General features: G+C 37.3%; 2 protein-coding genes across 2 annotated transcripts; one reads left to right on the top strand and one right to left on the bottom strand.

The window, feature by feature from the left end:
* The first annotated feature begins 6,545 nt into the window (after positions 1 to 6,545).
* ENPP1 (ectonucleotide pyrophosphatase/phosphodiesterase 1) lies at positions 6,546 to 66,730 on the top strand. The gene is made up of 25 exons (XM_019729374.3): positions 6,546 to 6,804; positions 34,385 to 34,457; positions 37,003 to 37,119; positions 37,873 to 37,998; positions 38,850 to 38,910; positions 41,051 to 41,148; positions 43,075 to 43,154; positions 44,056 to 44,175; positions 45,203 to 45,312; positions 46,702 to 46,767; positions 47,057 to 47,129; positions 49,832 to 49,940; positions 50,891 to 51,022; positions 51,258 to 51,289; positions 52,054 to 52,181; positions 53,365 to 53,434; positions 54,269 to 54,356; positions 55,523 to 55,692; positions 56,517 to 56,568; positions 57,886 to 58,040; positions 59,767 to 59,896; positions 60,953 to 61,033; positions 61,874 to 62,006; positions 63,585 to 63,747; positions 66,001 to 66,730. The coding sequence occupies exons 1-25, from the start codon at positions 6,568 to 6,570 to the stop codon at positions 66,169 to 66,171; spliced, it is 2,775 nt and encodes a 924-aa protein (XP_019584933.3). The 5' UTR covers positions 6,546 to 6,567; the 3' UTR covers positions 66,172 to 66,730.
* Positions 66,731 to 106,867: 40,137 nt separating this feature from the next.
* Positions 106,868 to 110,123, bottom strand: CCN2 (cellular communication network factor 2). Its single transcript, XM_019729373.3, has 5 exons — positions 109,828 to 110,123; positions 109,496 to 109,715; positions 108,959 to 109,210; positions 108,621 to 108,832; positions 106,868 to 108,242 (listed from the first exon to the last, which is right to left on the bottom strand). The coding sequence occupies exons 1-5, from the start codon at positions 109,891 to 109,893 to the stop codon at positions 107,946 to 107,948; spliced, it is 1,047 nt and encodes a 348-aa protein (XP_019584932.1). The 5' UTR covers positions 109,894 to 110,123; the 3' UTR covers positions 106,868 to 107,945.
* Positions 110,124 to 121,896: the final 11,773 nt, after the last annotated feature.

Raw genomic sequence — 121,896 nt, 5'->3', positions numbered from 1 at the left:
TGTTTTTCACTTGTCAATTCAAGTGCCCGCTGCTCTCTGGATCCCAAAAATATTTCTGACAATGTTAGGGGAATCTTTAATTGTTCTCATTTTATACATGCTGAATGTATAAAAAGAGCCCATAAAATTGGTGGATTAGGAACTGATGTATGAATGGTCTCCGTTTTATGATCCATGGTCAATCTATCTCATTTCTTTCTATATACAGCTCTTACTCAACCAACAAAAGCCATGTTCCCAAATCATCTGGGTCTGTGGTCTTATTTCCACTTCCTCTAGTTAAGCCCTACTTATCTCTCAAATTTTGGTTTAAGCATCACTTCCTCAGGGAATTACATGTATTCTCTGACCACATCCTACCCCTACCACAGATGGTTCACATAGTCATTATATATTCCATCTTCCTATATGTTTTCACCATAGTGTTTATTATAATTCTCAGCACTTATTTGATTAATATTGATCTCTCTTCACTAGACTCTTAAACTCCTTGAGGAGAATGATGTTCTCTTTCCCTTATATCTTGAGCCTAGAATAACGCTTGACTCAAGTAGGGATTCAATAAATATTTAGTGAATAAGTACACTCAATACAGTGATGGCTAATATTATTATTGTTAGTTTCCATTCCAAATCAAATCAATTTGCTGAGTATTTAGTTTGTCGAAGACCTGTCTATGCTTTCAGAAACCAAAAGTTATGTGCTCTTTCAAATACATTGTGTTCTATAGTTGAGTTGTTTTCTACAGCTGAGCAATAGATATGTAGAAATAGAAAGATATTACATATAAGTGTATATGCGTGAATGTATGTTAATAAAGAATACTTCAATAAATTTTAGATGTAAAATAATGTGAAATATTTTTTCATTCAATAATCATACATATTCAAATCTATATTCATCTTTATTTAATTTTATTAAAACAGTTAAATTTTTAGTATAAGTTTTATCAATCCTTATCAAGATTTCCACAATGAAGAAATCTATGACCTGGAGTAAACAAAGTTAATTATTCATACTTTTTTTTTCAAAACCTTGATTTTCTTTATTTTAATTTGAACACTTTAATAAAATTTGAAAGTTGTCGAAGACTTTCATTTTCTTTTGAAAAAAGTATGATAATCTCAATAATATAGGGATTTCTGGATAATTAATTTTTCTGTAATAATACAGTTAATTTGAATTTTGATTCTCAATTTACTGATATTAAGGGGTCAAAATTACTTGATTTTTACATGCACATGAAAAGTTAAAGACATGTGACATTTAATTTCTTAAAATGAGTTTACTTATGACTCACAGACAATGAAGATATTTTGAAAGCATTGTTCCCCACTGAAATAATTTTCTAAAAAATATTTATTCAGGGCAATACTTCTGTAAATTTTTCTCTTGGAACCAGAATATCATAACTCATCCTATCTTTTAATTGGCTTGTCAAACTTTCCAGGAAACTTATTTAGTATATTTTTTTGAATTGCAGAAATGACTTTTTCAAGACATGGATGGGCCGAGAGTTCACTCAGTCACCTCATTTATTCAGTGCCAAGATGCCAGCTGCCCATCCCTGGTCTCTTCCTTTCCAGCTGCAGTGTGCTTCTGTTGTACCCAAATGCTTGCATTGTGGTTCCTGGAAGGAGCCGCACTTTCTCCTTGACTGTGAGTCTTTGTGTGGGCTGCTCCTTAATGCTGGAATACCATACTTCTCATTCTCTGCATGACTAACTCTTACTGGTCCTTCAAGATTTGCTCAGGCATCGTTTTTCTTCATGAAGTCTCCTATGACCGCTGTTCTAGTCTTTTTGTAGGAAAGAAACCTACTAAAATTAGATCCTGGCAAAGAGAAGGGGCATTCTTTAAAGAATGCAACAACAGATAAAATCCAACGGCAATAGGTAAGATATAGCTGAGCCAGGTCCTGGGTGAGGGTGCTGTAAATCAGGTCATTCTGTGTTCCCTCACGACTGTGCTTCTCTCCAGGTGTTTCCCTTGCTGTCTACCCCAGATTCCTCTGCTGACACACCTTGCACAAGCCCAACATGGTCTCTCTCAGCTGCTCTTTCTGTTTTTACATTTTATTTACTTTGACATTCAGTATTATTTTACATTAATTCCAGGTGTACAGAATAGTGGGTAGACATTTATATATTCTCAGCTGCTCTTTCTACATGACTTCTCAGCTGTGTCTGATGCAAATCTCAAGTGACAGCAAACCTCATAGCTCAAGCCAGAGAAAACCTCAGTCACAGCAAAGGCAATGGATGAGCTGGGTTTCTGTGAGGCATCTGATCAAATCAGTTGTGACCACGGAGCCATATCCCAGGATATGTGGGGCTGCCTCTTCCAGTGGCTCTCAGACTGGACTACAGGGTATACAAGCAACGATGGTGATAAGAACCATGGCCCTCCATTTTGGGATTTGTACCTTTCAATGAGCTTCCAACACCTTGTGCTACCCTTTCATAGCTCTCAACATACTGTACTGCAATTAAATGTTAGTATTTCTGTCTGTCCCACTGGGCTAGAGCTTTCTTGTTTTTCTTTATCCCCAGTGGTTCTAGTACAGCCCTTGGTAGACAGTAGATAATCGATAAATGTGTGTTCAGAGGGCTGGTGTATTCGCATTCAGTATAAATATTTTCAATCTATCTTCCATACTAAATATATTATTTTGGTAATTAGATGGTAACTAATTATGGTAATTTCTTGCCTCTCAGTTCTGGAGTCCTAGAATACAAAGGCTCTGTTTTATTTGCTCCATAGAAAATGGAGATGCATTACAGAAAAAAAAAAAGCTATTACCGGAATTAAGTCAATATTAAACTGAAGTAGATGATAAATTAAAGATGCATATTCTAACCTCTAGAGCAGCTACTAAGAAAATCACTTTTTAAAAAAGCTAAAATTCAACAGAGAAATTACATGGCATAATAAATAGTTTTGAGACAAATTATAAGAAGTGAAGGAGGAACAGAGGACAAATACAAAATAAAAAGACATGAAATATTTATAAAACAAATAAACCGGCAGGCATAAATGCAGATTACCAGCAACCCTTAGGTTTTGTTCAAACTGAGGTTTAACAGAAAATGAGGAGTGGCAGAGACTGCAGATAATCAAAAAGTGAAAAACTGGCGGCAGCTCCCTCTAGATGGGGCATGCATTTTCCATGTTTCCAGTTCTTACTACTCTCAATTACCACATTTTGCCGTGTATAATGCACCTCCGTGTATAATGCGCACCCATGTATTTGGCCCAAACTTTCACAGAAACAGAATTACTATGACCCCTGTATAATGTGCATCCTTATTTTTCCCTCACAAATTTGGGCAAAAAAAATGTGCATTATACATGGCAAAATATGGTACATCTTACACTTCTGGGTTCACTTCCCAGAGGGGCCAGTTTTCCTTCCTGACCCCATGCATGGGATCTCCCTCTGTAGATGCATATCCAACAGCAATGTTCAAACTTTCCCCCAAATTATGTATAAATCATGCATAATTTATGTAAAAATGAAATAGTTTTATTCTCTCTCTTGGGGTAGGGACTCGGTGATTTAAATATAAAAAGAATACATTTAAATTATTATGGAAAGTTGGGAAATGTTAAACATTGTGTTGGATAGCAGTGTAATTTTATGATATTATTTGTAACACCATTTTATAAATGAGGAAACTAAGTCTCAGAGTTCTTGTAATCAGTACCAGGTCACATAGCTACCCAAACTTCTTTCAGAAGGCATATTTTGGTGCTTACAAAAAAGAAAGAGAAATTAAGATGTCATACAAAAATCTTAAAAATAAATTAACACCATGAAAAAAACCTCTTTTTTCTAAGTCTCAAAGATTACAGACTCTTAAGGTTTTTGTTTTTTTTTTCCTTTTTGACTGGGCTAGATGTCTGGTGTTTCACTGGAGAATTGAAGAAAGCTGGGAAAGCTCTGGAGCAGCTGCAAAAGTAATTACAGCACATTTCATTTTTAAAAAGCTGAACAGAGTTGTTTCTCAACTTTGAGGCGTTATATTCAAACATAGCTAAGTGAGTTTTGTTTGGTGTTTTGGTCTTATCTACATAAAAAGCACCAAGAAAGAAATGTGTCAGTATTTCTGTGTAGTAAAACTTGAGAAATCTTGTGAAACCTTAAGCTATTATTTTGACACTGTGGCACTAGTCCTCAATCATTAAAGCAGAGTGGTTTAGGATTAAGGGGGAAACATTCATTGTTCACCTTTGCACTCACCAGAGAAGTTGTGTTGCAGTTTTATATCTCATGATTTCATTGTACTTTGGAGTGTACTGTCCCTCAGACCATTTAGAATATAAATAAGACTTCAACAAGGCTTAACAACAGGCACTGCAATGTCTATAGCTAAAAATGATATGAGTGGCATACTTGATCCACTTTTATTCCTCTGATTTTATAATTCCAATTGGATTTTTAGTTACTCATAAAAGTCCCACCTGGCACAGGGGAGGCATGAACATAAGGCAGAGGCCACATCCTGGTGGCTTGTGTGCCAGGCCCACCCCGCAGATGTGTTACATTTTGTTTGGCCTGTAAAGTGTTTCAAAAAATTGTTTTTCTCAGTTTTGCAGACAAAATTTTGCAATCTGGAGAATTCACATAAACATCTAAATTCCCTGTTTCGCTTGAGAAATCCATCTGGCCACAATGGGCACACAATCAATTTACTGCAGAATTAAATGCTGCACCCTTCAAGAGGGCACACAGTTCACCTAAAGGAGACGGCTTCACTCATTTTTGGTTCCTGTTGATGCTTAGATTGTACACTGACTTTTCCAATGGGTGAAGTCTTTAAAGTGATTTATTGCCTTGGGATGCAGACAATAACTTATTCCACTTGTTTTGTCAGGTTCAAAGCCACTTTGGAAGATCTCTGTGGAGTTGCTTTTAAAAGTTTTGACACTCATTTGACCAGTCTCCTTTCAGCAAATCTTTGTCCTTGAATCTGATTTTTGGAAACAGTTAAGGGAAAATTTGGAGCCAAGTTTGGGGTAAAAAAAATATGTGTAACTATGAAATGGTGAAAACCTGTTTCTCTTGGGTGGTTTGTAAGCTGACTCAAAGGTAATTGAAAAAAAAAAAAAAACAACTCAATAATGCTTTGATGGATGGAGTTTACTCCTTCCAGATGTCAACTATCCTTTCCACTAAGCTTTCAGACTAGCCTATTTGTGACTCTATTATGCATATATGACTTGGGTTTTAATTTTTTGTTTATTGCCTTCACCCCCTTGGATCTAGACTGAAAGCCATTTGGAAAAGACATACTTTTATTCATCTTTGATATGGTATGTGTAGTTGGAGGCCAAAGATTGAAGGATTCATTATTGAATGAATGAATGAATGAACGAATGAATGAATGGAGTCAATATACATGAAAAGCATCTCAAGTTAAAGATTTTAAAGGGGACAACATACACTTTATATCTGTTAAACACCTGGTCTCGTTTTTTTTAAAAAAATTGACTATATTTGTGTAATGAAAAAATGAATTGTTTTGGAATTGTATAACTTTCCTTTGGCAGTGAAGGCAGTCCCAGGTATTGCAAAGCTCTTGAAAGTCACTAGTTTCACCTTGACTGGCAAGACTCCCTTTACTACACACTTGTGGTTTTTCTGATGAGCAAGGAAATGTAAAAGTTGAAGAATCAAAGGTGAATCAACACCCACCAAGGATTATAGCCTACTGTTCGTGTCCTAGTTCAAAAATAAAATATTGAAGTATTTCAGATTGAGATAATTTTTGATATTGCTAACCAATTCTCAGCATCAACCTCAGGACAGGGCAACGGGACACTTTGAAGCCTTCAATATAGAAAATTTAAAGGAACTAATAAGTATATTAAAACAAGAGCAAGGACAAAACCCCAGAAAACACAAAAACCCGTGGAAGACTAAGTATCCCTTCTCTGTGTGTTTTTGCAAAACCAGATATTTTAAGGTAGGATGTTCCTCTCTCGGAGTAGTGCAGATAGTGGGCCGGCAGGCTTGGAGGGAATTCTTGATTGTTTCTATACGTGGGAGAAAAAGAAGATCGTAGTCCCCCTATTTACATGTGCACCCACAAACACACAGGTCTGTCCCGACTCCACTCTCCTACCTTGGGGAAACTGCACGAGACTGGGCCGCTGCATCCTACTTCTGCTATTCCTGCACTATTTTGGGAGCCCATGATCTCATGCCCTCTGCAGACCACACTCTGCAATTCCAGTCCAGCCCGCGCCACGAGGCCACGCAGGGCGATTCCTGCAAGTGTTCGGAAGGTGCCCCGGGGCGCGGGGAGGGGAAGGCTTTGGGGGAAGTTAAAGGTACGCCCACGTTAAAGGACCCAAAATAACCGACACACAAAGTGCCCGAAATCAGACAGGAAGCCAAATAATCCAGGGCGTTGAGTTGCTTTCCCCCTCACTTCTAGCTCTGGGCGGCGGGCGACTAGCCAAGGGTCTGGCGACGAGGGGCGGGCGCGGCGGCGGGGCGGGGCCGGTGCGGAGCCTATTAAAGGTGCGGCGGGGCGGCGGGGCGGGAGCGCCCCGGACACGATGGAGCGCGACGGATGCGCGGGGGGCGGGAGCCGCGGCGAGGGCGGGCACGACCGCCGGGAGGGCCCGGCGGGGAACGGCCGCGACCCAGGCCGCGGCCACGCCGCCGAGGCACCCGGGGACTCGCAGACGGCAGCGTCCTTGCTGGCCCCCATGGACCTGGGGGAGGAGCCGCTGGAAAAGACGGCGCGCGCCCGCCCGGCCAAAGACCCCAACACTTATAAAGTGCTCTCGCTGGTAGGTCCGCGGCCCCGCGCGGCGCCCGGGGCGGGGAGGGCGGCACCAGCTCCTGCGCTCCGAGCGCGATCAGCACCCGCGACCAGGAGAGAGGCAGCTTGTGTGCCGCTCCTGTTCGCCCTCGCGCTCATCTCTGCTGGCTGCACAGCGTGCTCATCACTCCTGTGCCTTCTCTTCACCCCAGGGGAATAGTTCACTCTCATTTGTATTAACTGATGCATAAAAAAGGGCCTGTTCCTGAAAGCAGGCTGTTAAAAATTGGTCTATATAAACACCGTCTCTAACCCCCAGGGAGTGCAAGGTTTTCAAAGGGGAAAAATTACCAGCCCGAAAGTTGTTGATCTTAGGAACTACCAACAATGTTTTATCCCCTGTGGTTGGCGTTTGGGTGGCTCTGGGTGCGATATTGATGACTCACCTGGTGTTAACTGATTCCACTTGAAAAGATTGAAGAGAGCTCAGTGTATTTCAGGAACTTGGGAAAATACATTTTCCTTTGGTTCTGTTTAGGAATTTCCTTGCAGCTGTTTAGAAATTCCATCAATATTCATATTATGTGAGTGTAAAGAAACGATTATGATTCTTTGTCCACTCTTTAAACTATTGGCTACTCGGTTTTGTTGCTAACAAAAGTCCTTATTATTCCTTAGCTATTCTTTTATGACAGTTGCAGGATCCACAGTCAACTTTGTGAAATGTGGGGGTTGTTTTTCAGTCTAGATCTGTGGTGAGAAGTGCTGGACTGAGAACGTTGGGTTCTTGGCTTCGTTGTTATTAATGGCTGAGGCCTTCCATAACCACTCCCCAAACCGCGATTTGTTCTTTGTTAAAATGAGGACAACATCAACTCCACTGCACATCGCGTAAGATTATTGTGAGAATCACATGGAACAATGCATTTGGGGAAGTAAATTAAAAGACTACAAGGAGAACAAATCACTTTTATTGTAACATATGGAAAGAACAGATTTCCACATATAGAGTGCCCTAAAATATATCGTCACTTACATGTTATGATTTGAACAATGATGTGTAGACAATATCTTTTCTGACTTTTGAAATCTTTTTTCCTTTTGTAAGCATTTCCATTTTCACTGTAGTTTGGGTATCATGGAACTATTACAGTACTTTGAGGAATCAACATTCCTAAAGAGATGGTGTCATACGTAGTACTTAAAAACAAGCCTGAGAGTCAATGAGTAAAGTGTCCCAAAGTATGATTTTATCTCAAAATATATTTTGCATCATATATCACTGTTTATGTCTAGAACACATGATATTGATGAGAACTTAGTTTTAAGTCTATTGAGTTACCTTTTTAGTTTTTGTTAATAGGAGCCCTTAGCTTTTTTATCACAATCATTTCAATTTTTAGTATCAGTACTTTCAGGTGTTTAGCACACTATGAGCATTCAGTAACTATACATTGAATCTGTATGTAACTCCAATGTAAAATCATATCTAAATGTTCATACTCTAGAAATGTTGCTAAATTTAGGTTTTAAATCTTTCCTACTCATTTACTTAGAGATTTACAATTGGTATCAGTAGAGGTCTGCCTTTGGAACATGCATTCTGGTCTTTGACCCATGCGATCAGCTGGTCAAGCAGTATTCTGTTATGCTCCAATGATGCAACGCCGGGTGTTTGACATGGAAGTGTCCTAGGATTTAATTTCCACAAATAGCACAATCCTAAATATTTTTTATCTCATTAGGTGGAGTCTTTTGTTGTGACACAAATTTAATTGGAAAGAACTCTTAACCTCTTGTCTTTTGATGAACTGCTGTAGGGCGTTAAAATCCACCAAAACTCATTGCTGTGTTTTTGAAACTCTTAATTTACCCACTCTTCTTTTACCCATGCACTTCCAATGGGAAAGTCTCCAAAAGGAACTTGACAATTGCCATCAAAGAGCCCTGGGACATGTCTTCTAGAAAGGAGCTGCAATTATGGGATTCCTTTTTCAGGTTAAACATGAGCACGCTTTTCATAAAGCTGAAGGAACGGATTGACTAATTGCATCTGGGGTTGAGGTTACAAGAGGCCAGCCACTAAGGAGGTCCTCAGGCACAACATTTTCATCTAGCAGGATAAACACAAGAGTAGCCTTGTAGAGAGATAATCTGTGGAAACTTGACTGTTGCATTTTTCTGAAAATCCTTCAGGTAAACTAAATGATTTGGCATGTGAGAATGGATGCAGAGGGGAAGATCCTGCCCTACCCTTGCTTCTCTCCAGTGTGGTTTTTGATCCCAGGAGACCAGCAGGCCCTGCTCTGGGAGCTTTGGCTCTAGGCCCTGGAAATGCTCATTCTTAGGCACAGAGCCAGACTGCAGGAAACTTCAAGAGGGCAAATACACGTTGTATTCTCTATATACTTCAGGAGATATGTTAAATACTGGATCCTTTCCTTGGTTCCAAATTAAATTTTGAACCGAAATATTCACATCCACTGAGGTTAGACTTGAAGATTTATTTGAGATGTCTTTTTTGCTCCCTGGCATAATTTTAAGGGGGCAGGTAACTTTCACCCACATGGCAGTAGATTTCTCCATTCTCCAGTGAGCTGTTCTATGGCATTATTTTGTGTTTGTGAAATTCTGCTGTACTCATGAATACATAGACCTGTGTATGTGTGTGTAAAGGGCCTTGTGTGTGGGTGGTGGTAAGTAAAGACTACTTTCACCTTTCACTGAAAGAGTTCTTTGTAAGTGGCAGAAGTTGGCCTTGTTTATCATAAATTTGGTTGTGAAGGTTATTTGTTCTGTTACGTAGATTCTCTTTCCTTCCTCTTGTAGCATATTATCTTATCTCTAGAATACAGCATGGAGAATATTCAAGATAGTTCTCTGCTCTTAATCTGTCCTAGAATTGACATTGCTCTTTGATTTGTAAAATGTAACATCTGTCCAGCCATACTTTAGCATTTATTTCAAAATGACCAGAACATCTTGGAGGCCAAAGAAGTCTCCTGTTTGCCCCTTTATGGTATTTGTTCCACATGTTCTAGTGAAATGCGCCAGAAATTTCTAGGAACCCAACAAGACTGTTGTATTTACTACTGGGCCTAACACAGGGCCTTACGCTTAGTGTCAGGTTTTCGTTCAATGAATGAACGCACTGTGTTTTTACCTAGACCTGGTGACACACTGACTTGGCAAAGGGCAAGACGGGAAGACAAAATACACAACCACATACCCATATACCCATATGGCTGGGTATATGGGTATATGAAGGTTGGGAATCCAAATATAGATTCACTAAGAGAGATGACACTTGGGTATAAATCCAGGGACAATATCAAACTGGTATCAAACATTTTATTAGTGTGTACTGATAATTATTTCTGTAATATGTAAAAATATAATAGTATAATATAACTATTGCTATAAAAGGGAGATGGAAGAGGCAGTAAATGAACTGGAAACAGAAATTCCCAGCTGAGGCCAACCTACCTAAGAGGCCAAACAGGGCCTCCATGATAACTTGAATTCAGAATTAGGATCTATCCACTGGGCATTCGCTCAGGTACAAACAACCCCAGTGTGGCCATCTGGCATGTACAAGTAAGGCCACCCCGAAGGTTCAAATGAGAGTCTCCTCACTTATACCAAGGCCTCTTTTTTTTTTTTTTTTTTTTTTTTTTTAAGGGGAACAGGACTTTATTGGGGAACAGTGTGTACTTCCAGGCCTTTTTTTTTTTTTTCTTTCCCAAGTCAAGTTGTCCTTTCAATCTTAGTTGTGGAGGGTGCTGTTCAGCTTCAAGTTGTTGTCCTTTCAGTCTTAGTTGTGGAGGGCACAGCTCAGCTCCATGTCCAGTTGCCATTGCTAGTTGCAGGGGGCACAGCCCACCATTCATTGCGGGTGTTGAACCGGCAACCATGTGGTTGAGAGGACCCACTCCAACCAACTGAGCCATCTGGGAGCTCAGTGGCAGCTCAGCTCAAGGTGTCTTGTTCAATCTTAGTTGCAGGGGCGCTGCCCACCATCCCTTGCGGGACTCGAGGAGTTGAACTGGCAACCTTGTGGTTGAGAGCCCACTGGCCCATGTGGGAATCGAACCGGTAGCCTTCGAAGTTAGGAGCATGGAGCTCTAACCGCCTGAGACACCGGCCGGCCAACCAAGGCCACTTTTGTTTTCATGACTTTGCTGTCACACCCCAAGTTCAGTCTTTGTGGATCTTGTAGGGAACTATTTTCTCCAGCGTCACTTTCTTTTGCTTCCTTTCTTCTGCTCCGAGTCATATTCTGATATTTTTTCTCTCTCAGGATTAATATCTGAGCTGTTTCTACTCAATACATTTTCTTTCTCATGGACACTCAGCCATCTTTTCAACATATTTCTTTTTTTCCTCCTATCACACTTTTTCAGTTAACTCTGGACACTCAGTTTTGTCATCTCCTCTTGCCCCATCATGTCCTAATTATGACTCTGAAAAGAATCCCTAATGGCCATGTTGGGAGACCTTATACATTCTTAGATATAATAAAGAACTGGGGTCCATTAATCCTTTTAGAACATTTGCAGAAATTTTTATTCTCATTTTCCTCTAGCTAATACTTTTTTCCTCAGATACCAATGCAAAAGTCAATGAAAACAGCTTTATAGTCAGTTTTGTTTTTGATGAATTCCATTGCAAAATATTTGTGTGACTTTTAAGACATAGCAAATGTATCTTATCTATATTATGGGCTTGGACAAGCCAGAGATGCATAAATTATTATTATTTTTTTTTTTTTTTTTGCGGGGGGAAGGGCATTTCAAGTTTCAAACAACTTAGGAACAAATAAGCTTTTGGAATACTTGTAATTAGAGATCTGCCTTTGATTCAAACAAACATGCCTCTATCAACCATGAAATGTCCTCCAAATAACAAAAATAAACAAAAGTACTTTTAGTAGAATAGAGATTACTCTTCTGAACTTAAGTTCTGTGCAGCAAGAACTGATAATCAGAATGATGACCCAAGATGAAAATCCTTTGGCATCAAATAAGAGCTGAGTTATGTATTTACCAGGGAAAGAAAGCGTAATAATACATTTAAGAGGGCTTTCCAAAAATAAATAAATAAATAACCAGAATGTTCAGCTAAATATTAATTAGAACACTCTATTTCTAGAGTATTGTAGTTATCTGAGATTCACTTCTAAGAATTAAGACAGCATCTATAATATTTTTCATTATTTTCTGCTCATTCCCTTTTAGTTTTTAGAATACAATTTGGTGGAGATGTAGGTATTAAAAGTTTAGATGATTATAATCATTCACATAGCACTTCAAAGTTTTAGAAAGCATTTTCCCATAGATTGTTAATTGATCCTCAACAGCTTTAAATTGGGTAGTATGGTGACACTCCTACTTTACAGGTAAGGAAACATCTGGTTCCCAGGGGTACAATCTGTATTCTTAAGCATTAGTGTGCATAGGAACCATTTGGAAACTATTAAAAACAGACTCTTGGGCTCCAATCCCAGAGATTGTGATGTGAATATTTGGAATTGTTATGGACTGAATGTTTGTGTCCCCACTCCCCACCCCGATTCATATGTTGAAGCCCTACCCTAAGAATGTGATGCTGTTTGGAAGTAGGGCCTTTGGGTAGTATAATTAAGTTTATATTAGGTCAGGAGAATGGGGTTCTCATGGTGGAGTGAGTGGCCTGAAAAGAAAAGAGAGAGAGAGAGACAGAGAGAGAGAGAGAGAGAGAGAGAGAGAGAGAGAGAGAGATCTTGTCCTTTTTCTTGATGCATTCACCAAGGAAAAACCATGTGAGCAAAAAGGTGGCCATCTGAAAGCCAGGAAAGAGAGTTCTCACCAGCAGTTGAACTGGTCAGCAACTTGATCTTGGATTTCCCAATCTCCATAACTGTGAGAAAATAAATTTCTATTTAAGCCATCAAGTATATGGTATGTTGTTATAGTAGCCTTAAGCACACCAAGACAGGAATGGACCCAATGAATTTGCACTCAAGTTATTTAGGTGTAGGTGGTTCATTTACTCCACTTTTAGAAACTGGGTTAAATTTATAGGCAAAAGTCACACCATTAGGAAATTGTAGACTATCATAAGTGAAGGGGCTTTTAACTCAGAGTTTTACTCTGGACTAATGCCTTCCATTTGCCATTCCCATCCATTTGCCATTTGCCATTGTGTAAAGTCAATTCTCTTGTGTTATTGTGAGCTTCCAGTGTATACAAACTTTTGGGACATTGGCTTTCTTCTTATTTTCAGTTTCCTTCTTTTTTTTTTTTTTTTTTTTTTTTTAAAGATTTTATTGAGGAAGGGGAACAGGACTTTATTGGGGAACAGTGTGTACTTTCAGGACTTTTTTCCAAGTCAAGTTGTTGTCCTTTCAATCTTAATTGTGGAGAGTGCCGTTCAGCTTCAAGTTGTTGTCCTTTCAGTCTTAGTTGTGGAGGGTGCAGCTCAGCTCCAGGTGCAGTTGCCGTTGCTAGTTGCAGCGGGCACAGCCCACCATCCCTTGCGGGAGTCGAACCGCCAACTTTGTGATTGAGAGGACGCGCTCCAACCAACTGAGCCATTCGGGAAGCAGCTCAGCTCAAGGTGCTGTGTTCAATCTCAGTTGCAGGGGGCGCTGCCCAGCATCCCTTGTGGGACTCGAGGAGTTGAACCAGCAACCTGTGGTTGAGAGCCCACTGGCCCATGTGGGTATCGAACTGGCAGCCTTCGGAGTTAGGAACATGGAGCTCTAACCGCCTGAGCCACCGGGCCGGCCTGAGTTTCCTTCTTAATACATGTAAAATGTACTAGAATAGGAAAATAGAGAGTCATGATAGAAAGTCATTTTGGAGGGAGTGAATTTTCACAAGCATGTCTCATTTGTAGAGTGATCATTTTCGCATCATATCTTAGGACTTTACACAAATTTAGGTGGCAAACATTTTATCATAGGTGTGATTTTGGACCCTTAAATTAAGATCATTTTGTCTTCGTTTTCAGGAAAATAATCCTGAGAAAGTAGCTTGTTCTAAATGGGTTTCTTTCCCTTCAAAAATTTTTTGATATTACCATGCATCTGGAGCTTATGGTCTCTGGTGGAGAGAGAGAACTGAAAAGAAATTCAAGTAGTTTTTTTATGATGCTATTGTACAGCAAAATAAATAAAACTGTCATGAGATTTTTCCAAATAGAGCCTCAGATTCTCCAAACTATCTTTGAATAATTTTGAATATATATGTTTATCAATATAAGAAAACACATGTAGAACAGAATTTCAGTCAGAATGTTTTAGGTGGCAGTTCTCAAAGCCTAGTCTGGATGTCTGGGGGAGTTCCTAAAGTCTTTCAGGGGGATCCATGAAGTCTAAAGGATTTTAATAACAATAGTGAGACATTATTTACCTTTTTTCACCATTTTGACATTTACACTGATGGCATTAAAGCACTGAGGGGTAAAACTGCTGGCACCTTTGCAGAAATCAAGGCAGTGGCCCCAATTGTACAAATAGTCATGCACTTAACAATTAAAAATAAAATAAGTTTTGCTTAAAAGAATGTACTAGATGAAGCAGTAAAAATAACCTTGATGAAGCAGATTTTATTCAATTTCAACTCTAAATTGCCTGTCTTTACTATTCTGTGTGACAAAATTGGAAGTATTATATAGTATATCTACTGCATGCTGAGGTACCAATGTTTTCTGGATGAAAAGCAATTGTGCAATTGATTTGGAAGCTTAACTGACTGCTTTTTTTTCATGGAACACCATTTTTAGTTGAAAGAAAAACTGACCAACGGTGGTTACAGACTTGGGTATTTGGCATGTAGTTTTTAAAAAATGAATGATCTTAACATGTCACTTCAAGGAGAACAAATTTAGGTGACTGTCGCCTATGATAAAACCCGAGGTTTCAAGTAAATATTAGAATTTTGGAAAACTTTTATTTGCCATTGTAGTCTTGACAGCTTCCCAGTCCTTAAAGACTTTTCTGATGAAATTGATGGAGATAGGGACATAATTTTTTAAATGGCATAATAATACATGTCAACATTTGGAAAAACTACATAACTCAGTGAACCAACATTTTCCAGAGGACCAATGGATGACTTACAAAATTATACATGGATACAAGTACCATTGAAAGTGCAAGATAAACTAATGGATTTTAATGTAACAGTATGAAAAGTTCATTAATATTGTGTCCAGTTTCATATTGCATTTTGCCTTTAGGAAATTATACTTGTAGAATGCTGGTGTCCTTTTGAAGAAGAATGTCCACAATGATCTGAAAAAGGCTTCTTACGGTCCTCAGTAGTTTTTCAGAGTATAAAGGAATTTTGAGACCAAAAGTCTGGAGAATACCTGCTTTAAGAAAAGTTGTACATTCAATACTATTTAAGAAATAGGAAGGGGGCAACGGAGATTAAGACATAAAAAGAATCAGCTAGTTACAAAAGTTGTATTTTTATTTAAGGTCCTTTATAGGTTCCAAAATAATTCTACATCTCGTTCCTTTGGTTCAAACCACAGCTCTGCCATTGTCCCTGTGCTAGAAATGAAAAAAAATCATGGCTCAGAGAAATTTGGGGGACTTTGCAAAATCACAAAACTAACAATTCTCTTATTCTCATCATTGTAGTTTATTGACAGATCGTTTTGAAATCAGAATTGGGTTTAAATCCGTACTGTTATTATCTGTTTGAATGTAGGCAAATAACTTTAAATTTCCTGAATATCAGCTTCCACAACCATAAAAGAGAGATTATAAAACCATATCAGGTGTTGTTAGAATACATGAGCTAACATGTACAAATTAGCTCATAGTGCGCTCTAAGTGGTTGTTTTTCTTGTTATTGCTAATCTTCAATGTAACTGAATTTTTTATTTTTCCTTACTCAGAAGACACTTTACATCCTTGCTATCCAAATTGTGGTCTGCAGACCAGCATGTCAGTATCAACTACTTGGAACTTATAAGAAATGCAGACTCCTGGGCCTCATCCCAGACCTAACCAAACCAGAATCTTCTTTTCTATAGATCCCCAGGCATTAGTTTGCACATTAAAGTTTGAGGAGCAGCACTCCATAGGGTTATGCAGTGGAGAAGTCACAGCAATGGTAATTTCTTTAGCTGGGAATTCTAATCAACCCTTGTTCTGCCAGTGACTTCACACATGCTGCTGATTGCGTTTCGCCCTTTTCCTTCCTTAGACCTGAGGGGGGAATTAATGATAGTAGCCACACGAAGTGATCACCCTGATAAATGTAGTACGTGTCTGGCACCATATTATTGACTACATTCCCTATGCTGTTCTTTACATCCTCATGACTGTTTTGTAACTACCAATTTGTACTTCTTAATCCCTCTTCCTTTTTCACTCAACACCCAACCCCCTTCCATCTGGCAATCATCAAAATGTTTTCTGTATCTATGAGTTTGCTTCTGTTTTGTTCATTTATTTTTCTCTTTAGATTCTACATATAAGTGAAATAATATGGTATTTGTCCTTCTCTGACTTACTTCACTCAGCACAATATCCTCTAGGTCCATCCATGTTGCAGATGCAAGATTTCATTGTTTCTTAAGACTGAGTAATATTCTATTGTACATATGGACCACCTCTTCTTTATCCCTTTCCCTCTTTTTAATTTTTCAGTTACAGTTGATATTCGATATTATTAATTTCATGTGTACAGCGTATGCTTAGACATTTATGTAATTTAATAAATGACCCCCCTGACTAGTCTAGTACCCACCTGGCACTATACATAGCTATTACCGTAATATTGACTATATTTCCTACTTATGCTTTACTTTACATCCCCATGATTATTTTGTAACTAGCAATTTGTGCTTCTTAATACTTTCATCGTTTTCACCCTGCCCCTAAACCCTCCCATCTATTACCACAATAAACCCATCTGACACCATATGTAGGTATTAAAATATTATTGACTATAATTTTTATGCTATACCCTACATCCCCATGACTACTTTGTAACAACCACTTTGTATTTCTTAATCCCTACCCATTTTTCACCCACGACTCCAACCTCCCTCTCATCCGGCAACTATCAAAGTGTCTCTATATCTTTGAGTCTGTTTCTGTTTTGTTTGTTTATTTTGTTCTTTAGATTCCACTTGCAAGCAAAATCACATTGCATTTGTCTTTCACTGTCTGACATATTCCACTCAGAACAATACCCTCCAGGTCCATCCATGCCACCACAGATGGAAAGAACCCATTCCTTCCCTGGCCGAGCAATATTCCATTATGTATATATGTACCACCACCTCCTCTTTATCCATTCTTCTGTCAGTGGACACCCAGGCTGCCTCTACATCTTGGCCATTGTAAACAGTGCTGCAATGAACATATGGATGCACAAGTCCCTGGAAGTAGGATTACTGGGTCCTTCTCTGTCTCTTGTTATATAGCACATGTCCCCAGGAATTGAGATTACTGGGTTCTTCTCTGTCCTTTGTTACAGCCTTTGTTTTAAAGTCTGTTATCTGGTATACACGTAAGTATTGCTACCCCAGCTTTATTTATTTATTTATTTATTTATTTATTTATTTATTTATTTATTTTCCGTTTTCATGAAATAACTTTTTCCATCCCTTTACTTTCCATCTGTGTGTGTCTTGAAGTCTGAAGTTAGTTTCTTGTAGGCAGTGTATGTAAGAATTTTATTTTCTTATCCATTCACCCACTGTATGTTTTTGATTGCAGCATTTAATCCACTTACATTAAAAGCAATTCTTGGTAGGTACGTAGTTATTGCCATTTTATTCATATTTTTTATTTTCTTTCTCTCTCTTTTTTTTTTTTTTGTCTTAAGGCAGTCCCTCTAACATTGCTTGTAATACTGGTTGGGTGATGATGAACACCTTTAGCTTTTTCTTTTCTGGGAAACTCTTTATCTGTCCTTTGATTTTAAATGATAGTCTTGCTGGATAAAGTACCCTTGGTTGTAGGTCCTTGCTTTTCATCGCATTGAATATTTTGTGCCAATACCTCTGGCCTGCAAAGTTTCTGTTGAGAAATCAGCTGACAGTCTTATGGGAGCTCCCTTGTAGGTAACTACGTGCTTTTCTCTTGCTGCTTTTAGGATTCTCTCTTTGTCTTTAACCTTTGCCATTTTAATTATAATATGTCTAGGTGAGGGCCTGCTTGGATTCATCTTGTTTGGGACTCTCTGCACTCCCCGGACTTGTACGTCTATTTCTTTCACCAGATTAGGAGATTTTTCAGTCATTATTTCTTCAAATAGGTTCTCAATCCCTTGCTCTCCTTCTCCTTCTGGTACCCCTATGATGCGAGTGTTGTTACTCTTGATATCATCCCAAGGATCTCTTAAACTGTCCTCATTTTTTTTGGATTTTTTTTTTTTCTTTTTGCTGTTCCAATTGTGTGTTTTCTGCTACCTTGTCTTTCAAATTGCTGATTTGATCCTCTACTTCATCTAATCTATTGGAGATTCCTTCTAGAGCCCACTGGGCTTCATTTCAGTTACTATATTCTTTACTTTTTATTATTTTTTTTATGGTTTCTATATCCTTTTTTATGCTTGCTTTCTCTTTGTTGAAGTCCCCACTAACTTCCTTGAGCACCCTCATAACCATTGTTTGAATTCTATACCTGGTAGGTTGCTTGCCTCCATTTTGTTTAGTTCTTTTTCTGGAGTTTTCTCTTGATTTTTAATTTGGGATGTATTTTGTTTGTTTGTTTGTTTCCTCATTTTGGCTGCCTCACTGTGTTTGTTTCTATATATTAAGTAAGGCGGCGACGTCTCCTAGTCTTTCCAGGTAGCCTAATGTAATAGCGGTCCTGTGGGGCCCAGTGGCACAGTCTCCCTGGTCTCCTGAGCCAGGTGTTCCAGGAGTGTCCCTTGTATGGGTTGTGTGTGCCCTCCTGTTATAGTTGAGCCTTGATTGCTGTTGGCATGTCAGTGGTGGTATTGACCCTCGGGCTGACTGGCTGTGGGGTTTGGCCACGTCCACAGCTTATATGGCTGCTGTGTGGGGGTCTTACCACATGGAGCAAGATTCACCCCAGTGGGCTCTGGTTCCTGTTGACACCACCCTTTGTGTGCCACTTGTGGGGCTGATTGGACAATGTTCTGCTGTGATCTGAAGCCAACCTCCAAGAATGTTGGTTCTGGGTCTCTTGGGAAGGGCTCCAGTGCAGGCCCAGGCAGCTACTGCCTGTGACTGGCTGGGAAGTACCTGGTAGGAGCTACAAAGTGATCCATAGTTGGTCACTGCCTGTGCTGTACCTAGAGGTACATGGGAGAGGCCACGCTGCAAACCCAGGTTAGCTGCTACCGGTACCGGATCTGGGGTAGCTCCACAAAAAGCCAGAACATTCCAAGGCCTGTTGCCATCTGCTAGCTCCTGTAAGGTTCAGCTGCCAATAAAGCCTCCTGTGGGTATGCAAGTTGGGTGATGCAGAGTTTCAGTGAAGCAGTGGAACTTACCAGGCCAATCAGATTCAGATTTGGTCCGTGAGTGTGGGCTCAAAAACAGGAAAGATGGCACCCGCCTGCTGGCTGCACAAGAAGATTTCTCATACAGGGAAAATGGGGACTGTCCCTCCAGTCCTTGCTCCAAAATTACACCACTCAATCTCTCCCCATATGTCTCTAATACAAGTCACCATCCCTCCATCAGTGCTCAGGGTGAGTGCTTGTGCAGGCTTTTTAAGAGGATGTCTGGGTTTCCTGCAGCTTTCTGTCTCACCCATATGGTTGGAATCCCCACTGCTTTTCACAGCCAGAAGTTGTGGTGTCTCCTCTTTCTGCCACCAGTACTCGAGGCTAGGGAATCTGGTCCCTTGCTCTCTGAGGGGAACCTTTGTGGCTGAGATATCTGTCCCGATTTTCAACCACCGCACATGGGTGTGGGACCAGCCAATTTCGCATCTCCACTCCTCCTACCAGTCTCGACATGGCTTCTTTATATCCTTAGTTATAAAAGTTCTGTTCAGCTAGACTTCAGGTGGTTCTCCAGGTTGATTGTTCTGTAATTTATTTGTAATTTTGTTGTGTTCTCGGGATGAGGCAAACACAGCATTTATCTACTCCGCCATCTTGGGTCTCCTCTGTCCATTCATCTCAACTAGGTTTTCAATTCCTTGTTTTCTCTTTTCTCCTACTAGTACTACTATGATGCAAATATTGGTACGCTTGATATTGTCCCAGAGACCCTTTAAGCTGTCCTCATTTTTTTATTTTCTTGTGGCTGTTCTGATAGGGTGTTTTCTGCTATGTTATCTTCTAAATCACTGATTTGATCCTCTGCTTCATCTAATCTACTGTTAATTCTCTGTAATGTATTCTTCATTTCCCTTATTGTATTTTTTATTTCTGACTGTTCTTTATTATGTTTTCTATCTTCATTTTTATGTTTTCTGTTGCTTTGTTAAAGTTCTCAATGAGTCCATCCACTCTTCCCCTAAGTTCATTAAGCATCCTTATAACCAGTGTTTTGAACTCTGCATCTGGTAGATTGCTTGTCTCCATTTTGTTTAGTTGTTTTTCTGGAGCTTTGTTCTGTTCTTTCATTTGGGATGTGTTTCTTTGTCTTGCCATTTTGTCTGCCCCCTTGTGTTTGTTTCTATGTATTAGATAGGGCTGCTATGTCTCCTGGTCTTAGTAGAGTGGCTTTATGTAGTAGATGTCCCGTGGGCCCCAGTGGCATTCTCCCTCGTCACCTGAGCTGGGTGTTCCAGGTGTGTTCCTTGTGTGGGTTCTGTGTGCCCTTCTATTTTAGTTTAGCCTTGATTGCTGTTTGGACATCAATGGTAGGGATTGGCTCTCAGGCTGATTGGTGAGGACTGGCTGTGATGACAGTAGAGGAACTGTAGTGCAGGAACTGACCATATGGAACAGGATTAACTTTAGCAGGGCTCTGGTGCCTGTCCTGTCTACCCTTTGAATATGTTGTCCTGGGATGTGGCCTCCAGTGATGCTCTGGCTCGGCCTACTTGGTGTGCCAGCCCCAGGGCCTCCTGGGAGGGGACCTGCCACAGGCCAAGTTCAGCTGCAGCCTGTGCCCAGCCTGGGGCCTCCCTTTCATGAGCCACCAAGCAATCTGCAGATTGCCACAATCTGCCCTGGGCTTGGAAATACCTCAAGAGGCCAAGCTATGAATTGAAGCCAGCTGCCACAAATGCCAAACTTGGGTCTGATCAGCAAGAGGTACAGGGCACCCTGGGGCCAGATGCTGCTTACTTGGGGTTTGTGAACCTTTGAGAGGTTTTAGGAAAATCTTCAGCATGAGCCAAGATAGGCCATTTGTGTGGAAAAGTTGTTGGAAGTGGCTTGGTTGGGCCTGCAAGTTCGGTGGGGTGGGGTCTTAGGGAATCACCAGGGCAGGGTGAATGGTGTTTGCCAGGTTGATGGAGACTCAGACATGGTGGCCACCTGTGTCTACATGCCCGGAGGGGAGAGGGCTCAACAAAGGAACAGTAGATTCTGTCAGCACTTCCATCTGGAAGAAAGCTGCCCCTCCAGCCCTTACCCTGAATCCAGACTACTTAATTCCTCCCCTTACGTCCCTGGCACCTTGCAAGCTGCTGCCCCAGCACTGGAGCTCAGAGCAAGTGAGACAATCAGTGGGTAAGTCTATGTGTGAGCTCTTTAACAGGAGTGCCTGGGACTGCAGCCACCCTCTCGCTCATTCAACAAAAATTTCTCCTGATTTTCACAGCCAGGAGTTATGGGGACTTCTCTTCCTGGCATTTGAACCTTGGACTGGGGAGCCTGTTGTGGAACTGGGATGCCTTGCTTCTCTTGCGGGGAGCTCTGCAGCTGAGATATCCCTTCTGATTTTTAACCACCATACGCGGGTGTGGGGCCAGGGTGTTTCAGGTCTCCGTCCCTCCTACCAGCCTCATGTGGCTTCTGTCTGTCCTTAGTTATAGGAATTCTGTTCAGTTAGACTTCAGGTGATTTCTCAGCAATGTGTTCTATAGATTAATTGTAATTTTGATGTGGTCATGAGAGGAGGTGAGCCTAGCATTTATCTACTCTGCCATCTTGACTGGAAATCTAGCACCATTGCTCTTGTCACGTGTACAGAACACTGGATACACAATGTCTTACTCCCTTCATGTGTGCAGTTTCCATCTCTCAGGAGCCTACCTATTCTCTCATTTGTTTTCTTATACTTTAATTGCCTCTTCCTTACTCTGCCCTGACTTGTCCTTTAATTTCTCGTTATTGCTCTTGGTTGTGCCAGTCTTCTGCCTTTGCTGTGATCTGAAAACATTGAGATGTTTTTTCCAATTCAACCATCCATCTTTCAAAATACCAAGTAGATGTCACTTTATATCTCATCATCAATAGAACTCTTCAATTCAAAGTTTCCACCACAGTGCTTTCTCCATAATCAACAATGTACTTGACCAAAAATCAAAACAAAGAATCTTATACTAGGGCTTTTCCAGTGGTGTTGAATCAGGTTAAATGTCCTCTGTGCAGAATTTGTTCCATAACACTTAAAACTTTGCCAATCACACTGGTTTCCTAAGTGCCACCCAGCATCATTTAGATTAGTCTTCTGGAGAGTAGGAAACAGGTGAATAAAAAAATAACGTATATTCATGTGGAAGGGTGTGGTTCAGGGGCATTATGAATACTGTGTCCGTCTTTTCTATTTTTGAATTAACCAGGGAAATAAGTACAAAACAACTCTATATTTGTACACTATTGAAATATCTTACTGATCAGTTCAAAGGAAGTATAGATAGAGTATGTTGACATATAAAAGTGTCTTACATTTCTCACCTCTTCGGAACTTTCAAAGAAAAAGAGAACATTTATTTTTCTGGGGTGATTCGGACAAAGGTCTTGAGAGAAAGGGGTCATATAAAGAGCCCTAAACTTGGAATCACAAGAATTATTTGCCATGTGACCTTTGAACAGTCGCTTGGCTTCTCTGACTTTCTATTTCCTTAACCATAATAAGAGGGGTTTGGACTAGGTGGGTTCTTTCTAGGTCTAAAATCTTAGACATGGAGAGCTGACAATATTTTTCTCTTATAAAAATACTACATATTGAAGAAAGCTCAGAAAATACAAAAAAGTATAAAGATATTAAAAATTGCTGTTTTCTTATTATATGCTATCACTATTTTGTTCCTACTCCCAGGACTTTTCTATGTGTATGAACTACTTTTTTTTTTTTTTAACAAAACTACATATGTTTCATTGCCTTTTTTCATTTATGTTTCATTATGAGATTTACCACTGCTAGAAAGCTTTTCAGTGTGTCTTTCATGAGTAGGGTTTGAGACTTTTATAATCTTAGTTCATTAGATGATATTTGAAACCACCTCTAGTTGTACGTCAGATGTAATCAGTCCCCAATTTATTTTTCTAGTACATATTTTCTTTTTTATTTATTTCTTAACTCTATCTCCATTGCTCATGTCTCTTTTTTATGGTTTATTAGTTTTCCTAAAATAATGACTTCCCTTCATTAAGATTCCGCTCAGAATTTCCCAGAGACTACCACAACTTACATATATGGGGAAATGTGTACTCATAAACTCATTCTTCTTTTTAGCCTTATTTCTCATCACTTGAGTAAGAGTTATCACTCGAGGGCTTACCGTGAACAGTTTCATCCATTCATAGCACTCCTGAAGGTTTATGCATACATGTGTAGTCACTTATTAGTCAATATTTGTCAAGCACTTGGAGCAGACCCTTGCACACAGAAGTGATATGTAAGTATTTGTTGAATTCATACATGCCTTGATTGGGATTACTCTTCGCTAGACCCTTTGTTATGCACTTACTCTTCTTTTAATTGATACAATTGTGTGAGGTAGGAGGGAGCAAACCTGTTCGCTGATGAGTGAGTCCGGTATGGTACCCAGACCTTAGTTGGGACTGTGTGTCTTTTACCGTATGTGGGACATGGTATCATATGTATAACTTGGAATTAGGAGTTCACAGGGCTCAGATATTTTTCGGTCAACTTCTGCTCTTATGGCACTTAGTTGATTTTGAGAAGTGGGGGCTCAAGATGCATATTTTTCCCTAATGTTCCAGCTTTGCTGAAATACACCTTCCATTACCATCATCTCAGACTTGTATTGTTCCTCAAATATACTTTATGTCGATTATTTCTGTTCTTTATCCCAGGAGTGATCTTTTCACTAAACTTTTTCTCACCCAACACTCTGGGATCCATGTCAATTTTTCCTCCCACATGAAACATTTTTTAGCTGCTCTTCGACCAGCTCTCCCTTTTCCCTGAACCACTCAATTGTCAGTTAGGCATAGAGAGGCTATAGAGTTTAGTGGTTAAGGGTCAGACTCTGGAGCCAGAGTGTTGGAATGTGAATCTGTCTCTGCCACTAACTTCTCTGTGTCCTCTGTGTATATGCAAACTAATTATAAAAGTGCCTGAGAAGTAGTGGATGCTAGCTTAGGGTTTATTGTTATTGTTATGGTTAGTAACTTATTAAACAAATATTTATTGTTCCTACTGTGTGAGCAGTCCTTTGCAAGAGGCTGAGGGCTAAACGGTGATAAGGGGAGGGGAAAGGCGTACTCCGTTATGGTGGTCCATCCCCACTGGAGCAGATAATTTGTTTGTTTGTTTGTTTGTTTGTTTATTTTAGAATTAATGTACAATATTAGTTTCAGGTGTATAGCATAGTGGTTTAACATTTACCTTATGATGTGATCGCTACAATAAGTGTAGTAGCCGTCTGTCACCATCCCAAGTTATTATGATATTATTGAATATATTCCCAGGACCAGAAACTTATCAAGATTCCCACAAGATTGTCTCACATTACAGCTGTGAGACAGTCTTGCTGCCTAGAAGCTGTACACAGGGCTTAGTCATAGAGGTCTGAGAAGGCGTCCCTGAGGAACTGACAGGTGAGCAGAAGAGGATTCTGACGGGAGGCAGCAGCATGTGCCTAGGCCCTTGGATAGCAGGGAGCATGGTCCATCCCAGAAAGGCAGACGGCCTGGGTGGCTGGTGTACCAAGACAAAGCTGGAAAGGTGATCAGGGGCCAGGTCCAGGCAGGACCTTGCAGACCATTTAGGGATTTGGGTTTTTGTTTTAAGGGCAATTGGAAATCACTGAAGTCTTTTTCTGTTTGTTTTCATTTCAATTTTTGTAATTAGTTACAAAATCTGATGTACATTTCAGAAAGGTCATGTTAGCTCTAGTGGCAAGACCAAATTAAAGGGCGCATATTAGGTGTAGAAAGATCACAGTCATTTTTTTACTTGCCCATTTCATAACTACTTTTTCCTACTAGATTTTAAGGTCCACGTGTTGCTAATTAAATTAAAATTTACACTAATTAAAGTTGAAATGAAAAAGGAATTCAGTTCCTACTCACAGTAGCCACTTTTCAAATGCTTAACAGTGATGTGCCATACATACTACCATATTGGGCTGCACAGACTGGAACTTTGTATCCTCCTTTAAATGTCTATTGCCCAGTGCTTACAGGTTGTGATGTCTAAAGTTTTTTTTAAATTTATAGTTCTTCCAGCAAGTAATAATGAAAATGTTCATAGAATAAATGTTCTTTGTTCAAGAAATCTTTATTAGAACAGAAGAAATTGCTTGAAAGGGTTACGTTGTGAATGTTCTTACAAATATAATTTTAAGATTTCTTATCCAAATGAATGATTGTAATTAAGTTGACGTAAGCCTAACTATACACTTTGAAAGGTGACACATTTCTGAAATTCTGTTCCCTCCAGAATTATAAACCCATGTATCCATTACCAGATTTTAGGTTCTGTCTTTTAATTGCCACTGTAATTGTCATTTGCGTCTTTACCGAAGACTTAATCTGGGTGTTTACAGAAAGTAAATGGTTGCTTGTTATCTCCCTGTTATCCCATTTCCTATCCTCAGGAAGAATTACCAAAAACCCTCTAGATAGTTGTCTATTTCCACTGTGCCCATGTTTCAAGAAGAAATATGAGGTACAAGGTGTTCTAGCCATTATGTTCCAAAAATTGTTTCAGAAAAGAAAAGAAATAAATCACAGAAACACAACTGAGCACGATATTCTTTTTCCACCTTTTGTGTTTCATCTCTGACCTACTCTCTGCGTAGGCAAGATACCTGCCTAGGCAAGAAAAACAATGTCTTTTGGGTAAAACCGGGGGTGCTTTACCTTTTAGTTTATCTGTTTTATACTCTGCCTGAAGGTAGGAAGAACTCTCTTGTACCATAAATAAACTACTTTTCTTCCCTTTCCCATCTGATGAGCTTAACTAAATTTAAAACATTTTTTTTCTAAAATAATTTAATACTACTTTTATTTAATGAGTCATATCTTTCTTAATTATAGCTTCAAAAGAAACAAACTGTTTTCAGGATGATTTGACCATGCTGTTTTGTTGTGTTTTTTCCCCCTTGAAATCCATCTGTAACAAGATAGAATTTAAATATTTTTTGCATCTATGAGATTGAGAATTAAAAACAAGTGAACCCTCAACATGGAAAGTTTTTTGCCTGTGTTAAATTTAGCTTAGATTATACCTTGGGCTGTGTGTGTGTGTGTGATGTCTGATTATTTGCTGTGCTGGCCAAGGTCCAATCAGAAAAACAAAGACCACACTTGGTAATTTAATCAGGAGGATTTAATATAAGAAACACGTTACAAAGTTGTTAGAAAAGCTGCAAGTTAAAGGGGTTGATGTGGCAATGATGTGGCAACCCAGAAGCATTTCCCTTCCTCCAATGAAGTGATGAAGAACCAGGTCGTGACCTCTGAGTGAAGCTGGCCAGTTGTGCACTTTCAGCAGAGTCAACTCTTAGATTCTTTGCATTGATCACTTCACCTTGGGCACAGTTGAGGCACACGATCTGTGAGAAGGAGAAAAGCAAGTGTGTTCTCTTACGTGGTCAAGGAGCTGTGTTGGTTAGTACTACTAGTCATTTGATAAATTCTTCTCTGTTCAGCATCCAGTCATCAGCTCTGTAGACTCAAAAACCTTTCAGTTTTATGATGGTTCAGGAATTGTGGAAAGGCTTGGCTGGGCAGGTGTGGTTCAGAGTCTGTCTTGCAGTTGCAGTCAGATGGTAGCTCGAGTTGCAACAGCAGGGGATGGAGCATCTAGGAGCTGGCAAAGTATCTCTCTCCCACTTCATGCACTTTCATGACATCCTCATGTCGTCTTTATGCGTGGGCTTGCAGCACGACAGCCTCAGAGTAGACTGCTTACATGGGGGCTGAAGGCTTTAAGACCAGATATTTCGATGATGGATCTACATAATTTAAAAATAATCGGATAGTATTTTATATTGTTTGGATTTACCATAGTGTATTGTATTTACTCAATTGTTTATTAACAGAAATTTAGGTTATTTGCACATTGTTACTATTACAAAAAATGCTACAATAAATAAATATTTCTGCATATCCTTATGTGCTTCTGTGAAAATATCTATCAGATAAATTAATAGAATTGGGATTGCAGAGTAGAGGTTATGCACATTTTGAATTTAGATAGATTCATCTAAATCATCTTTTAGAAAGGAACTTATACATCCATGAAGACAGTGTGAGAATGCCTGTTTCACTTTCCATTCTTGCTAACACATGAATTAGCAATCTTTTTCACCTTTGTCAATTTTTGGGGGTAAAAAGGGGACTCTTTGATTTATAATTCTTTCATTTCTAATGAAGGTAAATGTCATATTTTTGCTAGATGTTTAAATAGCTAGTTTATTACTTTGGGTATTTAAAAAATTACGGGTTATCTTTTTCTACTTGATTTTATACATTCATTCTCTACCATGGAAGTTAACCTTTTGCCGTATGTTGGAAATGGTTTGTCCTAGTTTCCTTCACCCCAGTTTTGCTTTCACTTGTAGCATTGCCCAATTTTAGATGTAAATAGAAAGTCTAGAGGCAGGAGGCTGTATTTAAGGAGGTACCCCCCCCAACCCCCCACCCCCCACAGTCTTTTTAAGAGTGATCCTTCTTTGTGTTGAGGTGTTTTCTGTTACTGACCTTGTAGATTAGGTACTTGTGTGTCAAGATTCAGTGAGGGTATACAAGCCATGGAATGAAGTCTGCCATCCAAGCTTAGTCTCTACTGAAACTATTACTTTATACTACCCAATGGATGGTTTATCCTTTGGCCTTTAACTTCAAAGAGAAATGGTCTGTGAGAGTACTTGGTGGGATCTGGGAGAAGTGATTTGCTCACTCAGGCAGAAGTTGTAAGCGCTGGATATTCTTTCCTTTGAAAATGCTTAGTGCTTTTTAAAACAAAAATAAATGAACAGGATGGGAAAGGATAAATCAGTTCTTAGATAATTGGTTCTGTCCTAGATAAATCAGTTCTCTGGAGCCCTTACAGGGTCCTAGGAAAAACTTCTAATATGAAGGATATTGCTCAGGATATGGGGTCAGGAGTGATCCAAAGGTAGGCTCAATTGTCAGGGGGAAATAGATGTATAGATATCTTAGGTTTATTCGGGACTATAGAGAATATCCAGTCCAGTTCAATGAAAGGACTACAGATGCTGTGGCTTTCTCAGTATCACAAAGTTCCAAATGTAATACACATTTTAATTTGGATATAGAGGCATGAGAGTTATTGGTTCCTTTGTGATTAGGGCCACAATTTGGCCATACTTATATTTTTAATAAAAAATGGCTAAAATTTTAGTAAGTTCTTATAGTTTATGGGCGAGTACTAGCATTATTTGTTTTCTTAAGCCATCCTTTTAATTTGATACTTCATTTTACCTTTCCGTCCTAAAAAAATATGTTTCAATGATTGTGACCAGCTCCCATGGGCTACTGATATGAGCTTTCTTTGAGACTTTTCTTCAAATGCATATTTAGCAGGATAATTATTGAAAATTAGGGAAATAATGAAATGACTATTTCCTTAAATATCAAAGGTGCCAAAAATTTTTTCTGGACTCTTAATTTTAATTTAGAGAAGAATTTCATAATTTTATCTTCCCAAGAGACTAGTTCAACCAAATGTGTAATGTACTTATCAAAATAATTGTTTTGAACTGCGCTTTCTATTATCAGCAACTGCTAACAGGTTTATATTAAATCGGGGGCATTGTCTTCTCTGTCTTTCATTACATAGTGTCATACCTGAATTAAATATATATATATATATATATATATATATATATATATATATATATATATATATATATATCAGCTATTATCTTTCTTACTTAGGAAAGGGTTAAAAAGAGCCCCTGAGTGACACATGGGAGCATTTAAAAGAGCCAGTATTTAACATAATAATTTAAGGATTTCTATTTTGTGCCTTACAGAACTTCTCTACTTCCTTCTGACTTTTTCTTCTGTTTTTTTTTTTTTTAAGATATGAGATAAAGAAAAACATAAAGATCCCAAAGAAGAGCATGTGCTCTTTTAAAAACGTGAATGTACGTCTCTTTATTCACAACTAGAATCCATTTTGGTAAAGTCTTTTAAACTCAAACTGCTGCTGATTTTCCCACTTAAACATATGAGAAATATTTGCCATTTAAAAAAATGCACCAGATTATGACACTATTTCTGACATAAATTAGAAGCAAGTAGTGTTTGAAATGATGGCAGACATCCAGCAATTCTATTAACCATTATTATAAAAAAAAAAATATGTTGATGGTGGATTCTTGGAAAGTCAATCAAAATTTCTGTGAAAAGTCTTTGTTTTTGTGGACTTTGGTATTAATATCTCTCATTTTAAAGCCAACATTTTCCCTTTTATGTTTGTGGAAAGTGCTGTACTGGTATCCAAAAGAGCAGAGCTTCTTCTTATCCACAGAAATAGGAGTCTCTCTGAAGGAAAGTTCTATGGCTTGTGATCTTAGCTTGTGTGTAATAGAATATCCTAGAAGTGCTTTAGCACCTGGGTTTGAGCAGGTGGCAACAAGTTCTACCTCACATGTATGGATCTGTATAGAGGCCACAGGAACCCACCATCGTGTTTCCCTCTGTTATGCTGTCATTAGCCTTCTGATTGATCCTTTAGTTACTCTTAAACCAGCATTGGTTTGGCAATAAATGGCCTTGTCCACCAAGACCCTAGATATTTGGGTTTTTTTATTGTCAGTGTGTGTGTGTGAGTGTTTGTATAGTTTAATTAATTGCTAGTTATTGCTTAAAACTTTATCAAACGACTCTTACATTACTTTTATTTTAGCACCTTTTCTTCCTTCTGTCATCATAGTCTTCAGTCTATGCTAGTCGTAAGTTGATAGATATTGGTATAATTTTTTGGACTCTTAATTGAGACATGTTAATGAGCTAACAAGCAATATCACTATTCCCATAATTTCCAAAGCTGATGTAATTGCGAGGATAAAGAACATCCTACTTAAGACAGTTATCATATTAAATGTTTCCTGGCTCTACAGACAGGCAGTAATATTTCTTAAATTGAATTTGATGAGGATGATCACCGGTTGGAGAGACAGAGATCTAAAAGATACATTTTTGAAAGCTGTCATAAATTAGAAATGGAGATAAAGTTTTGAAGTCATAATTTCACTGTAAAGAAATTGTGCTATTGTGTTGTTGAGTTAAACTATTTTGAGAAGAAAATTCAAATAGAATTAGATTTCACTGCTCTCAGAATTGTTGATGAGAAATTTCATACTGAACTTTTCTGATTGGGTGTTGTGTAACAGAGTGCTAGCTAATCTAAATTTCATCTTTGATGGATGAGACTAGTTGAGAAATGATTGCTTCTGTTGTACTTTTGTTTCAGTTACATGCTGTGCCTTATCTTATAAAAGGGAAATCTAAGTAGCTTCTTTTAGCAAAGAAGAGGTGATTCAAAAAATCAGTGTGCCTTTTCAGCTAAACAAGAAAGTAAAGGCCTGCATACAATGTGGGAGTTTTAAACCAGTGTTATGATATCAATGCTTGCTTACTACTAAATCTTTCCATAGTTTTTCTCAAGATGAGACTTCTTTGTAACAGAACTGTTCACAAGTTCTGTTTTATATTTAGTAAGGACAGTACAGTTATTGGTAATTATCTTCGTACTGAACTTCTTACAGCAGTGAGGGAATATGTATTTAAAGTCAATAAATTTCATGGTATAAATAGAATTCTCTTATTGTGATTTTCATTTATAGGTGAAAGGTTAACTCTGATTACTGGTAAAAGTAGTAGAACTTTTGGGTCTTCTTACTTCCAGCAAATCCCTCTGCCAATTTCAGGTTTCTGCTTTTGATTTCATCTCTATTCCATACTGTCCCACCTCTGAGGACTCAACTCAGACTCTGAAATTCCTTTCCGAGCTCATAGCTTTCATTCTTCCTCCTTGCTAGCTTGCCATCTCATTTGCACTCTCTCACACACCTGACCCCCTTTCTTTTCCTAGTTCTCCTTTCACATACCGATGTCCATATGGTCCTAACCCTGTTAAGCCATTGCATCCACACCTTGACTTTCTTGTCCCCCTTTTCTGCTCTGTTTTCCTTGCCTTCCCTGTCTCCCCATGCCATGTTATCTCTTTATCCCATTCCCCCACTGCCACTCCTAGAATTCAGGGCATTTGGGTCCATTACAATCCATGATCTCAGGTTAAGCTTGGCTCCCAGAGTTTGAGGGTCTTTTCACTCTTCCCTTGTTGACTAAGTCTCCCCTGTCCCCACTGATGTGCTGCCATCCTTCAGATGGGATGTTTTAAGTCCCCTCCATTACTTCAGAGCCCACCTTGACTTGCTCACTTCCAACAGATGCTTCTTACTTATCCAAGAAGATTGAGGAGGTCTGTCTTTAGCTGCTTTCCACTTTTTACGGCTACACCTCAGTTATTGGTGTGTTTTTTTTTTTGTATTTTCTCAAACTCCTCTGGCACACCTATCTCTGAGGCTAACCCCATGAGAATGTGTCATTTTATAGATTAAACATGACTTATTAAACCAGTTTCTCAAAATGAGCTTAGATTGTTTCTGGGTTTTGTTGTTGTTTTTAATGAATTCAACCAATTTTGAAATAAACGTTCCTGGACACCTGCTTGTAAGCGTACAGGCAGTCCTAGTTTTGCATGACTTTCTGACGTACACTTTCAGTTACCATGGTTTAATTAAATAACACCTTTCCCCAAAAAATATGGTTCAAATTTCAGTTGCCAAGATTTGTTAACTGTAGTTGCATTAAAGTTCAGTCTTTGCTGCTAACTTTTCAGTCCACAAAGCACTACGTATATAAAATGCATATTGTGGTCCATGACCAATGTTACTTCTTTCGAAGTCTGTCAGGGATCGGTCATTATGTGTCTTTTGATCAGTTCAACCCAGACAGCAAAGCAGGCAATTGTGTTGCTTCTTTGTCTCCCAGTGATAAGTCTACATGACATTTATAAAAATGGATAATTGAAAGAGGGAATCGGTTGATAAAGATGAAAGTGCAGTAAAGAAAAATGATAATGCTGGAAGTGAAATTCAAACTGAATGTAAATGAGATTATGGGAGAAATAACTAACTGTGGGAATGTTAACACTGCCGCTGTTTAATAGACTTTAGATACGCAGCCAGAGGAGCTTAGTAAGGGAGAATTTTCTGACATAAATAAGGAGCATGGTTGTGATGAAAAGAATGAAGATGTGTCAAACGAAGTGACACTGGCACCAAAATTCATATTGAAAGAACTCTTGGAGATATTGCGTGATATTGAAAATGCAAAGGTTAAAACATTGGAAACTTACCTAAACTTAGAAATTAATATGGCAATTCACTAAGGCATAGAAAGGGCAAAAATAAAAATTAAAACTTTAATTCACCATGGTTTAAATTACAATATACTAAATAAAGGTTAGTTTTACTATGTTTTGTTTTCTATATATATTTTTGACAATAAGAATTTTTAATATTTTTGATACTTTAAAAGTATGCTACTGTGTGATTGTGTCATTTTACACCACCATCAAATGTTCAAGCTGTTCTTCTGTTGGTTCCCTATTTTAATGGAGATGTATACACTTAGGTTTTTGGTTTCCTTAAAAAAGAAATAAAAAAGGTCTGGCCTTGACCCTGTTTAGTTTTAGACCCACTATATTCTTGCTCTCCTTTTTTTTCCCCCATTTCCTTTTGTAATAAGTTATACCTGCTGCTTCAGTTTACTTAGCATTCACCTCTTCTTTCGTTATGGCAGTCATTTGAGAGTAGGCACCTGGAGGACAAAGGTCATGTCTGTTTTATTACTGAGAAGCCAGTACGTAGCCTAGAGACTGGCATATGCTCAATGCTCAATGTTTTATTTGCAGGAATGTGTTCATAAAAGCCACTACCCCCCATCCACCCTGCCCCATTCACCCATTCCTCCTGTCTCTATTACCTTTCTTGGCTTTTGAGCAATACTACTCCACCTTTCCATTCCTCCACGCTCTGTCCATGTCCATTCCCCTTTGCATTTTCTTTGTTCCAGCCAAAATAGCTGCTCATTACTCATCAGCCACCTTCTATATGCCTTTCTTCCTTTGGGCCTTTCCTTATGCTGGTCTTGCTCCTAGATGTTTGCTCTGATGGGTCCTCTGTTCCCTTCCCTCAGCTCTGCCTGCAGTGTCACGCCATCATTGGCCCTTTCAGAGCCCAGCCAGCCCAAAGCCTTTCTCTATGATGCTCTTTCTGATCTCCTTCTCCCCAACCACCCCAAAATTTATCCTTCTTTAAACAACTGTAGAACTCTGCAACTTCTTCCTAGAGCCTGCCAATACGAGTCTCTTGTGCTGTTGTTTTTTATCCCCTTGCACACAAATACGAGCTCCCTGAGGTATCTCTTATTCTGTCCTTACATATAGTTGGTATTAAAGGAATACTTGGTTGAAATGTCCTGCAAAGTGACATTCCAGAGAGCTCTCAAGGCAACTCCATCCCACTAAAAATATTGAGGGTTGTTAATGGATTGTCCTGCTTTATATTCTAATTCACAAACAAAAAGTTCTGCCATTGTTCTTAGGAGTTGTATTTTGTATCCACTTATTTTAAAATGTCAAAGGCCATAAGAGTAGAGAATGAGAAATTAGCAAAATGTTAGAACTGGAATGATTTTTAGAGATCCATGCAGTCCAACTCTTTAATGAATAAATTAAAGAGTGACTTGCCCTGAATCACAGAACCAATTCATGGTAACATTTGGACCCGCGATGTAGACACCTAACCCTATTCAGCTCCCAGAAGCTGCCACAGTGCATATGAAGATATTGCTTAGGTTTGTGTAGTTAAATTGTTTAAAAAGGAATCTAATATTCTAGTATTGCCTTTTATAGATTAACAAATAGGAAATCAAGTCTCTAGATGGATTTTCTTCTCTCCCTCCCTTAATTACTACAAATTCTTTGACTAGATTAATTTACATCAACTGGGAAATTTCTGACAACTTTAACCTTGGACGGCAGAGATTCATTTGCTAACATTTAGGTAGACTTTTTATTGAAGTATAACATATATACAGAAAAGTATATAAGTGTGCGGTTTGGATTTTCACAGAGTAAACATGTTTATGTGACCAGCACCCTTATCAGAAAATGGAGCAGCAAGTTTAGAAACATTTGAAGAAACCAAACATTTGAAGAAATGTCTTAAAACTGTATAATTTTCTTTTTTCTCCCCACAGGTATTGTCAGTCTGTGTGTTAACAATAATCCTTGGTTGTATATTTGGGTTGAAACCAAGCTGTGCCAAAGAAGGTAAATAAATAGTAGTGTGTGTGTGTGTGTGTGTGTGTGTGTGTGTGTGTGTATTCAGGCTTCTTTAGAATGTGATTGAGATAAGCATTATGTCCTAATCCTATGGATACTCCATAGATATTGAAATTTGATGCTGGTTTTAGCCTTCTTCTTGAAGCTCTTTTATTATTGTAACCATACAATATTTTATTTACTTGTAAAACCATCCCAAAACAACAAAGAGGGGCTATGACCAAAACACCAGCCAAACAAACAGAAAAAACAAAAAACAACAACAAAAATCCCAGAACAACAGAAATTAAATCAAAAACAAACAAGCTGACATGGCGAACAGGTTCTGGTGCCGTTTTCCTGGAGCCCACACCCAGATTTCCTCCAGGCAGTCTCCTAGGGACACCCTTTCTTCCCAAGCAGTTAGTTGCTGAAGCAGTCCTGGATGTTACTAGGTGACCAGTTAACATCCCTCGAAACCAGAAACATATCATTACATGCTCTTAAGGCTTTTAAAATTGTGACATTGGTGGTTTCAAAGAAATAGTGGTATTTTTAAACAGATATATATATATATATATATATATATATACACACACACACACATATATATAAATATAATATATTACATATATTATATATATATATATAATATATATGCATATTATACCGAGTGTAGAAATTATCCAGCATTGACAAGATCACTATAAATAATAAAACTGAATCACAGTACATTGTAGTAGTCATTATTTGCCTCTGAAGTAAGTTTTTTTCTAACCTGTATAAAATCATTCATTGGTGGTCTTCCTAGGCAATTCAGTTGTGAAAATTGAACAAATTCTTTTCCTTCTCAATTGTTTTGTAATTGTAATATTAGTCATTAAAAAAAATTAGTGATTGTTAAGCCATCATTTATTGTCGAAATGAGTGAAATATAGTAATTTTATGTGTTTAGTCAGCAATCTACAGGCATATCTTGAAGATATTGCAGTTTGGTTTCCAAACCACTGCAATAAGCAAGTTATAATCTTTTTTATGGTTGAGGGTCTTGCCTTCATTTTATGAAAAACACAGCATCAGGGAAGTACAATAAAGCAAAGCACAATAAAACAAGGTATGCTTGTCTTCAGGGCAAATGTATTGAAGTTTAACAAAATTAAGAAGCTACAGACTTTAGTGTTAGGCCTCAAGTAATTTACTTTGAGTTCAGTTTGACAAAAATAATACTGAAGGGTTACAAATAGCCATTTTAATCTAAACCCAACATAGTATGCTTAGTATTTTTAAAAATGACTAGGTACATATTAATGAGCTTCAAGTAATAACTATCATGCTAATAGCTTTCCCCCACCCCAGGTCAATAAAATAAGTACTTCTGATCCTAGAAATTAAAATTGCTGAATTTCTGTGTCCTGAGAGTTAAATTCTGTGACAATATCTTGTTGGGTCAGGAGGCTATTAAAGTCAAGAGCTAAGATTATTCCTTTTCTCAGTTGGACTTCCATTATTTTACGAATGGATTTTTTTTCTTCATCATCTGATTTTTCAGTAATCAAATAAAAACACAGCTTATTCCAAATATTAGATTGGTGCAAAAGTAATTGCGGTTTTTGCACCAAATATTAGATTGGTGTAAAAATAATTGCGGTGTTTTGCAATTTTTTTAACCCTTTAAGCTGCAATTACTTCTGCACCAACCTAATATCTAGTAAAGAGTTACAATGTAAAATAATTTTTTTAATGAAAAATATTTTCCTTCCCTGTCTACCATTTATCCATTAAACAAAATCATATTAGGACCAACTATATGTCATGCATCTTGCTGGGTACCAGGGAGACAGTATGCTGAACAAAATCCAGGTGTTGTCTTTGTTCTTAAGAGGTTTAGGATACTAACCAAATAATCACTTACAAATGGAATTAAGTGACTGAGGAGAAGGACAAGGTTTTATAAAAGCTTAAAGAAAGGAAAATGGACCTAGACTGGGGAATTTGGACAGGCTTCTGAGAGGGAACCAGACTGGATCTGAAGGTGACATGGGTGAGTAAGGTGATGGTGGAAGGGACAGTCCCGCAGAATGTGTTCTGCATAAACACATTACTTTATACCAAAACTGAGAGCAAGGTAAGTCAGGTATTCTCTTTCTGAAATATTCATAATCACTTGCTCACAATTTGAAATTTTGGAGAACTCCATGGCCAACCTTTGCAGAGCATAAAATATTCACCACAAGCCCTTATTCTGACTTTTTTTTTTTAACCATCCCATAGGTATGTAAGTTTTATCAAACCCGGTAGGGTTTGTAATAAATAAGAGAAAAATATCTCTTTTTTTCTATGGCAAGAGATAAAATCACAATCTATATAAGGTAACCTTGTATTTGTCTCACTTTCTACATGTATTTGTGAAAAACTTCCAAGGTAACTTTATTATCCCATCTATCTTTTCTAAAGTAGTATTTGAATCTGTATGCTACTTAGGTATATTAGTTGATATTTGCTTTTTAATCATATAATGATTAGAAACATCTAACTCATTATTTAACATTTTCAGTTAAAAGTTGTAAAGGTCGCTGTTTTGAGAGAACATTTGGGAACTGCCGCTGTGATGTTGCTTGCGTTGACCTTGGAAACTGCTGTCTAGATTACCAGGAGACGTGTATAGAGCCAGGTAAAAATGCACAGGGGAAAAAAATGGAGTCACAAGAATTAGTAGTAAAAAATCAGAGCAGTGTTCTGCATCTTTTAGGTGTGTGACCTAACTCATTTGAGATTTTAAAAAATTTGGCCTTTATATTTTTTTGAAGAAAAAATTTCACCTATTCTGCCACTCACTAAACATCTTCTAGATAGCAAAACTGTGCCTGTTTTTAATGTATGCGGAAAGCCTAGACAGTCTAATTTGCATTTAAACTAAGTTAAAAAAAGCTGCTTGAAATATATGAATATTTTCATTATGGGATTATTAAAGTAAGCGTTCTTAGACGTCCACTTAAACTTTAAAATGAAACCATCAGAATATGGAGACTTTTCTCAGTTTGATGTAGACTTCTCTACATTTGACATGGAGTGATATTTAAATGGGAGTGAGCCAGATTTAGGTTAAATTTGAGAACCCTGGAAATGGCTGGTGGAAGAAGCCAAGATCTTCATATGAATTGTATAATAATTTGTCCACATTTTAAAATGATGAGATTCTGGGATTTATTATTTAGTGAAATAATAATTGTTGCCTCCATGTTCTCTGTGTTCGTTCTGATTGACCACTGCAGTGGCAGATTTTGTGAGTGGCAAAATGAAGCTACAGAATGAGCTAGTTCATTGTCTTTTACAGATCTTGGGTTCAGAAGACCACAATTCTGTGTTCACGTTGAATGTTTTGAATTTGGACCATCAAATTAAATTTGTCGATATTTATTTCCAGAACACATATGGACTTGCAGCAAATTCCGGTGTGGTGAGAAAAGGTTGCCCAGAAGCCTCTGCTCCTGTTCCGATGACTGTAGAGATAAGGGTGACTGCTGCATCAACTACAGCCCTGTGTGTCGAGGTCAGGTTTGCACGCCCTCAACAGCTTCGACAGCAGCCTGACATCTTCCTGGGTTTTCGCTGGGTTTTGCATAAACACTTTATAAAAGAAAATTTCAAGCATATACATGAGTAGAGAGAGTGTGTGTAATGAACCTGGTGCCCACACCCAGCTTAATGATTCTTAGCTGCACATGGCCAATCTTGTTTTATCTACTCATTCTCCTGCCATCACCCCCTCATGCTAGTTTGATATTAGCTACACATTTAATGTGGTATTTGTAGAAAGATTGCCCTGGCTGACTCCTATGTCCCAGGTACCCTTGTGAAAAACGAGGATAAAGTCTGCCATGCATTGAGAGAGCAGGTGTGAAATTACTGCAAAAGATTTCAGGGTATTATGTAAGCTGAGGTTATTATGAAGTCTTGTCTAGTTGTTGCAGGGTTCTTTGAAATTTCTTGACGACAGAATCTGGCTCTATATGAAAGGAACTAAGACATCAAGGAGTTAAAACCAGAAGATTTTGTAGGGTGGGTTAGAAGGAGGGTTGTAAATTTTGGCTGAAAATATTAACAATTTGAAAATGGAAAATATGCCTTTAAGTTATCACAAATATAGTATTGTATTTTAGTCTTGTGGATTATACATTCATTTTTTTTCTTTCTGATATTTAGTAACTCTTGGGAAACAGATTTTTATTTAGAAACAGATTACTTTCTTTTCATTGTATTTCCCTAGAACCATGCCCCATATTACCTGTGTATCTGTTCACACATTTCGTTTTGGGAATCTGTCTTACTGTGTCTCACAAACATCTCAATTGTTACTATTAAAGTGTGTTCTACTCATTTTATTTCTTAAAAATATTTTAGGTGAGAAAAGTTGGGTAGAAGAAACGTGTGAGAGCATTAATGAGCCACAGTGTCCAGCAGGGTAAGATGATATTCTCAGATACAAATTTCTTTCTTTTTCAGAAGTACCATCTTTTTTCTTTCCAAATTGAAAAGATGAAAATACTAATTATTTATTGGTTCATTAGACATGATTTTTAGTCAGGACTCATATTTGGCACTGGTGGTATAGAGATGGCGTAGAGTGGTATGACCCCCACTCTGGAAGCTAGTGGGAAAAAAGAGGTCATGAATATTTTTTAGTATTCATGAGTGTTAGATGGAAGTATTTGTGTCTTCCTTCTTAAGAAAGAAGGCCTTTTACTTTCATTTGGAGTTTTGAGAGTTGAACTTGTAGCAAATTACTTTGTAGCTTTTTGTTATTTTTGTATTTAGCTTCATTTATAAATTTTAGGGATAAGCAACATGTCTGTGAGAAGATGTTACCTAATTTTTACAGTTCATATTTGTATTTTGTCAAATTATTTTGCACAGTACGTTTTATATACTAGGCTATAAAAAAGTTTTTATGGAATTCAAGGGATGGAAATTTTGTAAAAGGTGTTAGATATATTTAACTGTGCTACACTTGGGATCTACCTCATAACTTGAATTATTGATCTTCAGAAGTATATTTTCACTTCTTCAAAATGATGAGTTTTTAAACTATTAAAAGTTTTAAAGCTGTATAGCTTATTTTGTTTATGCGTTTGTTTATTTTTAACGATATAAGATGTGTTGTTGTTTTTTTCTTTTGGATGGGAGAGTATTTTGTTGTTGTTTTATAAAGCAATAGTAACAGCAGCAGCAAAACCTAAACCTAAACCAAAAATTTCCAGAAGAGACTTTTTTCAAAGGGCACTACTCATGTACCCTAAGCTGTCTTTTAAGTCCAAGACGTACTGGAAATTTCAGACTTAGTGAATTTTGAATCTTTTCCTTTGAAACATTGATCATTATTTTTCAATTGTGATGTTTACTCTTTTAGTAAAAAAAAATGTAAATCCCCCTGTCTTTACAAGAAGATCATAATTTAGATCACACTTTATTATACTGGAAATTATTATACCAGTATGTTTACTTGCTGGCCCAGTAAACTCTTTTTGTGTTTTTTGTTGATTCGGTGTAAGTTTCTTTATATAGATATGGATCATTGAGGCTAAAAGCAGCTGCTTTTGCAGAGCCGTCCAACAGAGCTATGGTACAAACACTATAAATTTTCTCCTTTTTCTATTTGCATTCGTATGTGAGAGTAAGCTGGGGAAGAGGTAGAGTTGGGAAAGGCAAGGTGAGGTAAACATTTGCTCTCAAATTTTAAATAACTGAGTGAATTTTCACTCAGTGGAAAGTTTTTTCATGGTAATCTAGTGATACACAACTCTCCTGCCATCTACTAGATATCATTAGAAGCTGCCAAATTTCTGAATCATGCTTGTTTTGGTGTAGTCATATAATAGCTGTCTGTCATTATTCTCTTTCGTATGTGTTTTTTGGGCTGTTTTTTGCCTCTCTGTTTGGATTTCCACACCACACACATTAACTCTGTGTGTGTGTGTGTGTGTGTGTGTGTGTGTATGTACACTGTTCATTCCTAGCTTTGGATCATTTCTTTGTTTATATATTTAAATCTAGTGAATACCAATCAAACTTATTTATTAAATATTAATATAGTTTAAATATATTAAATGTAAAAATTAAATATTGTGTATAATGTATATGATACGAGGTGCCGTCTGTTAGATTCACATATAGACTATTGGAAAGTGATTGTTCAGGAAAAAAAATAATGGAAACAAATATAATTTAGAAAATGCTGTTTGTTAACATTTATTCCCCTGCAAATTGGGAAAGTAGCATTGCATTTTAGTAGCACTTGGTCTAGCTTTTGGAAGAGTAGGAACCATGAATGATGTCCTCTGTATGGTGCCTTGAAATGGTATGAGTGCTTAATAAATGCTTTTTGATGATAGATACCTAATGAAATATAAAAGCATGTATAGGAATACAAATACTTGTAAAATATCCTGTATGACAGCGCTTGCTGAGCTTCTTAGTTTACTTTAGATTACATACCGACCTCCATGGAAAATCTTCACTGGATCTGTACCAAGGAAGGAGAAAATCTTCACTGGTGTGTGTCTTCTTCCTGCTTATTTAAACTTTTTTTTTTTCTTATTACCCAGGTTTGAAATGCCTCCTACCCTCTTATTTTCCTTGGATGGTTTCAGAGCAGAATATTTACATACTTGGGGTGGACTTCTTCCTGTTATTAGCAGACTAAGTGAGTAACTTCAGACTTTACTCTTGGAATGTCATGATTTCAGTGAGATAGACTAGGGAGACAGTCTCTTTGGAAAAATACTGGCTGAACCTATTTTACCAAACTTCTCTATTGCAAAGTAGTTGAAACTGATGATAAGGAACTAGTCTTTAATATTATCATTACTCTGAAGATAATACAGTTATCTTAGGATTTTTATCCATTAGTACACGTGTGTGTGTGTGTGTGTGTGTGTGTGTGTGTGTGTAAACTTAATATAAATAACTATATAAATACATGAACATTTTTTCTTAAAATTTTGGATTTATTTCCTGGTAATTTTATTTATTATTTCATTTACTTATTAACTACTATATCTTCAAATAGAATTTCAAAAATTTGAAGGTATTTCTGATATATATTAGTAATATAGACTCACAATAATTGCCTGCTAATTATCCTATAGTATCATGTAACATCCTTCCAGTTTCTTTGTGTTAACTAAGGCCTTAATTGAATGATTATTCTATAAGTTGATTCTATTGATACACTAGTAGAATGGTCTTTTCTTAGTATTAATGCCCAAGTTTTAAATCACATTAACCACCAGTAATATGGGTATAACTTGTGTCACTATTGTTATCGAAAAAGGAAAATTGTATGTGGGTGTAAAAGGGTAGAATTTTACTCATTACCAGTGATCAAATTTAGGTAGTTACAGTGTAATATTGGACTGAGATAGAAGTATTTAAATACAACTATTTTAGTGTTCTTCGGGAATTCTAAAATGTTATTTACCAGACTTGAGTATATGAGATTGGTTTAAACATTAAAATCGTTCTCGGTAAACACATGTGCACATTAATTGTACTTCTTTTGTTACAAGCAAAAGTAATTTTGGAAGACTTCTTAAAATTTCAGTTTTTAATTTCTATCTGGAAGAAAGTAGGTTTTATAAATAATCATTTGTCATAAACAGCCTTTAACAAAGAGCTTGCACAGGCAAGGAACGCTCTGTTCCTATCAGCCAGGCCCATGGACTTTGAAACTTGAATTTGGCCCTTTGTTACCATTAGGAGGAAAGTTTGTCTCAATGGCACTACACATGGCATCCTGAGTTGAGAATTAAGGAGCCATATGTACCTGAATGTGACATTTAAAAGAAATTAATACACAATTAGCCTAATCCTTAGCTTTGGATAAGTGGAGGACTTAGTGTGGTATTCTGAACAATTCGGGAGGTACTGAGATAGATAGACTCATGCTAATCCAGGGAACATTTTCAGTCAATGAAGCATTGAAATGCTAGAATCATTAGTTATATCTTCCTCCCTCAATAGCAGACACAAGAGAAGAGGAGTGTGACACCAGGGCTAAACCAAGAACAGTCTGACTTCTGTGCTTTCTCAAACTTGAAGCCAGAGCATGCCTTTTTGTCTTTCAGTAGTTTTCTCCAAAGTTAGCTAGTTCTGGATCTATGAGTTGGGACCCCAGCCACTATTTTACCCTTGTTTCAGTTTTGCAGATTTAGCTACCGTACTAGTGCAATTTTTTGTTGTTGTTGTTTTGTTTAATACTACCTGTTGTAATTTAGGTATGTGCCCACTAAATAGTAACGAAGGTCTAGCAAACATCATTATTACAAATATTCCATCTGGAATGTAATGTTACTGATAAGTATGGGATAATTATTCCATTGGCTTAATTATTTTTTTAATGTTTTCTTTCCTTTTTTTTTCACTAAGAGAAAAATAACTCTAATCTTAACCTTGATTTTGAGTTCACAAAATTGCTTTATAATTCACCCTGAATTTGTAGATGGTTATAAACTCCTCCTGGGTTAATTTTTTTTTATACGGTTTAGACTGCTGTGGTACCAAAGCTAAATGACGTAAACAGATTGTCAGTGGTATTTAATAACAACCTTTATTTTTTTTTTCTTTGTAGAAAACTGTGGAACGTATACTAAAAACATGAGACCAGTATATCCAACAAAAACTTTCCCCAATCACTACAGTATTGTCACAGTAAGTGCCGCATTTCAACTTTTATATGTTCAGAGAAGTGAGATGTAAATGCATTTTTTGATGAATTAATTAGATATCAGCTCAGAAAAAAATAAGTTCTTTTCCAATGTATCATTAAATAACGAAACATAGGTTCTGGTCTTTGCTCTGCTACTAACTAGCTGTGGCTGGAAGGCCACTTTATCTTCGAGTCTCAATTTTCTCATCTGTGAAAAGAGGTGACTAAAGACCCCAAGAAATGATTTATTGGTTTCCTTTTAGTTTTAAGATCTGTCATTTTTGTATCCTGTTTTTTTTCTTACAGTTTTGTAGCTTACTTTATTTGAGCCCCACAGCTATCCCACGCTCTTGTGTTCTCAACTTGTCTTTCCAGGCATCTTAATGTATGAGTTTGAGCAAGTCACTCTGCTTGACTCTGAATAGGATTACAGCCCTGTTTTTGTGTCAAAGTTTCCAGATTTAATTTGAATCCAGAAAAAAAAATAAATGTAGAATTCATTAGGCCTTAAGGTTGAAGCGGCAAAATTAATACATTAGCTTGTATTGACACATGCTCTTCTTCGACCAAACCAAAAAAAAATTTGTTCTGAAGAAATATTTTACTCAGTAATGCAAAAGGACAACAGAGTACTTTTTTCAAAATTTAGGAGACTGCCTATTTACATAGATTCTCATCTATAGCATTCCTAACTTATTATCTCCTAGTATAAAACACAAATAGTACATAAAATACTGAGTGGTTGGTTGTGTTTTGACAATATGCATTGTTTTGTTTTTCACCTCCTTAAACTGTTAAGTTCCTTGCAGCTTCAGTTACCTGTTTTTCTTTGATGAAATTGTTCTGTAACTTTAGTATTAAGTCACTCATAACTTGCATAAAACCTGTATTTTATATTTTTAGGGTCTTTATCCAGAATCCCATGGCATAATTGACAATAAAATGTATGATCCCAAAATGAATGTTTCGTTTGCACTTAAGAGTAAAGAGAAATTTAATCCTGAGTGGTACAAAGGAGAACCAGTAAGTTGTTTGTTTGTCTCGCTACTGAAAGACATTTTCTTTAATTATTCTCATCTGTTTCAGTCAGAGTAAAATACCAGATTCCCTGGAACTCTTAATAACCTAATTCATTTACTGTGTCTGTGGCCATCCTTTTGTGAATGGAGATGAATGCTGATAATCTTAAATGCAGTTTGTGTCATTGTATGAGAGTAGTGGTTTATTTCAGAATTGGTTCGCCTTATTCTGAACCATTTTTCTTTTCTGCTTGATTCTACCTTCTTGTAAAAGTAGCATATAGCAGTAGATGAGTAGGGGTAATGTTTTGATCTACACAAAGCTAGCTGTTTCTGAAGGAGGTAAACTTTGATTTTATTTACCGAGGCTAACTTAGAAGATTCTCTCTGTGATTTAGATGTTTCCTTTTTTTTTTTAAATTGTTACAATAATTCTCTAAGTTCTATTTGGGTCTATAATCCTCTTGGAAGGAAAAAGAGCATGATGTGTAATTTGCAGGTTATAAATTCAAATTTTAAAAATTTAAAGTTTTGTGACTTCGGGCAAATTATTCTTTCCATACCTTAGTTTTCTCGTGTCTGTACTATGGATAATACTGTTACTATCCTCATAGGGTTATTGTGAAGATTATTTAATAATCTGAGATGTTTATAGGAATACTATTTACAACTGTAATTGGCAATAATAAATGGTAGTTCAGTAAGTAAAAATTCCAAGAAATTATACATATATATGTGTGCATTTTTCTTCTTTTAAAGAGAACCTATTAAGTACAGGAATGGTTTAAAAGTTGTAGGAGTTACCAACTGACTTACGTCCATATTTTTGAGGTTAATTTAATTTCTAATTATTTAAATTCTTCTTGCTCCTGTTCAGAAATATATGATTATTTTGTAGTCTAACTGCTGTAGCTTGTTAACCTCAAAAACATTCTAGCACTTCAGAGGAATTCATTGTTGTTGCATGAACACATACTCCTAAGAGATGAATATTTGCATAATTTCTAACTTTCCTTCATTTTCTTCCCCAGATCTGGCTCACAGCTAAATATCAAGGCCTGAAGGCTGGCACATATTTTTGGCCAGGATCAGATGTGGAAATTAATGGAATTTTCCCAGACATCTATAAAATATATAATGGGTATGTGTAGATGTACTTTTTCTAGGACCTATGACGTAAAACAGACTGTCCTTTCTATCACGTCCTAGATGCCAGCATTTGAGTGATATATTAGCTAAAAAATGAGAACTATCGGAATAAGGACTCTTATCTCAAAGAGTTTTAGATGGCTGGTAAATAGTAAAACAAGATAAGTCTTTTCTAGAGGTTTTTGAGAAAGCTTTGATGACACATTGGGGTTTGCAATTAGATCTTTGGACAGGAATAAAAAATGAAGTCATGGTAAAAGTAGAGGTCTCAGAGTAGAGTTATTACACGTTTTAACTTTAGGAAGGAAAAGAACTAGGAGAAAGAGATGAATTAGAGAGGATACAGATGACTCTGCTGTCTGGAGTTATTATTTGAAAGAAGATATCAGTGGCATCTCTGGATTTGTACTTCTGAATTACTTCAATAAATATGGTGTCTGATGTGAGAAACTGAGTAGAATAATCTCCCTGTAATATTCAAAATCTATGATGTATTGAGGAAAAAAAAAACACTTTTGTTCTGGAAGACTCTCTTTGAATAACTTTAGTGAGACTACCAAAATAATTTTATTTATTTTATGCTTAGGAAATTTCTCTCTCCAAATCAGTACCACAGTGTGTTTGGGAGATGAACAGAAAAGATCAAGATTCTAGACAAGAAATGCATAATGATTTTCGTTGGTGATCTTATGCCATTATTACTTCTTTATGGTTCACTTGAGCACAGTGCAGTGCCTCTTGACACCTTATTATTTGCCATTATTTTCATTCCATAGATGGTAATTGAGATTTTATTGCCATACACTGTACTAGCCATGGGGGATTTAAAGATTAGCGATATATGTTCTCTGGCTTCTTGAGGTCTAATAGAGAACACAACTAACTATACTTGGGTTTGGGCAAGCACACTCTCTGATGGAGCTGTGTAGACAAACTGCTGTGCCCAGAGGAAGGTGTTATTAATTCTGCAGAGGAAATGTTGCCTGGAGAACTGTCTGCTCACCAGGTACCTACCTCCCATTTTACAGAGTCATCAGTGAGTGAGTTCTTCATGAGGTACCCTTTGACGAATGTATTGACACATGGGTTTTCCATGTGGTAGCAACTGATATTCTCAGGTACAGGAAAAACATCCTCAAGCAGAGTATAGGAAGCAAATTCTTAAGCCCAATTACAACATTCATATGTTTATTAACTTTGCTTCCTTTTTTGGGAAAACAAATTTAAGTTTTCAAATAAAACTCTTACATTGCTACAAACACAATTGACGGATTAGATTGTTTTAGTCTTTCTTAACGCAGTTTCATTAAGAAAAACATTTATATTTTAAACCTAAACAGTTGTCACAGATTTGTTTCATTTTGTTTATCCTTAATTTTAGTTCGGTACCATTTGAAGAAAGAATTTTAGCTGTTCTTAAGTGGTTACAGCTTCCTAAAGATGAAAGGTATGTATTATAAATACTCCTTTGCTTTATAGAAATCGCATAATATTTTAAAATAGACTACAAGAGAACTTTGGTATTGGCCATGAGGTTTTATATCCAAGTGAACTCTTTAGTGAGCTGTTACAGCCACATTTTGAAGAATTCGAAACCTGTAAGTTATTCTCAGCAAGTTTAGAAATGTTACCCCAGTGTTGTATAATTTTTGTTCATATCAATTGTTGAATTATTCTTTCCATTCTCTTTTACAATGTGTTCATAAAATATTACATTTTGATACTGTTTGATTTAGACCACACTTTTACACTCTGTATTTAGAAGAACCAGATTCTTCAGGTCATTCATATGGACCAGTCAGCAGTGAAGTAAGTACATTTTATCAGTGATTACTTCATTAAACCTGGCAACAGCTAACTGAACCTTGATTTAAAGCAGGTTACTAGACTATTCTGTAAAGTTCCATGGTTTCTGGAAAGAGTGAGTATTAAGCACAATTTTACTTAACCAAAGAATGCACTTTAATCAAAATAAGAGTTGGGAGAATTGTTTTGTTTATATTTTTACAGTGCTAAATTGACCTGATGATGAATTAAATTCAATATTTTCAAATCCAAAGCCTTCATGCACTCTGTGTGCCCCTACACTGGCTTAAAAACTGAGTATTCTTTGAAAATTTTGTAAATGGGTAAGACTCCAATTTTCCAGGAAAATGTAAGATAATATTTCAAATAGCAGAAGAAGCCTCCGATGAACTCTTCACCTTAGGAGATATACCTCTGACCATTTGAGATCATGCTTACGACACGGTTTGGGCATTGAAGGATTGGAGATTTTTATCAAAAGTGTAGAGAAGTTCAAATCATCATCGTTGTATTGAGTGGTTACTAGGAAAGAAGAAATAGGGAAACAGCTCATGGACTAAGACTTTCAATGTAGCATCTTATTTGACCTGACACCCTTTCAGGAACTTAGCCCACTCCTGGATATGTTTATAACTGGTACAAGTGCTTTAAAACCTCAAACAGTGTTTTCAGTTTCTGTGTGTCCCTATCATTTTGTATCGTGGAGGATAAGAAGCATTAAAACAGAATACAATTTGATCTTCTTTCCTTGTGCCTCTAAGCTGACTTTCCTTATGATTTATATGTCATATAAAATTTTAAATTTCTATTTTACAATATAAAAAGGAACAGTAAGTAAGGAACTGTGAATATTGTTGGTCTTGCTGAAAGGGAGAAGAGGTATTGCCAAGGTCTCTAATCTCAGAATTCTTCTCTAATTATCTTTTTCCCCATGTGATTCTAGATATAAAAGACTAGGAAAACACACTCTTTCTTAATAGCTAGAGTTTCACTCCCAGATTCCCATCAGTTCTCCTGCCCAGGTAAGCCAGGCTTGAGAGTTTGTGTACCTCAAGGACTTACCACAGGGTTCACACTAAAGCCTGGCCGAACATGTGTGTTGTGAGCCCTTTGTTTGAGGGTACTACTTGCTCTAGATGCTTACTTCAGCAACAGCAGAAGAAAGGGAGAAAAAGCATGCTCATTTTTCTCGCTTGAATGTAAAACAGCTGCTTAAACCATCTTCCCCTAGCTTCCCTTCCCTTGGGTTTACCCTAGATTTGCCCCTCTTAAAAAGTAGGTTCCTCTTGGGTGCCATCTCATCAGATAAAAGAGAACAAAGAGAGAGGAAAGTTGACCGTCATCTAGATCTGTCTTTACCCTTTGTATTCCTTCCAGCAAAATGCATTTCTAGCAGCTCCAATATGGTTGGTAACCCCATGTGCCCTTGTTTTGATTCTATCCTTCAACTCAGCAAAAATGCTCCTTCTTTGAGCTGTGATAAGGAAGATGTGTGGACTACAGTGTGGCAGGTCATAATTGCTCAAAGGGAAATGTTTCTTGTAGCTGTTACCTTGGTTTGAACAATTGGTCAGATGCTAGTATAATTTTCATTCTTTCACTAAAATCACTGACACCAAAGACTCACTTCTAGGTCAGTTTGGCTACAAGTAAGCCTAAAGATCATTTTGTGATTGCTTGACTATCAGATCATGTAAGTTTTAAAATCAGTGCTGCCTTTTCTAATTCACTAAAGAGTTTGCAAAGTACCTGCTTTTCTGATTCATCTTCATTCAAATCTGAGCCCATTGCTTTTGAATCCTATTCACCAACTCGTAAACTCCATTCAACTCTAATATTCCTGGCACATCAAAGCACATTTTCTCATAATACTTGAAAATTCCAATTCACGTTGCTTAGGGATCTTCGAGTGAATGAAAGGCCATACTGAAAGAGCATGTTTCATATTACTGTAAAATACACGGACAATTATTTATCAAAAACTAGACTGATTTGATACATTACAGAAAGCACATGCAAAACTGCACAAGAGTTTTCCTCAGGTAGTTTTGTAAGGAAAGAGGAAAAGAAATGCTAACAGCAATTTGCCAAAATTATTTGCCATTTGGTGTCCTTGTAGTCATATGCAAAATACATGCAGTTTATAAGAAAATAATGCATTGTATTCCTAGGGGTTCTAATTTTAAAAGTTAAGTACCTAGAACTATAAGAAGCATTTCATGAATAATTCTAACGTTTTTGAAAATTAGGAAACATAGCATTTCCACAGTAAACATTGAAATGATCAGAAAGTACAAGGAGAAATGGGTTATAGAAAAATGAAGTGATAATTGAGACTACATTTGTTTCTGGCCAAAAAGTATGAATTTGGGCTGGTAGTACTTTGACTTAAGTTGGGTCTGGTCTAAGGTATAGCATCTCAACTCAGGGAGGGAGAGCTAATCAGATCAGCCAACCCCATTTCACCATTTCACCATCTCTATGACTTACGATTAAGTGTGTGTGGAATTTGGGCCCTTCTACTGTTAATAGTCAGAAGTTACACTGTGTCCTTCGTGTGTTACCTAATTTGTCTTAGGCTCATGTGAATCAGTTCACCATAGTATTTGCATCCACTGAACTTTTTCTTTTTTAACAGAGATAGCTTTATATAGAAATAGCCCTTAAAGTGGAATGCATCGTGTAAGGTTGCTTCTCTTTCTCAGGTCATCAGAGCATTGCAGAGAGTTGACAACATGGTTGGCATGCTGATGGATGGTCTAAAAGAGCTGAACTTGCATCGATGCCTGAACCTCATCCTCATTTCAGATCATGGTAGTCTGAATTTGCATCATTTACCCTTCAAATAGAATGGTGCCCCCGCCCCCATTTACTTGATGGATTATTGTTTCATTGTTTCCTCTGATTGTTATATAGTTCATTCTTTTTTCAAAACATACTTTCTTGTGGAAAGTCTTTACGGAAATACTATATTAAATATAAAGTACAAAAGGAACACAGAATTCACAGAAATCTAAGAGCCTATTAATCAAAATGCACCCATCTCCTGATTTGGGAAGACTTACACCAGGAATTTGGATACTTAAAAAAAATGTTTTTTCAATACTAAATTTTGGTAAATCTACTCTGACAATTTTAGATTTAATTTGAACAGATTATTATTAACCGTTTCTACTTTCTTTAGCATGATAAATCTGACTTTGGAGGCAGTATATGTTAATTTTGGCAATATTTTCACTTTTACTTACTATAGCCTTGGGACTATAGAAGTGTTGTGTATACAAGAAAATAGGAAACAGTTCTTTTACTGTTTGTTTTTTCTTGTTGTTGTTTTCCTCACAAATAAATACTGAAAACTATTTCTAGAAATAGTCCTAAAAAGTTATATCCTAAACAAGCTCCAGTCCTGAAATGAAACTGACAGTTTTATACCCCCAGTTAATATCCTAGGTGATTTGGGGGCATACTGGGCTTACATATTCTGTCTAAAACTGTGATATTCCTCCTCACTTGCATAGTATAATACATAAATAAGAAGAAACATTAAACTAATTTTGGATAAAGGAAAAGGGAAAATATTTTTTTAAAAGTGAAATGGTAGATATAGCTGAAAGTCTGTGTCTCACCTATTAGATATTTAATTAACATGAGCACTGAGCATGTTTATAGAATTTAATTAAATGGTGGAAATGAAAGAAATTTTTTTCTACATATTACATTTTTTATTAAAGTTGCAACATATTTGGGGATTTTTTTTTACCTAGGCATGGAACAAGGCAGTTGTAAGAAATACGTGTATCTGAATAAATATCTGGGTGATGTTAAAAATATTAAAGTTGTATATGGACCTGCAGCTCGATTGAGGCCAACTGATGTCCCAGATAAATACTATTCATGTAAGTATGGCTCTGCTAACTCTGAATATGATTATGTTTTGAATACATTCCTCTAAATCATTATATCTCCAAACTACAGGGAATCAATTACAGTTAACTTCCCTTTCATGATTAAATATCTTCAATGCAGATCTTCTGCGCATCCAAAGGGATTTTATGGGGCTGGATGTATTATTTTTAATTTCTAATTGTAACATACCATCAACAATTAATTCTTATCTTTGTCCCCCTTCAGTTAATTATGAAGGCATTGCCAGGAATCTTTCTGTGAGTATCTTTATTTTTCTATTGTCAAATTATTGTTAGTTTGGTATAATATGTACTTAGAAAAGAAGTTTACATATTTGTTCTTGGGATGGTAGGATTAGAATTTTTGAGTATCTGGACCAACATTTAAAGTCTCAAGTTTTTTAAGATCTTTAAAGATAAGTCACAATAATGTAGGTTTGAATGTTTTTAAGAATTTATCTATTGACATTGTTAAATTTATATGACTGTACAAAACATATGTAATTGAAAACAATAGAAGGAAGACACCTATACTTTACCACCATAAATGCTGTTGTCATTATGAGATATTTTCTACCAGTCCTTTTTATGCTATTTTTTAAAAATAAATTTTTGTCCTAGTGCTGAGTTATCTATACTACATTTTTGTTTTGTTTTACTTGATAGAAAATTCTTTCAATTTTGGAGAAAATTCTTACAATTATAGTTACAAGAGTGTTTGAAAATAGCATCATTAGTAGTAACTCAGATATAATCTAGTGACACAGCCTAAGCACCCTGGGACTTCTATGCAATGGTTATGATTTTCTATAAAAATGAGAATATTTAAAAGCTGAGAATACACAACCTGTACATTTTACACAAATAATAAGAACTCAGTTATTTTCCCACATGTCACTTTTGGGGCTTGCTGGTGAAATGTTTGTGAGAAAAAATTTATACAGAGTTAGAAAGCAATTTCAAGAGAAGTTTACACTTAAGAAAATATGGAAATATTTTTTCTTTGCCTTCTGCAATTTCAGTGCCGGGAGCCAAACCAGCACTTCAAACCTTACCTGAAACAGTTCTTACCCAAGCGTTTGCACTTTGCCAAAAGTGACAGGATTGAGCCATTAACGTTCTATTTGGACCCTCAGTGGCAACTTGCATTGTAAGTTCTGATAGTCTCCCAGGTAAACTTAGCCTGATCTGTTAGTAATTCAAGGTAACCATTGAGCCCTTTCCAAAAATGTTGTTATATGAAAACTGCACAAGTGTGATTTTCTATATTCTGTTCCCGGGTTTCTCAGCCTTGGCCTGTTGATATTTTGGATCAGATAATTCTTTGTTGTGGGGAGCTGTCACATGTATTGTGGGCTGTTTGAAAGCATTCCTGGCTTCTAAATGAAAAAGTACTCTTTCTATAGTTGTGACAACCAAAAATGTCACCAGACATTGCCAGAAGTCCCCAGGGACAGGGTATTACCCCCAGCTAGGAACCGCTACTCTGTCTGCTTCCATCCATACTGATTATGCCTTATGATCCATACTTGTGTTACCACTTGCCATTGTATCTTTTCTGCACATTACAGTCATGCCTAATAATGTCTTTAAAGTCCAGTGATAATTGGCAAGAGCTCTTTACCTTAGAATAATGACCAATTACCTTCGTCATTATGCAGAGTTGTTTTTCTTATTCTTGTTATACTAGTCCATCAGTAGACCTCAGTTTATTGGTGTGTTCAGCAAATTATTTGGATAGTTAATGTTAAATCTCAAAACTCGGTCATTAAGTCTTTGATGGTTGAGAGGAAGCCCGGGTCAAACAAAACCAAAGGAGTGAACCAGAATTCAATCAGTGGAATTGTATTGTTTCTGTTGTATTAAAGAGCTATGCTTTTCGTGTTTGGAAAAAGACTGAAAGAAGGGATGGGTCTCACCCTCATGAGAGAAACATCTATAATATTCCAAGCATTTCTCTAGGTTATACCATTTAATTTTTACCAACAACTCAATATGACAAAATTGAAACCAAGAGAAAATAAATTGCCAAAGTCACAGCTAGTTAATAGTAGTCAGGCTTGAAAACCAGTTCTATCTCAATGCTAGTGTTTTTTTTTGTTTTGTTTTGTTTTTTTCATTTATACCATCTTGCTTATAGTTGATTTGTCTACCAAATAAAAGATAAAGGTGGCCCCTTAATGCTTTTCAAAGCCAAGCAGTTTTATTGGTCTATTCTTGGTTTGTTTAACAAAATAGTTATTTATTCTTTATGAGTGGAAATAATGCCATGGTTATCAATTTTGCTTTATGAATGGACTGTACATTATTAATTCATATTATGTAAAAATTAGGAATCCTTCAGAAAGGAAATATTGTGGAGGTGGATTTCATGGCTCTGACAACATATTTTCAAATATGCAAGTGAGTAAACCTATTATATATATACTTTTAAAAATGATAGTTGTATCCGAAGAAAAACTGATATAAAAAGTCTTAGACTTGAAAACACAGACTGATTATATGTCTTGAATGAGAAGTGATGAAGAATATACTTTCATATGGTTGTTTTCCTTTGGACATTAAATTAATAGAATTTTGTTGAAATATTCATGTTTCATGAACATGTGACATATACCTCCTATTAAATTTCTAATAATTATTTTGAATATATTGTGCTTCATTAAGAATATTATGAAAGACAAGAAATGTTTGTTCATATTTGAAAAGATACCATAGTTATGTTCTAAATGAAGATAATACCTTAAATTTACCTAGCACTTTAAAATTTTTTATATGCTCACAATAATTATGTAATTTGATTCTTGTAGCACTGTGTGAGGTGGGCAGGGTGAGGTTTGTATCCCATGTCATAGATGAAAATAGATTTTATTGTCATTCTGTTATGAATGTCAAGTCAGGAATTATAGTAGAGCTAAGAGAAAGATCCTACATAGATGTCCTTACATTATATGTGCAACAGGTTTAAAAAAAATCACTATGCCATCGGGCATAGTATTTTTCCTCTTAACATAACCAGTTTATATTTGTGCAATGTAAATAATATAAAATAATTTTTTCCTTTTATTAAATATATTGGGGTGACATTGGTTAATAAAATTATATAGGTTTCAAGTGTACAGTACTATAATACATCATCTATATATTGCATTGTGTGTTCACTACCCAAAGTCTTATGACCATCTATATATATAACTGAAATGAACTAATAAATTGTTACTTTTCTGGCCAATCTAGGCCCTCTTTGTTGGCTATGGACCTGGATTCAAGCATGGCATTGAAGTTGAGTCCTTTGAAAATATTGAAGTCTATAACTTAATTTGTGGTAAGTGTGAACAGGCAGCTCTCACCCCTTTTGAAAATAGAGCTAGAATAGGATAATCTAAAATAGGTCACATGGTGGGCACCTTTGTGAAGATGATGATGAGGCAAGACAGACACTCCTCACATTTCCTCCTTTCTTCTTCCTGACCCAGAATCATTGAAAAAATGTGCCAAACATACCATCAGATTACTTATCTGATTCTTCCAGTAGGCTGCACAATGGTAAAGTACAACAGCCAGAGTGGGGAGGCATGTAAATCCCCAGTGCCCAATACTTTGCTAGGCTCTGGGCTTAATTATATAACAACTGAATCATATCAGGGGTGGAAGCCAGATAACAGAGTTTGGGGGCTGTGAAAGGTACACAAAGCAGTGGAACCTCTGGTAGCAATAATAGTTGAATGGATGACAATGTCAACATTGTAAAAATGAAGGCCGACCCATTAGATATGTTTTTGGTTTACTCTGTACCTTCTTAATTAGTACTTTTATGGGTGGGGTATTACATCTTAAATATAATTTCCTTTTCCGGATAATGATACTGGGCATTTGCAAAACTTTAAATATGTCCTAAGTATAATTCTTTTTGGTAGCTGATACGCATAAATGAGTATGGATCCTATTGCACTTAAATCGGTACCTGGCATATAATAAGTGCTTTACTGTATAAGTGTTTGCTATTATTACTGTTAAGAGCATGAGTCTTAACTTGGACAAAGCTGGTTTTGAATCCTAGGTCTATTAAATTAGTAGCTTTGAGACCTTGAACAAAGTACTCTGATTATTCATCTACCAAATATTGACTATAACTTATTAAATTGTTTTGAGGATTAAGTAAGGATTAATATATTAGCACAGTGATTAGTGAGGATTAATATATTAGCACAGTGATTACCATATCATAAACATTCAACAGATGGTAACTATAGTTATACACATTAAAATTGAGACATTTTTATAAAGAAGTATAGCATACATATCAGTATTTCCATTAACAATCGCATAGTCATACATACTCTAAAACCCAAGAGAATTTCATAGTTTTAAGTAAAGGGTTAAGAACTCTATAGATTTCGTTTTAAAAAAATAAAAATCACAGTACAAGTCTACTATTTATTTGACTTTGAAACTTTTAAGTAAATCTTTACCATTCTTGGAATGATGCAGATTTGCTGAATTTGACACCTGCTCCTAATAACGGAACTCATGGAAGTCTTAACCACCTTCTAAAGAATCCAGTTCACACCCCAAAGCATCCCAAAGAAGTCCGCCCCCTGGTACAGTGCCCCTTCACAAGGACCCCCAGAGACAACATGGGCTGCTCGTGCAATCCCTTAGTAAGTATTGCTGAGAAGTTGTGCCTGGTGTGTGTTTTATAGCACCTTCTGCATAGCATGTTCTGTAGAAGTATTTAATGATATGATTAAAATTTATGAGTGCGAGTAAACATAGTATTTATTTTTAATTTTAGTAACACATGCAGACCTTTCATTTTTTCCTTTACCTTGTTATTGCATTTTTGCCTCTATTTTTATCTCTGGCTGCTGTGACTTGACTTTCAGGTTGGGAGAAGTCTAGCTGTGTGTTGGAGCATTCTGAATCATAGACTCTGTGTTGTTATCCGAGCAGTGCGATCTCCATTATAAACCAGTCACAATATTCCTTCTCTAAAATACTTCTCAACCTATTTTAAGTTTAGGAGAGAATATTATTTTTTACTACAAAATGGATAATACGGCACTGTTCCTCTTCTACTCCGATCTTAATATATAGTTGTTGTAAAAGGATAAAAATATGTGACAAGTTATGAGCAAAGTTATAGATCTTTTCTGATAAGATCTATAAAGATAGAAAATTGGGTAGTAGTATATTGTATGTGTTCTCTTTTGTTTTAGGCTGTAGAAAGACTAAGAATAGAGATAAGAATTATAAAGTAGTCATTACATTCTTCAATTAATAGTGCTGTGCTTATGCTAACAATTTTATGGTTTTGCAACTAGCGTCCCTATCCTTTTATCCTCTTCATCAAAAAAATGACTTGTGCAGATGGTTTTAAATTTTATCTTTGTTCTACAATGGAATAATTAAGCTGTAGAAGTTATTTATTGCAAAATTAAAACATGTCTGTCATTCCTTAAAAATAGTATTGTTAACTTTTTAGATTTTTCCAGTTGTGGATTTTCAAACACAGTTGAATCTGACCACGGCAGAAGGTAAAGCATGTTTACTCTTGAACTTGGAACGTGGAAACAGGCTTTTTCTCAACAATGTCAACCACAGAATATTGGTTTGAGGGTATTTTTGAGAATCACCAATAAAATAAAGGAGTTGTGGAGGACCACTTGATTAAACAGAGTTTTCTCTGCTTGACAGTCTAGACAGTTACTCATAAAGAAAGAAGGGATATTTACAATGGAAACAGCATATAGTATATTTAGTGGAAGCTGAATCACTCTTTATGAACATAGAGAGTTGTTTTGAGATTTTGATTTTTATAAGTTTGTAATCTTCCAGTTTTCATTTAAAATACCCATTAAATGTCTGTGTCACTGGGTTCTCAGTTAATTGCAAGAGGGTGTAAGTTTGATTTATTTATCTAAAGTTATTTCTTCATAAGTTTTGAAAAAAGAATTACAAATATGCAGACGCTTGATGAAATTTGTCAGTCGTGACTTGGATATTCAGCATCCCTTTGATACAGACCCCGATACACATTGATCGAGCCTCTGATAGATTTCTTGTCTCACAGTTTTTTTCCTGCTGGAATAAAAAGCCAAATTCTGTACTATTCCTGACTTGAATTTGTCTGTATAAAATCTCTGTAAATGTTCAGATTAGAGAAATGTTTGATGACCCCAAGGTGGCAAAGTGTTGTGAAGAATGGCACTTTTGGAATTGAGTAGATCTCAGTTTGAATATAAACTTAGGAATGGTATATCCATGGACAGAGTATTTACTTCCTATAAGTTTCTGTTTTCTCCTTTTTAAAATGGGCATAGAACCATAATTCATAGGGCTATTTAAGAATTAAATTAGATGATGTCTACAAAGAACACGACACTTGGAAAAAGGGTAATAAATAGTATATACTACTATTGTTTCATTCAGTTTAGTGTCATAATTTCGGTTCTGAACTTTTGCTTTCCGAATTACACATATCATCCAGAAAATTTTCTGTTTGGAATACATCCTGAAGAATAAACAGTTAAAATGATGTTAAAGAATTTTAGTAATACAATTGAAATCCTAATTGCTGAAATTCCTAGTGATTTCATGAAATGTGTGTCTCTTGTGATACCTTCAAATTACATTGCTCTTTCAGAATCTTTATGGGCCAAAAAATGTGAGGAATCCCTTTTGTTCTTTAATTGTTTATGGTTCATTATAATTATTAATTTTTTTTTACAGTTAAAATAATTTTCCAATAGGGTTCAGTAGAGGAAAGAATTAGATGAGTGTATCATGTATGTTATCATGAAATGCGCTAAGCTCATTTAAATGGTGGTTCCATTTTCCCCTTACAACCCAAGAAAAGGTTATTAAGCGTGGTGCTCTACCCTATGGAAGACCCAGACTTCTCCAGAAGAATAGCTCCGTCTGTCTTCTCTACCAGCACCAGTTTGTGAGTGGTTACAGCCATGACATCCAAATGCCCCTTTGGGCATCCTACACCGTGGACAGAAATGCAAGTATTTGTCACCCCTTTAGCTAGGTGTGGTTATTTCAAATTATTAAGCAAAACATGGAGACCATTGTTTCTCACTGTTAATCTTGGCTTTAACATCAGTTCCCGAATTAGATCACTGAACTGGGAGTCAGAAAAATGAGGCTCTTCCAGTAGCTTGTGACTTTGAGACTCAGCATATTTCTTTTTCTATGAAATGAGGGATGTGCGGTAAAGACTTTTCTTTGCCTTTTTTATTTTATTTTATTTTTTGGTTTAAATATTTTATGGTTCTAATTTGTAATTTCATGAAATCAGTTTTACAGTCAGTCAGTTATTGATCTCTAAATACATAGCATGTGAGCACAAGGATTTCCCTCACCTGCCCAACTCTTACGGGAGCCTCACTGATGGAGAAGCCCATTAAAGCTCAGTAACCTCAGTGCATGTACCATCTACAGAAAGGCCTCCAGACCAAACCACAGAGAAGCTGGGGATGCTCTTCATGCCCCAGACCAGAGGAGTTAGGCCTTGAAAGGAGTGACGGAAAAGATCCCAGAATAAGACCACCTTCCTCCTCACTATCTTCCCCCTGGGTGCTGTGGTGGAAGAGAAACGATGAAGGAGAAAGGCCTTGAAAGTGAGAATGAAGGGAGGAGATGAGATTTAGATCTTACATGGAATTGAGGTTTTTTTGTTTTTTGTTTTTTCAATTACAGCTGGCATTCAATATTTGATGAGTTTCAGGAATGCACCATAGAGGTTAAACATTTATGTAACTTACGAAGGGATTCCCCAGATAACTCTAAAACCCACCTAGCACCATACAAGAATTGAAGTTTTAAACTAGACTGACTGAGCAGATTTCCAGAAACTGAAAATGTCTGGCAAGCTGAAAGATGCCCTTAAGGGATAGACAGGGGATTTGAGAGCACTTAGTTGAGTTGGATTTAAAAAATAAAATTATTGTTAATGTCGCTGAGATTGCAAAATAAAAAGATAGTAATATGTCTATATATGTGTGTGTATATATATATGTATATATATATAATGTAAATCTGTGTTTAAAAATAGATACGCTATACACACACATTCACATATTTACATAAAATTTCTACCTTCAGCTTGATTTAAAAAAAAAGTTTTTAAGACTATATTCAAATACAGTAAACATTTTTTTTTCTTGACTTTGTAATATGTAGCATTCTACACAATGTTTTGTGGGTCCTATCCTATTCATTGTTGTTTAGTACTTGAATTATGGTGTTTTGATGGTTTGAATTTTCAGTTTTCATATGTAATCAAAACTGCAAAACTTCAGAGTCATCACTACTGAGATTTTCATATTACATTGCTATTCAGTGGCATGTTTACACCCCTCCCCCCAACTTTTGGTTGTATAGTTGAGTATGGAAGATAGTCTCAGATCTCAAATACAGTTCCCCATATAAAAGTTAGAAATTGAATAAAAAATAAATTATAAATAAAATTAATACAGCATGGTAGGAAAATATTTGCATGCATGTGATAGATGATTAATATCCTTCATATTGTAAAGAGTTTTGCACTTTAGTTAGAAAAAAAGATGAATTACACTAATAGAAAAATGGAAAAAGGGTGACAGACATGAGCATTATGGAGCTAGAGCTCCATAATTTTATGATGTAGTTCACCTTTAACTATTTACAAAGCAATCTTTTTTTCCATATACCTGATACCTAATGGTTCCTTTCATTTTGTTCTTCAGGACAGTTTCTCTACAGAAGACTTTTCCAACTGCCTTTACCAGGATCTTCGAATTTCTCTTAGTCCTGTCCATAAATGTTCCTTTTATAAAAATAACGCTAAACTGAGTTATGGGTTCCTATCCCCACCACGTAAGTTTCTTTCTCCTGTACCTTCCTTTTCCCTGTCCTCTTTCTCTCTTCCTTTTCCTGTTCTTGTTATGGGGCAGTGTACGTCATTTTGTTTATTTGTTGATGAAAATTGTGAATAAGAAATATAACTACTGAGGAAAATTTTAAAGCTAGGGCTGAAACTTGAGTTTTAGAAAACTTTTTACTTCTGTTTGAAGGGTAGTTGATTTAGTGCAAACATTACATAGGGTATTCTTCACTTTTCTGCATTTCTTTTAAACTGGATTTGATAAAACTCAGTGAGATCAGATGGGTGTATCAGGGTTCTTAGGAAGGAGATACCATTTTGTTTAAAAAGAAAAATGTAGTTTATCAAAGAATTAGGTAAAGGTAGAACCTAAGTGTGCTTGTTTTTTCACCAATACAGGCTTTTTTTTTTGAAGTTAAATATTCTGTTTTTTAAAGTGACAAATTTGTTAATGAGAACACATTTTTAGGCCACCCTAATAAGGCAGAAATCAAAAGGCTCCAGGTGCTCAAATACCTTCAATATCCAGTCCAGTTGCTGGAGTAAGTGTCTAAAGTCAGAACTTGGCTATTGCGTTATAAAAATAGATGAGGTCCAAGCTGAAAATCCATACAAAGAAGCCTTGTACAGCAAGTCCAGGCAGACATCCTGTGATGTTTTTTCTGGGTTGTAGGTGTTGTTCTGAAGCCAGATATTCTCTTTTTTCTTTTCACTGTGAAAGAGTTTAAGGAAAGAATATTGTCAACATGATACACTTTAGTTGAAATAAGGCAAATAAGGTAAAGTTTGAATATGTTTAGTGTGGGTCCTTCTTATTAAGGTTTTTGTTTCTTTGGTAAATTTATTTTGAAGAACAAAAGATCTAAATATGTTATTTTGTTCAGGGACTTGACCAAACACATTGTATTTCCCTTTGAATCAGTACCTGGGAAAGTTTTATGGGTTTAGGATAATACTCAGCTCATTTTTTTAAAGTCCCCCAATAAGAAAGTATAGTTTCTGACGTTATTTGTAAAGAATGTCCTTTTTATTTATTTATTTTTTTGTAGAACTAAACAAAGGTTCGAGTGAAATATATTCTGAAGCACTGCTTACTACTAATGTAGTGCCTATGTACCAGAGTTTTCAAGGTAAAAAATTTCAACCCTATATTTTATTTTAATGAATTTCTGTGTATTATAGGTAAAATTTATATGTATAAGACTGATGTTCTTAACTTAAATGACAAAACATCAAATACATTCTTATAGGTTTGTTTGACTTTGAGAATTCCAGTATACAAAAAAATTCTTCATGTATTAAAGTTATGATACATTCCCATATCTATTACTCTGCTTAGTATTTAAGTGTTTATAAACATTTTTGGTAGAGAAAGTATGTAATGTTCTTGTCTAGCTAATACAGTCCACTAACATTAACTTTTAGTCTGTTTCCCTATTTAACTGTTTGGAAGTTCCTGATAACTGTTTTTGATCTTAAAATGAATAGATTTTTATATTATTAATTATTGAAGCATTTGGCTCTTACAAGAATAAATATACATTTACACTTCCAGTGACATGGGATTTTTAAATATAGAGCATACAAGGAGATTTTTACTCTAATTTACATCTAGAATACTTGTGACTATTTCACAGGGAATATTCAGATATTAACAATAAATCTGAATAACCTGCCTTGTTTCTGATTTTTTTTTTTTAATGTTTAATGATAATATGTGACCAAAAGTTCATGATGAAGCACAAGTTCAGGAATGGCTGAAATAGAGTTGAATTCAACATTTGTCTATTAGTCCTTCCAAAGGCCAAAGCTAAACAATGAATTTTTGGCCTCACACTAAGACCAAAGCCAAAGTTGACTTTATCTCTGATTATTACAAATGCTAATTCTGAATCGTCTGTTGATTTATCTCACATGACAGCGTGGCTTCTTGTTCTTTTGAAACTACACTGTCTTCCTTCTTGTTTCAGTTATATGGCGCTACTTTCATGGCACCCTCCTACCACAGTACGCTGAAGAAAGAAATGGCGTCAATGTTGTCAGCGGTCCTGTGTTTGACTCTGATTATGATGGACGTTATGATTCCGCGGAGATTCTGAAGCAGTAAGAACATATTTCATTTACTCTTAACAGCAGCTATCAAGTGGGATTACCATTCAGATGAGTCATCAGAACATTTTCTCTCTGACAGTATTCAGGTTTATGTATGTGACGTTTCAGAATACGCTGGAAGCCCCCTGATATATCTGATTAGTTTGGATGTTTCGCTCAGTGTTCATTAGAATACTTTTTAGGTGAAAGAAGTAGTGTTTCTCCACCACTTGTCTCAAATGAGCAATTTTTGAGGTCAGATTAAGTACTGAACTCTGCCATATGTAAGAAGGTGACATCAGTGTTTAAAATCTCCATGTGTGGCTAAGATACTGTCTCAATTAACATACTGCTAGTTAGAAGATAAAGAACCATATGGTGTAGCTAGAGGCATCTTGAGTCAAGGAATCAACAGCTATAAAGCTGAAGTGTCCAAGTGTAGGTCTTAGGTGAATGTCACAGCTTTTACCCAACTCTGGATGGAGGGAAATAACAGAATGACGATCTTGAGAAAACCATCAGTGGAGCTGTTTTCATAAAGGAGAGAGGAGAACATTTTAGAAACTGGTTGATCTTTATTAAAATAGTAATTATAATTACAAGCTTTTTTTGAAGCAGTTTTGCTATTAAGGCTTCACCAAAAGGGGACCAAAACCTACTCTGAGATTCAGTCCCTTTCTGAAACCTTCTCTCCCAAGCTGACTTAGGGATTATGGTTTACACACATGTATATATGTGGCCAAGTTAGTTTGTAAAATCACAATTTCTTTTTACTATATTCCTTGAGGCATAAGGGCCCTATATAACTGCTTCACAAGTCACAGCAGTAGAGTAGGTAAAGAAAAGAACTTCATACCTTTCCCATTTGCAGCTTCAACTGGAGCTCTCTGTTTTAATCTGTTTTCTGTACTATGGTACCACATAAATTTATATTTGAAAACAATGATCCTACTACCTTAAATTTTGAAAGATGCTGAAAAAACAAGCAAAAAAACCTAGCTTTGAGACCAAAGGAAATAGGAGAATTAAGACGAGGCAGAGGTGTTACTTGGGACATCTTTAAAAATATGCTGCAATTAAAAGAATAATAATGTTATTGGGATAGGAAAGAAAATCTAGTTAAAGCAAAGAAGACACAGCAACATGTCTTCTCTGAAGGGGATGGAATAAAAAGAAAATCCCAAACCAGTTCTTTCTCTCCATTTTTTGTTCACAACTGCATAGGGTTTAAAAGACTAATAATAATGCTTTAGAATCTTGGTTATAGGTATTCAAAAATGATATTTTTTTCATTAATGCCTCAATTCCTCAATTCCGGTGTGTTATGGTAGAATGTTTAAAACTTCCAAAGTTCATTAAATATGTATAGAAAATAAAAGTTATTTGGGTTGTGTTTATCTCACTGTATTCTAATTCTTATTCTCTCTCAATCTGGCAGAATATGTTGAGGTATTATGATTACTAACTTCTTATAATACAATTAATCATTTGAATTTTATTTTTAGATGTATTAAACATGCTTTGCTGAAGTATTCATTAAAAAGAATATAGTTATTTCTTTCTTAAAGTGAATATTGCCGTATTTTACAGAAACAGCAGACTTATCCGCAATCAAGAAATTCTGATTCCAACTCACTTCTTCATTGTACTAACAAGTTGTAAAAACACATCACAGACTTCCTCACAGTGTGAAAACTTAGATACCTTAGCTTTCATTTTGCCTCACAGGACTGATAACAGTGAGAGCTGTGTGGTAAGTAGCCTTTGTTAACTTACCTTAAACATTGAAAATATAAATACAAGTATATTTGTGTTTGTGTCTTACATCTAACATTACTGCGGAAGAAAACATAACTTGAATATACATATACTTTGAAATTATAGGATGGCCTGAAATTGATGATCCTCTAAGATGACATATCTTTGGAGAAGACCACTCTTGTCTGTTAAAAATAGTAAAAATCAGATTAAAATGTAAAAACCTGGTGACCGTGTATAATTTAGCCACTAAATTCTAGGTTTATTTGAAGTGTGAATTTACTCTGGTTTCCAAACTGGATTTATAATTCCAAAAGTATCAGTACTTTAGAAACTAGTCTTTAAGTTGTGATTAGACAACATTTCAAATTAATTTTCTATATATCACTTTATTATAAAAATCATATGTTTGTCCCTAATTATCTTTTCTTGTTCAATTATCATTCCAGTGTTTGGAAATAATTGGTTTATATTATTTGCTCAAAATTTTAAATAGCTAAACTCTAGTCTTTGAATATCAAGACTGCATTAAAATTTTAGCAATTTTTAAGTTTTTCCTTACGGTAAGCAAATGTTTTTCTCTCAGAGTTCTTCCTTAGTTGTTCTTTTTCCCTTTTTTTTTTCTTTTTTTGTCCACCTAAGTTACACAATGTAAGTCTAGACCTAAGTTGGCAAGTAGATTTGGCTTTCCTACCAACCTCAATGGGTAGGTGGCGAACACCTGGAGTCCTGTGGTCAAAAGGGACTTGAGGCCCAATCTGAGCTTGGCAGGAGGGAGTGCTGTGGTCACTCACCTGTTTATCCCTTCATTCATTCTTTTATTTCTTCTTTGATCCAGCCATTCATCCCTTTAATAAATTTCTGTTGCCAGGTACTCTGCGGTGGTTCCAGGAGTGCAGTACAGTGACCCATTGGCCATCCCTGATCTAGTAGTCTTCCTGTGTATCATCCATTAAAATTAATGAGGATATGTCTCTCTTTAATTGTTTCTCTGATCAACTTACAGAATTAATTGACCAGTCTTCATAGAATATATTTCTCATTAAGCTATTTTTTACTTATGCTTCAGAATTATGTGCAGAACAAAGAGATTTTAATTATTCGGGTGCCTGTTGAGCATCTAACTCTGCTAACTGGTCAGTAGTGGGGCGGCTTTGGATACACACCAAACATTTCCTTCTTTGTTGCTTTATCTCCTTTGAGAGATTAAATTTTCATTAAAACTATCACGTAGTGTTGTGCAGCAAATAACAGAGAACCCAGATATTTGTCCCAGAGGATGAGGACAGCTGCAGAGAAGGAGACAGTGGGGCAGCAGTATTGAGTAGTATTAAGTAGATGTTAGGAGGCTAATGGGAAAATGGAAATTATTGGTCTATTCCCCTTTTATGTGAAGTCTGTATTTATCATTTTTAACTAAAAATTTTCCAAGGGTACAAGAAACTTTATTGAAGGAGATCTTTCAAGTATAATCATAGCCCACCAACCAGTCGGTGTTTTCTTCATCTAACCTTCTCCAGTAGCTTTTTTCAGAAAAATTTACGCTAACACATGCATATATGATTTCCATCTCTATTACCTATGTCAGCTACCACCTCTGCTTCCATGTGCCAGAGTATATGCCTTTAATTCTTTTCTAATTTTATATCAGCTAAGACTTCACTACCTTACCAAAAATGAAATTGTTTTATCACTTCCCCCAAACCCTTTCTTCATTGCAATTATGTATATAACTGATTCTCATAAGAACTAGTGTTTGTATAGTGCATTTGCACACATCATTACATTGGATCCTCAAAACAAAACCTTGTAAGGAGGGTTTAGATAAGGGAATCTGGATTCAGATGTGAAATAACTTGTCTCAGTTTACTTGGTAGGACCAGGATTTGAATCCAAGTTTCTTTATGCTAATTCCCATATGCTTTCTACCATGCCATATTGCTTCTGTTTTCCAACATTTTTTAACCCTACACAACTGAAGTGTCCTGCACGAATGCAATAAATCAGCATCTGTTCCAGGTACACTTTCCTTTCCCCGAATTTGGTACATTTTATTAAGCAAACATACACGATATATATTAGATAGTGAGTTACAAGAGCAAGGATTATGCCTAACAAATTTTATGATATCTGCCACTTAAGAGCCAAAGTGCCATAGCTGATTAAAATAGGGGAGATGGAGAGCTTGGAGGGTAAGTGAACTGACTGTCCTCCAGTGACGATTTTTCTTTATTTCTCACCCTCATAGCACGGGAAGCATGAATCCTCATGGGTTGAAGAGTTGTTGAAGTTACACAGAGCTCGGATCACAGATGTTGAACACATCACTGGACTCAGCTTCTATCAAGAAAGAAAAGAGCCAATTTCAGACATTTTAAAGTTAAAAACACAGTTGCCAACCTTTAACCAAGAAGAGTGATATTTTTTTATTCCAAAAGCACACCATATATCTTTTTGAAAGAAACTTCTATTTTATACAGTCCTCTATTCACAGTATTGCATTGTTTGGAAACTGTCGACCAGAGTTAGAACTGGGAATCCTCTGTGATACGACCATCTCAGGGAAACTGGTGGCCTCAGCATAGCAGCAGAAATGTGTTCCTATTGAGTCTCGCACAAGTTTGAACGTGTAAGGGTTGTTCAAATTTGGGAATAAAGACAGACCAAACCTAAAACTGCTCTTCTACTTCTCTTAAGGACAGAAGTAGCCTGTGAACATTGTCTGGACACCAGATATTTGAATCTTATTATCATTAGTAAACTTTTATGGAGCTGACAAACACCAGACTAATGAATAGGATTGGAATAATCCATGTTATGTTAGTATCCTCACAAGATTTTTAAAGTGATTTTTGAATCTTTTAAAAGTGATTTTGGAATTTCATTTATTTTAGTTTTAATCAAAAAAAAAAAGTCAATGGAAACAAATATTTCTGAGGTCCTCAAAAGCAAAATATGTAATCCTGTGTTATGTGTTTTATTGTGATGGCTTCTCCTGATTTAATGACTCTAACAAGTTAAACTTTGAGGGAATATCTGTGAATTGAGTATATCGACCTGTTATAAAATTTTACCCTACATTTGTACCGAAAAACAGAAATACTCCCATCCTGCTCCCTGGTAATTAACATAGGTTGAAAACAGCTCTAAAAGTGGTTCTTTTAGACTATTAAAATGTCTTATCTTGGTGAAATTTCAGAGAACTTGCCAGTACATGCAAGGTGACATTTTTCATTGAGAAGGTAGGAATGTTTTCCTCTGTGCACAAACATGACCCCACTTGCAGGAGAGCTATATTGCCCTGACTGCTCATTTTGAAGCTCCATAGATTTGAAGACATGTTACCTTCACTTCATATCTTCTTGGTGGTCATGATAAATGAACTTGATTTCTCCACTGCATAGACTATATTCTTTTGTGCCTACCTGTGAACCTTCAAAAGCTACGTTCATTTCTAGGCTACTTGGTTCTAATTTAGGTATTCTATTAGTACACCAAATATTTGTATTTGTCTTTCATATGATAGTCATTCTTCAACTGCCTCTGGGCCACAAAGGCTTTTAGATAATACAGTATGCACCCAAAAATTATTTAATAATTTAGAAAGTTTCATTGCTTTCTGTTTTAGTCCCATAGATCTCTGAAACTCTGTACATTATTTTTTATTTAAAGTTTTTCTTTTTTCTCTGTTGTTCAAATTGAATAATTTCTATTGTTCTATCTTCAAGTTCACTGATTCTTTCTCTGTGTAATCTATTCTGCTGTTGAGCCCATCTACTGAATTTTTTTTAATTTCAGTTATTGTATTTTTTTATTTCTAAAATTTCCATTTGGTTCTTTATATCTTTTAATTCTTTGCTGAGACTTTTTTTTATCTCTGCTGAGACTTTCTGTTTTCTCATTTGTTTCAAGAATGTTCACAATTGCTCAATGAAGCATTTTTATGATGGCTGCTATAAAATCCTTGTCACATAATCCTGACGTGTGTGTCATCTTTATGTTGGCATCTATTGTCTTTTTCATTCAAAAAGATTGTCCTGATTTTTGGCGTGATGAATGATTTTAAATTGAAACATGGATATTTCAGGTATTACGTTACAGTTAAACCATCTGTTTTTAGCAGTTTCTCTGAACATCACCCTAGCAGGGGAATTGGGGGCTCTGCCTTGTTACTGACAGGTATGTTAGAGTTCAGGTTCCCTATTCAGCCTCCGTTGACACTTGGGGTAAGAGAGGACCCTTGTTACTGGACATGGTGGGAATTCAGCTCTGCACGCGGCCTCCATTGATGCCTCCCTGGCTGGGATGTGCAGGACGCCCAGTTACTACCCTGACATAGTCTCCACGGACACTGGACAGGGCTGGCAAGGAAAGCTTTATTATCACCAAGTGGAGATGAAATTACCAGTTCTCTACTCAGCCTTCTCTAGCATCACCCCGCAGGGCACTTGGGGCGCCTGTTCATAGCCTGGCAAGGGTGAAAGTCTAGGCTCCATACTCTGTCTCTGCTGATATAGATGGGATCGTGGTCTTTTCTGTAGTGTTTGGCTGGAGTGCAGCAGTTATTGCTTTCTTTCTTGCTAGGCGGTTCCTCTTCTGTTCCTTTGGATAGAGGCCTTTCTTGAGGCTTCTTTTTGTCTATACTCGGTGTTTCCAGGTTGCTGACTTCTTCAGCTCCAAGTCTGGGATATATGAGCTACCAAGAAAACTTGGGAATGCATGACACTGTTGTTCCTTGTGTCCCAAGGTCCCTAGCCTGTGTGTCTTTGCTACCTTTCAGAATTTTCCTGTTTGTTTTATATGTAATAACCAAGCTTTTTATCTGCACTTAGCAGAAGTGTCTCATTGGTTTTTATGTATTATTCAAAACACATGCAGACTCGATTGCCTCTATATAAAACATCTTAGTAAATATTAATTAAATGGATAGATGCCTCTTCCCTTTGCCAGACACTAGGAATACAAAGAAACACAAGTTATAATCATTGTGGACCTGAAGAGAGAAAGGAGGCAGCAGAAGTGTAAATGATCCTTAAAAGATGGTAAATGTTGCCATGGAGCCATGGGTGAGGTGCCAGGGAGTACAAAGGATGCACTGGGTGCTGCTTGGCAGTTTCAGCAGTGGCTTCCCAGAGGTAGTGACATTGGAGATGGGACTTGAAGGATGAACTGAAAGCTCTTCAGGCAAATAGGTGAGGAAAGGGTATTCTAGCCTCTCTGAGATGGATACATTTTGGCATTTTCTCATTTACTACTACTTCTGATATTTTCTACAAGTGTCACTGTGACCAGCTTATAATATTCAACTATTTCATTTTTCTTGCTTTGTTATAGTAATCTCCCATTCTTAAAGGAAATGTCAGACTATCACTTCTATGCTGACTCTTTAAAGTAAACGGCGTCCATATTTCTTCCTACTTAGCTTTTTTTCCTCCAGGTGGTGTTACACAGTATTCCTTTCTTTTGTTCTTTAAAGAGATACTTCCTTTCACAATTCATCAGGTTTAAACATGTGACTAGTCACCACTTCCCCAATTTGAATGGCAAATTCCTATGACCATATATGAAAACGTTCTCCTTCAATAAAGGGTATTTTTTGCTTCTCAAATGCTAAGCACGACTTTATTTATCTCTTACTGTCATGCCTCTGGTCAGTATTTCTTAAATGAGGTAAGTAACAGGGATAGAGCTGAACCACCTACTCCTGCAGCAGAGGCTCTTAATTCCCTTGATATTTTTCTGTCATTAGCAACAATAACTGTCCTGCCCTGCTCTGTAGGTACATGCTAATAGAAACTGGCATTTGAACTTTGAAACTAACTATGATGACTATATTTCATGTTGAAGCCTATCACAGGAATTTTCATAAACATTAAGTCAAATTCTATTATGGGTACAGTCCAAGGACACTCTCCCTGATTTGGGGCCAGTCTAAATATTGTAAGGTGGAAAAGAAAAGTCTTCTACAAAATATAAGTGTCTCCAAGCTAAAATGTGGATTTACAAATAAAAGTTGTATATTCAGAAGCTTGGTTACTTTCCTGGGTGGTGTGTGTGTTTTTGGAGGGTGGGGGCACATGATGGGTGGTGGTGTTTCTCCAGGGACTGATACTGAGTGCAAGGATTCTGGACAATTAACCACAGCTGTGTTGTTGGAATGAGAGGCTCCAAAGTTCATTTCAGGTTAACTGAGTAAACATCCATTTCTGATCTGTGACCTATATTCTTGTTTCTGGTATTTTAATTACATTTCATCATACTTCCAGGTAAAAACAAACAACAGGCATGTATAAATATCCTTCCAGTACTTAGATGGTCTGAAACCAGAGGGAACATCTCCAACTTGTAACTTCCATAGATTTTTTTTAAACACGACATTTTTGCATTTATCCTGTCCATTATATATAAATAGTGACTGGAGAAAAAAATCAAAATGTTGTCTAGAAATCATATCCATACCAAGAAACAGACGCATAAAATATGTGTTAGCATAGTAGAAATGAAAGAATCTGTGGAATAGGTGGTATATCTATGGGATGCCAACAGGAAGTGACAACATGAAAGAAGCCCCTTTCATCCCACCAGGTACAGTTTTAAATTCAACTTCAGACTTGCACATAAACATCCTCAATTCAGGGGACACTTGGAGGATTTTAATGAAAGTTAACACATTTGAAATTTATATCCAATTTCACTATATATCAGAAATTCAGAACTCAGACTAGACTTCAGCTTTCACAGAACAGATGTAAAAAGCAATTTAATAAATATCCAGGAAATGAGATTTCTATAACATCTCTTAGTAATTCTGCCCCATGATGCCCGGGTATTTTTCACTATCAGAAACGTTTTATGCCTACACTTGGATGGTGTTGTGCTGAGCATAATATAAAGGAAATGATACAGGCCTTGGTACTGAAAATTTGTAAGTTAATAAAAACTTGAGAGGATTTTAGATAAATGAGATCAAAATTTTCTCAGTCCAGTGAATGGATCTCATTGCTCAAATTTTCACAATTTAAAAAATCTCAGTTAACACAATTTTGAATTCTCTATCATAAAATGTTCTATACCTTCACACAATTTAACTGTCTTTGTTTTGAAGAGTTACTTATATTAAGCTCCAAATAAACAGGGTAGTAAATGTGTGGGTCATTTGTGAACTTGTTTCTTTTTAAAATATCACCATAGTTTAATGTTTTGAGGAACCTCCACACTGCCTTCCATAGTGGCTACACCAGTCTGCACTCCCACCGACAGTGTGTGAGGGTTCCTTTTTCTCCACAGCCTCTCCAACACTTGTTACTATTTGTCTTGTTGATGACAGCCATCCTAACTGGGGTGAGGTGGTATCTCATTGTGGTTTTTATTTGCATTTCTCTGATGATTAGTGATGAGCATTTTTTCATATGTCTATTTGCCATTTGTATGTCTTTGGAGAAATGTCTCTTCAGGTCCTCTGCCCATTTTTCAATTGGGTTGTTTGTTTTTTTTGTTGTTGAGTTTCATGAGTTCCTTGTATATTTTGGATATTAGCCCCTTATCGGAGGCACTGTTTGCAAAAATCTTCTCCCATTCAGTTGGTTGCCTCTTTATTTTGTTGATGGTTTCTTTTGCTGTGCAGAAGCTTTTAAGTTTGACATCGTTCCATTAATTTATTTTAGCTTTTACTTCCCTTGCCTTTGGATTCAAATTCATAAAACGCTCTTTGAACCCAAGGTCCATAAGTTTAGTACCTATGTTTTCTTCAATGCAGTTTATTGTTTCTGGTCTTTTGCTTAAGTCTTTGATCCATTACCGTATGACCCAGCAATCCCTCTCCTGGTTATCTACCAAAAAAATCTGAAAACATTTATCCATAAAGACAAATGTGCTTCAATGTTCATTCCAGCTTTATTTATGGTGGCCAAGACATGGAAACAACCAAAATGTCCTTCGATAGATGAATGGATAAAGAAGTTGTGGTATATATACAAAATGGAATACTATTCGGCGGTAAGAAAAGATAAAATAGGGCCATTTGTGACAACATGGATGGATCTTGAGAATATAATGCTAAGTGAAATAAGTCAGACAGAAAAAGCAGAGAACCATATGATTTCACTGATAATGTGGTATACAAACCAAAAACAACAAAAGAACAAGACAAATGAGAAACAAAAACTCATAGACACAGACAATAGTTTAGTGGTTAACAGAGGGTAAGCGGGGAGGGGGTGGTACATGAGGGTAAAGGGATCAAATATATGGTGATGGAAGAACTGACTCCGGGTGGTGAACACACAATGGGATTTATAGTGATGTATTACAGAATTGTACACCTGAAACCTATGTAACTTTACTAACAATTGTCACCCCAATAAACTTTAATTAAAAAAAAAAAAAAATATATATATATATATATATATATATATATATATATATATATATATATATATATATATATAACCATAGTTTAACTCAACAGCACACTTCAGGACATTGCAACTAGATGAGATTCAATTAGATCAATATTGACAATAGGTTTCAAAGCTGTGTTTTCTCTATCTCAAGGAATTAGGCATTGGGGATAAGTTGCAGAGCAGGACAAATGAGATACCTGGCCCTTGGTCCTTACTTATCAATGTTTCACCTTTATTTCAAAGCCCAGCCCAAGGCCCCTGTTCTTAAATATCACTCCTCTTCTGCGCCATACTCCTAAGGTACTGGTTATGTGACTTAGCGTTTTCTTCTAGGTGGAATAAGTGGAATTAACCAATCTTTTCCTCTCTCCCTCCCTCCCTCTTTCCCTCCCTCCCTCCCTCCCTTCTTTCCTTCCTTCCTTCCTTCTTTCTTTCCTTCCTTCCTTCTTTCCTTCTTTGCTTGCTTCCTTCCTTCCTTAATTCCTTCCTCCTCTTTTATCCTGTAGTATATATTTGCTGAGTTTAATGCTATTTCTTTTTATCTTACTTATGGTTGACATTCTTCTTGAAGCTTTTTCTGAAAAATTTCAAGAATACACAAGAATCAGAGTATAATGAAGCTCCATGAATCCATGTCCAGTTTCCCTGATTACAATTCTAACAGCGTTATTTAATCTATCACTCATTTAAAATTATTTTTTTACATTCAATATTATTTTATATTAATTTCAGGTGTACAGCATAATGGTTAGACATTTATATAATTTAAGAAGCGATCCCCCTGACTAGCCTAGTACCCACCTAGCACTATATATAATTATTAGCACATTATTGACTGTATTTCCTATGCTTTACTTTACATCCCTATGACTATTTTGTAATGACCAATTTGTACTTTTTAATCCCTGCACCTTTTTGACTCTGCCTCCACCCCTCCTGTCTATCACCCCAACAAATCTAGTACACATCTAACACCATACATAGTTATTAAATAGTATTGACTACATTCCTTATGCTATAACCTACACCCCAATAACTACTTTGTAACAACCAATTTGTACTCAATTCCTTCCCCTTCTTTCACCCACACCCCAAAACCCCTCCCATCTAGCAACTATCAAAATGTTTTCTGTGTCTATGAGTTTGTTTCTGTTTGTTAATTTTGTTCTTAACTTCCACATATAAGTGAAATCACTTATCTGCATCTGTCTTTTTCTGTCTGACATACTCAGCACAACACACTCCAGGTCATCCATGCCACCACAGATGGTAAGGACCCATTTCCTTCCAGGTCCAAGGAATATTCCATTGTAAATACGTATATACTACCTCCGTTTTATCCATTCTTCTATTGATGGACACCTAGACTGCCTCCACATCTTGGCCATTGTAAACAATGCTGCAATATTGTTTATATATAAATGTGTACATCCCCTCAAAGTAGCTTGGGATTCTTCAGATAAATACCCTGAAGTGAGATTACTGGGTCATTACTTGTCTCTTGTTATAGCCTTTGTTTTAAAGTCTATTTTGTTTAAGTATAAATATAGCTAACCAAGCTTTGAAAGTAATTATTGATAGGTATGTAGCTATTGACATTTTATTATTCATATATATTTTTTTCTGTCTTAAAGAAGTCCGTCTAACATTCCTTGTAATACTGATTTTGTGATGATGAACTCCTTTAGCTTTTTCTTGTCTGGGGAATTCTTTATCTGTCCTTCAATTTTAAATGATTGCTTTGCTGGGTAGAGTAGTCTTAGTTGTAGGTCCTTGCTTTTCATCACTTTGAATATTTCCTGCCAATCCCTTCTGGCCTGCAAATGTTCTGTTGAGGAATCAGCTGACAATCTTATGGTTCTGGGGCCTCTTGGTGTGGGCTCTGGTGCAGACGCAGGTCAGCCACTGCCGGTGACTGACCAGTGGCTACCTGGTGGGAGCTGCCAAGTAATCCACAGTTGTTCGCTGCCTGTGCTAACCCTGGAGAAGAGTTGGAAAGGCCACACTGTGAACTGAAGACTTTGCCACCAGTACTAGGCCTGAGGTAACTCCACAAAAAGCCAGGACACCCAGAGGCCTGCTGCCACCTGCTGGCTCACTTAAGATTCAGCCAATGATAAAGCCTTGTGCATACACAAGTTAAGTGAGGCAGGGTCTCAGGGAGTCACTAGAGTTGTGCTCAGCAGGTTATTGTAGACTCTGGTTTGGTGCCAGTGCTGTGCCTGGAGCAACTCAGAAAAAGTTTCAGAGCACATGGAAGCCAGTTGCTGCCTGTCTGGAGCCCATGGACTCTGATAGTTTTCTTAGAAAGAGTGCAATGGGAAAGGGGCTGCTCTCAGGTAGAGAAAGTGCCTCCAGCTGTGTGTGAGTTAGGTGGGGCAGGGATCCCAGCTGAGTCAATAAGGCGGAGCAGAGGAGCTTGCCAGGCCAATCAGATTCAGATTTGGCCTATGGGGGCGGGCTCAACATAGAAAGGATAGTACCTGCCTGCCAGCTGCAGGGAAGAGGACCCCTCACTGAGAAAATGCCAACTGTTCTCCAGTCCTCACCCTGAAGCCCCTGCCATCCCCCTCCTCCCTCACCCCCTCCCAGAGTTCTCCAAGGCCACTTGAGTCACCGTCCCTCCGCTGGAGCCAAAGGTGAATGCCTGAGAGTGTGTGAGTCTGTGTTCGGGCCATGTAAGAGGACATCTGGGTTTCCTGCAGCCTTCTGTCCCACCTGAACAGTTGGAATTCCTACTGTTTTCCACAGCCAGATGTTGTGGGGCTTCTCTTCCCGGCAGTAGTACTTCGGGCTGGGGAGCCTGGTGTAGGGGGTTGGGGAGCCTCGCTCCTTCTGGGGGAACTTCCACAGCCAAGGTATCTCTCCTGATTCTCAATTGCCACAGGAAGTTTTGAACTCATTCTTCATCCTGCCCTGTCCTACCAGTTTCAATGTGGCGTCTTTATATTTTCGGTTATACTGAACTTCTGTTTGGCTAGATTTCAGATGGTTCTCCAGGTTGATTGTTCTATAATTTAGCTATAATTTTAATGTATTCATGGAAGGATGCAGGCTTAGTGTTTATCTACTCCACCATCTTGCATTTCTCCTCAGTTGACATTCTATTTTACTCTGAGATGAGGTGTGACCATCTTTTAGTATTGTCTGAGAATTATTTTTTTTTTTCCTTTAAACTACAGTGTCAAGGAAGAATATTTTGTGTCCTATGTACTTTTTTGAAACTCAAGGGTAGATAGGGATGGGAGAAAAGATTGACAAAGTTTGTCTTAGACCTTCTTTGACATTTGGGATATTTCCCTCTTTAGAGATTGTCTTATAAAGGGTTCACTTCATCTGAGTATAAACAATTCCTATGTTGGATACTCTTGGACTTTGGCTCATTTCCTCAATTTAGCTCATACCCAGGAGATTCTACATCTCTGTCAACCCTATTTTCTCTTTCCCTGTTTTGCTATTTGTTCCCCCCAATGTAGTTCCCATTATGTTTCCCATTTCACCACTATGGTAGATTGTTTGCTTTTTCCATCCTGCATGCCCCTTTGCAATGTGACTTTGCTACACCATCCCTCAAATGTGGGCTAACTTGTGACTCACTTTGACCAGGTAGAATGTGGCAGAAGTGACTGATGAGGTTGCCTTGCACCTTATGTTTTCAGCTCTGTAAATGTTCCTACCACAATGTAAGGAAGCCTAGGTGAAACTACTGAATGATGAGAAAAGATGAAGGAGAGAGGCTCAGCTCAGAGCCTGTACCAACACCTCATATGAGAGGGTAAAGCCATTTTCTGCCCTCCAGCCCTAACAGAGCTGCCAGGTGACTGTATCTGTGTAAGTGGCCTCAGTTGAGACCATCAGAAGAACCAGTTATCTGAGTATGGCCACAGAATTTGAGAAATATTAAATCTTTCTTAGATGCTCCAATGTCTTGAGAGGTTTTTTATGCAACAATATATAATTAATACCTGAAAGCAATGGTACTATAAGAACAACATGCAGCATTGGCTTTGAAACCAGGCAGTGGGCAGAGATTAGAAAATGGTAAAAAGACTATTGAAGGCAGAAGAAAGAACTACCTGTGTATGTGTCATGTAATGTTGGAGTTCTTCAAAATTTATTTCTAATTGTTTGTGAAGCACTCTGAAGGTGACAAGGCTGAGCTTAAAATGGAAACACCAGTCATCTGTGTGTACGTATTGATTTCATATTTAAAAGGACATGTTGATATGCACCCACGTCCACTGCAGCATTAGTAACAAGAGCCAAGAGGTCAAAACAATCCAAATGTCCATTGATGGATGAATGGATAAACAAAATATAGCATATACGTACAATAAAATATTATTCAGCCTTAAAAAGGAAGGAAATTTTGTCATATACTATAACATGGATGAACCTTGAGGACACTATGCTAACTGAAAGAACTCAGACACAAAAAGACAATATTTTATGATTCCACTAATATGAGGTATCTATAAGGAGTCAAATTAATAAAAACAGAAAATAAAATGGTGGTTACCAGAGGCTAGGGGAAGGGCAAAATAGGGAGTCTAATGGGTATAGAGTTTGTGTTTTTTAAGATGAAAAATTTCTGGAGATCTATTGCATGAATATATTTACCACTACTGATCTGTGCACTTAGAAATGGTTAAGATGGTAAAATTTTTTATGTTTTTTTGCTTTTGTTTTTGTTTGTTTTATTACAATTTAAAAAATAATCAAGTTGGGGTGAGGACATGTTGACAGGATGTGTGGTAAGGCCTGACTATAAATGGGGAACTTGCAAGTTTATGAATATGCTTCACAGCAATAATAAATACAACAGCAGTAAAAATAACAAAAACAATTGTCACTTTAGAAACTGTTAGTTCTATAAATGTAAGCCTTGGGTAAAATTGAACGTAGGAAACTCCTGCAGCCACAGATAGTACTCCTTAGATTCCAGCTCTAATCTAAAGGGTAGTTCTCCCCCTGCTGGCCATCTTGTAATTGTTCAGCTTTAGGAAATAATGAGGACTTCATGTTTCCTGTAAGATTAGATGCTTTCATTCACCAAAATATTTCCTGTAGAGACACTAAACTCCCATTGCTATTTTCTGAAATTATCACTCATTTCTTCTTTCATTTGTTAAAATGAATGTATAGTTAATTTGTACATAGCTTACTCATTTACCAACCTTTATTTAACCCCTAATATGTGCTAGGCACTGTGCTAAAACACAGGTTTCAAAGATGACGTTAGTGTGGACCTAGGTTTGACATCTAACAGAGTTACATAGACATGTAAATCATTAAATCAAATACAGTAAAGAGTTATAAGTGTAATAGAAGTCATCCATATACTGGAGTATAAGAATTGAGGCTTGAAGGAGGTTCAGAAGAAGTATAATTAACAAATTAGATCCCTGTCCTTAGAATCCACGGCAAACAATTATATTGTCAAAGAGCATCCCTTTTTTTCTAGTTGGATTTTTTAAAAATAGCTTTTTATTTTGAAATAATGACAAAAGGAGTTACAGATAGTCCAAGTAGTCCCATGTCTCCTTCACCCAGTTTTCCTAGTGACTGCATCTAAGCGATTATATCATATGTTTAGATTTGGTAAGCACCATTACAATCAAGATACACAGCATTTCATCACCAAAAAGACCTCCCAGTGCTACCCCTGGCTAGTTACACCCACCTCCTCCCTCCACCATCCCTAACCCCTGGCAACTGTTCATCTGTTAAAAGATGACATTGGTCCCTGGAGATGACATCTGATAGAGAGACATAGACATAAAAATCATGTAGATCAAATGCAGAAAATATACTAAACTATACTGTCATTTCAAGAATGTTATATAAATGCAATCTTACAATATGTGACTTTTTGATAGTGGCTTTTTTTTCCACAGTCTAGTGTCCTTGAAATCCATCCAAGTTGTTACATATATCACTAGTTTGTCCTTTTTTATTGCTGAGCAGTATTTTTGTTATGGATGTACATATTTTGTTTAAATGTTCTCCTATTATACGATGTTTTGGTTATTTCCAGTTTTTAGCTCTCATAAAACTGCTAAAAACAGTCATGTGTAGGTTTTTGTGTGGACATAAGTTTTCATTTCTCTGGGATAAATGCCCAGGAGGAAGATTACTGGGTTATATAGTAAGTGTGTTTAGGGTTTTTTTTCGTTTGGTTGGGTTTTTTTTTTTTTTTTTTTGAGAGACTGCCAAACTATTTTCCAGAGTGGCTGTATAATTTTTATATCACCACCACCCACAAAGTATGAAAGATTCAGTTTTTCCTCATTTTTGCCAGCATTCCAGTTTGTCACTAGATATTATTTTTGTTGATTGGGTAGGTATTTTGATCTCTCATAGTAATCTTATTGCATTTCTCTATTCAATGATGATGTTGAATATGTTTTCACGTGCTTATTTGCCATCTATACCCTCTTTAGTGAAACATCTTTTCATATCTCTTGCCTGTTTGCTAATTGAATGGTTTATTTTTTACTATTGCGTTTTGATAATTCTTTATAAATTCTAAATATGAGTTTTTTATCTGATATATGGTTTGCAAATATTTTCTCCTAGTCTGTAGCTTGTATTTACTCCTGCAACAGGGTCTTATGAAGAACAAGTGTTTTAATTTTGATGAAGTCTAATTTATCTTTTTTTCCTTTTATGAATCATGCTTTTGGTGTCAGGTTTAAGAACTCTTCACCAAGCCTTAGGTCCTGAAGATTTTCTTTTGTAAGTTATTTTATTAAACAATTTATAGTTTTACATTTAAATCTATGATCCAAAAATTTGCATTAATTTTTGCATAAAATATGAGGTTTAGGGCAAAGTTAATATTTTTGTCTGAATAATCCAGTTGCTCCAGGGCCACATGTTAAAAAGCTTATCCTTCCTCTATGATGTCACTTTTGGACCTTTGACAACAACCAGGTGGGTGTATTTTCATGGCTTTGCTTTAACAACAGTGACATCAGTAGACGAAGAACTCAGAAGATAGAGCTCCTTAGAGTTCAATTGGATCTTGAGATACAATTTGTCCTTGAGTGTTGCCTCTCTTCCCCCAGCAGATGGCAGTAAATGATTATGGGAAACTCTGTAGCAAGCGTCAGTGTAAAAGACTTTGGCATTTACTTAGGGCTGTTTGGAAAGGGGAATTCCAAGAGCATGTTGGATAGCCTACTAATCTGAAGTTAGCTTTTAGTTTGACTATCACCTGAAAAACTATTTTGTTTGGTGTCTCCGAACTGGAGAAGTGCTACCTACTGTTGAAGCATAAAACAGATTTACAGCAGAGCTGTTTTAGTTGTACAGGGACATGAAACTTGGAGCTTAACTTCTCAGTGCCTCTCTACCCCAATAAATTAGACCTTGGGGACATCAGCTTTTCATGGGAACAACCAACCTGCAATTCTTTCTAGTCACCTCCACCTAGATGTCTGACAGCCATCTCAAATGCAACATGTTCAGACCAGGTAATGGTATGCTAGATACAGCAGCCTTCATGGGCTTCTAAGAGCCAGTTGATAATTTGTTAGAGATTTTGCAAGCTGGATGACTTTGCATTGATAGTTTGAAATTGGCTATCATGGAAGCATTTATAATAGAAAGTGTCTTTTGCTATAAACCAGGACTTTCCACCAACTCTGGCTGGTTGTTAAATATTCACCAGTATTCCACTGATTCAAACACACTTGCTTTGTCCCTTAACAATACTTCTGCCCACACATCCTATCAATTCCCAAACCTCAGATTATCTCACTCTCCAAAGCCCAGTTCAAATTCACCTCCTCCCATGGTCAACTAATATTTGACAAGGGAACCAAGAATATTCAATGGAGAAAAGACAGTCTCTTCAATAAATGGTGCTGGGAACATTGAATATTCACATATAGAAGAATGAAACTGGATCTCTATTTTACACCACTCACAAAAACTCAAAATGGATTAAAGACTGAGATGAAAATCTTTAATACTATAAAACTGATACTATAACATTCCTAGAAGAAAACGTAGGAAAAGCTTCTTGACATTGTTCTTGGCAATTATTTTTGTGTATATGACACCTAAAGCACAAAACAACAAAAACAAAAATAAGCAAGTACGACTATATCAAATGAAAAAGCTTCTGCATAGCAAAAGAAATGATTAACAAAATGAAAAAAAAAACAACCTACAAAATGGGAGAAAATATTTGCAAATTGCATATTGGATAAAGGTTTAATATCTAAAATATATAAGGAACTCATATAATTCATTAGCAAAATAATAGCAATAGCATTCCAATTTAAAATGTGCAAAGGAGCTGAATAGACATTTTTCCAAAGACGATATTCAAATGACTAACAGATACATGAAAAGGTGCTCAACATGACTAATCGTCAGGGAAATGCAAATCAAAACCACAATGAGCTATCACCTCACATCTGGTAGAATGGCTATCATCGAAAAGATAAGAGATAAATATTGGCAAGGATATGGAGAAAAGGGAACCCTGTGTACTGTTAGTGGTACTGCAAATTGGTGCAACCACTGTGGAAAACAGCATGGGGGTTCCTCAAAAAATTAAAAATAGAACTGCCATATGATCCAGCAATCTTACTTCTGCATATACATCCAAAGGAAATAAAATTACTATCTCAAAAAAATATCTGCACCCCATGTTCACTGAAGCATTATTTACATTAGCTGAGATACGGAAACAACCTAAGTGTCCAAATATAGATGAATGGGTAAGGAAGATATCATATATATATATATATATATATAAAATATTTATATTATATGTAATATAATATATATTATTTATATATGTGTCCTATATGTGACATATAATATAGTACATATAATATATAGTACATATAATATATCATACATATAATATATATTACATACAATGTATATTACATATAATATATAATGCAATATTATTTAGTCATAAAAAAGGAAATCTTGCCATTTGCAACAATATAGATGGTTCTTGAGGTATTATGTTAAGTGAAATCAGTCAGACAGAGAAAGACTATATGATCTCATTTTTATGTGCAATCTTTAAAAAATGAACTCATAGAAACAGAGAACAGATTGGTGGTTGCCTGATGGAGAGAGTGGGAGAAATGGGTGAAGGAGGTCAAAAGATAAAAACAAGCACATTCACTTCCTCCTGCAGTGACTTGCTTCCCCGCCCCTGCCACTACTCCAGTGCTTCTGGCTTCTAAAGCACTTTATTTATGTCACAGGGCAAAATAGTCTTATTTTATAAAGTGTGCTTCTGAAGAGTCTAGTGGCTAGATACCAGACTGTGAGTTTCTACAGGGGATTTTGAGGACTGTCTGCAAGAGCGTGGCTATCTCGGTGGCTATGGTAGAACTTGGCATATGGTAAATACTCAAATGGTTATGGTTTTGGTTATTGCCACAGAATGACTTTATAATTCTTTTATGTTCACCATCTTACCTCACCAACTTATTAACATCATTTTTATCTGTCATCTTCACTCATCCTGTTATATTTATTACGTTTTACTCATAACTCTGAATGTGCCCCGTAGCCACCTCCCACCGTCTTCATCTTGGTGTGTGTTCTTTCCTGTCTCCATAGAGTATCTTTTCCCATTTCCCTCAAGGTCTCGCTCAAATGCCATTTCTTCTATGGAGCTTTTTTCTCCTCATTCTTTTGATTCTGCTACTCCAAGTAATCTGATCTCTCAACAGCATGAGTCTTTAAATTTGTCCACTAACTCCTAAAATTCCTTTAAAAGGGGAAACTGAAATAATCCACTGTGGTTGACTAAACCGCAAAGAGAAATGCTGGAGTTCATGAAGAATATTCTGAGAACCTTGCCAAAGTCACTCCCTTGTCCAGACCAAACAGGAGTGTGAATGATGGATAGAGATTTCGGATGTGGGGTATAATGAAGGGGAGGAGGGCTTGCGTTCTAATTCAAGTGGTTGCCTGTTTGGCGGCACTCCCTGGAGGTGAGAGGGCTGTTTGTGCTCTCATCCATATCAAAGGTGCCCTTAACACCCTACATTCCAGGTCTGTTAGCCTTCCCCATAAAACCATGTTTGGAGAGATACCTCTGGGGAGGGAATTTTGGTTTGAAACTGGAAGAAAGCAAGCCTGAAACTTAATTCGGAAGTAAGAGATATATCAAGGGAGAAAAGGCAACAATTTTGAAGTGGAAAATATCTTGTGAAGAGTATAAATAGTGGCTTTTAGGTGGCATATGGGGCAGTGCTGCTGCCAACCCTTTCATTAGCTGACTTCCTGTGCCCCACTGGGACTGTCTTCTGGGGGCTGATTGCTGTCTTTGATGCTTCTAACTAGCCAGTGTCACTACTCAGGCCATGGATTCTAGGATTCCAGAAAGATAGGTAGCCTAGCAAAGAGTTAAAGAAGTTCTGCTTCAGAAAAGCTGATCTATCAATCACTTATAAAGAATTTGTAGGACACCTGTTACCTGCCAAGAACAGTGACAGATGCTGGGGGTAGGGGATGCAAAAATAAATATGATGTCAACTTTTTTTGGTGCTCCTGATAAAGTGAATTGTTTTCATTTGCCTGAGAAGACAATATAAAGAATGAAGTGTTTGCATATGTTAAAAATGATACTACCTTCTACTTTTTAATTCCCCTCACTTGTTCCTCTCCTTTAGTTCAATGATACGCCTTTTTAAAAGAGATTTTTATTAAAATACAGTGAACATATAGTATTATATTAGTTTCAGGTGGGCACCATAGTTGCATATCTCCATGACTACTGTGTAACAACCAATTTGTACTTCTTAATCCCCTTTTTCACCCACCCTTAACCCCCTCCATCTGGCAACCGTCAAATCATTCTCTGTGTCTATATATTTGTTTCTGCTTTTTTTTTTTTTTTTTTTAGATTCCAGTGAAATCAGATGACATTTGTCTTTCACTGTCTGACTTACTACACTCAACACAATATCCTCTAGGTCCCTCCATGTTGTCACAGAGGGCAAGATTTCATTTTTTTCTAATTGCTGAGTAATATTCCATTGTATATATGTATTCCCTTTTCATTATCCATTCATTCATTCAGAGACACCTAGGTTGCCATCAGATCTTGGCTATTGTAAATAATCCTGCAATGAATATGTGGATGGACACATCCCCTTGAAGTAGCATTTTGAGTTTCTTTGGATGTATACCCAAAAGTGGGATTATTGGATCCTTCTTTATCTCCTCTTATAACCTTTCTTTTAAAGTCTGTTTTGTCTGGTGTAAGTATTGCTACCCCAGCTTTTTTTTTTTTTTTTTTTTCATTTTCATGAAATAACTTTTTCCATCTCTTTACTTTCAGTCTTTTGATCTGAAATGTGTTTCTTGTAGATAGACTATGTATGGGTCTTGCTTTCTTATCCGTTCAGCCACCCTATGTCTTCTGATTGTAGCATCTAATCAGAAGAAATGTAAACTACCATTTACATTTAATTATTGATAGGTAGTTATTGCCATTTATTATTCATATTTTTGACCTTTTTTTTTTTATCTTAAATCCGCCTAAGATTCCATGTAATAATGGTTTGGTGGTGATGAGCTCCTCTCGCTTTTTCTTGTCTGGAAAACTCTTTATCTTTAAATCATAGCTTTGCTGGGTAGAGTCGTCTTGTTTGTAGATCCTTGCTTTTCATCACGTTGAATATTACCTGCCAATCCCTTCTGGCATGCAAAGGTTATGTTGAGGAATCAGCTGACAATCTTATGGGATCTCCCTTGTAGGTAGCTAACTGCTCTTTTCTTGCTGCTTTTAGGATTCTCTCTTTGTCTTTAACCTTTGGCATTTTAATTATGTGTCTTGGTGTGGGCTTCTTTGGGTTCATTTTCTTTGAGAACACTCTGTGCTTCCTGGCCTTGTATAACTATTTCCTTTGCCAGGTGAGGAAAGTTTTTCATCATTATATATCAAATAGTTTTTTCAATTCCTTGCTCTCTCCTCCTTTTGGTACTTCTATAATGCAAATGTTGGTATGCTCAATATTATCCCAGAAGCCCCTTAGACTGTCCTCATTATTTTGCAATCTTTTTAAAATTTTTACTGTTCTGATTGGGTGTTTTCTGCTACCTTATCTTCTAAATCACTGATTTGATCCTCTGATTCATCTAAACTACTGTAGATTCCCTGTAATGTATTTATTTCAGTTATCATATTCTTTATTTCTGATGGGTTCTTTTTTATGTTTTCTATCTCCACTTTTATGTTTCCTATCTCTTTGTTGAAGTTCTCCCTGAAATCATTGAGCATCCTTATAACCAGTGTTTTGAACTCTGCATCTGGCAGGTTGCTTGTCTCCATTTTGCTTAGTTCTTTTTCTGGAGCCTTGTTATATTCTTTTATTTGGGACATGTTTCTTTGTGTCCCCATGTTGGCTGCCTCCCTGTGTTTGTTTCTATATATTAGGTACAGTTGCTATGTCTCCCATCTCAGTAGAGTGGCCTTATGTAGTAGGTGTCCAGTGGGTCCCAGTGGCACAGTCTCTGTTGTCACTAGAGCTGGGTGCTCCAGGTGTGTCTCTTGTGTGAATTGTATGTCTCCTTCTGTTATAGTTGAGATTTGGTTGCTGTTTGCACGTCAATGGCAGGGATTGACCCTTGGGCTCATTGATTGTGAGGACTGGCTGTGACTATAATGGAGAAATTGTCATGCAGGGGCTGACCCTATAGAGCAGGATTTGCTTTACCAGGGCTCTGGTGCCCGCCCAGTGTGCCCTCTGCATGTGTCATCCTTGGAGGTGGCTGGGTGATGCTCCAGCTCAGTTCAAAGCTGACCACTGGGCATTTCAGCCCCAGGGCCACCTGGGAGGGGGCGCATTGCAGGCCAAATTCGGCTGCAGCCTGTGCCCTACCTGGAGCCACTTGACATGAGCCACAAAGTGATGCACACATGGCCACCACCTGCACTGTGCTTGGAGAGACCAAACCTTGAACCAAGGTTGGCTGCCATTATTGCCATGCATAGGGCTGCTCAGCCAGAGATACGGGACATGCTGAAGCCAGATGCTGCTTGTTTGGGTTTTGTGAACCTTTCAGACATTAGTAAAATCTGCAGCATGAGCCAAGGCAGGTGGTTTGTATGAAAAAGCCACTGGAAGTGGCTTCCATGTACCCGAAAGTTAGGTGGGGCAGGGTCTCAGAATCACCAGGATCAGGCGAATGAATGGCATTAGCCAGGTTGATAGAGACTCAGATATGGTGGCCACCTGTGTCTGCATGCCATGTGGGTGGAGAGCTCAACAAAAAAACAATGGCTTCCACCAGTTCTTCTGTCCAGGAGAAAGCTGCCCCTCCATCTGTCACCATGCAGCCAGACAATTCAGATCCTCCCTGTATGTCCCTTTCATCTTTCAAGCTGCTGCTCCAGTGCTAGAGTTCAGAGGGAGTGAGTCAATCAGTGAGTAAGTTCATGTGTGGGCCCTCCAAGAGGAGAGCCTCAAAGTGTAGCTGCCCTCCATCCCACTCAGCCACAATCTCTGCTGGTTTTTACAATCAGAAATGATGGAGACTTCTCTCCCCAGCACTGAAACCCTGGGTTGGGGAGGCTAGTGTGGTGCTGGGACCCTTCACTCCTCTGGGAGTTAGCTCAGCAGCCAAGATATCCCTCTCAATTTTCAACGGTCACACACAGGTGTGGAACCAGCCTGTTCCTCGTCTCTGCCCCTCCTACTGTGTTTCCCTGAAAATAAGACCAGGTCTTATATTAATTTTTGCTCCAAAAGAATTTTCAGGAAAATATGGTACCAGTGTCGAGGTAGCTTCCTTTTTATATCCTTAGTTGTAGGGCTTTGGTTTAGCAAGACTTCCGGCGATTCTCATTGATGGTTGTTTTGTAGTTTTGGTGTAATTTTGATGTGGTCATGACAGAAGTAAGCAGAGCGTTTACCTACTCTGCCATCTTGACCAGAAATTCTCCCAATTTTGCACTCTTTGGTTAAACCCTGCTATGTGCCAAGTGCTTTGATAAGCCCTAGGGATGCACACTTGAACAAAACATCATTCTTTTTTCCTTCAAGGAGTTCACTGCCTCTTGCAGATTTGTAAACCTCTAATCTTAGTCTCTGATAACTTATAAAAACAAATCGGTGTACAAAGTGAAATAGAGTTAGTTGGGGAAGACACCATAGAGGACTTAACTGCTACTTCTTTCTTTTGGTCACTTTTTAGTCACACACTTTTTCATCACTAACTACTTGCTTTTCCACTGAGCCTGCACATGACCTCAAATCCTTTTAACACAGAGCTCAAGGGAGCCACTGCCTGTCATTTATCATGGGCCTAGAACAGAGATCTATTTGTCACCTCTCCCTTACCCCTAACTGATGTTCCACTCCTCCTTTCTCTTATTCTTGAGGGTCTAAAATTCCTATTTTTGTGCTCCAACATTCTCTCATGAAAGATTATTCTAACATTTGTTTTGTAATTTTGAATTGTGAATTCATGTTTATCTATGGAAACTCTCCACAGTCTGGTTTGGGAATATGCCTTCCAAAAAGGTTTCCAATTTGCTTTAGTCAGGCATCCTGGAGATATCAGCATCTTGGGACTAATGTTTACATTAATCTCCCAGCTCAGGGGTTCTCAGACTACATAAGTAGTATTATTCCGAACCTCAGATTACCTATGGGAAGACCCATAGATATAAATGCCAGAGGAAATTTTTTTCCCTATCCAAGCAGACCAAATTGTTTCTCTTATATGAGTGAGTAGATTTTTTTCTAGTACACCCTTTCACTGAAGGTTTGGTATAGAAAGTGTTCTGGTGGTATGATATATGCATCTCTACCTCCCTGCATCGAGGTTTCATATTCTGTGCTTATGTGGGTGCTAAGACCTCAGAATCTTTTTTTTTTTTAATTTTTATCGGGGAATATTGGGGAACAGTGTGTTTTTCCAGGACCCATCAGGTCAAAGTCATGTGGTTGTTTTCAATCTAGTTGTTGAGATTGCAGCTCACTGGCCCATGTGGGCGTGGAACTGGTGACCTTGGTGTTATGAGCACTGCACTCTAACCAACTGAGTCAACTGGTCACCCCCAAGACCCCAGACTCTTGATTACTGGAATTGGAAACCCTCTTCCCTCCCAGGTAGCCTCAGTGTTATTTTGCACTCATAGCTGTAGTTTTTAATTTCTTATGATTTGAAGGTCCTATAGAATTGCTTTTTCATCTTGAGAGCTTAACAATGCATTTTAAAGAATGTTGTTTGTATGTTACCTAGAATTTCTAGGGTTGTAATGGGAGAATGTCCGGGTTATCTACTGCCCAGAAACAGACATTTATCCAGCAAATCCTTAATACCTAACATCATTCAAGCAATCCTTAGCATCTGTAGCATGCTACAACAACAGGTTAGAACCTGTGACAGCTGATTTTTATCTGATTATCTGTCTCTCTACAGGTATAGATATAGAAGACTTAGTCCTGCCCGATTCTCCCCATGGCAGAAATACTATATTACAGGCATGACCCAAATCACCACTTTCAGTGTACAAATGTGGTCACTCTATTTTTCTGTGTGATCACTTTAAATCCAACTGCTTTTGTTAAGAGTCTAGAGTCTTTCTTTTGAGGCTTTACCCTTTCCAATAAACTATAAAATAATCTCTAGGGATTATTTAACACAAAGGGAATCAGATCTCTTCCACGCCCAAGGTGAGAGAACCCATCTGTCCTTTGGCACAGCTACTGTCAATTGTTGTCACGTAGTGTCACTGTTCAACTCGGACCCTGCAGGGTCCAGGGGCCACTTGTTTGTTGCTATAATTTTGCCTTGCTGGTACTCTCATTTGGACTGCAAAGTTGTAGCTCTTTTTGTTTACTCCCAGATTTTCAGCAACTGTTTTCTAAAGCTATGGCAGAGTAGCTGGTCCTGAGGGCCCTTTAGCCTCAGCCAGCTATTGAACCAAACCAGCTTTCTCACCTAGATTCTCCCTGTCCCTCTTGCTTTGCAGTAGTATTTAGACTATATATTTCTTCCAAGGATATTAAGCTCCCCATTAGTTTCATTTCTCACTTAATGCTAAAAAGAATAACAACTTTCGTTGATATGGTCTCTTACCATTCCATAATTCACTGATACTCAAAACCCAGTCTATGAAGGCAGCCCTAAAGTACAGAGAGGATAAGTGACTTTCCCAAGAGAATTCTACAAATTAATGGAAAAACTGGAACTCCATTTTTTCTGCACTGACACTATGCTTTTCAGACACTAACTCCTGCCACACAGTGAGCAGTCTGAGATAAAAACCAATATCTCCCGTATATTTACTCACATCCTGACTTATTTAAGTGTAGTTCCCCTCACTAATGGTGTATTTCTGATCCTCTGGATTCTACTAGCTACAAACACAACACTAGTGGTTCTCAAAGTGTGGTCACTGGACCAGAAGTATCAGCATCGCCAGAGAACTTGTTAGAAATGCAGGTTCTCAGATCCCTTCCCAGACCTACTGATTCAAAAACTCTAGAGGTGGGGAACAGCAGTCTTTGTTTTAAGACTCTGCAGGGATTTTGATAATCCCTAAATTTCGAGAAGCCCTGCTATACAACTCATACAGATTTTTATCCATTGAGGGATCTAGATAGAGTCCTTGCCATGGGACGTGAGATTTTGAAAGCTTACAAAAAATGTTTGTAATTTGAAAAACAAAGTTTTATTTCTACGTCACAAAAAGAAAGTCATAGTTTATGAACTACTTACAACACAAAACAATTTCATTTAGTCAACTAATCTCAATTCTTATAATTATCTATTAATATATAACATGTTTAATTAAGAATGTGGATGCATTTTACTGTTTGATATAATATGTAATAAAACCTCCAAAATCAGTAATACTTTGGCCTTATTTTGTTATTTAAGTCTTGAATGTAGAGACTCAGGTTCTCATATAACAACTCTGCAGATGAAGGTTAAAAATGTGGGAGGAAGAGTCATCAATTTCCAGACATGTTCAAATGACCATGAATGTCAGTGCAATTAAAGGAAAAAGTAAATGATATAGTGCAGTAAACTCCCACTAAAATGTCTTTTAAAAATAAATCATTATGTCAAATGAAATGAGAAAAAAAACCCAAACTACATATAGTCCTATGAGCCTGTTATGGCAAGGTATTGTGCTTTATTTCTATTTTCATCTTATCTCTGCTCTTTTACCTCCATATTCTCTAATGTAACCAGGTCAGTAACATAAGGTGAAAAGAAAAAAAAAAGAATATTTACTGATAGCTTATTATATATCAGGTATTATACGGTAGCACGTAATAAATGCTTAAAAGGATCCACTGAATGCAATAGTAAATTTGCATTCACATTGATGTGCAAGGCATTTACTATTGCTTCCAGTTACAGATAGGAAAACTGAGGTTTAGGAAGATCATATTATATTCTAAGGTCACATAACCAGTAAATGTGAATCCAGGATTTAAATGACAGTCTCTAAAACACTAGAAACCCATGATTTTTCCACGGTACCATAATGCCTCTCTGAGGACTAGCATTCATAGTGAATATTGTCTCTGGACCATTTTTACTGTGTAAGGAATATTGATGCCATTAGCTATTGCTTTGGGATCTGGAAATTTTTGAAGTAATTTAGCTTTTCCATGCCAGTATATGTAGGCATACGTACAAAATAATTATTCCTTGTATATGGAAGCCCAGATTTGCTATATTTGAGTTGAACTTCAAAAGTTGACATTTAAGGGAAAAGTTTCTTATTAAAATCTCTATTTTGAGGCTTTATTACTCCCTGTTCTCTTATAAGACTTTAAATGCAGCAAGTCTCATCAATCTGTTTTGTATCGGTTGCTTAGAGGTAGTCTGTGGCTACTGCATGATTTGTCAACTATACAGCCTCACCTCCTAAAAATAGTATTATTGCTTGATCATAAACCTGTATGAGAGAATAACCCATAGATACTATTGACAGACAATAGTCTGTTATTGTTACTGCAACTAGGGCAAATGCAATGTGAAGGGTTTAGTTCATAAACACTCCTTTCATCCAAGTCTCTACTCAGATTCCTGGAAACACCTCTCATTGAATGGTCTAGATCTCTCCTACCTGCAAGCTTCCTTCCTTCAATATTTTAGGAAAAAAAAGGTCTAATTAAATAATGGAGATTCAACCCTTATAATTGGCTCAGTAAGAAGCTCATCCTAGAAAACAAGGATCTCTTACTTATTTTAATCCTTATGAGGCTGTATGAATATGTATTCATACGATGTTCTTGACATACTGTGAAGTAGAAAAAAGTACTTAATCATTTGCACAGTATTTGACCATTAAAAATTATATTATTAAACAATCTAGAGGCTATACACGAATATGTAATAGAGCAGCATTGTTCAACAGAAATATGAGTCAGGTATGTAATTTAAAATTTTCTAGAAGTGACATTTGAGAAATGAAAAGAAATAGGTAAAAGTAATTGTAATAATATATTAATATATTATAAATTATATTCATTTTACATTATATTTACATAGTTATATATTTACATAAAAATAAATATGGTTAACATATTTATATTTAAGTCTATATTAAATCAATGTATTTATAATATATTTAATAATATATTCATCTATATAATAAAACATATTAATCATATATTTTATTTAACCCAATACATTTCAACATGAAATAATCAATATAAAATTATTGATATATTTTAAATTTTTTTCATATTTAGTGTTTGAAATCTGGTGTGTATTTTACACTTACAGCCCATCTCAATTTTGACACTAATTTTTGTGGGAAAGTTTTGATATGTTTAGATTTCATAAAATGTACAGCTGAAAAATAGATTTATAGACCCAAGTTATTCCGATCACACATAAAAGTTTTCCAATAACTGAATTGAGTATCAATTTTAAAGTTAAATTAATTAAAATAAAATAAAGTTTCAAAATTAATTTCTCAGATACACTAGACACATATCAAGTGCTCAGTAATGACATGTGGCTAGTGGCTGTCATTCTGGACATAGCAGTAGTAAATTATTTCCATGAAATCTCAAACTGCATGATCATTTCCAGACCTCAGAGAACGGCTCGTACTGTTCTGAAACCCAGGACAGTTAAGGCTCTGCCCTCTGCTAGCTTGTCCTGCTCTCAACACCATTTCTCTGCTACCAGTTCCCTTTGTCAGGCCTACAGTGTATACTTACACATGGCACACTGTTCACATGGTTGTGAAGTACCAGTGGCCTTCCACCACACTGTCAGGTCACACAGCATCCTCGCCTAAAGCGTGACCTGGTGGGTTGGGCATTCAGAGCACGCTTAGCTCCTGGTTCTCCCTCTATCAGCCTCTCTCATGATGTGCTCTCCTCTTTCTCCTCAACCTCCCTGCAAATCCACCCAGGATTAGGGTAGGCAACCACGTCTTCTCTGATGATGCTGCTCTCCAGAAGAGCTCTTTACCATGGACACCTCCATAATAGCTCCGTGGTCAGAGAACGCTTGAGAAAATGTCTTGTCCTCACATTTGTGATGAAGAAGGGATGAGATTAGGCCTGAGGGCAGGATATCGGACTCATAATCTTGGTCCTCATCAAGCAGGACATCATTACTACATTTGAAAAATATTTTTATATAAAAATGAAACAGTAATTAGATACTAGAAAGTCTTTTGCTGAGATTAGGTGAAGAGACACCTGATTTTATCATTAGAGAGAAGCTATGGAAACAATTTTACTGACATATCAATTGTCTCTGCTTCAAAATCGAATGGAAACCTAGTTATCCTGTTCAGACTGGAAACATGAATTCAATGGGAAAAGGAAAAAGTCAGAGGGCTGAAATGCTCTATCACAGTTGAAGAAAACCTTTCAGAGCAAATCTTTAATCGTTGAGGCCACATGACTCTAAGAGTAATAGATTTAGGGTAAGTATAAGGAAATAAGAGTAGCATGTGGAAATCAGTTTGAATCTTGGGAGAAGTACAGCTTCACCTGCAGAAGGAAATTGTCTCAACAACTGAACAATTTCCATTAGGCAAGTCAAATCAAGAGAGAAACACATCAGAAAGGATATAGGCTTTTCTGGGGTCAAAGTCAGTGACCCTTCATTTTAAGTTCAAAATAGTCAAATGTCCAAGTAAAGAACACTGAGGCCACTCAGGGAAGGGGAGCTACAGGGATCTCTCAGAAAACTGGAGGGGGCAAGGCTGGTGTCAGTCAGGAGTTTTAGACTCTAGGGGAGTAGTCATTTGAGGCCATAAAGTGAAAGGCACATTTGGTTTTGCCTGAGATCAACTGTAAAAAAAAAAAGTGCAATACTTAAAAGCTACCTTTTTAGCAGCTGCAACCTCTACAAGGGCCATAGAGGCACCAACACTTGCAGTGATCTTACTGCTTAAGTTTCCTTCCCATCCATCCTCCCATTCACTTGTTTTCCTCAGGTTTAATCTCAGATGTCTCACTTTTGTCCCATCTCACACATACATTCTACCCTTTGACCCTTGGACAATACCTGATTTTTCATTTTAGTTTCTTCTCAAGGCTTTGTCTCTGGGCTCCATGTTTTGAGGATGTGTTTTTCCTTACCCAGAATAGTTCTGGGAGAAAGTATCTTAATTAAAGCTGTTTAATTCATTGGGCAGCATAGGCACAGATCCGGGAAACTACGAGCTTTTCAGAGACCCACAAAATACTTGAGTCCTGAAAAATATATATGGACTCTAAATAATGTAAGAGAACTGAAAAATTGAAAGTAATAAATGTTTAATTAAAATCTACAAATATAACACTATGTCAACATTATTGTCAAATTTAGTATTTACACAAATTTCATTGCATTTGAATATAATTTTGGAAGTTGGAATTTCTTACCTTGAAACACATCCCAAGTATACATGGTGATAGATGACAAATCATAGCCAACCACAAATCAAATGCTACCTGGAGTCAAACAATTTCAAAGGTAAAATTATAAGCATGCTTTCAAAAGAATTTACAGCTGAAAATTATATTTAGTGTGGGATGAGTATTTGTTTTGATACGTTTTTTATGATGCAGAGTGAAACCTCCATAGCAAAAGAATGCAGTGCTTACCAAGGTCTTAAAAATGACACTGAAAACCCCTTTCCACCCAGCCCATACCTGGCCCTTCCCGTTCCTGGATAAGGCAGGTCCATATAATACGTAGTGTAATGTGTCAAAGTCAGTGGAATTCATATCCTGGGCATATTAATTGCTAGCAATAAGAAGTTTGGAATCTATTAGTTTCTCAGAACTTCCAATTATTTGACTAAGCAGAGATTCCTGGGAGGATTACGTAAGAAGACAAAAGGATCTCATATCTAGTAGGTTGGTAGTATGGTCTATATAAAAAGGAAGATGGATTAGATTCTCATGTCCCATGGGAGAACATAATTGAACAGAGGAATAGAATTGAAGTCGGGATTGAGGAATTAACTAAGGAGTTAAAAACTGCAAGAGCCTTCAGAATCTCAAATCTTACAAAATCCAGCATAGTCTGTTGGGGAAAGGATAAGGTGATTGTGGTGATTGGGCCATGTGGTAGATTGCATTGTTGTTCTCACAAACTCATTCACTTCCCTGTAGAATAATCATGCATTACCACCCATTGCCATGTGACATGCAGAGCCTCACTCTGAGCAAAATACACTTCCTGCAATCATGTCAGGTTGGCCATGAGATTTGTTTCAGCCAATGGAAGGGCTAACGCCACACCCAAGCAACAGCTTTAAAGAGCAGTTGTGTGATTTGGCTCTGCTTCTTCCCCTTTTCCCCTGTATCTCAGTCATGATGGTACCAGAGAGGGGCTGCCCATTTAGCCTAGTTCCTGGTGTGAGAAGGGACACGGAGCTAAGCCACAGCAGTGAGATATGGCGGCTAACATGGAATTGTGCAAGAAATAAACATTTGTTGTTATAAGCCACTGAGGTTTAGGACTGGTTTGTCACCACAGGAATGCTGATTAATATAGGTGTGGAGGAAATCTCCCCACAGTCAGAGGGTTATTCTCATTGTTTTTTGTTTTGTTTTGTTTTTTATTGATCTAATTTGAAAATAAGGATTTTGCATTGATTAACAGTAAAGAGAACCAGCACGTTCCACTCTCTCCAATAGTGTTGTGCAGAATTAGAAAGAATTAGACAGAATTCTTAAACAGAATTAGAAAGTTAACATTAAAGGTAATCCCTGTGCCGCCCATGCCACAAGGCCACAAGGCTCTATGTCAGGATCTGGGAGTGAAGTCATGGAAATATTTAAATGGCCAATAAAGTTACTTATTTGTCCCTAATGACATCTTCTGGGATTTATTGACGTAGACATTTTGTGTTTTTCAATTACAAGTGTGAAATATTCTTTGTTGCCAATTTTGCTGGTGTTAGGAATTCTTTCAAGGTTCTTTCTGCACTTCATAGAAAATCAGTGTTAATTAAATCAGCTCATTTCCCAACGGCTTAATTTAGCACACTACTTATTTCTCCATGGTGTGAATCTTGTTTTTTCTTCTCTGTGCTCTAGAAAAACGAAGTACCTTGACGCAGAAGAACATAACCTTTCATCAATTATAGGAGAGTAGCAACTACCAAGTTTTTTGTTCTTATTGTTTCTTGTTTATTTTTATTTATTGAGTAAGTGCTACTTTAAAAATTTCTTAGTGTAGCCATTTGACCAGGCAGTGAAACTTGAACAGAGAGAGTGTCTTTCTTTTGGAACCTTGGAATAATTGCACTAAATCTGAGCATTTTTGCATTCACCTATTATCTATATACCTGACTTTATTTGTTTTTCCACATTTGCTTCATTCATTCATTCAGCAAATATTTATCGACCACATGTCAAGTACTGTTCTATACCCTACAGATATAGTGGAGAAGAAGAGGGACAACATCGTGTTCTCTTGGATTTAACATTCTTAAAAATTCTTAAGGAAAGATCTGCCTAGATACAGGGAATAGAAAGTCCAAAAGCCATGAGGCAGGGCTGAGCTTAAAGCATTTAAGGAATGGCTAAAAGGCAATGCTGCTGCCATGGACTTAAAAAGGGGAGAGTGTTAGGCTGGGACGGTTGAGAAAGTCGAGATCACCAGAGTCTTGTGAACTATGCTCAGGAGTTTAGATTTAATTCCAAACATAATGGGAAGCTATGGGAGGATTTATATTTTAGTAAGATTACTTTGGCTGCTGAACAGAGAAAGAACAGTAGAGGAGCTGGAAGAAGGCAGGAGACCCATGGCACGGCGTTGGAGAAGTCCAGAAAAGGGGCAATGGTGATATGGACTAGAGTTGTGGCAGTGATAGTAGGAAGAAGTGATCAGATTCAGTCTGTATTTTAGATGTAGAACTTGCTGACTAGTTGACTGTGGGATGTGAACCGAAACAACCAAAAAAAACCAAGGATGACATCTCAGCTTTTGTCCTGAATGACTGGGTAAAAAGCAGTGCTACCACCTGGCATGAGAAAGACTGGGGAAGAAGAAGATTATTTAGGGGCAAGGGGGGTCAGGGAGAAGACATATATTTTAGCATATGAAAGTGTTGTATCTAGCAGCAAATTATCTGTTCCTAGAGTTGATACTGACCACAAGCTTGTTACCACGAAGGCTGTCATCTTTCTTCCTGGGTTCTAAGGGTTTGCAAGAGCCACCTAGACACTCAGTAGACCATTTTAATTTGAATCCAGGTGAACTTGGAAGAAAAGCAGTCTCCTAAAAGTCATCTGTTATTTTCATTAAAGAGAGGGAGAAGGGCGAAAGATCCAGGGGAGCAGGCATATCTATATTGTACAATGCATGTAGTAGAGATCTGTTATTTGGTTTTGTTGCCTTTCATCCTGATAATTGTACTCAAATCCTCTTTAGTGCAGGGGTTGGCAAACTACAGCCAAAATCTGACAAAATCTGGCCCACCTCCCGATTTTGTAAACAAAGTGTTATTTGTATGTAACCATGCCGTGTGGCCAATGTAATGTCTATAACTGATTTTGAGCTGCAATTGCAGAAGTGAATAAGTAGAGACTGTATGACCCACAAAGGCTAAAATATTTGCTATCAAGCCTTTTACAGGAAAAGTTTGCCAATTTACAGGTGTAACCATGATCCCCCAGCTTTCAGACCATGTGCTTTGGGAAAAGCTGGCTCTACGCATGGACTTCAAAGTTCACCTGGGCTCAACCAGTCTGCACATTCCTTCCCCCTGTCATGAGTTCAGGGGTGAGCCTGTGCCCCTGTGAACTTCATCAGTATTTCTAAGTTTTTTCCCCACCGTATGTATGACCACATAGTTACAGGGAGCTAGAGTTAGGCGTTTCCCTTCCCCCCACATAGAGTTAAACTCTGACAAAATCCCAATAAGTTAGGTTCTGGTAAAATCACTTTTTCTCAGGGCTGGCCTTGTTAAGAAGAACAGACTGCTTTGGTGTATTTAAAAATGGTTACTTTTCAGGTGGGTTGTGGACTTACTTGGGGATCACTTTGTAAGTTACATAAATGTCTAACCACTACGCAGTACACCTGGAACTAACAAAATATGGGATATCAACCGTAATTGAAAAATAAAAATTAAAAATAAATGAAAAAAACTGCAAAGAGGGAAAAGTAAATAAAAATGGTTACTTTTCCCTTCTCCCTGCATGAAGCAAGAGGGGATTTTCCTCCAATACTCACAGATCTCCTAGATGTAAAACTCACAGAAGTGTGCCCCTCATCCCCATGATTGGGTCAGGGACTTTCTCTATAAAGTGAATTTCTAAATTGAAGTTGACATATTTGAATGTGGGTAAAAGGGAAGTGGAGGAGTGCATGATAATGGAGTGTTTCCATCTGGGTGACAAGTAGATTAATAGTGTTATTAACAGAAATGCAGGATCATAAGTAGGAGATGATTTTGAGGGAAATTATGACAGGCTCTTAGTGTGGAGCCTAATAAGACCAATAGTATTTCTCTTTCTCCCTAACATCAAGGATAATTCACCCAAGCATGTTTAAACAAAACAAACAACCTCCTCCCCAAAAAAACTCTTCAAGTAGATGATCCAGACCTAGCTCTCTATTAGAGACACCCAGCGGCTCTTCCAGTCAACATCTCCCCGTAGAGCCTCTTGGCTGTTGCTCTTGGCAGTGACAGCTTCCATTGGCCATGACTTCCAACAGTGTTAGCATGAGTTTCCATAGCAGCAGCTTTTCAGTGGCCACTCACATTGTCACAGATCCTAACAAGCAGCTACACTCCCCAGGAGATCCTGCTGGTGAACACACAGCTCCAAGTGACTGCCGGCAGCCGCTGTCATTTCCTTGGAATCCTTTTGCATTCTAAAAGGTTCAATTTTAAAGGACTTCAATCCTAAAATCTTCTCAAAAAAAGTTTCTTGTTTCCCTCAGTCGCTAATGGGAGCATTAGATTTCCGGCACCACTCCTGTCGTCCAGCTCTCAGTAGGCTTCCTATTAAGCCCTGTAGGGTCAACGACAATGCCACACTGTTCTTTCAAAGTCCTTTATATCTCAGTTGGCTACTCTATATTCCTCTGGTAGACAAGCTGGGCGTTTGGTTTGAAAGACGGATGAGTGTTTTCTCCTTGTGGGGTCCTCTGTGTCCTCCAGTTAGCTGAGCAATCTGTGTGTATGGGAGGGCACTCAACAACCATGTTTGAAACAGTATGACAAAAAAAAGACTACCACAATAGATAGCAGAAAACTTACAAAGACTGATACTAAAAAGAATGAAAGCCCCCCAATATTTTATGAGTGAACTAAAAATGTTTATTGTATTACTCAGGACTCCATTCCTGTTGCCTTCCCCACTTTCTTTTGCTGTTCACCAAGGCAGTCCACACAAACTGACCTTCCCAGAACTCCGGCAGAGCTCCTGTCTTCCCTAGAAGTTGTCTCCCAGACGTCACTCTATAAAGTCCATCACTCTCTCCCCAAATCTAGGGAACTATAGTGTTTGGCTTAAGCCTACACATGTACCTTCTCTCACCACATCCCTATCTCAAGGCATCTACGCAAACGGAGTCCTGAGAATTGCCCGACCTTTCAGAGCTCCTTACCATAAATAAGCAAACTTGCCTGATAACCCTGAATTTAAAATTATGAGTGACATGAAATGATCTTTGCACTGGGATTCATCAGCTCAAATTATGGGTAAAGTCTAAAAACAAACACATAAGTAGAATATAAAAAAGTAGTCATGTGGAGAATATTTCCTAAGCCCTTAGAGGTAATGCCATTTTCAGTACGTCACAATAGCCCACTAGCGAGGGTATAACAAACACTGAACACAGATCAGAAAAAAAATTAGTTAGAGAGGAATTCAGTCTGAGGAGAAAAATAAGGAGTTGGATCTACTCTTGTTTGAAAAAAATTCCTCTAGAATGATATAAAAGAACATTTGGAAAAAGATTAAAAGGGTAGTAGTGCATTTTTGGTTTTTTTAAATGCTAAGAGTTTCAATTTTTAAAAGACTTCAATCCCAAACAGAATAAATCCGTAGGAATTTGGTTGAAAAATGGAGAATAGTCAACATTATTAGCAGTGAATGAAGACACATAAATTCAAAATTTTTATCACAATTTCCCAGTTCAAACTGTCTACTGAATCTTGGATTATATATGGCTTGTGTTAAATCTGCCTGTATTTCCTAAATTCTAACTTCTTTGTACAACACCCATCACATCAGCAGTAAGTTTGGGTGCTTTATATATTATTTTAATAAAAATGATGATAGATTGAAGGTCACTTGAAAATACAAGATAATAAGTACAAGATGTTCCTCATCCAATTAGATTCATTGACCTTATTGTTTTTCCCTTTGTCTTTATTATGTATTGGAATAGAAATGTATCAGTATAGTGTCATTTATAGCCCAGCCTTTTTAGGGAAAGGGCCCAGGTGCCTTAAGTGACGTTTATGAATCTTGGTTTCTTGTATGAAAGTGAGTGTATGCAGAGGAATTATTATTATTTTTAATTAGCTGGGTTTGACTAAAATTTTTATTTATTTACATATGAATAAAATTTACTAAGAGTATTACCTTCTTCCTTCTCTTGGTTCCTTCTGCCCTGCCCCAGGATACTTGATTAACTGATCTCTCTAGCTTTTTGGTTTTGTTTGTTTTAATTAAATAAAGGCAGTATGGGTAAGAGCAGCTCTTGTTTTTCATAAAAGCAGTATTTTCTAACTATTTTCTTGCCTATATCCTGTTGAAACGCACACAAACATAACGTAATGTGTTGATAACCCTCATTGCTAAAGTGACACTTTACATAGTCAGATGTTATTTTCCACATGGGAATCCAGACATCTTCAAATCTTGTGCTCTATAATTACATGACATTTGTTAAATGCCATTAAATATATATCATATATATATATATATATATATATATATATATATATATATATATATATGATATATGTATAATTTTATGGCTTCTTTCATTAGTTTCATTTTGGAATTATGTTTTAATAAACTTACCTGCTGATAAGCTAGTAAAACGATAAATGTTGGGAGAAGTCTGTCTTCTGAGATTTAAATAAAAATTGGCATGAGTCCATCTGATGTTAAAAGGAAAGTCTAATACCGCTCTAAGATATTTGTGCATTTTGGGAGACTTTCTTTTTATAGGTAGTACTTTTAGCTTTGAGTTTCTATTCCGTGATTTGGGGATTTATAATAAGAAATATACCGGGGGTGCAAAAAAAAATGTATACAAGTGGACACTTTGGTCAGTGTTGCTCAAGCAGAAGTTCGCTGTAAGCAGAAGTGTCTGGATGCTGATGGTAACCACTTTGAGCACCTCTAGTAATTGCAGAAGTCAAATGTGACTTGTATTCATCGTTTGTTATTGGTATATATTGAGTACTACAATTTTAATAGTTTTCCTTTCTTAAAATATGTATACATTTTTGGGGGGGCATGCTCTGTATATTTCGTCATTGTCCTCATTTCTAGCATAAAGCTCCAAAACCCAGAGACTATCCTAAGTATTGAGAGCCATAAATGTGTTTTTTGTTATGTTAATGAATGACTTTTGGAACCCACTTAAGAATGGGGGCTGGTTGCTGGGAGACCCATCCATGTGTTTAGAGGGCTGGAACTTGCAGTTTCATTCCCTTTCTCCCCCATCTGAAGGAAGGAAAGAGGGGCTGGAAGTTGAGTCAGTTACCAATGGCCAATGATTTAATCAATCATGACTAGTATGTAATGAAGCCTCCATAAAATCTCAAAAGGTCAGGGTACAGAGAGCTTCTAGGTTGGTGAATACATGGAGGTGCTTGGAGAGTTACACACCTGGAGAGGGCATGAAAGCTCTATTCCCTTTTCCCATACCTTGCCTTATGTATCTCTTCCTTCTGCTTGTTCCTGAGTTAAATCCTTTTAAAATAAATTCATAATCTAATGAGTAAATAGTTTTTCTTGAGTTCTGTGAGCTGTTCTAGCAAATTATTCAAACCCAAGAAGGGGTTTGTGGGAACCTCTGATTTATAGCCAGTCAGAAGTACAGGTAACAATTTGGGCTTACAACTGGTGTCTGAAGTGGAGGATGGTCATGTGGGACTGAGCCTTTTACTTGCAGATTCCAATTCTACCTCCTGGTAGAGAGTGTTACAAATGAGTTCAATTCTCAGACATCCTACTGGTGTCTAAGAATTGTTTGTTGCTGTGGGGAAGCCTGTACACACACACACACACACACACACACACACACACACACACACACACACTCTCACACGCACACACACACACTCACACGCACACGAATTAGGTTCAGATGTTGTTGGAAAATGGGTTCTTGGTGTATGCCACAGGAAAGAATTAAAGGACGCACTGAATAAGCCAAGCAAGCAGCAGATTTATTAAAAGGAGGACAGTACACTTTCAGGAAGGGAGAGCAGGCAGGCCTGGAAAAGAGCAGCCGTGCCAAAGAGGGGTGGGGCTTGGGAAGTTTTACTTCCAAAGTGAGGGTGGGGACATAGTCAAGACTTGGGGGTGGTGTTATAGGCGTTCCTAGGCAGGTCCTTGCTGACCACGCCTTCCTGTGGGGAGGAGGGATTTTTGTCCGTATTTGGCTTTTGTTGACACTCTCTTGGCAGCACAGGGGTGGAGATTTTCCCAAACTGTAGTGCCAATGATATTGTAGTCTATTATGATTAGCTAAAGTTCACCTCCAGGCGCAAGATGGCATCCTGGATCTGCTTTCCCACACAGAAATCTAGTTCTAGCCGGTCTGGTCTGGTTGTACTTTTTCGTAAGGATGATCTCATCTCCTCCCTACTTTGTTTTCCCCTTACTTTCTCCTTCCCTTCCTCCCCCTCTCTCCCTGTGGCCCTATTCTGTCTTCTTACAGTAACACAGGAACTCTTTGCATACCCCCATCGAATTCTCAATCTCCTATGGCTCTGGAGTAGCTTTCATTGTGCAATGAAACTTATATGCATTATGTGTTACCTTTCAGGGGATCATCATCTGCATTTTTCAAAATAAGTTATTTTTTTTCTGATTCTAAAGTCATAACTATTCTTTGTAAATAATTTGGAAAATCTAGAATATTATAAAGATGGAAAAAATAACTTCCAGTTAATCCCTTTTAATGTTTTGGCAAAATTCTTTTTTAAAAAGTGCTTGAATTCTTTTATTTAATTTTTAAACTTTTGAATTGAAATGTAATATACATATAATAAATGTATGCCAAATTTTCTCATGCCCCCACCTCCAAAATAACCACTATTCTGAATTCTGTCACTGTTGATTAGTTTAGCCTATTGTTCAATGTCACATAGATGAAATCATATGATGTGCTTGCTTTGTTTGTCTGGCTTCTTTCATTCAACATAATCCAATAATTCTTTTTATTGATGTATATTATTCCATCGCATGAATAGTCTACATTCTGTTTATTCTGTTGCTGTACATGTGGGTTTTTTTTCAGTTTTGGGGAAGATGAAACTATGAGAATTTTGTATATGTCTTTCATTAATTTCTCTTGGATCTATACCTAGGAGTAAAAGTTTGCTATGTAGCAGGTAGCTATTGGTTTAGCTTTAGTAAACACTGTCATGCAGTTTTCTAAAGTTATATTTTTCTAAATTACACACGTTAAATGTGCTGACAAAAATTGTGTTATAATTTGTTGACCTAAGCAAGTCTTAATATATTTTATATTTGAGATGAAAGTTCTACTTAATCAGTGATACTCTAAATTTCTTACTAACTCATCTTCCACTAACTTTTAAACATATAATATAGGAGATGGATGGCCTCCATGTTTATTGCTTTGGATCTTATGTTTAGAACTGGAATCTGACTTAGTATTTTAAGGATATATTTTATGTTTACTTTATTCTTAGTCTTAGCAACAGTCTATATACAATCAGTATGATTCATGAGATAAAGAATAGTTATTATAAACTCGTGGAGGAAAATCTTTCATGATTTTATTTATGGCATGGGAAAACGAGGTAAGAGGATATATTGAATATACATGAATACAGGAATTCTTTAGAGGCTATCTGTGTGTTGCACATGCTTCCAGGCGCGTGGCTAATTAAGGAATAGTGACTTAAATAGCTAAACCATTTACTGATTTATGTATTGTGAACTGTTTATCTAAATCTGCAATCATGAAAAACTCTTTAACACTTTTTGGCGTATTCTTTGCTATTTTTAAATGAGGTGATAAAAGATTTATTTCAAATATATTTTTCTGATTATAAAAAAGTACATGTTCATTTCAGGATATTTAGAAAACCACAGAAAATATCAAAACAGAACATGAAATTACTTTAAACTAACCATCATGAGATGAACACTGCTGACTAAGAGATTTATTTCTTTTAAAAGTCATCTCTGGCTTATATCTAGAGTTGGTAGATTAGGCCGATATCTCTGAGGCACTGTCAGGTGTGCAGCGTACCAAAGATATGGTACTGGAGTCATCATAAAAGATTACATTTGCTCAATAATGAATAGGTTCCCTGTCATTCTTAGGTGACCAATTAGGTTTTTTCTTTAACTTTTATTATGAACTAATGAACTTAAGAATACGTGATACGTTGAATACACTGACATTTTTATTCTCGTCCTCATTGCAGCTCAAACTGCCCCCCTCTTTCATATGCGTCTCTTCAGTTTGCCTCCTGAATCCTTTTAATATGATCTTAATGGTCCTTGTTAACTTCATTATTATACAATATGAAAAGATATTTCAAGCATAAATGCACTTATCTTACACATTTCTTGCTCTAGACCTGGAATCCGCCATTCTCCAAGAAGCTCTAGTTTCTTTTAGAGGAAAGTAATAATTCAAGAGCACAATCCAGGCCTAGGGATGCTCATTGCTCTTGAGCTGACATTGTATCTAAGCCTTTTCAGTGAGCAGATGTAGGATAAAATATATGTGTGTGTGTATGTACCGGTATGTGTGTGTATTTGTTTTAAAGATAAAATATAAGTTTATGCTGATATTTAATTCAAATTCAGTACTACAGAATTTCATTTAATCACTTTTATATTACATCTGTATTTTCTGCCTTCCTCACTAAGAAGCCCAGTACTTACCAACACGAGGGATCAAATTAGAATATCAATGATGGTTCATTTACTTTATCACTCATTAACAGAATAACATTATTAATAATACCACCACTACCAAGAAAAGCAGTTAAATATCTGGAGGGGGTGGTCATATGGTATTTCCATTCTCTCCTCCACCTTTTATGGTTGCTCTCTGTAGTGTATTCGTATACTATACCTTCTCCTCTTTAACCTTTATTTAGTTGTAGTACTAAAGATAAGCTATGTTAAATGCTGACCACAAGTCCTGATGTTAATATGTCTCAGACATTTTGTTGTCTGAGTTTCTTTTCTAGTAGGTTCCTCGGTAAGGACTCATAGGAACATATGCCCTGAGTTCTTACATGATTTTTGTAGTTTGTCTGTGTCTTTTATTCTTGCATGTCAATTTTTGATGATAAAAGTTGTTTGGCTCACATTTTCTTTCCTTGAGTATATTAAATATGTTATTTCAATTTTTCTGGTGTTGCAATCAAAAAGCTAATGATGAGTTAAATTTATTTTGCTTATAAGGCTCATGTTCTTTTACCTCGATGTCCCAATGGTTTTTCCTTTTTCTTTATATTTCAGCAATTTGACTTGAGTAAATCTTTGTGATGGTTGATTTTATTAGGTACCAGGCATGTTCTTACAATATGTGCTTTCAAATCACTTTTTATTTCAGTAAAGGTTTCTTGATTTATGGTTTTTAGATTTCTGTTGTTGTTTCTCAGAAATTCCTACTATGTATATGTTGGATCTTCTTCAATGACCTACAATACTTATTACTTTTTCTTGAAACATTTTTATTCTTTGTTTATTAGGTTGGTGCAAAAGTAATTGTGGTTTAAAAGGTTAAAAATAATTGTAAAAACCTCAATTACTTTTGCACCAACCTAATATTTATCCTTTCACTATTCTTCTTAAGGAATTATCTGTTGTATTTATTCACCCTTGTGTTTTTCTAGTTTGATATATCTCTTTTAGTTCTAATTCTCTCTTGAGTTTTATCACCATATTTCTAAATTTTACTAATTCTGATGTAAGTTGTTATTTTCTCACTAGTTGTTTCCTTTTTATCATTTATGTCTAATGTCATTTTCTTAATATTCTTTTAAAATAGTACGTTATCATTTTAACATGTTTTCTGGGCCTGCATTTCTGACGTGCTTATATCTGTAGGTATGTTATTCTGTCCTTTATCTTATTTTATATGATAACTTTGTATGAAATTTGGCTTTGATACTTGTTTTCTTATTTTTTATGTGAAATTAGTTTTCCTGAATTTTGTTCAGGAAGGAGGCTTGATTTAGATAACTTTTCTAACTTCATAGAGCTCCCACTTTTGTTGTTTTTATGCAGTATTAAAAGTATGGCAATTTGTCTCTTGAGGTTTCAAACCTGTTTCTCTCCTTATTTTTATCTGGACCTTTTCTCTCAATATCTTTGTTGTCTCTGACCTGCTCAATTTTCATTCTACTCCCAAGAGTGTGGAGTCCTTGCTTGTGAAAGAGCCTTGGTCTGTACATTTTGTTGGAGTGAGTGAGCAAAACCTCTACCAGTTTCAGTAGCTGCTCTCAAATTGGTCTCCTATATTTATTTCACTGTTGGCTATTTTGGAGCTTTCCTGTTCTCAGAAGCATCAGATACCCTGATATATCCCTTTTGCTTTTTTGCCCACATGTATGCTGATATAATGCAGGTTTGTGGGGGGTTGATGATTATTTCCTTACTCATATTTTGGGGTTCAAGGGATGCCTTGCCACCTAAGTTTTAAAAATAAATATTATTCATGGGATTTTGATTTCATAAACTACTCTGTTTTTTATGTGGAGATTTGGGAAATTTACTTGTATGCTTCTATTACTACTTTTATTTTCCCAGAATTCTCAAATTCCTTTTAAAACAGGCTCATTTACCATGGCCCTTCACCTTTGCCGCCAGGAGTCAATTGACAGGAAGGAAAAGTGAACTAAACAGAGTACTCTGTGTGTATGTTTGTGTGTGTGCGTGCGCATGTGTGTGCACATGTGGGTTTATTTGGGGAAGTGGGATGAGAGCTTTTCTATATATGTATGTGGGTATATCCTAAAAATCCAATGTTTTGACCAGAAATACTGTTCACATATTGAATACGGGAAGTTTTCACTTTGGTTTGTGGCAATGGGCACTGTTTGACTGTTTGTAGAACTGGTCTTTATTTTCAGATGTATTTTTGTCTCTAGAAATGACACTTCCACTAAAACATTGCCAATTACCTTGTGATAGGTTAGTCTGTCTGCAACTATTTTTTCCCCCCTAGAATCTACAGCTATTCTGATTTGGAAAAAAATGAGGTTCTAGCTGTGCTTGGAAGATTTCTTTTGTTTGCCACTTAACATCAGTTCCCTTTTCAGTAGAGGCTTGGAAAGATCCAATATCATTTCCACACTGGGCTTTTTGAACAATTTCATTTTGTCACTTACAAACCCTTTGTGGATCCTGAGATCTGAAAAAGCCAAAAACTTAGGGAAATGGAGATAATGCTCTTAAGACAAATTAATATTAATAAATGGAAGATTTACGTACCCTCTTTTTCTGCTTATACCACCATCTATTTGTGATTGGTTATAATTGCAACTAAAAACAGAAATATGTAAGACATTAAATTGCTCCATTTTCATGCAGATCTAATTTTATACTTTTCACGTTTGACAGCTAAGTAAGATATTAAAGTTCAGAAATACATCTACAGTAGAGAACACAAATTCAAAAAAATACTTAGACATTTTCTTTGTGCAAGACGCAGACTAGTTTGTGATGTGAAGGGTTGGAAATTAAATGCCTACAATGGCCAGAGGTATTAAAGGTAAACAGGACTGAGTAATAAAATAGGGGCTTATGGAAACTGAAGAAATCTAGAATCAAATTTGTATTTATAAAGTAATGTGAACATAAAAAAAGCCTGTGTGCTCAATGTAGAGTATGTATTCCTGCAAGTTTGTTACGATTCAGCGTGAAATATGTTTATGTGAAATTTCTATTGAAGTGATTAATCAATTAGTATATATAAGAAATTTAAAAATAATAGGTGAATTGTTTTAAGGCAAATAAAAGCTTCCCATTTACATGCAAGAACACTCAGAAATGTTTACAGAAAAAACGAATAACCAAGCTCTTTATAGAAAAAATATATACTTTATTTTCAACTAGAAAGGTGCAAACATGTAACTTTTGGTCACACTCTCAACAAATAAACTGTCCAAAAAACAGTCATAGTCAAAGTAGAAACAAATGCTTCCAGGTGGAAAAACTGACCAGCTATATAGAGCCACTCCTTTTTTAATAAAGGCCATTTGTTCATTAAAAGTGAGGCTACCTCATTTTCAACCTACAAATCAGACTTCCAAGGGCATCACTGCCTCACCTTCATCAAAACAGATTGTTTTCATGGACTGTCACTCTAATTGAGCAGAATTTCCTTTTGAATATCCATTCCATGCTTTGAATTATCAGACAAGCTTCATGTCCTACCTATGGTGTTCAGAATTGAGGCTAACATTTGAAATATCAAAGCATTAAAAACATAAACAAAAAGGCACAAACAACTTTAAATTAACTTAGATAACTGTACAAATATATATATATATATATACACACAATATTTACAATATCAATAAAAAAATCTGGCTTGTTACAGGCTAATTAGCTTGCCACAAGCTGTCCAGTCTAATAGACAGGATTCTGATTTCTGAACACTGTCAGTTGAATCAGAATGTCAGAGCTGAATCCGCTGTTCTGACTTAAAGAAGAACTTGACTCAGCCTCACGATGGCTGGAGAACACACATCCTAGCTGTCACTGGAGCTACAGGCAGGTCAGTGAGCATGCTAAAATTTTCCTTCTCAGTTAGCACTCCAAATAGCAGGTACATTACTACTTTAAGCTTTCAAGCCTTTCTACTGGTGCCCCCCCACTGCTCTTAAAGCCATACCTTAGTATACATTCTGGTGCTATGCGCTAACGTAACCCCACTGTCAAGTCTTACTTTCTTCAAACCAGTGTCTGGGGTTGATAGACTATTTGTTTGAATGTCACATGACACAGTATTTTGAATTTAGAGGGAATTTTTCTTTTCCCCAGTTAGAAAAACTGATTTAAATAACTTGTGCTACTGAAATCATGTTTACACAAAAATGAGATGTGAATCAGTTCAAGTTACAGCCAAATGAGTTAATGTCTCTCACTCTCTGGCTTTAAGCCATGTCTCCATACATCTTCCTGTAGTAGAGTGATTCAAAGATGTCATTGTCTCCAGGACAGTTGTAATGGCAGGCACAGGTCTTGATGAACATCATGCTCCTCTTCATGACCTCACCGTCAGGACACTTGAACTCCACGGGAAGGGTGGTGGTTCTGTGAGGGGTGCAGCATCGGCCATCTGTGCACACTCCGCAGAACTTAGCCCTGTAGGTCTTCACGCTGGTGCAGCCAGAAAGTTCAAACTTGACAGGCTTGGAGATTTTGGGGGTACGGATGCACTTTTTGCCCTTCTAAGGAAGACAAAGGAGAAGAGAAAAATCAGTGACACTACAAGGGGAGTGGCTTTCTTTAACCTCTGTGTGTTCTAAGCTTATGCTGTCTGACTTCTTTTTATATTTTGAGAAGAGGAAGTCTGACTCTCATTTGCCAGTTTTCCAAAAATAGACATAGCCTCTCTTGGGATGTCTTGAATTAACTAACACTGGGGAGGATTTCTACTGGAAAGCTGGTAGTTCCTATTACACAATATCTCATTCCAGCAAAACAGCACAACTGTTAGATATTTTTGGAGATAATAGGCCTATAATAACAATGGTGGTGGGAGACCAGACTTTGGTCCTATCCACTATCATTCCATGAAAACTAGTTAATAGGAGCAGAACATATACCTTAATGTTCTCTTCCAGGTCAGCTTCACAAGGCCTGACCATGCAGAGGCGACTCTGCTTCTCCAGCCTGCAGAAGGCGTTGTCGTTGGTAACCCGGGTAGAGATGCCCATCCCACAGGTCTTGGAACAGGCACTCCACTCTGTGGTCTGGACCAGGCAGTTGGCTCGAATCATAGTTGGGTCTGGGCCAAACGTGTCTTCCAGTCGGTAAGCTGGGAGAGCAGAGCACACAAACACAAGGTAAGACACCAGGAAAGACATTTCCCCCGTCCTTTGTCAAAGTCAGACTCACGCCTGGGGGAGATCTGCAACACTGACATAGAGAAGATTCAACTCACCAGCGAGGGCAGGGCCAACCACGGTGTGGTCCTTGGGCTCATCACACACCCACTCCTCACAGCATTTCCCAGGCAGCTTGACCCTCCGCGGAAAGGGGCAGTCAGGGCTGGGCAGGCGAACGTCCATGCTGCAGAGGGGCACGCAGCCCACCGCCCCATCCAGGCAAGTGCACTGGTATTTGCAGCTGCTCTGGAAGGACTCTCCGCTCCTGTATACGGTCCCTCCAAAGACGCAGGGGGCACCATCTTTGGCTGAAGAAGAGGAAGGGAAAAAGGGGGGATGCAGGGGTCAGGCATTTGTCCTTGGCCCTCTAACTGTGGGCGCAAAAGGGATGAGAGTTGGGAGCAGGGCTCCAGGGGGCGAGCTGCAAAAAGCCAAAGAAAGGACTCAACTCCAGCAGCTTATTGGCGTGTTTCCTGGCGGGAAGGTGGGCGTGAGGGAGGTGTCCGATCACAAAGTGTCCCCAACACCTTGGCAGGCAGTGGCGGTGGAGGCAGAAAGGGGCAAGGGGCCTGGATCGGGGCAGTAGGTCTTACCCGTGCACACGCCGACTTTGCGGTTGGCCGGGGAGCCGAAGTCGCAGAAGAGGCCCTTGTGCGGGTCGCAGGGGTCGCGCTCCGTGCACAGCTCGCCCAGTTGCTTGGCGCACACGCGGCAGCAGCCGCAGCCGTCCAGCACCAGGCTGACGCCCGCAGGGCAGCGTGGCGCCGGGGCTGTGCACTGGCACTGGCCGCTGCAGTCCTGGCCGGAGGTGGGCTGCAGGGAGAAGGGGGCGGTCAGCAGGGCTCACAGCGCCGCCGGGCCCTCCTCTTCCCGGCGGAGTCCCTCCCCACTAGCGCCAGTGCAGCTGGGGTCTCCATGCGCTTACCCGGCTGCAGAGGGCGAACAGGAGCACGAAGGCGAAACGGACGGGACCCAGGCCGGCGGCGGACATGGTCGGGGCGCTGCGGACAGAGGGTCGTAGTATGCGGTGGTGTTGGCTGGGTGGGCGCGGCACGGTCGGCGGGACGGTGGATCGCGGGCTCGGACCGGAGGTGGGGGTCTGGATGCGCCGGGCTGGCGTTTCTGGAGCTGTCGGCCGGGCGGCTGCCGTCGGGTTAGAGGCGGTTGGTCGCCTGTGGTTAGAGTTGCAGTGGCTGCCTCCTCTCAGCGGGGAAGAGTTGTTGTGTGAGGCTGGGGCGGGCGGCCCTCGGCTTTTATACGCTCCAGGCGGCCCCGGCTCGCCAATAAGCTGAATGGAGTCCTACACAAACAGGGACATTCCTCGCATTCCTCCCCACCTTCCTGCCTCATCAACTCACACCGGATTGATCCTGACCCCTTGACACTCAGCATTCCTCCCGTCTGAAAAAGCTGGCACACTCCAGCTCACCAAAAAAAAAAAAAAAGAAAAAAAAGGCTCAGTATTTCCAGAACCAAATAGGACTTTTTTCCCCCTTACCTCTTCGCACCACTCCAGATTTATACCATTAAAAACACATCGGCAATTATTATTTTTATACCACTCACTTCTGTTTCTAATAGCTGTGCATGTTCTACCCCCTGACATAAATCCTTCTTAGGATGTAGGTAGTTAAAGAGGCTAACAGCAGGGATTCCTAAAAAATTCAATAAGGGTTTCCTTTTTATTATTTTTGTAATGATTTGAATTTTAGAGACTGTCTGCCTTTGAAGCTCTTCAGAGACCAGAAGAGGAGTTAGTTGCTTTTAAGCTGAAACCCCAAAAAGCTTACCTGCAAACCCCTGGGTTCCATACTGGAGAGACAGGAATTTGATTGTTAGTATCTTGAGATAGTGGTTTGGATGCCCATTGCCACACAAGAAAGAGAACAAAGCCCAGGGGTCTGAGTGTGTATGCAGTTTTCTGGGGGAGATTTCCAGCACTCTTGCTTTGTTTTCTCTTAACACATGTAGCAGTTTTATTGTTGGTGTTAGAGGGAAGGAAAGGAGATGAGTGGACATCAGTATTTCCAGAAAAGTGGACTTAAGTCAGAGCAGATAATTATGTGGTGGGTAGGTAGAGGCTCCCCATGTTAGGATGAGAACACAGGGGTGGGAAGAGAGGGAAATCAGACAGGAGGGGGCCACAGGAGAACCTGACAGGAGGAGGCCAGCAAGAAGCTTGGGGTTTACTTTGGGTGTTGAAAACACTGTTGTGAGTCTTTGAGAAATGAGTGATTTTTCTTGCGCTCAAACCTATAATCTTCAAATGTGGATTATACTTGGTTTGTCTTGCAGTAAAAAAAAAAAATCTGTTTATATAACAGGAACAGTGAACCCCATTATATCTAGTTATAAACTGAGAGTGTCAGTGAATAATATATTTTAGTGACTCTACACGTCTATGAATAGTGATTGTGACTTCTTACTACCCAGGGAGTCTGCAGCCTGATGGAGTGAGATCAGGTCAAGGAAAGAATAGGTTTTATTCCCTCTGTTTATGTGCAGATGTCAAATATGGCCAGTGAAGTCTAACCAGATCTCAGTTCCTTAATATTGCTAGTTAGCTTCACTAAGGACTCAGTTAATGAACTGTGCTTTCATTTACAATCTATAGTTTAGTTGCTTTTTTGTTAATAACTCCAGTTACCATTTTATGTAAAGTGATTCCAGGGCCATGCCAGTTTTTTCCTATTGTAATGCCACATCAATTGACAGTAGTATCACCAACGAGTAGATTCATTTCAGTTGTTGATGCTTCATTGTATTGGTTTAAGATAAACATATCTGTTTCTGATGCCAAGGCAAGCTTTCAGAAACAACACTGTCAATTCATAAGTTGAAAACAGCTTATTGAAGCTGGCCACATTTTTTTAAAGTTTCAATTCATTGTGTTGAAAAATAGCCAAGAAAAAAAAATAACCACTCCAACTTCAGTGTAGACCACATCATCTGTGCACAATTACCTTGTTAAGCAATCCACGTGGTGTACAGTGTAGTTGCATGTCAACAGTGTGAATGGCCAGTAAAGGGGGCCTCTGAAGCTCAGGAAGAATTTTCATCATTGTTATTTAATGTTCTTTCCAAGCATTCCTCAAAGAGAAGAGGCCTAAAAGTTCCTATTTAAAGAAGGAACATTCCAAGTTATGTTAATAGACACATGTGTATTAAAGGCAACTTGGCCCCCAACTGTTTCTTCCCTTGTGGATGATTTTAAAAGTCCAAAATATGTGGGCAGCCACAGTGAAATCTTTCAAGACCTAAACCCCCAATTACGTCTACCACTAATGGTTGGAAAGGTGTGGTAAATGGGGAATGGTAGGGATGTGAAGCTCCAACCTCACCTAAGGTGGGATGTGGGCTCAGTGGTGAGCTCTCTCGGCTTGCAGGGTGAAGTAGATGGGGAACGGTTGGGAATTTTTGCATCTTCTGGAGAGTCTGAGAGCCACCATCAACAGCTTCATGTGAAACAGAGTGAAGACTTTCATTCATGGAGGGGATAAATTGCTGGACTGGGTTACATTTGCGTGACCTGGGTTGTATTCTTGGAACTACCATTCACAAATCGTAGGGAAATCACAAGTAGGAACCCTATTCCCAAGTTTCCGTTTATAAAATCGTGATAATAATGAGAATATTTTATTTCATAGGGTTTAATGATGATTGATTATATTAAGCATTTCAGGGAATTGGTACTTTATTATTTTTTCAATCTTTGTTGATTTTCTCTTTCTCCACAAACATAACAAATATATTACCATTCTGCTATGATTACTCTAAAATTCACATGGTCCCTTGAAGTCTTAAAAGTCCTAAGTTAGCTCCAAGTGGATGGTTTTAACATTGGCTAAGAGAAAATTAGCATATTGAAATATATAGAACATGGAATCTCAGAATAGAAAAATGTCCTGTGCATTATAAGGTGTATGATCAAAACTCTTTTGAAGGGTTTAAAATAAAAGATTATTAGAGAGGTATATATAGAAATAGAAAGAGAGAGAGAGAGAGAGAGAGAGAGAGAGAGAGAGAGAGAATAAGACATAAGACACCCAAGACATTTACAGACCCAAATGTTTATATTGTGATACGGACCATCAAGTGCCAGGAAATTCAAAGGGAAGGGCTGACACTCCATCCCTAACTCATGCCATAGGGATCTGAATTCCTGTGCTATTATAAATGACTCAGCAAATGTTTGTGTGTGTCTGGGCGGTAAAGTGGAAATAGTGGCTTCTTATAACTTCGTCCAACTCTGACTGATCCCAACCCTTTTGATTGACAGAAGGTCAGCATTGGGATAACACGTTCTTTGAATTTGTGTGCAAAATGGTTAAGATGCACTAATTTTGTCTTGTAAGCAAGTGTTTATCTAGCAAATGCTTTTTAGAGAGCTTTTTTTTTCTTGGTGAAATGAGGAATTCACTAAGCTGGCCACTGAGCCCTGTTTACAGAGCTATATAAAGTATGTGTGTGTGTCTATGTGGGCATCATTTGTACAGGTCGTTTGATTAAGTCTTGTAAGATGTTCTGCTTTGGACGTGTTACATTCCTTCTGTTATGTTTGCTGTTGTTCTTTCCCCCCACCATCCTAAAAAAGGTTGCTTGATCAGATATCAGACATAGAGAAAACCTGGCAGGACTACAGGGAAGTGGCCAGACTTGGAGTGTTTGTGTACTTAAAGAAGGAATCTTGCACATTTTCAACTTGGAGTTGTAGACATTTTCTTATAAGAGCAAGTAGAAGTCTGTGCCAGCCCTCAAAACGGAAATCAGAGCTCTCAGGGAAACATACGGGAAGAATGTGAGTCTGAGCCAAGACCCATACGCAATGCATACACTGAACTGTCAGATTTATAGGAAGTCTGGCCGTATAAGGGCATCTGGGCAGTAAGCAGTTTGTCGTTATGATGACTTGGGAGTGGGCTTCTGATGTTTCCAGCATGCCTCAAATTCAGTCGTGTAAATGAACTCCACACACACAAAAATGATGTGCCAGAAGACTTTTTGAGAAATAGTAACAAATATTATCCTCAAGACTTCAGGGACCATGTCTTGGCTTACATTGCCTTATATTTGCTTAAGATGAAGGTTAAAGAGAGGGCGTATTCCCTGGGGTTCAAGGTGGGAATGAAGCACGGATGTTTACTATCTAAATTATATTCATTTCCTTCGTGCTTTTTCCTCCTTATAATTAGTTCTCTGACTTTCCTAAGATATTTTCTGATGCAAAGGTATTCGTTGCAAGGTAGTCAAAGCTGTTTCATGTGGTCTGTGTTTTATGGTTGTCTGTTCGTTTACCTGCATTTAGAGTTGAAGATTGGAGGAATGAGAAAGAACAGGAATTAAAACAAAAATTTCCTTCAGTTTACTACTTGTCTCACTTGTTTTAATAGTTTAATTAGCTTCCTAGGTTAACCTGAGGTTAGTGTCCATTAACCTGAGATGGTGATGGACAACATGGATGCTACTAGGGATGGAGATGAGTCTCTAACACTTGTCCTGACAGATTAGAGTCTCAAATTTATTACACTTTAGCAACCAGAGTCTGTACAACCTTTTTTTTTTTTTTTAATCAATCTAAATGGGAAGAGTCTTCTTGGTAGTACTTAAATGATAGTGAGTGGAAATGAAAAAAAGTGAAGATAACCATTTTTTAAATGTGTGATTTGGGGACACCAAGTCAATAGGCTTAAAAGGAAGAGAGAATTGAAACTAGATAATTTATTTTAAAAAATGAGAGTAAGTGAAGGATAAATATTTTGAAAGGACCAGTGTGAAATGTACATGAATGTATTCCTAGAGATTCCGCTGGGGTGTGAGGAGGTGGAGACAAACTAAGCCAGGCCCCATTGTTCATCCTCTGGTGCTCCTACCTCCTGTCAAGAAGCCTGAAGCCCCTTCTCAAAACTCCTGGGCTCCCTTGAACAGCTTTTTTTTTTTTAAAAAACATTAGGTAGGGCCCAGAAGACTGGCTGTAAGACTGGAGATGTGACTTCCATACCTGTCATTTACCTGCCAAGTGGGCTCAGGGCACTAATTCTCTCTGAGCCCCAGTTTTCCACCTGGTCATAGGTATTTTTCAGACCAAGGAGACCATGTTTATGAAAGTACTTTCACATGATGTATTAAGATTTTAAATTTACCCACCTCTTCTGTTCTCTAGTGGCTTTGCTTGCCCTTAAGACTAAGTCCAACTCAGCCTTGACTTTAAAGATTAAATTCATCAAGTCTAACTTTATAATATCATTCATCCTTGCAAGGATTTTAGTGTTAAAACTCTGTGAGAGCTGAGAGAAAACCAGATCCTACTTCAGTTTTTAGATTATGTGCTCAGAATTGATAGAGATATTTAACAAAGGAAACTTTTTTGTCTTATGCCTCTTATATGCTTACATATTATCTGTATGAAAGAGATATGATAATATATTTCTCTTTTAATCATAGTTTTCAAGGTACGTAAAATGAAATTTCATACCCAACTTTAGTCACATGAGAGGATCTGCTCCCTTCATTTCCATTTTATAGTTTACATTCCATTTTTTTGGGGTGGGAGGGAAATGCCAAATAGTACCCCTGTCTTCAATGAAAAGCATATACCGCTAATCCTTAGGTAAGAATATGGTGTGTAAATATGAAAGAAACAACTAAACATTGATTATTTCCCATGTAGATGTTTTCTTTAGATTATTTATTTCTCAGAAACCAAGATGGTGTCCTTTTGTTTAATGTAATGCCACCGATATTTTACACTCTACATACTCATATATTGGGTGAAACATTTCTGTTTCATTTCATTGTGTATCATGAACTGTTATACCATGATAGTGACAAGCAAATTTTCAAATTAAATGCAAACTGGTAGCCAGTACATTCTAGAATGCCGAAAACTAAGTTTTTCAAATTGTCTAAAAAGTTTCTAAAATATTTTCCTATTGTGAATTTTTAAATAACTATGCCTATGGGAATTATATGTTAAAATCTGAACACATGGATAAGGCTTTTTGAGATGTCTTACCTTCTGGGTTGGAGCTTATGCCATTTATGAAGAAGAAAAGTACACTCTATTTAAACTCTTGACAGCACCAGATTTAAAATAAAAGTGAACTCATTCCTTGTTTAATTTGACATTAGAGTATACAATGCAACGCAGTTTTGTGTGATCAATTTAACAGGAAAGCTTCTTAGAGCTCTGTCTGTATACCTGAAATGGATGGATACCCTATACGGCTGTATCGCCTTTCATTTATGCAGAAACTTTAAATTTCAAAGCCCTTTCCCATATACAGTCTTACTTCAGCTTCATAACAACCCTGTGAGGTATTATTCTCCCCATTTTGCAGATGAGAAAATTGAGGTCCGAGGCCAAGTAACACAACGCAAGCTTTGTTAGAGGTGGAACAGGGACATGTGAATTTGAATTCAGTTCTTCTAATCTCCTCTCTTCCAAACTCCACTGCTTCTTTTCTTCACATTCTCCATACAGTGATTTCTGAACACTGAATGTTCTTAAGATAATTATCTCAGATCTTCTTAAGCTTCTTAAAGTGCACACTCTGGAAGGCATATAAAGCACTAGGGACTAATTGGTGGAGTCAGTATTATGCAGTGGTCTGAGATAAGCATGAGGTAGAAAGATAATGTTTATTGATCTGTATTAGGAGAGAACTTTGGGTTTAGACAAAGTTTTTTTGTTTTTGTTTTTTTGACAATTAAGATTTTTGTGATTTTGCTCTGTGGACAGACGTGTTACTTCTTATCTCCTAATGAACTGTTGTAACCATAAAAGGAAAAATGAACCAAGATGATGAGTGTGCTTTGGGAGGCTTAATATCAGGGTGTGTTCTACTGCGACATCAGCTTCTGGCCACACTGAAAATGTTCAGTCTCTAATTCAGTGTGATCTTGTTTAGGCTGAGACTCAGACCAACCACAGGCATCATAAAAGTCTTCTTGAGTGTTTGCATCATTCACTGATAAGCTATTCTTATGAATAAAAATCATGACAGAGTCTCAGGCACTGAAGCCTTGAAGCAATATCTGCTATAAACATAGATCTTTCTTCACAAGTGTCCCTTAAAAGATGTGTCCCAGCATGTTATTGACAGAGTGCTTATTTTGTGAACTTCATCTACAGTGAAAATGCACTTTCTTCAGATTGAATGCAGTTTGTATTTCAGGCTTACAGTTTGCCTCTTCTCGCCTTTCATCATGGAATGATTTAATTTGAATCATGACTAGTATCATGTTGTTAATGGAATGAAATCTATGGCATAACTACACATGGCAGAAATTAGGAGTGTTGTATAGGAATGGCAGGTTTATAATGAGGGAGTTTTCTTATTGACCCATGCATGTGTGTGAAAGTTAACAGCTATAGGATAAAATTTCATATAACCATAGATTTGTTAATGTCTGGAAACATTTCACCATTGAGCTATTTCTCACATATAGATGATGAAAGCTGATTTTTTTCCCAAGTGAATCTTTTGTGGCATTTTCATCCTTTCTCAATGCTCTCTGTTGATTCTTTTTACTCATGTATTTTGCCCCGCTGTTTCCATATATGGCTGATTTCTGAGACTCCAACTGTTTGCTTTCATCTCTGTAGGTAAGTAAACAAACTTTCAGCTTCAGATAGACTTTGAACCAATTTTACTTTGCAGTAGGGCTGTGCGAGAGCCAAACATATCCCATGTTGGCTTTGACTGCTTTACAGATAGGTCCCTGTCTCACCAATCAAGTAGATTTGTCTTGGCCAACCCCTGGAGGAGCTGACAGAGGGGGCGCCCACAGCATGGTGGAACCGTTTGTGCCTCTCTAATGTTGTCTTCTTAACACACAGAAGCCTGGTCTTAATCTAGACAGGTCTTAGGAGCTCCACACTCTTATATTTCTCATGCATCACATCCAATTTTCCAAGAAGGATACCTTGTATCAAGCAGAAATGGCAATCCGGAAGCCATTTTGTTTACAATAGTAAGTGCCAAGGTCTAGGGGAATTCTTAGACTCTGTGTATGTGAGGATAGGTGACCAAATGCATTGACAGGAGCATCACCTGGCATCCTTTAGAGGGGCACTGCTGAGGTTCGCTTTGCTTGGGGTTCCGTATTTTTCCTGGCAGTAGTGTTAGTAGAGAAATACAACTGTTTTACTATTCAATATTTAATCAAGCTAGGCCTAGAAAAGCAAAGTTAAAAAAAAAAAAGAAGAAAAAAAAAGACACCAATAGATCATTAGAAAAAAGCTTTTTGGTGTTTACATTTATTTTTAAGGTCTGAAGAAAAAAGCCTGACTAAATAAACTAGTATCATATTGAACTAAACAAAATTTTCAACAATTCTAGTTTGGCATTCTACTATGAAATTTTATCACTGTAAAGTAGATTAATTCTCTCATTTAAAGCATTTCATAAAATTAGACACTATTTTGGAGTTAGCTGTACCAACTTTTTGTTACCTTGATTTCAAATGTCCTATTAGATAAACGTTCTATAAAATTGATGTGAATATAGAATATGATGGACTTTATATTTCTCTGATTATTTCAGGAGAGGTCTTTTCTTCTTTATTTAGTTATTTAGCCATTTAAGGAAATGCCCAACATTGAACAAACTACTTAATCTTTTAGGCCTCAGTTGTCCCCTTTTAACTAATAGCACCCACCACATAAGGTTGTTGTAAAGACTAAATACCCCAAATCTTATAAAGCATTGAACATGCTTGTCACAGAATAAACACTAATAAATGTTTGTTAAAATAAAATAAAGCTTTCCCTTTTGTTCATCTCTAAATATTTTCAGATACTAAATTTCTGCCTTAGTACATTGCCAAATATTAGCCCTTAGCCCAGTATGTTTCCGGGTGATACATTATGCAGATTACATGGAAATAAAAGAATGTTGTCACAACTTCTATTGATAGCCTCTTTCTAGCAAGACATATACCATTATTATATCACTTGTGAATGAGTTATAAATTATGATTCTGTTCTTAAGGATCCTTTTTTTTTTTTTTTTGCCATGAAATTGCCACAGGGGGGAGCAAATAATACAGTTAAGGAATTTGATACCAATTATTATTAAGAATCCCTATCTAAAACATCTAAACAGGTTATATTATATGAATACCCATGAGCAAGTAGAAATCTTGATGATAAAATAATAAAATAGACTGCTGTTTAATCTTGGATTTAATTATTTTGTTATAGTTGCAAAAATAGTGCCTGGAAAATAAATGTGTGTGTGTGTGTGTGTGTGTGTGTGTGTGTGTACACATGGGCAATATCAACACTGTAGAAGAGGGGAGAAAATTTAAGTTTCTAGTTTTTGCTATTGTAGTCATGAAATGAAAGAGAGAGAGGAAGAGCGAGAAAGTGAGTAAGTACTAATTTATATAAAATGAGGATAAGAATGGTTTGGATACAATGTGACACAGCCTCACAACATGGATGATACTGAATCCACATGTACATGTGGGAAATTTAACCTTATGAAATGCAATAGCTAGATAAAACAATTCCAAAATGGAGAGGACTGTGCAAGTGGAAAATAAAATATTCCTTTGAATAATACAGTTGCATTTAATAGCTGCAAAAATTGTGACCTAATTTTATAACACTAATAGCCAAAAATATGGTTATTTCCTCTGCCTCTTTGGATAAAGTGAGGCATAACAAAAGTCCTAGGGAAGCAAGATAGAGAACATTAAAAGTTGGGCCAGTTGATCATGGTACCGACGTGATCCTTTCCTGTGTGTAGACAGTCATCTTTGCAGGTGGTTGGTCAGCCTTGCTTTATCTCTCTGCCTGTCCCCCAAAAGTCCTTCTTTAGGACTTCCTGATATGCCACAGTTGAGACCACTTTCCCCGTTCTCTTCTTCTCTTCCCGTCTCCCCAGTTTAGTATGGTGTTCTGAAGAAACCCTGTCCTAAAGATTCTTATTCTTATGGGATTTCTTTATGTGTGTCATTTTAGCATGCTAACTTATTTTCTGACTTATTGAGGGCTTGTACCCGGTCGGTCATGCTCTTCCGTTGCCCCCCAACTCCTGCCACCATGATGGGTTACCCAAAGATTCACCAGAACAATCATCGAAACTTAATTCTAGGTTCTTGTTGCCTGTTTCTTTTAAACCAACCAGGACTGCCCCCATACTTGCTATTATCCAGAACTGCTCCATCCCCTGTGGTCCTAAACCATCTATCTATCCTCTCATGCCCTCTCACTCACTTACCCTTTGTATCATTTTTTTGACCTCATTGAGACCTTTCTCACGCCTCCTTTCTTTTCTTCTAAACACATGGTTTTGCTTCCTTCTCTGTCCATGGCACCATGTTTTATGTTAGCAGTCTCTTGTTAGCACCTCTGGCATTCAGCTTTCCTTTTTTCAAGCCAACCCCTTGCTTCAGGTTGTTCCTACATGGCCTGCCATACATTTGTGGTCTCTAGTCTCAGGTGGGCCCTCAGCTCTACCGTGTTGTGTTTTTAGATGTTTTGGTCGGCACTTTCCCATCTCCTTTTTTTGTGTTTCTTCCCAACCTTACTTCTTCCCTCAAGAGTCCTACTCTGTCATCCTCCTCTCAGCAGATCAGTCCTCCTTTGTACATGAGACCATCTGGCATGAACAACTCAAGCCTCCATCCCCAGGACTGATGGGTCCTCAGCCTCATATTCACACCTTGAGTTTAGAGCTGCAGTGTTCAATTCTGTAGCCACTAGTCACATATGGCTACTTCAATTTAAATTAATCAAAATTTAAAATTTAGTCCTCAGTTGTACTAGGTGCATTTCAAGTGTTCAGTAGCCACATATGACAAGTGGCTACTGTATCGGATGGTGTAAAGGACCTTAATGTCATTGCAGAAAGTTCAGTTGGACAGCACCGGTTCAAACAGACTTCTCATTGTGATTTTGATCCAAGTTCCTCCTGTCTCCTGTGGAGCCATGTTCTCTCCTTTCTCTTTTACCTTTTTTTTTAAAGTATATTTTTAAAATTTTTCAATTACAGTTGATGTACAATATTATATTAGTTTCAGGTGTACAACATAGTAGTTAGGCATTTATATAACTTACAAAGTGATTACCTGATACATCTAGTACCCACCTCACCTCACACCATACATAGTTATTATATTATTGACTATATTCCTTACGTTACACTTTATATCCCCATGACTATTTTGTAACTGCCAATTTGTACTTCTTAATCCCTTCCCCTTTTTACCTATTCCCCCAATGCCTTTCCTTCTGGCAAACCTCAAAATGTTCTCTGTCTCTGTGAGTTTGTTTTGTTTATTTTGTTCTTTAGATTCCCCATATAAGTGAAATCACATGGCATTTGTCTGTGTCTGACTTACTACATTCAGCACAATACCCTGCATCCATGTTGTTGCAGATGGCAAGATTTCATCCTTTTTTATGGTTGAGTAATATTCCATTGTATATATGTACCACCTCTTCTTTATCCATTTATCCATATATGGACACCCAGGTTGCCTCCATATTACCTTTCTCGTATCTTTTGGTTTCTTTTTCTCTAGTAGCTTCTTCTCAGTCTATAAAGATATGCATATTTCTGTCACATAAAAAGAGAAAAATCCCCAAACAAACAAAACAAACTCCCCTTTGTCCTACACATCCTTCTGTATACTGCTTCCTTTTCACTCTGAAGCTCCTAGTGTGCGCACGCACACACACACACACACACACACACAAATCCTATGTATTTGCTGTCTCCTAATATTTACCTTCAAGTTACCATTCACCGTGCTGCAATAAGGCTCTTGACTCTAGTCCTGAAAATTGCCACCAAACAACTTCTTCGTTGCCAAATCCAGTAGATTCTTTTCAATCTTTATACAACGATGTCTCTGTGGGTATTGTAATTGAGTTCCATCCTCTCTCCATCTCTCGACCATTTCCTTTGGTCTCCCTTGAAGTTTCATTTCCCTTTGCCCATCCCTTTGATGTGGATACCTCATAGTCTTTTGTCCCTGGTCC

This window comes from Rhinolophus sinicus, chromosome 2 (genome assembly GCF_057876585.1).
Source record: "Rhinolophus sinicus isolate RSI-liver-muscle chromosome 2, RSI-T2T, whole genome shotgun sequence".
NCBI lineage: Eukaryota > Metazoa > Chordata > Mammalia > Chiroptera > Rhinolophidae > Rhinolophus > Rhinolophus sinicus.
Note: the sequence above shows the minus strand (reverse complement) of the source record. Positions and strands in the feature narration are given on the sequence as shown.

Excerpts from the sequence above, each read along its gene's own strand:
- ENPP1 (XM_019729374.3), top strand. The coding sequence starts at position 6,568 with ATGGAGCGCGACGGATGCGCGGGGGGCGGGAGCCGCGGCGAGGGCGGG. Across the intron at positions 51,023-51,257 it reads CCCAGATAAATACTATTCAT|TTAATTATGAAGGCATTGCC; the intron begins GTAAGTATGGCT and ends GTCCCCCTTCAG. Across the intron at positions 52,182-53,364 it reads CCTCAGTGGCAACTTGCATT|GAATCCTTCAGAAAGGAAAT; the intron begins GTAAGTTCTGAT and ends TGTAAAAATTAG.
- CCN2 (XM_019729373.3), bottom strand. The coding sequence starts at position 109,893 with ATGTCCGCCGCCGGCCTGGGTCCCGTCCGTTTCGCCTTCGTGCTCCTG. Across the intron at positions 109,211-109,495 it reads CAAAGTCGGCGTGTGCACGG|CCAAAGATGGTGCCCCCTGC; the intron begins GTAAGACCTACT and ends CCTCTTCTTCAG. Across the intron at positions 108,833-108,958 it reads GGTTGGCCCTGCCCTCGCTG|CTTACCGACTGGAAGACACG; the intron begins GTGAGTTGAATC and ends CTGCTCTCCCAG.